This window comes from Crinia signifera, chromosome 5 (genome assembly GCF_055691185.1).
Source record: "Crinia signifera chromosome 5, ASM5569118v1, whole genome shotgun sequence".
NCBI lineage: Eukaryota > Metazoa > Chordata > Amphibia > Anura > Myobatrachidae > Crinia > Crinia signifera.
The window spans coordinates 203,754,963-203,899,141 of NC_139221.1; the positions used below are offsets into that span (position 1 = coordinate 203,754,963).

At 44.3% G+C, this 144,179-nt stretch overlaps 1 protein-coding gene and 1 long non-coding RNA gene across 9 annotated transcripts; one reads left to right on the plus strand and one right to left on the minus strand.

Annotated features, from left to right (window-relative positions):
* Positions 1 to 25,296: 25,296 nt before the first annotated feature.
* LOC146080795 (uncharacterized) lies at positions 25,297 to 67,276 on the minus strand. 3 transcript variants are annotated; one of them, XR_014474985.1, is made up of 6 exons: positions 66,918 to 67,276; positions 64,137 to 64,311; positions 48,275 to 48,504; positions 37,476 to 37,683; positions 36,275 to 36,450; positions 25,297 to 25,748 (listed from the first exon to the last, which is right to left on the minus strand). It is a non-coding gene; the product is annotated as an uncharacterized LOC146080795 (long non-coding RNA). The 3 variants fall into 3 exon arrangements; XR_014474986.1 differs by having other exon boundaries at positions 25,297 to 25,745; positions 64,137 to 64,316; XR_014474984.1 differs by having other exon boundaries at positions 64,137 to 64,316; positions 66,918 to 67,275.
* A 126-nt stretch (positions 67,277 to 67,402) lies between these two features.
* Positions 67,403 to 101,859, plus strand: LOC146080794 (protein PTHB1-like). Of its 6 annotated transcripts, XM_083188453.1 has the most exons (10): positions 67,403 to 67,684; positions 74,978 to 75,098; positions 77,290 to 77,440; positions 82,114 to 82,178; positions 90,612 to 90,725; positions 94,299 to 94,512; positions 95,284 to 95,491; positions 96,288 to 96,477; positions 100,350 to 100,516; positions 101,640 to 101,859. In XM_083188453.1, exons 2-6 carry the CDS (start codon positions 74,987 to 74,989, stop codon positions 94,397 to 94,399), a joined length of 543 nt encoding a protein of 180 aa, XP_083044579.1. In that variant the 5' UTR covers positions 67,403 to 67,684; positions 74,978 to 74,986; the 3' UTR covers positions 94,400 to 94,512; positions 95,284 to 95,491; positions 96,288 to 96,477; positions 100,350 to 100,516; positions 101,640 to 101,859. The 6 variants fall into 6 exon arrangements, with proteins under 6 accessions (XP_083044579.1, XP_083044578.1, XP_083044580.1 ...); XM_083188452.1 differs by having other exon boundaries at positions 96,288 to 100,516; XM_083188454.1 differs by lacking the exon at positions 100,350 to 100,516.
* Positions 101,860 to 144,179: the final 42,320 nt, after the last annotated feature.

Consider the following 144,179-nt stretch of genomic DNA (forward strand, 5'->3'; position numbering starts at 1 on the left):
GGGGGCTGCCCGGGGGTCCTCCCGGCAAACTGATTCATGGGGGGGGGGGGAGGGGGCACAGTGAAGCCCTCACTAATGTTAAGATGTCCCTGGGGAGGGGAAGCTGCCCAGACCGTACCGCTTTCCCTATTGCTTTCACACCGCAAACCTGCTTTAGACCAGGTATTTAGATGCAGTGTGAAAGGGGTTAAACTTGCTCTGACCGTTTTAAAAAACGTTTTAAATACCTGGTCTAAGCAGGTTTTGCGGTGTGAAAGCAGCATAAGTAATGTCTTATGTTTGTACTAAATGAACATAACACTAGGTGGCACTCTTGTCCTATTCTAGAAATGATTTCAGCACCAAAAGTACTCCAGCAGGTGTTTAGTGTATGGCAGCAGATGAAAGTGTTGGTTTACAGTAATTACATGTAATTATCATACCGCAGTGCTTAACTAAATGCAGAGGAACAAAGAGAACAGTAAACTAAGCAATAATATATGCCTAGCAGGGTTCGCAAATACGCGCTATAGCGCCTATTTTACCCGCAAACCCCGGCCAGGGACTCACTTTTTTAAAATAGGCGGGTCCCCTGGGACGCGGTCAGCGCGGATTCCAGATTGGTCGGCGGGCACGGGCTCCTGGGCGGGATGGTTACTGCAGATCTGCGTAGCGCAGCGGCAGCAGGATGATGGTGGGAACACGGAAGCACAGGAAGTACTGGGGTGAAAGGGGGTCTCCGAGCTGAAGAGGAAATAATGCGGCTGTTATACAGTAATGCTCCAGAAGGATTCCCTGCAGCTCCCGGACCCCCATCCCCCGAGTGGCCGACCTCCGCTGCCACGGCAGCACCCGGGGACGTGCTGTGCTCCCCACCCGCAGCCAGTCAGCCTCCCTTCAGCTGCCGGCTCTCACCTCCGGGTGCCTGGCCTCCGCTGCCACAGCAGCACCCAGGAATGAGCTGTGCTTCCTTGCAGTCAGCCTGTCCCCGCAGCTCCCGGCCCCCATCCCCCGGATGCCCAGCCTCTTTGCAGGTCCCGCACCTCATTCCCCAGGTCCCAGGTGTCTGGCCTCCACTGCAGCACCTGGTTCATGAACACTGGGGAAGAAGGCCAGCCACATCAGCCAGTCGCCTGCCCAACCCTCGCGGCAGCAGCAGCCAGGACTGCAGGGATGTGAACCAGCAGCTGGACCAGCTCCTGCACTACCTTAGGACCCTGGAGTACACCCACCAGCACAGTTGATGGTAAGAGACCAGACTGGCATTTTTTTGGGGGAAAGGGGGTGCATTACTAGTTTTAGCCCAGTCCTCTGGGTTTGCCCTGGTATAGCTCAGACACAGGAACCCTGTGGGACTACACATCCCAGCAGGTAATGGTGCCCATACACTGCCTGCGACATCTCGCAGCAGTGTACGGACACCCGACAGAGTGCGAGCCGCCGGGATCTTCCCGGCGGCAGGGACGCATGCGATCCGTTATGATGGATCGCATGTGTCCCTGTTTCCCGCCCGCCTCGCCGCCTGGAGGAACGGGTGGTCGGATGGCCTGCTGGTCCGACCACCTAGTCGGGTCCAATTCACACAGGACCGCACATGGGACCCGACGGCATGTCAGGGAGAGGCGATTTGGTCCAATTTAACCGGCCGATTGGTCGCATTCGGACCAAATCGCCTCGATGTATGGGGGCCTTAAGAGTACTGGGGAATTACGGTGGGTGGCATAATATGAACTGGGCATTATGGTGTATGGCATGTTGTGTACTGGGCATAACAGTGTGTGGCATAATACTTATTGGGCATATCGGTGTGTGCCATTTTACGTAATGGGCATATCGATGTGTGGCATAATGCAGGGCCCTCCTACCTCTGTTGGTTTGTTTCTACCCAGTTTGTTTAATCACTGTTGTTTCCAATTGTAAAGCGCAACGGAATATGCTGCGCTATATAAGAAGCTGAATATGAATAAATAATGGGCATTATGGTGTGTGTAATCCTGTTGCAGTGTATTCAATTGGCTCTAGCTGGCGCAGTATGTATTTTCTACTATAATTCTGTCTATGTTGCTTTATGTGAGTGCCCCCCGACCCACAATAGCCACAGTGAGAGGCACCCAAATCTGTATTTGCGTAAATCGGCCCTCAGCTCAGGGTATATGCCATGTGGGGTAGAGGAGAGGCTTCTGTATGTGCCATGCTGGGGGGAAGGGGAGAGGAGGCTTTATTCCGTTGGGACCCAGAAAAGGTCAGGTAGGACCCCAATTTTTGTAAGTGAGGGGTCCCAGGGACCCACTATTTTTGGGTGGTTTCGCGATCACTGCCTAGTAAAATACACAAATTAGTATAATGTAGAACCTATTAGCAAGTAGTAGTGCAGACTGCAATGTTCAATGAGGGCAAGGTCCTCAGCCCCTCAGATGGATACTGTAACACTGGCCACAGGTATTTGGGTGACACTCCCTGGTTCAAGCATAGTGGCAGGGTGCGGAGGATCAATGAGGCAATGGGGTCTCGCGAGTTGGATGTAGCAAAATCCTCTGTCCCCTAGCTCCACCTATAAGGAATCCTGAGATGTATGAGTCCTGGAGGTAGTTGAAGGTATACTGTATATGTAATATTCTAGGAATTATTTTCGAATGTTTCACTACCTTTCTTCTTTTACATGTTCTTCAGTCGTCTTTCACCACAAGAACGATTCCATTTGCGGTAAGTATAAGTAATTTATTTTAAACTAGGCAATTGATCGTAAATCTGCAACATTTAAAGCATTTGAGCCGTCACAAATTAGGCCGCAGAATAATTACAATTTGCATTTTGTGACAAAACATTACAAATTTTGGTACTTGTTTCCTAGAAGGGCGCCCATCGCATGTACATCGCATGCCATTATAATGGCATGCGATGCGACCGATGGCTGCGATTTTACATAGAAATGCATGGTAAAATGTAAATCGCGTCGGTCGCATCGCATGTGGCCAAAAAAATTGTATGCGATGCGACCGACGCGATTACCGATTTTACATAGGGAACAATGTTAAATGGCCCACAGACCCCAAATAGCCACCCTGAAGTGTGAAATGGCCCCCCCTATTGTTAACGCCACCCCACGTTCAACGTCAACCCGAAGCGTGGCGAGCGCAGCGAGCCCGCGAGGGGCGGCGGTACGCGGCCTCCGACCTTTTCATACCCCCACTATCCACGTCGGCGTGGAGTTGAGAATAGAAAGTGTGGCGAGCCACCGAGCCCAAAGCGTGGCGAGCGCAGCGAGCGGACGCGGAATACATGTTAAGTAATCCGTGTCCCCTCACGGGGCTCACTTCGGGAGGGTGTTCCGCGTCCGCTCGCCACGCTTCGGGCTCGACACGCTTTCTATTCTCAACTCCACGCCAACGTGGATAGTGGGGGCATGAAAAGGTCGGAGGACGCGTACTTCCGCCGCTCGCCACGCTTCGGGTTGACGTTGATCATGGGATGGCGTTAACAATTGGGGGGGCCATTTCACACTTCAGGGTGGGTATTTGGGGTCTGTGGGCCATTTAACATTGTTCCCTATGTGAAATGGGGTCAATTGGGCCATTTAACATTGTTCCGTATGTAAAATCGCGGTAATCGCGTCGGTCGCATCGCATGCGGTTTTTTGGCCGCATGCGATGCGACCGACGTGATTTTTTTTCCTTGTGATGCCTAAGATCAAAATCGTGGGTGCCCTTCTAGGAAACAAGTACCCAAAATTTCTTATTATGCTAATTCAGTATTAATTACTCTGCTATTACATTCAACTTCTCTTAATTAAATTAAGGCAATTAAACGTAAGATACTATAACCATGTTACTACAAACTTATAACATATCCATTACAATAAAACCCATAAATAGTATAACACAGCCTTTATGCAGTTATATCACACTGTCCTCCCAGGGCTCTGGATCTCCTGTTAACTGGCTTTACAGTTTATCTCTCCTGTTACCTTGTATAAGTCCAGGTCATAGAGTAACAAGATCAGTGTTTTTATAAGCCTACTACTGAAGAAAGCTTCTCCATATTAATTTGTATTCCTAAACGCTGGCAATAGCTGTACTGAATTCTCTGAATTGACTTTATAACTTCTGTGCTGCCAGGCCCTGGATGATTAATGGTCCTTGCTGAAATGGCGCTGCAGCTGTCCCTTGACAATGAATGAACTCTGTTATAGGTGACATTTTCCTTTTACTTATGGTGTCAGCTCTATTCCACTTCTGACTACTGCATATTCTAGACTCCCTCTCTGCTTAAAGTGAAGATGTATATGCAGCTTGTTCACTGTACTCCATAAACTGGTGACATAACTTAGCGCCATAACTATACTTCTCTAAGCCTGTCTCAGTTTTACACTGTCTGCCTGCTTACTGCATCTTGCGCTGAAAGATGGCTCTCTTTTACTAGGCCTCGCCTCCGTCACCGCCCACCTCTTATATCTTGACCAGCGTTGGGGAGGGCCTAAGTGCGTCACACCTCCTCTCTCTATCAGGCGCTTACCACTGGCTGCATTCATCAAGGCCGCGCCTCTGTCACCGGGCGCCGCCTAGCGCCGGCCTTCTCCTATCCGACTCACCACTGGATCAGCACTCACTGCTCCGGGACCGCCCAGTGGGCGGGGTCACACCTCCAGGCGGACCGGGATGCGATCGGCTCCTGCACCCTATCACCGGATCTCTGTCCTGAGTGAGTAACGTCTCTGCAGACCCTTTACAGTCTGGTCCTAGCAGCCGCTCTTCGATTCCTCTATGCTGCGTTACTCTGCTCTTTACAGCCGCTCTCCGCTTCTGCGATGCTGCCTAGCTCTGCTGTCCCTTTGCTCAGCAACTCCTGATAACGGCTGCTGCGTTTTTATATGCTTAACCAGGCTCCAGCACCCCAACTTTATTAACACTTAAAAAGTCTTCATAATGTCTCGCAGAGGTTTTCCCCTGCAATGCAGGAGAATTGGTGTAGTCTGGAGCCCTTATGCATTGGTTATCCAGTCCGACTAGTCCAATGTCTCAAATGAGGGGTGTACCATTTGACATAACAGCATCTGTTGATCAAGTAACTCTCTGTAAGAGTCTGATATATTATTTCCTCTATGAGGGATTACAGTTCAGTTTTTAACTTATTATATATATACACAACATGAATTATGAGTTATTACATATACCACTGTCCCCCGATATTTATGCAGTGTAGTGTCCAGTGAGCTGTGCTTCACTTAGCTGACAGGGTCTATTTATCCCTGAGTACTGAACCTCCTGTTGATGGGGAATAATATGCCTATAATGGGCTATCAGGTCTATCAGGGGAGGTAGAAGCAGTCCATCCTGGTTAGGAATCCAGCAGTAGGAGGGGAGTACCATCCAGACTGGGCAGGGGCAGTCTATGGGGCAATGGGTAGCCAATGGGGGAAGGTCCCTCCTAGTAAGAACTGTGGGGCTTATTCGCTCAGCTGTTAGGGGCTATGTGTAACAAGAGAGCACTCACCCATGAGTAGCAGGTAGGCGTAGTAATCCCTTGGGCCCCGGTGTGTCCAGCCCTCACCGTATAGTAGTGTCGGGGGCCATAGAGGAGATGGTCCGCCTCACCTCCCCGCCGCCTCTGGGTCGCCTGATCTATCCCAGAAGAAGAACCTGGAGCTTGGGGAGGAAGCCAGGGGTGTAGAGCTTGATTATGCAGCGTCGGGAGTGGAGGGAGGACACCCAGACTCACCCTCCCCGCGTCAGCAGCCACCGGGTGGACAGGGCTGATCAAATAGACAGCCAGCGGGACAGGGCAATGTCGGGAGTGAAGGGGGGGATGCTCCTCCTCCGCCTCTCAGTTAAACCTGTCATCGTGGAGTCAGGCTCTGGCAGCAGGATAACGGGGTGGGTGAGGAGCAGGAGGGAACCCAGCCGAGCAGCGGGAAAGGCAGCGCAGCAGCGTCGGGCACCCACGTGGTCCAGCGTCGCTCACAGCAGTCCCGGAGAGGCCGTGCTCACCGGTGAAAAAAGAAGGTGAGGGGGGTGAGCTCACCCTTTGTAAAGTCCTACCGGAGGGAGGTGGCCCAGGGTCTGACTGTGTAGATCCCGGAACAGTCCTATTAGCGTTCGGCACCTGTAATATGGCGCCAATTTTCATGCTACACTATGGTGGTCATACAGGCCGTCTGTACTGAGGACCGGACTCCAGTGGCAATCCTGTTTTTCAGCTCCAAAATGACCCTCCCGCAATCCCCAGATCCTGGGGCACCCGATGGTGTGGGGTACATGCGGGGATGAAGCGTTGGAGGCGATGTCTGCAGGTTTCCCCAGGGTCGATGGGGAGCTCCTCTAAAATGCAGCCGCTCTAGGCACCCCGCCCACCGGAAGTCTCTTGTTAATTGAATTTATTATAATTTATACAAACACATCTAGTACAAGTCAGTCTACACTGACGTACATTTGAATACCAATCTTTTGATCGTTGGCTACCATCAAAAGATTTCTCCAGCTGCGGGCACTTGTGAGGGGATGTGTCTTTGTATCACATCCCCTTGCATGGTTGCAAGGGGATGTGGTGGCGATTCAGCAGGGCAGGCCCTAAAAGACTCGGTAAGCTGCAAGATCGCAGCTTAATGACACAACCAGAACCTGGCCCTAATATACATACATATATACACATACACACACACACTATGCCATACCTTGTGTGCTGGTTCCTTTCTTCTTGGACGAGCAAGAAGTACGCTTCCATCTTCTTTTCCCACTACTTGTGCAGCTTCTGTGCTCTCTGTATCTTCCGATTGATGGATCTTCTGCAGTAACGCAACCTTTTCTGGCAGCTCTCTTTGGTGCACTTGAAAATCCGCTTGCACTGTGTGTGCAATTTCATCCCACGTCGTGTTCTGGAATCTTGATTGAGAATTTCTTGCCTGTGAACCAAATAACTGTGCAGAGTGATGAATTACCTGGTTATGAGTGTCGTTTCTTCATCTGTGAAGTTTGGTCCACTGTTGCAGGAGTCTTCTCCGGACTCAGCTTTGTGGTCTGTCTCTGATGGTTGTTGGACATCTTCAGTCTGTCTCTGCATAAAGCTACTGGTGGTGTGTAACTACCTTTTGTGGTGACCACTGGCAGTGCTACTGCCTACCTACCTAGTAGTTTATTTTCTATACCTACAAGGCTGCTATATTATTAATACTTAATTAATTCAATTATATATATTCCACTGGTGCTGCCTGCACTGAATACTGTGAATAGAGGTTGCCAGTATTATTTACTCAGTCCACTGTTGCCACTGGCAGTATTACTGCCTAAGTGTACCTACCTAGTAGTACAACTACATACTAGGCTGCTATATCTAATTTAATAAAAAAATAATACTTGTGCTGCGTGGGCCTGCAAAAAATAATTCCATGCTGCTGGTGCACTGACGTGTGCCGCTGCAGTGCCACTCTTACATGAGCCATGCGTTTGTGCCACACCCTTGTGTGGCTTAGCATAGTTATCCAGCTACCTCGGTGCAACCTTTTGCACTAAAAACAATATTGTGAGGTGTGAAGTGTTCAGAATAGACTTGAAGTGAGTGTAAATGAATGTTATTGAGGTTAATATAGCGTAGGAGCAAAAAAAAAAACCCCCAACATTCTGCGAAGTTAGCGGTTTTTATGCTTTGGTACTCTACTTATCACGGCGCCCATCGCGGCCATTGAATGCACTAAAAAATCGGGTGCGACGCGACCGACGCGATGCCCGCGATTTTCCATAGGGAACAATGTTAAATGTCTCAATTGACCCGATTTTCCTGTTCAATGCCTCAATTGACCCGATTTTTCCATAGGAAACAATGTTAAATGGCCCACAGAGGCCAAATAGGCACTCTGAAGTGTGAAATGGTCCCCACAATTGTTAACGCCACCCCACGATCAACGTGAACCCGAAGTGTGGCGAGCGCAGCAGTACGCGTCCTACGACCTTTTCATACCCCCACTATCCACGTCGGCGTGGAGTTGAGAATAGAATAGTGTGGCGAGCGCAGCGAGCCCCGCGAGGGGACGCGGATACCTGTGAAGCCCGCGAAGGGACGCGTTTACCTGTGAAGGTATCCGCGTCCGCTCGCCACGCTTCGGGCTCGGTGGCTCGCCACACTATTCTATTCTCAACTCCACGCCGACGTGGATAGTGGGGGTATGAAAAGGTCGTAGGACGCGTACCGCCGCCCCTCTCGGGCTCGCTGCGCTCGCCTCGCTTCGGGTTCACGTTGATCGTGGGGTGGCGTTAACAATTGTGGGTGCCATTTCACACTTCAGGGTGGCTATTTGGCCTCTGTGGGCCATTTAACATTGTTTCCTATGGAAAAATCGGGTCAATTGAGGCATTTAACATTGTTCCCTATGGGAAGTCGCGGGCATCGCGTCGCACCCGATTTTTAGTGCATTCAATGCCCGCGATTTTTTTACCTGCGATGCCCACGATCAAAATCGTGGGCGCCGTACTAGGTAAAGAGTACCTATGCTTTTTTAACAAATAAAATCAGAACCCAAAAAATCCAAACACAAAACACTTAGGAGGTGTTTTGCCGAAACCCATTAGAACCTGAAAAGTGGCTGGTGCACATCCCTAAATAAATATATATATATATATATATATATATATATATATATATATATTTGTCCTGTAGATCGGCACTGCTGCTGAATAATATAAATTCCCGTGGTGCCTTCCTGATGATGGATACAATATGCTGTCCTTACTCAATAGCCCGGAGGTAGTAAATAAGGTAGGCGGCACTCCCAACGGATGAAGGTGAAAAAAGTTATTTATTCAATAATCCATAATCCTTAAGCCAAGCCGACGTTTCGAGGCCTTGAGCCTCTTTTTCAGGGCGTGCAATAGGTGAGGTAAAGTGCTGTGCAGAGAAAAGAACCTTAGACTATGTGTTTCTTACCTTTTTGTAGCCCAGGTCTGAGGTGTGTAGCGTGGGACTCCCGGCGTCTGTGTGCGCTGCTTCCTGCCGCTGTGGTTCCGCCTTCCTGTAAGTCTGGCCGTTGCCAAGCAACGCTGGAAGCTTGCGCTCCACCGTGGCTGCCGGGTTTCCTGTGTGTGGAATACAAACAAAAATAAAAATAAGACCAGTGTACAAAACGCACTGGATATAAGTGCTGTGAATAACTTAAATAAATGTTCTGGCTACATGTGTACAGTAGTGTGTTTACATTACACCAGTACTATGACAACGATAAAGTTATTATAAGAAATATATAATGTATTGTGCCGTTGTTAACCTTGGGCATGTATAGTATGCCTGGACCTCAGAACTTGCTCTTATCCTAACAATGGGGCACGCTATGAATTGGCAAACATAAATTCAATGTAGTGGTCAGACATCCCCTAATCAAAGATTACATGCAGCAACAAACAGGCTGGTGGCGAACACTTAGATGAAAGAGTTCCATGCTATTTTTTCATTTAGGCCTGTAGGGGCCAATGCGTTCAGTCTGTATATCCACTCTGACTCCCGCTTGTTGAGCAGTTTTTGTCTATCACCACCCCTGGCCAAGGGTGGGATGTGATCTATAATCATACAGCGGAGATCTGCCAGTGTGTGTCCTGCTGATTGGAAGTGTTTGGCCACCGGTTAGTTTATATCTTTCCCTTTCAGGATTCCTGTGACTGCTGATCTGTGTAGGGCCAATCTCTCCCTGAAAGTGCGAATGGTTTGACCAACATATATTTTATGACAGGGGCAGGTTATGGTGTAGATCACATATTGTGATCTACAGTGTAAAATATGTCTAATTTTAAACTCTTGGCCTGTTTGTGGATGATGAAAGGAATGTCCCACTGTCAGATGATTGCAGGTCGTGCACGACGGACACCTGTAGCACCCCGGTTTTTTCTTTTGGATATCGAATATGGTTTTGCTGGGAGGTTTGGTGATGTTAGTTTTGACTAAATAGTCTTTAAGATTTTTTCCTCTCCTGTAGCTCGGCATTATCCTCTTGTTTTTAAAACATGGGAGTGCTGTGTCACTGGTCACGATTGGCCACACCGCATTTAAAGCCCTTGGCAGTACTTGACTAGCTGGCGTGTAGGTGGTGTCGAACGGTATTTTCTGAGCTGAGCCTGCTGTTGTCTTCTTTGTTAGGAGTTGTGTCCTAGATATTGATAAGACCTCGGTTTTTTGTCTCTGTAATAATTTCATGTCGTAGCCCCGAATCCTGAATTTCTCTATCATGGCATCTAGGCTCGCCTCCAATTTCGAGGGGTCGCTTGTGATGCGGGCTGTCCTTATCATTTGTGATTTGGGCAAACCACTTTTTAAAGCAGGGGGATGAAAGCTGCTATGCTCCAACAGGGTGTTTCTGTCTGTGTCCTTGTTGTAGATATTTGTAATGATCTTGCCTTGTGTGATGGTTATTGATGCGTCCAGATAGTTGATGGTCTGTGTCAATATGGTCACTTCCAATCAGCAGGACACACACTGGCAGATCTCCGCTGTATGATTATAGATCACATCCCACCCTTGGCCAGGGGTGGTGATAGACAAAAACTGCTCAACAAGCGGGAGTCAGAGTGGATATACAGACTGAACGCATTGGCCCCTACAGGCCTAAATGAAAAAATAGCGTGGAACTCTTTCATCTAAGTGTTCGCCACCAGCCTGTTTGTTGCTGCATGTAATCTTTGATTAGGGGATGTCTGACCACTACATTGAATTTATGTTTGCCAATTCATAGCGTGCCCCATTGTTAGGATAAGAGCAAGTTCTGAGGTCCAGGCATACTATACATGCCCAAGGTTAACAACGGCACAATACATTATATATTTCTTATAATAACTTTATCGTTGTCATAGTACTGGTGTAATGTAAACACACTACTGTACACATGTAGCCAGAACATTTATTTAAGTTATTCACAGCACTTATATCCAGTGCGTTTTGTACACTGGTCTTAATTTTATTATTGTTTGTATTCCACACACAGGAAACCCGGCAGCCGCGGTGGAGTGCAAGCTTCCAGCGTTGCTTGGCAACGGCCAGACTTACAGGAAGGCGGAACCACAGCGGCAGGAAGCAGCGCACACAGACGCCGGGAGTCCCACGCTACACACCTCAGACCTGGGCTACAAAAAGGTAAGAAACACATAGTCTAAGGTTCTTTTCTCTGCACAGCACTTCACCTATTGCACGCCCTGAAAAAGAGGCTCAAGGCCTCGAAACGTCGGCTTGGCTTAAGGATTATGGATTATTGAATAAATAACTTTTTTCACCTTCATCCGTTGGAGTGCCGCCTACCTTATTTACTACCTCCGGGCTATTGAGTAAGGACAGCATAATTATATATATATATTCGGGGGTAGCTGGCACTCGTACCTAGATTAGGTGTAGCCCGGTGCCTTCACGGAGAGGGCTGCGGACGCAGACCTCCAATGTATCTGGGTGGAGGGGGGTGCGGCACTCGGGACTTAGCTCCAAAGAACAACAAATTCACACGCTGTGTGGTTAGTGACGTTTCAGCCGATAAGGCTTTTATCAAACAGCTTACATACGTATGTAAGCTGTTTGATAAAAAGCCTTATCGGCTGAAACGTCACTAACCACACAGCGTGTGAATTTGTTGTTCTTTGGAGCTAAGTCCCGAGTGCCGCACCCCCCTCCACCCGTGTGTATATATATATATATATATATATATATATATATACACACACACACACACATATATATATATATATATATATATATATACATATATACACATACATACATACAGCCTAGTACAGACACTACTACACCATGTAATGTTAAAAACTGAAATTTTGCGTACTTGTATTCTAGCAGGACATTTTATATGGAAGGAGAGTTTTAGAAAGACAAGGAGTTCAGCCGCTTACCTTTTTAAGAAGTTGGATTCCTTCCCAGCGTAGGCAGAACTCTCCTCCCGGTCACTTGAATTCAAAAGCTCTGATATGCTAATCGGAAATCACCACCAGCAAAGAGCTAATACCAAGAAACCAATCAAAACTTATGCAGCCAGGTAGCAATCTCAGGGTAATGGCACCTAAGCTAGGGAGGGTCAGGGTTTTTATTGTCTCTATAAAAGAGCGGGAAAATCTCTAATCCTTCACCCAAAAATGTATGTTATTTCATTGGAAAGCTTAGTGGCACCACAATACATCAGGCCTTTCTGAATAGTTCATTTAAATCATGCAGTGGTGGTGGATATTTATTAAGATCTTACAGTATCTTGGCACCAAGGGAATAGAGTATGTTGAACTGTATTTAACTGTCACGTTGTACACATACGACACACTAACCGCACATACAGGGCAAAACACTGTAGATAACAATAGTCATTTAAAGGTGTGTGTGTAGCATACAGAGAGCACTGGGGGTGCAGATTTTATAGTGTGCCCCAGGGGTTAGGAAGGTTCCCAAGGTTGCTGAACTTTAGGATTAGGTGGCTGATGGGGGTTGCAGCGCTAACGCTAACTTGTAGTGCCACATAAAAAATTTAGTCCAGCAAACTGCTCTGAAGAATGGTGTAGCTGTCCATCTACCTGTAGACAGGTGGTGTCCAGGATTAGACAGAAAAAATAACACAGTACAGTAAACCACTATAAAGATGGGGTATGCATTTACATGTAGACAGGTGGTGGGGTGACTAGGCACAGGCTTGCGGCATCCCCGTTTAGAAAGCAGGTAGCATATAGAGGGCATTGGGGGTGCAGATTTTTGTGCCCCAGGAGTTAATAAAGGTTCTCATGGTTGCTGAACATCAGGTTTAGGTGGCTGATGGTGGTTGAAGCAATAGCATAGTGCAATGCCAGGTCGTAAAAATTAGTCATGAAAACTGCTCTATAGAAGGGTGTAGCTGGCCGTCTACATGTAGACAAGCTGTGGGTTGACTAGGGGGAGGCTTGCAGACAGGCTGCGGGGGGAGACTAGGGGCAGGCTGCAGGGGGAGACTAGGGGCAGGCTGCAGGGGGAGACTAGGGGCAGGCTGCAGGGGGAGACTAGGGGCAGGCTTGCAGACAGGCTGTGGGGAGACTAGGGGCAGGCTTGCAGCATCCAGGTTTAAACGGCAATGGTGGAAACAATAGTGTATGGCAGTGGTTCCCCAAACTGAGCACCTAAGCTCCCTGGGGTGCCTCGGAGCACTTGCAGGGGTGCCTCAGGTTGGTGGTCCAGAATCAATTCAAATTGTTTATGGTCAATGTAATAGCCAAAATCAGTGCTTGTGGCTTTCAATGATAATATATGTGGATAAACATAAGTAAATCATGTTCCTCACCACATAACTGGACCTAAGGATAACATTTAAGCACAACTTATTTAATTATTATTTTTTATTCTTGGTAACAAACTTTTGGCCTAGGGGTGCCCTGAAAAATACTCTGATACTCTAGGGTGCCGTGATTCAAAAAAGTTTGAGAATCACTGGTGTATGGCAATCTGCTATAAAGATGTGTGCATCTACATGTAGACAGGCAGCGGCGTGACTTGGGACAGTCATGCGGTGTCCAGGTTTAAACGGCTATGGTGAAAACAACACAGTACGGCTATAAAGATGGGGTGTGTGTCTACATGTAGACAGGCAGCGGGGTGACTAGAGGGTGGCTTGCAGCATCCGTGTTTAGACGGCTATTAGAGTGTGTAAGGGGGCAGTGTGCAGCAGTGGTGAAGGAGGGTTACCATGGGTGCTGGCCATCATGGGTGGGGTTCTGATAGGGGTTCCAGCGCGAGCTTATGAGGAAGCAGTGCCAGGGTATTTTGGTATTTTTAGTGGCACAGTTTACAAGGAGAGTCACTAAGACGGCTATGTCTGCGCATCCACATGTGCACAGCTATGCACATAGCCTGTTAGTTAGGGTGCAGATGAAGACATTTCATGAGGTGAAAAAGTGGGTATAGGGAAGGGGCAAGGTTGGCAAGGTGTAGCTATCAACCTAAGGTCTGCCTCACGGAAAGCAGTCGACCCAATAATATGTCGACCTATTAGCGGTCAAAATAATTAAGTCAACCTATTAGCAGTCAACATTAACTGTCGACCTATTAGCGATCGACCCTATGCACTGTCGACCGATGGAGAAGTTGATCTAATAACAGCCGATCAAAGTAATGTTTATGAAATGTACCATAGTGTATGTGCCATTGTCGATCTAATGAAGAACGAACTATTACCGGTCAACCTAACAACTGTCAACCTACTGCTAATGCCGATCAGTGCATTGTCGATCTTTAGAAGCGTCTGTAAATTCTGTCGGCTTTTAGTCCATGTCTAACATACATTCGACATAAAACGCCGATTTCTTAATACTATAAATTAAATGTACGATGAACTACTGTTACAATCGATATAACGTGGTCGACCAAATGATTGTCGATCAAACTCCAGTCTATTTATACCAAAACCCAGAGTATAGACAAAAAACTCTGCTGGCTATTAGATGCATGCGCTGTACAGTACGCAGCAACAATGTATGTGGACACATCTGTTTGTGAAAAATATTAACCCCAGATCCACTTTTTAAATAGAAAATACAAAGAGGACACATTGCCTTAATCCCCCCCCCCCCCCCCACACACACACACACAATTACAGTTATGAAAAAAACCGCACCCAACATAATATTTATATAAAAGCTGATGAAACATTGCTCACTACCAGGTTTTAGGAACAAAAACTAAAATTGTATTCTATGGTGTTGAGTGACATCATATTTTTACTTTAGTTGGGGAAGTTAGACATAATATAAACATTTATATATATATATATAATCAGGCTTCTTTGGTTATGAGCAGCCAACTAGTAAATTTGTTCCAATAAACACAATGAAATGAGGACCATTATGTAACTAAATAAATGGTTGAGAATTGTTTGGTTGCGTGCGTATGGTTGGAGTTGCAAATTAATTCACCCACAGAGGATGTTCGCATGCACGCAGTGCCTGATATTGTAAACGTGTGCTTGCGAGCATGCAAGTGTGTGTGTGTGTGTTGTTTGTGGTCACTGAATAGCGTTGCAAATACTAAAGTTTGCATGTGGTGTGGGCATTGCTTCGTAGAATGCGTGCGTGTGATTAAAAAAAAATGGCATGTAGGTCCCCTCCATTGCATTTACCAACGCCGGACTCAAAGAATGGGTCCTGGTTTTAAAATCACAGGACAAACGATGTAGGGGATCCCCAGATTTATTTTAAACCAATTTTTCAAACTAATGACATGTCAAACTTATCATGTGACCTTCAAATGTAATCTAAAAAGCGCAGTTAATAAACTCCACACAGACATAGGCATTCATCCACACTCCCACCACTTATCTAATAAATAAAGACGCGTACAACTGAATGGGCTTAAAGGGGACGGCTTATTTATTTTGAGCAGGGGCGGCCTATTTGAATCTAACTAAAATTTATGTCCCTGCTCTAACTAAGGTGGCGGGCAAAGAACGGCATGCAAGATAAATAACATTGCTGGAAAATAACAAAGTAATAAAAATAACAAACTCCGGATCTAAGGGCCACCTGCCCTTAATTGCCAAGGACCGGCCACCTGCCAGCGTCCAAGACAACGGCTCAATTACGAAGCGGACTTTTCAAAAGGGGCCAATTGCCCTTAAGGTCAGGGGGTTGACCTTCTGCTTCTGCCCCTGACCTCGCAATATCACTAAGGCAGAGCTCACCACTCTGCCCGAGTCATCAAAAAATTGGGCCACCTGCCCTAAACTACAAATGTCCGCAACAATTTACGCTATCCGAAGTAGATGATCGTTAAGGTCCAGATGTGGGCCCACCTGGATCGGTGATGCCCACATCTCGACATCAACCACCATCTAAGTGTAAATACAGCTCTAATTTAACTACCGTTCTTTCTGCCATAACAGTTCAACTTGAACTGACCCGCCACCAACCTAATTACCAATACTCCCTCAACTAAAACTCTAAACCTCTCAATGCGTCTATTAGATTCTGAAAAAACAAATCCATCCCGACTAAAGAGAGATGCACCCCATCCGGCCTGTACAGGGTCTTGTTTCTAAAGGATATGGCCTCGTGCCTGACGACCACTCCGCCCTCCGTTACTATAGCCCTGCCGACTACGGAATTGATCCGCCTGCGTACCAAATCGATGGCACCCGGATTGAGTGCATCTCTCCAAACCCTCCTAGGTATAATCTCTGACCAGAAGAAATGGCAAAATCTCCATTCTCTAATCAGGTCCAGCAATAAATTCCTAATCTCAAATCGAATATTGAGACCGGAATTATGCGTGAGGTCGTTGCCCCCCAAGTGAATGATGACAAAAAGTGGGTAACCAAACGCCCTAACTGACTCATCCAAAAGACCCCTCAACGCGGACCACCTCATACCTCTACGTCCCAGCCAACGGATAAATCGCGTCTCAGGGAAACGTTCCGTATCCGTGGTTACCTGGGACAAGGACAACCAATAAATAAATGAATGCCCCACCATCCAAATCATATTGGTGTCCAAGCGTTGACCTGTAATTCGAAATGATAGATACTGTTAGAATTTGAAATAAAGGCAAACATCTGGCAAAATTTTAAAGGGGGGGGCCCGGGAGATTCCCTTAAAGGTGATTTTGCAGTTCTATATTAAATTGTTGATAGCTAATAGGACTGTGATTTGGGTGATCTATTTAAGACTAATTGATTATTTGACCCACTTGAATTATGCATAATCCCTACCTGTTGTTTCATATTCTATGGTGGGGGGGGGAAGGGTCACCCGATTTGACTTGAGGCAAAAAACACAAATCTTCCACCAGTTGGCTAGAGCCTAATTTAAGACTGGTGATAACACAAAAAATTCCTCAAGGCCCCTCAAACACTAAAGCGTGTTTGGGCGAGCGGCTACTCCTCAAATGGGCTCACTGGACTATGTCGGCCTGATGTATCGCTTAAATGCACCAGACCGCCATCTTCCGAGTGCTTGTATGTCGACCTGAGACCAACCCGCCGCAGCGGCTGCCGAAGCGGCGCCGATACGGAAAGAGTGTGTCCCAAAGTCGGCTGGAGAAAGACCCTGATGCAAAATACAGCGCCTGAAAACCGACCTAAACTGGAAGTTAGTAAGGGGGGACCCGTCGATATGCATCAGCCAGGCCCCGGGCAATTGGGGCCGCAACTCCACGTAAGCCAGAGCCGCCGCCACCGGACAGATCCGGCGGTCGCCACTCCGACCCAAATGGACCCACTGCCCCCTGCCCGCTACATCGGTCTTTGAGCGCTGAATCTTGCACCATAAACCGTCGTGGTGCACGTCGACGTGGCCGAACAGCATAGGCGAGGGAGATGCCCTGGTTGCGGACACCAGTTCGCCTACTCTGAACGCCCCATGGAAAGCCATGGCAAAGGCCAGCCTGAAAAGTCGAACCTCGTAATCGTTTAAGCAAATTACTCTTAGGGACCTCGAGATTCGACGCAACAGGCCGGCATCAATCGGCCGTCGCCTGTCGGGCAAAACCGGCCTGGCTCTGGCCCATCCCTTTAGCATCCTGGAAAGTATGAAAGACTTGGTGATGTCTCTCTTCCCACCAAGACGCAAAAAGAATGATATGCCTGCCAGAGAGCGTCCAACAAAACTTCTGGACTTACCCTCCGTGTACAGGTTCCATACATAGGCATTAATAAGACGCTTAGAGCTCTTACCTGTGCCACCCTGTTCAAGCATGAACTCGCTCCAGCGCTCCCATGAGGCCAGATAAGCTCTAAATGTAGCTGGCGCTAGCGACCGCAGGGCCAGCTCCTCTACCCCTCCAGAGGCACCTGCCATAAAAAAGATGGACATTGTTCACCATACTTCTGGGCTAAAGGCACAAGTTGCCTGAATCTTACCCATTCGAAACGGGACAATGCATCCGCTACTTCATTAAGTACGCCTGGGACGTGCTTGGCTCGCAACGTAATGTTGTTCGCCAAGCACATCATCACTATCCGTGCTAAAATACGCAAAACTGGGAGAGAGGTTGACCTTAGTTGTGTAATGGATTGGACCACCCCTAAGTTATCACACCAAAAGACAACCTCCCTGTTTCCCAATTCTGCGCCCCAGAGCTCTAAGGCGACCATTATTGGAAATATTTCCAATAATAGCATATTCTTGGTCATGCCGTCCCGTGCCCAAGATTCGGGCCAGGCCTCTGCGCACCAACGTCCCGCATAAAATGCGCCGAATCCGGAAGATCCTGCAGCATCCGTATATAATTCCAACTCCGCATTTGCAACGGCTGGAGCTTGCCATATGCATATGCCGTTGAAATTATCCAGAAACATTTCCCACACTTTCAGATCCCTCTTCATTTCTGAAGCTAGACGTAGAAAATGGTGGGGTTTGCGAATCCCGACGGTCGCTCGCTGAAGCTTTCTACAAAATATTTTGCCCATGGGTATAACTCTAAATGCGAAATTAAACAGGCCCAATAAAGATTGAGCCTGTCTAAGTGTTAACTTAGCAGCCGCGATGGCATAACGTATTTCGTCATGTAACCTGTGTACTTTATCTAGTGGAAGTTTACACAGACCTAGCTCGGAATCAATTTCAATTCCGAGGTACACCAAATCAGTAGTAGGTCCCTCGGTTTTTTCCCCTGCCACGGGAACCCCGAAATCTCTAAATAAATCAAGCGCTACTTCTAGTAACCTAAGGCACAGGGCAGAACTTGGAGGACCCACTAAAAGAAAGTCATCCAAATAATGAGTAATGCTGTCAACTCCCGACACTTCCTGCAGGCACCACTGCAAAAATGTGCTAAAGCGCTCAAAATAAGCACATGAAATGGAGCAACCCATGGGCAAACATTTATCTATGTAAAAACCCCCATTCAATTTAAATCCCATGTACTGAAATGCGTTCTTATGCAAAGGTAATAGTCTAAAAGCTGATTCAACATCCAATTTGCACATGAGGGCACCAGGACCAATTTTTCGAATGATGTCTATAGCATCCTCAAATAAACAATAATTAACTGTGCATAAATCGTCATTGATGGCGTCATTGACAGACGACCCTCTAGGACAAGAAAGATGCTGAATCAGCCTGAACTTCCCTTTAACTTTTTTGGGAACCACCCCAATAGGGGACAAAATTAGTCCCTCAACTGGTGGTGTTGAAAACGGGCCTGCCATGCGACCTAGTTTTACCTCGGCTTCAACTTTTTGTGATATTATGTCAGGATGTTCCATGGCGGAGCGTAAGTTTCCCTTACTTCCCGTACTAATTGGAGCGGAAACAGGTAATTGAAAACCTTCTGAAAATCCGGACTGCAAAAATCTTGCTCCATTTCTGTCCGGATACCGTTCCAGCCATGGTAACATCCTGACCAATACTATTGGAGTTGGGTCTCTATCCAACGACAGGTGCCGCTGGACCGCGGCTTTGTTTTGTCGTGGACTGAGCCCCACCTCCCCCACCAGTTGGTGGTTTAGTGCAATCCTTGATTGCGTGTGGACCTCCGCATCTGATACAAAGGTGCCGAAAACGACACCGGTTTCCCAGGCTGCATTGCCCATTATTAAATGAGTAGCACCTACCATGGCCATGCTTCGTATTACTTCCCTTATTAATATTATTGTAAGGCCTACTCCCATACTGTCTTACCCAACCCTTATTTTCTGGAGCCCTAATAGGTGTAGCTGATTCGGCAACCTCGCCGTATAACTCTACGTCTTTTTTACCAAAATCATACACCTCCCGGCCATGCTGCTTCCTCCTAAACTCTTCGTCATAGACCCGCCAACCGGGTCCGACGTAAGAGGTGTAGAGTTTATGAATAAGGAACTGGTATCTCACCAGGTTCACATATTCATCTGGATGTGTCTCTAAATAACAGGCCGCAAAAATAAGTATGCCTCTAACCCAGTTATTATAAGTTCGAAAGGCATCCTCGCTAGCGGGTCCTTTCTTCCTTGCGGCTAGGAGGGCCCGCCTATCTTTGCTTGTTAAAGCAAAGATATCTACATAGCGCCCTTTTCTGATCCTATCCCTAGCCCTAGGACGCAAACCCCGCTTAACAGCGGTGTTCGCGCATTGCACCGCATCGGACTCGACCGATACATTAGAGGATCCTGAGCTATGAGACCTATATTCCCTACGCCTCTTTCGCCTTCGTCTCCTCGCGACGCCGTCCGAAGATGACTTATCCTCGGAAGACGTCGATGCCAATGAGGAATCAGAGGTTTCGTTTCTGCGCCGTCTCTTACGAGACTTTGCAGATCTTTTCCGCTTAGCTTTCTTCTCTACCGATGAATCCTCTGACCCCCCACTGCTAGACCCTGCATTATCATCCTCTGTCCAGTCAGGATCATTCGCGGACTCACCAGTATCAGATGATGCCGCCCTCCTTCTTCTACGTTCACTTCCTCCTCGACTTGACGAATGTCCTTCCATGGCTTGTTCCGCGGAATCTTGACCTGTCAATAGAGGTTCGTTAACAACCCCCATCACAGTTGGGACATTCGGCGATACCCTTTCAGCAGAGGAAATTACATTTCCCCCTCGCGCCGCAGTAATAGTCGGAGCTATCGCTTTGGCTATGAGGTCAGATACTGACTCCAAAGTTGCCGAAGGGGCAGTTTCCCCCTGCCCACCTGTCCCGGTGGTTAACAGAGGAGCCACTGCCGACACCACCGCTGCGCATATAGATGTAAGCGCCGATGTGTCTAATGACACGGTGTTACCTTCTGTGTTTCTCCCTGCAACCGCATCCGCATATGAGCGACCCGGTTGCGTCCGGGCCCCTTGTGGCGCCATATTGGTCTCCCTTGCCTTCTCCGCTACCAACCTTCTCCTCGCTGTCCGTCTAGATCTGGCGTTAGATTTTCTAACCCCTTCTACCGGATTCATTTCTGAATCACTTTGCTGGTCCCCTTCACTAACCCCACCTTCTTCGTTTGAACCAGCAAAGGGGCCTTGCTCTTGAACACCGGATTCGCTGCTCTGCGAATCCACTTCATCTGATTCACCGCATGAGGATACGGATTCAGCCGAATCCTCGCTATTATCCTGCCACGTAGCTACGGCCGATTTAAACATTGCGAATTCGGCTTCAGTTAGCTTATGCCTCATGTCCTCAATAAATTGTCCCTTGGGGTTGCTAACATAACTAATACCACCAGATGGCGCTGCTCTATCATTTCTATTCTTCCCTTGTCCCTGAGACCTCCTGCCATTATCTCTTCTTACAGCAGAGGGCGCCCCGGGCATAGAAGTGCCTGCAACACACTCTGCACTGCGGTATGTATCACCCCTGTTCTCTCTTCCCCTGACATGCCTCACACTACCCTCAGTGCTTATATGCACAGGGCCACCTTTATTATGACTAGGGCGAGCTGCCCTTCCTTTTTTAGCCTTTCTACCTTTCCTAACTAAGGGTGAGGGACCGGAGTGACACTCGGCCCCCACACCCCTTATTTCTACTGATGCGGCGGCAGCGTCAAGCCTAGTGCCTGCGCTCCGTCTAGTGCCTGCGCTCCGTCTAGTAACCCGGCTGGCTGCTGAAATAGCAGGGAGGGAAGCCGGCTCTGTCCCCTGCGTCCTCGCTGCCCTCCCCCTTGCGCGCTCCGGAGCGGGCCTAGCTATCCGCCCGGCAGGAGGTGCATCCGCACTCCTGCGCATACCCTGCTCTCCCCCTCTGCCGCCCGCCCGCTTGCACTACCCGGGCGGGCGAATCAGGTACTTGCGGCCTACCCCGCTGGCGTCCGCCCGCCCGAGCACCGCGGCCGGACGGCGCCATCCCCCTGCATATTCCTCGCCGCCCACCCGCTTGAGTACTGCGGGCGGGCGGCGTAGCCACAGCCCGCGGCACCCCTGCAGGGGCGACTATTTGTGTATGATTCATGGGGGCTGCAGCAGCCGCCTCAGCCCCTCTTCCCCGCGACGGTGATGGGAATAAGCCCCTCTCCTATTTCTGGGCCTAACAACTACACTGCCAGCATATCTGGTGGGAGCCCCCACAGATCTTTTAGGCCTGGCAGACATACCAAATTTAGATAGGACAGAAAGGAATTAGAAGAGGGAGAAAAGTTTATTAAAGATTAGCAAAAGAATAAGAAAATATAGAAAAGATATAGAAGAAAAGATATATAATGTCAATAGCAATTGAATATAAGAAATTCTCTGTACTCAACAGTCCTCTCCAACGTTTCCTGAAGAAAGAGGCAGAATCTTCTGGAAGCAAGAACATCACCCCATCAATCTCCACCTCTGACCTCAACCAGCCTATCCTGAACCGTCATTCAAATCAGCCAACCCGTCAATCAAGATAAGCCGAACCCCCGGGCCCAGATCAAGTGTGTGAGCTAAAGATTCCTGCCAATAGCCAGGTGAGTTTATGCTGTTTTCAGCCAGACAAGCTGGCTTCTACAGTCTTAGTTTTGCACATAAAAATACGTTATACAGTTAAATACAATCTCTTTGGTATAAGTTTCATAGTTTCATTTTGGGGTGCCTTTGGGAAAAAGAGTAAAAAAATAAATAAAAATCCTGAGTGAACTTACATCTCACACAGAGGCAGCTAGCTTTCAAAACTTTTGCTTTGAGCAGGCTTAAACGCATGTGTAAGAAAGAATTAGCAGGGAGCCAATTCGGGCGAATACGGTGGATGTGGTAATAATTCATAGCACAATTTTACCCGATTGGGCAAGGTGTCGAAATTGGTCCAAAATCGCATAGTGTATGGGCACCTTAACATAACCACCAGGATAAAGACACAAGGATAAATAAGGATTTGGCTACTCAGCCAATACATTGTAGTGATAGGGGGATAGCGCTTCGACCGAGCAGTTGTGACTGCGAGTGAGCGCCTAGTGTCGGAGCAAGAGGCTGCATGGAAATAGGCTGGGGAGAGGGTGATCCGTTGTGACCTGTATACTTCATCACCTGTACAGAGCGGATTCGCCGAGACAGCCGCCGAGCCTCATGATGGAGGTCACTGGGAATCCGCTATGCAAATGATGGGGGAATCTGTTATGGGTAGCAAAAAAAAAAAAAAAAAACCAAAACATATACACCAGCCACAATATACTTACCAACTTAATGCGCTGGCGGCTCATTGTGGTTTGAAAATGCTGCCTCCTCTCCTGCTGTGTGGGCAGTACAGATCAGCAAGTCACTTCCAGGAGGGTGGGCGATAAATTGCACTCTGGGGAAAATGTCCCCTGATGCGTACATTATGGACCAGATTAGATAGATTCTATGTGCAGAATTCATCTCTTGGGTCAGACCCGATGTGCACGGGAATGCGCATTGGGTTTGAGTGTATGCCAATCATGTGAGATTTGGTTTGATTGAATGATCCAATCTTACAAGTGAATGAGGGCCTTAAGTCCTGATATTTTAGGAGGTTGTAGGGGCCACTACGCCATATTTTACATGTTATGCCCACACTATGGATGTACTCATTGGATCTCTGGTGTAAATACACCAGAAACTTAAACCATGCAATCTTGATTAATAAATATTATATACTTATTTACAGTTTCTTATATAGCGCAGCAGATTCCATTGCGCTTTACAATAGTAAACAGTGATAAAACAAACTGGGTAACAACAGACAGACTTGGAGGTTAGAGGGCCCTGCTGCAAGCTTACAATCTATAGGGATATAGGGGGGAAACACAAGGAAAGGCACCAGTAATAGCATAGCAGTCCCACCAAGTTACAAGTCCAGAAGGGAAGCTTTATAATACATAAGTGCCTCAGAGGGTTATGCGTTTAGAACTTAAATATGATAGGCTTGCCTGAAGAGGTGAGTGTTCAGGGAACGCTTGAAAGTTTGGAGACTGGTGGAGAGTCTTAATGTGCAAGGAAGGGCATTCCATAGGATGGGAGCAGCCCGATGAAAGTCCTGTAATAGTGAATGGGAGCTAGTGATCCGTGCAGAAGAGAGACGCAGATCTTGTGTAGAGCGTAGTGGTCGAGATGGGATATATTTTCTACTTCATATACTATATGAAGTATACTATATTATACTAATATAATATAGTATACTATATTTATACTACACTATATTTATATTATACATAAACTTCATGTTTATCTGCCCACACTGATATCTGGACACCATCTTTAGTATGGGCAAGGATAAAAACATTTTTTTTTCCAAATGTTTAATTCATGAATTATTCATTTTAAAGTCTCTTATATTAAATGGACTCTACACAGAAATATGTTGTAGATTTTTAGAAATATAATTTTGTTTTTAACTTCTGTAACGGAACAGGAAGTGGGTTAGACTTCCTGTTTCTATAAGTATGTGGGGTAAAAAATACACCAGCATGTACAATCCTCTGCATACCTTGAAACAGTACCATTTAGGTTCGTAATGCGTTGGTCCAAGCAGAGGAGTTCCCCTACTTTTAGTCATTCCACCATCAGGAACAACTTGAAGATTTCCCCAAACACCTGGAACCTATGGGGAATCTGGCACACCATATTCATGTGGTTAGGTTTGAACTTTGTTAGTGCCACTTCATTTTTTTCTTGTACCCATCAATAGGGTGACATGCCCATCTTTTACAAAAATTTTCTGTATGTTTTTTTGGAGGTGTGCTCCGATAAAAGCATGTTTAAGAAAACCTGATTCGTCCATCTGAAAGATACCTTTATGGAAGTCTCCTTCGCAATGGCCGAGTTTCGGGGTATGCATCATTCTTGGTCGTAACTTGTGCAAAGATACTTTTACAGGCTTTATTACAGGCATTCCCAACCACGGTCCTCAAGGCACACCGACAGTGCAGGTTTTAGTGATATCCAGGCTTCAGCACAGATGGTTTAATCAGAATCCCTTAGATACTAATCAAGTCACCTGTGCTCAAGCCTGGATATCTAGAAAACCTGCACTGTTGGTGTGCCTTGAGGACCATGGTTGGGAATGCCTGCTTTATTATATGCTATTTCTTGTGAGTAATGGTACGATTTCTTAAGTATAAACATGCCTTTATTGGAACAGGTGCTGGACGGGGTCCCGACAGTCGCTGGTTAAATGCGCGCTTGCAGTGGCCTCTCCCTGTTTTAATTTTTGGGAGGGAGCCGCCACCTCTGCGCTCGTCCAATGCCTGCCTGAAGTGCCCCCAATCAGAGTGGTCTGTGAATCAAACACTAGATATCATTGTGAAATCCATGTGATTTCAATCCCCAGTTAGTTATTTTTTCACTTGTTTACTTATTCATCAAGGGTTTTTAGGATATTCTGTACCTGCTGCAGCAGCTTTTGAGCTGCTGTGGTTGGGTAGGTTAGGTGGAACAAGAATTGTATAAGTACAGTATAAAACTTTTGACCGTCTGTCGGACAGACCTTAAGACTAGTCAAAAATAAAGAGGCCAAATAGTGTAATTTTAATAATTAAAATTTATTTTCCACATTGAATCACTACCCTAATTCAAACCATGTTATTCTGGGTTGAGAAACTGTTTAAGCAAAACATGAAAAAAATGACCACAAAAAAGTACACAGAAAAAATACACAGTAAACAATCGTTTTATGTAAACTATTAACACTTCGATACTGCTTGCATAAAAGATTTAGCTGAATGCCAGTAGAAGGCAATGTAAGAAACCTGGGGTGGAACATGTGCTTAAAATTAAGCAGTGTATTTTTGGTTTTGTTCTAATAGACAAAAGCAAATACAATTTTTTTTATTTTTAGACTTCCATCTTCTTTTCTCTCATGGCACACCTCTCTTCGCTCAGATAAAGAGATTGTTTGCTTGTTAGTTGGTCCATAAATCAATCACTCCAGTCACAAGCCATAAGGCTGCTAGGAACAGGAATTTCAAGATTCTGCTGGAAAGAAAATAGACATACAGTATTAATATTTCAAACTATCTAGTATTTATAATTTACAATTAAATCTGTTATGACGTTAGATGGGTTGGGGTCATTTAGTCTACAGCATGATGGTCGACAGTCATTAGGTGGACACCATTAGGTTGACATAGGAAAAGGTCAACAGGTCATTAGTTCGACAGTGTCTAGGTCGACATAGGTTTTTTACTGTTTTTGACCCGAATGTCAACACAGTCAACATGAACACAGTTTAAAGTGCACCGCATCCCATCGCAATGCTTCGGACACGGTGCCTAGTTATGCTTGGCACACTATTTTATTCTTCCACCACACCCAAGTGGATGGTGGGGCATGAAATACAGTCTGTCAGCACCTCGGCTCAAAAAACAGAGAAAGACCTCATGTTGACCATTTGACTGTCAAACTCATCAGGTGACCTTCTAATGTAATCTAAACAGCGCACTGTTAATGGTTTTGAACATAATGCGTTATACAGTTAAATACAATCTCTTTGGTATAAGTTTCATAGTTTCATTTGGGGTGCCTTTGGGAACAGGAGTAAAACAAAAAAATCCTGAAAATTAAAAAAAAAAATCTCTATCTCTGAAATACTGCGATCTCTTGGAAGTGGCTGAACTTACATATCTCACAGGCAGCTAGCTTTCAAAGCTTTTGCTTTGAGCAGGCTTACATGCGTGTAAGAAAGAAGTCGCAGGGAGCCAAGTCGGGCGAATACGGCAATAATTCATAGCGCAATATATATGCAAATTAGGCCGCAACAATTCCAGATGAGGGAGCTGGTGCATTGTTGTGATGGATAAAAACCCACTAACCTATGAATTTATGCAGTACTCCCACAAGCTCACTAAATGGCAGGTTATGGATTTTTCACATAGCAGGCAGATGTAAAGAGCCATCGGTCTCTTTATGAAGGAGCAGAGTTTGGGAACAGTTTGATTAAAGAGACCGTTGGGTCTCGAAATGTTGGTACATCTGCTTGCTGTGAGAAAGAAAATATCTATATATCTATTTAGATACAAACACAGGGGGCCCAGCACGCACTACAACAAACTAACTCACCCTAACATTCAAATAATCAATAAATAATGGGGTTTTAGTTCATGAACTAAAACCCCATTATTTATTTATTGATTATTTGAATATTAAGGTGAGTTTGTTGTGGTGAGTGCTGGGCCCCCTGTGTTTGTATTTACTAGAGTGTGTGGTCACAGGCCATCGCACCCCACCCTGGGATGTGGGTGCCGTTTGAACCCATTCCTAGGAATGGCAAGTATGTTAGTACTTCTGTATCTCTACAGATGGGGCAGGCCTCTTTGCTGGCGAATCGCCAGAACGTCACCGCTGGTGATCCGCCAGCAGCCTGCCTCACCATCTGACTTAGACACGCATGCGTCTCAAACTCCGTCGGCGGGGCGACGGGAACCATGTCAGTCTCCGCTTCAGGGAGACGGACAGGGTTAGGGGCAGGCGGCGGGGAACCCGGGTGACCGCCGACAAGTCGGCGGTGACCTGGGGTAAGCGCCGTCGGAAGGGGACGCGTGCGCGTCCATTTCTGGCTATAGAGATGGCGTCGCCATCCCCTGCAATGATGGGACCTGCCCCATCTGTATATCTATTTAGATAGATATCTATAGCTATACCTATATATCTATCTTATATTTTTATCTATGTATCAAAAAAAGGATCGCACTTGCATCAAAAACATGCAGCCACTAGGGTGTCCTCCAGAACCAAAATAGTCCATAAATATAGAAAATATTATGAAGCACTCTCCAGCTTAATATTGCAAATAAAACATTGCTGCAATTGTTAATCAAACTTGCATCATAGTACAGGTAAAGTAATACTCAACGTGTAGGATGCTTTAATCTGTCTTCTCCGCTTCCTGCTATTGGCTGGCTAACAAAACTGAGGAGCTGAGCATAGAGGCTGGGTTGTAGGGGAGAAAAGCCATGCATCCTGGGAAACCTTAAAGGTTTTCGCCGATTGGTGCCATGGTCCCCTGGATCCACCTACAACCCCAATGTCACCCTCTGGGTCCCATGAACCTCAAAGAAAGGTAATCTAAGGCAGGTCTACCATAACTAGTTTCTTCTTTGGGTTTCATGGTCCCCACAGGGTGACATTGGGGATGTCCAAAAGCAGTACTCAAGGTAGGGTACCCGTCTGAGGTGTCAGAAGAACCAGACAACCAAAAGGAAGCATCCTGGGAGGTTAAACGTATCAAATGCATAGAACTTTGTGAATGTATAAACAGATGACCACCTTGCAGCCTTGGACTACCGATCTGGTGGAATGTGCATGAATCGACCAGGTTAGAGGAAGATCAGCTTGCTGGTAGGCTTGCTAAATTACCATGTGCATCCGGCGGGCAACAGTTTGTTCACTGGGCAGCACTTTATGTGAAAGCCATATAGGACAGAGCGGGTCTGATTTCCAGATGGAAGCAGTGTGATCCAGATATATAGTTATGGCCCTAACTATATCCAAGGAGCTGGGGAAAGGTCTTCCAAATTGAACACGGGGACCACTATTTCCTGTTTGATGTGGAACCTGAAGACTACATTGGGCAGGTGGGAAGCTTGGTTCTTAGCACCACCCTATCCGGATGGAAAATCAGAAAAGGATGCGGAGGGCATGAAATAGCAGTCAAATCCAATACACATCTAGCGGACTCTTTTGCCAGAAAGAATACAGTCTTCGCTGTGAGCCACATGCATTATACAGTATGTAGTGGTTTGAAAGTAGGTTTGGCCAAAGCCTGTAACACCAAGTACAGGTCCCATGGTGTCATTGGAGGTACATATGGTGGTTGTATACATAGAACACCCTGGATAAAAGTACGTATATCTGGAAGAGATGTGCACCTTAAGCGAGGCTAATCTTAACCCCATATCTAAACCTATTTGTAAGAAAGCAAGGATTCTAGCTGTTGTAAACACTTTCGTATTATTCTTGCGGGATGTACACCAGTAGAAATAAGTGTGCCACACCTGGTACTAAATCCTCTTTAAGGCGGGTTTACGAGCTTGGATCATTGTTTGGAGGTTAGTAGAAAACCCTGTTTTAGTATGACAGTTTCAAGCGCCACACCATCAAAGACAGGCGCTGAAGATCAGGCTCTAACAAGGACCCTGGCTGAGCAGGTCCTGTCGTGATGGCAGCTGTACTGAAAGGTGTTATAGGTCTACGTACCAATGACATTGAGGCCAGGCCGGGGCTACCAGTATACGATCCCCACCTTCCTGTTTGAATTTCCTTATTACTCTGCATATCATAGATATGGAAGGAAAGACATGAAAGATTCAACATCCATGGGATTGACAGCGCATCCATCAAGCTGGCTTGAGGATCCCTGGACCGCATCACGTACACTGAAGTTGTGTTGTTGTGATGGACGACGAGAGATCCATATCTGGGAGGCCCCAATGGCTCACCAAGGGGGGAAATGACTTCTGGGTGGAGTGACCACTCCACCAGATGAACGTCATGCAGACTTATGAAGTCTGCTTCCCAATTTACAATTCCTGGGATTAACACAGCCGACAATGCCAGTAGATACTGTTACTTATTTATAATTTCTTGTAAAGCACAACGGAATCTGCTGCGCTATATAAGTGTTCCGCCTCTTTGTGCACTGCGGGTGCCCCCCTGATGCTTTATGTAAGACACTGCTGTGGCATTGTCTGACCTGACGTGTACAGGTCTGCCTTGGAGGAGATCCCGTGATCGAATGAGAACTTTTTACACTGCTTGAAGCTCCAGAACATTTATGGTTTTCCAAGAGAGGAGGAGAGAAAGAAAGAACTCTGGGTGGGGGCACCCTTAAATCAAGGACCAATATTTGCTAGATCTGCAGAATTTAAATTACAATTTTTATTGGTATACTCTAAAAATAATGGTGTGTCTGGTCCTTTAAATAAAAATGTGTAAGCGCTTTAGAAGTATAAAATAGTATTGGTAGGCTGGTATTGCCTTATATATGCAGGCAAGGAAAGAGCTTGTCAGTGTGATCCTCATACAACCCAATTTATACCAGTGTCAGGGTAGAAATAACAGTGGGAAATAATCATGGGTCACGTATTTAGTATAAAATCTGATGCAGACAAGTGTCTTTGAGATGCTTTATAGACAGGAGCGCCCTTGATCTTAATAGCAGGTAAATTGGTATTATTGAAGCGAAGCTGCAGGCAATGTAGCAATCACTGTGTGGCTTCAGATGCTGAGTTCCTGTGTAAATGTGCTGGCGTCCCGCTGGCGTCTCTCCTTGCCTGGACTGCCCGGTCACGTGGTGCACCACGTGTCCCAGGGGTTCCCTACGTACGTTTCTCTGGTGCTTGGTCACGGGAGGTGTGTCTCAACCAACATGGACTGGGTTTTTGTACAAAGTGCAGCCAATCCTGAAGGGTTATTTCTGATTGGCAGTCCAGGCAAGGAGAGACGCCAGCACATTTACACAGGAACTCGGCATCTGAAGCCAACTGTGAGGTAACCGCTGGACTTGTCCAGTGGATACATTCATATTTTTATCAGCAACATTGTCTCCTGTTAGCAAGTGCGGCATCACACACTGTCATACATTCATGTTTATGCCAAACTGACACCTAGCCGTGGCAGCAGCATAAACAGACTGATTGCTACATTGCCTGCAGCTTCAATAATACCAATTTACCTGCTATTAAGATCAAGGGCGCTCCTGTCTATAAAGCATCTCAAAGACTTGTCTGCATCAGATTTTATACTAAATACGTGACCCATGATTATTTCCCACTGTTATTTCTACCTTGACACTGGTATAAATTGGGTTGTATGAGGATCACTGACAAGCTCTTTCCTTGCCTGCATATATAAGGCAATACCAGCCTACCAATACTATTTTATACTTCTAAAGCGCTTACACATTTTTATTTAAAGGACCAGACACCATTATTTTTAGAGTATACCAATAAGAATTGTAATTTTAATACTGCAGACCTAGCAAATATTGGTCCTTGATTTAAGGGTGCCCCCACCCAGAGTTCTTTCTTTCCTCCTCTCTTGGAAAACCATAAATACGATATTTATACTCTGGGGTGCACCACTGACAGTCCATTAAAAAGGCACTCAGAGGCAATTTTCCTCGAAAGTGCACAGGACCCATATACCTTAATATATGGTTAGTGTCAGTTTTCATAAACCAATCTATCATACCTCAATCTCATAATTTCAACAGTGGTCACTCACCACCTATCAGTGCGGTTCCACTCTCACCATCCCAAATCCCCTTTCCCACAAGAATACAGCTCCAGAACATTGATGGACAGGTGTGCTTCTGAACTGGACCATATGCCTTGCAAGGACCAGGATTCTACTACTACTGCTCCCCGGGCTCATAGGCTGGCGTCGGTAGTGAGGAGAATCCAATCTGTGAACCAAAATGGACGTCCCTGGTTCAGGCGAGATATCTGTAGCCACCACTGGAGAGTCATTCGAACTTCTGGAGTCAGCATCATGAACGTGGTCCATATGTGCTGAGGTTGTCTGTCCCATTTCCAAAGAATTAAACATTGCAGAGGACAGGAGTGAAATTGTGCCCACTTGTACACAGAATTCCATTGCCAGGTGGATGGATACTCTGGGACTTTGTAAGAATAAACGTATTCTCTTTTGTTAGAGATTAACACTTTTCCACTGGTAGCAACAGTTTCTGTGCCTGGAAGTATAGGAGGGCTCCAAGGTGCAGGATTTGCCATGACTGAGTGAGGGGGAATTTCTCCCAATTGAGGATCAAACAGTGCTGTTGGAGAACAGGAATCGTTGTCTGGAAACGTGCATTACTGGTGATTTGGCTACCAGGAGCAAATCTTCCAGATATGGAAACACTCTGGTCCTCTTTTGATGCAAATAGGCCGCCATGACTGCCATGATTTTGGTGAAAAACCGGGGGGCAGTGACCAAGCCAAACGGAATGGCCTGGAACTGAAAGCGGTGGGACAGGATAGCAAACCAGAGGAATCTCTGGTGTGAAGCGAGGATGGGTACATGCAGATAAGCATCCTGTATGTCTAGGGAGACCATATAATCTCCCAATTCCAATGCTTGAACTATTGATCGCAGGGTTTCCATGCAGAATTTTGTTACTTTGACAAATTTGTTGAGCGCCTTTAATGTCGAGCGCCTTTAAATTTAATATGGGCCTGTAAGTCCCATTTGGCTTTGGAACTAGGAACAGGGTGGTGTAAAAACAAATACCCTCTGGTGTTGTGGGACTGGTATGATTAGCTTAGACTGCAACAGGGATAATAGTATTAGTAATAATTGTTCCATTTGCAGATTGTGTGGGAGGCCTGTGCAAAAGAGCTTTTGTGGGGAAGCTCTTTTGAACGAGATAGAGTATCCCCTTAACAGGACTTCTCACCCACCCAGGAATCTGCCTTTGTGGTTAGCCACTGCTTCATGAAGTGTAGAAGCCTACCTCACTTTGGGTTCCCCCTATGGGAGGCCCGCCCAGTCTTCCTGCAGCTTTATCGGTTTTATTTGGGGGTTGTCTAGTGGCCCAGGTTTGTTTGGGCTTACACTTCGTTGTCTTGGATGTAGTTGAGTTGCGAGGGAAAGATTGACCTCTCACTTTACCTTGGGGACGAAAGGACCGAAAGGGTGTAGCTTTCGATCTCTGTGGTAGAACTGTGGGAAGGCATGCAGTTTTAGCCGCTGCTAGCGAGGTTAAAATTGTATCAAATGCTCTCCCAAACAAAACCTCCCTTAAAAAAGGTAACATCTCTAGCTTCTTTTTGGACTCTGGGTCAGCCTTCAAAGGGCGTAGCCAAAGGATACGACATGCCAAGAGAATTTACAGACACCTTTGCTGCAAGGACCCCTGCGTCAGACAATGCCTCCATGATGTATAGTGTGGCCTGTTTAATATGAGACACGCACAGTGTGGCATCTACCGATGCGTCAGAGGGTAGCTCATCTTCCACGACCTGGAGCCATGGCAGAATGGCATAGGTCGAAGCTACAGTGAGTCTTTGGACCGTTCCTGTGAGAGTAAAGATGGCCTTAAGACAGTGTTCCATATGCCTATCCATAGGATCCTTTCGTGAGGATCCTGTGGTAAACGGAGCACTGACAGCTGAACCAGTCTGGTAACATGGGAATCTACCGGGGGAGGAGTGTCCCATAATTTGCAATCCTCTGATGGTAAAGGGTATCTGGACAGAATTATTTTAGAGATAGAGGATTTCTTGCCTATGGATTCCCATTGGTCAGTGCAGCTCTCCATTAAGTAATCAGAGAGTGGGAATTGTTCTTGGATAACCTTTTGGTTTTTGAAAACATCTACGTTTTGCCACAGGCTTGGGCTCAGTGTCAGCCATTTCAGCCTGTACCATGGGTGTCCCCGACACCCATGGGATGTAAAATGGAATCCCGGTAGTCCCAATCTCCATTGTCATAATCGCCATCCCAATTATCATAGTCATCTCCCATTGTCTTATCTAACAATGGGAGTAATGGGGCAGAAGCAATAGGGAGTTGATTTTTGACAGGTTGACTTGTAGCTCCCCAAGGAGGCTCCTGATGACTGGCCAGGTGGAATAAAGCAATTGACACATAACCCTTCCTGGATAACATCCCGCTCAGACAGGCCTGCAGCACAACCCTTACAGCAGGGCTGGGCAATTGCAGCCCTCCAGATGTTGAGGAACTACACATCCCAGCATGCCTTGCATCAGTTTCAGCATGGCCACATAGCAAAACTAATGCAAAGCATCCTGGGGTGTGTAGTTCCTCAACATCTGGAGGGCAGCAATTGCCCAGCCCTGCCTTACAGGATAAGCGTATGGGAGACTGAGTGTGCCCCCATTTAGAAATCATGTTGAAAACACACAAGAGGAGGGTAACATACACAATAGCTATAGCCTTGATAGTAAAACCTAGAGTGGTAACAGCAGTATGTGACCTGTAAAGATAAAACCTGACTTCTGCCTCAAAAGATATGAGAAACCTAAGGGACAGCTATAAGCAGGTACAGAAAGAAACACGGACTAGCACTTAAACACAATACCGCTTAAAGTATTTTAGCTGAGGCAAATATTTGCCAATGTACCACAATCAACCACTTCTATGGAAACTAGTGGTATGTGAGTGCCTGTAAAAGCATTACAGCTGTGGATGGTTTCACAGGGGAGACACTACTCGCAAGTCCACGATACTATGCTGAAGATAGTTGCCTGTCTGAGCAGGGAAAGCAGCTTTCAGGGCCGTAAAACTGCAGGAGATTGGCGTCCAAAGCTAGGAGAGGTGCTGCAGGCTGGCACCACCTCCCCAGTACTGGACTTCCCCCACATGTGCTAGTGAGCCCCAATAAAAATGGATGTATACATCCAGCCAGCGCCCCGATGGTCTAGCGGAGTCCCTGCCACAAGCAGCAGTGTCCACCACAGCTGCTGCGGACCACCTCCCAGCATGACCGCAATTTGAGTGCAGAGAGCCTTACCTGCCCGTGTCCCCAGCCCTGCTGTCTGAGCTTTCTGGTGTCTGCCGGTCTCCTCTGCCTAAGTACCCCTTGACTAGGGTCGCGGGGGAGTTAGTGCCGGCAGGGGTGATGGAGCTGCTGCGCTGTTGTCAGTAAGACTGATAGCGCAGGCAGCCCAGCAATGTTAATGTTGCAATGAAACAGGCAATCCCTGCGGAATAAAAGGTGCTCCAGCTTCCTGCTGGCACCAACAAAAAACTGAGGAGCATGGAAGCAGGGTTATAGGGAAGAGGAGCCGTGTATCCTGGGAAATCTCACCGTGAGTACAAAGCAAAAGAGTCATACCATTACAGTCTTAGAAACAAGTACACAGGCAGTATCTAAAAGACACCTTAGAAGGGGAATATTATGGTACACAGGATTACGCAGAACGTTCAGTTTTAATATGCATGAAATTCACTTTGTCTCATTCATGTGTAATAATATATTTCGCAGTTTAAAAATTTTATTGTGATTGTTCTTTTACTTATGGTGCACCACACCAAGACCATTATTTTCTTTCATTCAGGTATGGAATCATACCTTTGCAAAATATATGTAACTAAGATCTCTGAATGACCCTCTATTATGTTGGTTTTTTAAATCTTATAACTAACGCCCTTTGGTGTGCTGGGGGTTAAATCCCCCTCCCTTGCAGCACCTGGGGGGCATTACTAGTTTGATTGAGCAGCTCTCACCACTGTTTTTATATGGAATCATACAGCACAACATAATGCTCTGATTGTTATGGGGAGGCAGAAATCTGGTTTACCCCAGAAATTCAATATAGGGTTTTAAATAAAAGCAAATGAAAAAAAAAAAAAAAGTACAATTATGGGGAAAAACAGAATCTAGATAAATAAAATGTAGAAAGCAGATTTACTGGTGTTTTGAAGTCCAATATTTGAGAGAATAAAGAATATTTTAGCTGCCCTAGTGAGAAGAGGAAAGTTTTATATGGTTTAGAGAGTACTAGTACTGAAAATCTTAATAGATTGGCACACCACAAATTATAAAGGACACAAGGAGAGCACCATACCACACAGGGAAACACATTACTTTTAAAGAAAAATAAAGAAAAAAATTAGGATTTTAACCCCTTACCGACGCAGCCTGTTTTTGCCTTCCTGACAGAGGCCTTTTTTTCAAATCTGACATGTATCACTTAAGTGGGGATAACTTTTTTTTTGCTTTTACTTATTCCCAGTGATTTTGAGATTGTTTTCTCGTGACACATTGTACTTTAAGTTAGTGGTAAATTTTGGTCGATACAGTCTGTTTTTCTTTTGTGAAAAATACCAAAATGTCGTAAAAAAATTGAACATTTTGCAATTTGCAAAATGTTAAATTTTCTGCTTGTGAGACAAATAATCATACCACTCAAAATAGTTAACTACTAACAGACCATATGTATACTTTATTATTAACATCATTATTTCAACCTGCTTTTAATTTTTTTGGACACTAGGGGGCAGCAGAGTCAAAATTATACACATAACACCGTAAACGCTGCTTTTGGCTGTTCACGTTTGAACAGCCAATCGCAGCGATCGCTGAGGGGGGCATCGGTGCCCCCCCTGGGCAATGAGGGAAGATGTCTGCTGTCAGGGACAGCAGACATCGTCCCCCTGTCACCGCGTCTATAGACGCGGTGACAGTTTAAAGTCATGACGTACATTTACGTCATGTGTAGGGAAGTACATCCCGACCATGACGTAAATGTACGTCAAATGTCGGGAAGGGGTTAAAGGGAGACCAGCAGTGAAATAAGTCTAGAAAATAATCAGACAGCATGGCACCAAAAAGCACAGCACGATTGCCTACTGATTGCTGAAGGGATGGTGAAAATTGGCTAAACCAAGCACATTAAACTATCCGGATATTGCAGAAAAGTAGTTTGAGAGATCACATTCTGAAATACAAACACAATTTGAAATGGAACCAAGCTGTAAATGGGACAGATTACGATATGAAAGGAAGATGGTTATGTGAAATGTGCTATATTTACCTGTGCATTGCAGTAAACTTTTTGTACAGCATCAGAAAAGTAATCAGCTGCAGTTCTGAATCCTTAAACACACTTGTAATGTCCACCACCATGACATCCATAGAGATTTAAAACGTTGGCTCTTGCAGCATTGCCAATAGATGAAGCAAACCATTTTCTTTCAGGCACCCAAAACCCTAAAATATACAAGCGTAGTAAGTAAGAAGAGCTAACCATAAGACATTACCTATACCATAATATCATTGTATGACATACAATGTCTTACACACCCCCTCACTATCCACGAAGCTTGGCAAGTGGCGGCGGAATGTGTCCTCCGACGTTTTCATTCCCCCACTATCCACGTCGGGTTGAAGTTTTCTTTATATAGTGTGGTGAGCGCAGCGAGCCACCGTGCTTGAAGCGTGGCGAGCGCACGTGGATTACTTTAAATGTATTCCGCTGTGCTCGCCACGCCGACATGGTTAGTGGGGGTATGAAAAGGTCGGAGGACGCGTTCCGCTGCGCTCGCCACACTTCAGGGTGGCGTGGATAGTGGGGGCCTAAAACATCATTGTATGTCATACAATGATACTATGGTATAGCTAATGTAATGGCATCGCACACCTTATAAAATCGCATGCAATGCGATTTTGCGGGAGGTGCGATTCCCCAGGGCTGAGAGCAGTGAATAAATTACATAGGGAAAATTGCATCGCATAGCCCTTAAAATGTCCCATGCGATTTCCTACGCAAAATAGCCCACTAAGCAAGTTGCTTAGTGGGCACCGTGAAAATACATTAGTACCCATAAAATTGCATGTAAAATTGGAAAACCCCTTAAAGGATGTCAACATACAGAACTGAATAAACAGTGGTTCTAACCTTGAAGACCAAGAATGGGAACCTCTTATAGTTTATTATGGAAAAGCAGGTACATTACAATACTGCGAACTCTAGAAAGGTAGCTTACAGCACATCACCACATATCAGGATGCCATACTTGTAGGTTTTTTACTGTAATAATCATAGAAAACTTTGTATATTAAGTATATAAGCTAGACATAGGACTGAAACTGTCAGGAAGGTAGCTTAGAGCATATGCCATACTTCTGGTTTTATGATCCAAATAGTCATAAAAACCTTTGCATATTAATTACATACAAGCAGGATATTTAATATGAAAAGCTAGTTATGTGAACTTAATACAGGATATATTTACCTGTGCATTCAAACCCATAACTTATTGAGTGGCAGCTTCAGGGACTCACTAGGCAACACTGTCTCCTGGTGCCTGCTTGTAATGTCCATAAGAGCTGTCCATAACATTCAGTGTTTGAAGACATCGGCTTCCCTTTGCAACATTTCCAATGGATGAAGCGCTCAATTTTCTTTCAGGTAACCCAATATAACAATATTCAATAGCGTTGCTGTGAGAAGTGGAAAAGAAACATTTAATCTCAAAACAATGGTAAACTACAAATTGTAAATAAATTGCACAACTCTACGCATTATGTAAGACAACGTTCAGAACTGGGTCCACTGAAAACTTGGACCATTAGGCAGATTGGAAATGATTTATTAGGATAGGATATTAGGATATTTTAAGTAAAAGCAAGCTGGATTTGGAAGTGGAAACTTCAGGTAGACACCACAATGAACAATGAAATGTAAAACAATTAAGATTTTAAATTAAAGCAAGTTGCTGCTAAGAATAAAATGTTAGGATAGATACTGGTAAGAGGGGCACAGCATAATGCTCTACTGATGGTTGTGGGGTGGCAGAAAACTGGTTTAACCCAGAATTTCAAAATATTAGGGATTTAAATAAAAGGATAGATGAAAATGAGGTGGAACGTTAGGAATGGGATCATGCAGCAAAACATAATGCTCTACTGATGGTCGTGGGGAGGCAGAAATCTGGTTTAACCCAGAATTTCAAAATATTAGGATTTAAAATAGATGAAAATGAGGTGGAACGTTAGGAATGGGATCATACAGCAAAACATAATGCTCTACTGATGGTCGTGGGGAGGCAGAAATCTGATTTAACCCAGAATTTTAAAATATTAGGGATTTATATAAAGGATAGATGAAAATGAGGTGGAACGTTAGGAATAGGAACATACAGCATAATGCAATGTCGCATGGCACCATACGACACAACATAATGCTCTACTGATGGTTGTGGGGAGGCAGAAATCTGGTTTAACCCAGAATATCAAATGATTAGGGATTTATATAAAGGATAGATAAAAATGAGGTGGAACCTTAGAAATGGGATCATGCAGCAAAACATAATGCTCTACTGATAGTCGTGGGATGCGGAAACCTGGTTTAACCCAGAATATCAAAATATTAGGATTTAAAATAGATGAAAAGACGGGTGGACCGTTACGAATGGGATCATGCAGCAAAACATAATGCTCTGATGGTCGTGGGGAGGCAGAAATCTGGTTTAACCCAGAATTTCAAAATATTAGGGATTTAAATAAAGGATAGATGAAAAGGAGGTGGAACGTTAGGAATGGCATCATGCAGCAAAACATAATGCTCTACTGATGGTTGTGGGGAGGCAGAAATCTGGTTTAACCCAGAATTTCAAATAATTAGGTATTTAAATAAAGGATAGATGAAAATTAGGTTGAACGTTAGGCATGGGAACCACACAGCATAATGCAATGTCGCACGGCACCATACGACACAACATAATGCTCTACTGATGGTTGAGGGGAGGCAGAAATCTGGTTTAACCCAGAATTTCAAATGATTAGGGATTATAATAAAGGATAGATGAAAATGAGGTGGACCGTTAGGAATGGCATCATGCAGCAAAACACAATGCTCTACTGATAGTCGTGGGGAGGCAGAAATCTGGTTTAACCCAGAATTTCAAAATATTAGGGAATTAATTAAAGGATAGATGAAAATGAGGTAGAACGTTAGGAATGGGATAATACAGCAAAACCTAATGCTCTACTGATTGTTGTGGGGAGGAAGAAATCTGGTTTAACCCAGAATTTCAAAATATTAGGGAATTAAATTAAGGATAGATGAAAATGAGGTGGACCGTTAGGAATGGGATCATGCAGCAAAACATAATGCTCTACTGATGGTCGTGGGGAGGCAGAAATCTGGTTTAACTCAGAATTTCAAAATATTAGGGATTTAAATAAAGGATAGATGAAAAGGAGGTGGAACGTTAGGAATGGCATCATGCAGCAAAACACAATGCTATACTGATAGTCGTGGGGATGCGGAAACCTGGTTTAACCCAGAATTTCAAAATATTAGGGATTTAAATAAAGGATAGATGAAAAGGAGTTGGAACTTTAGGAATGGGATCATACAGCAAAACAATGCTCTACTGATTGTGGGGAGGAAGAAATCTGGTTTAACCCAGAATTTCAAAATATTAGGGAATTAAATAAAGGATAGATGAAAATGAGGTGGAACGTTAGGAATGGGAACCATACAGCATAATGCATTGTCGCACGGCACCATACGACACAACATAATGCTCTACTGATGGTTGTGGGGAGGCAGAAATCTGGTTTAACCCAGAATTTCAAAATAGGGAATTAAATAAAGGATAGATGAAAATGAGGCGGACCTTTAGGAATGGGAACCATCCAGCATAATGCAATGTCGCACGGCACCATACGACACAACATAATGCTCTACTGATGGTTGTGGGGAGGCAGAAATCTGGTTTAACCCAGAATTTCAAAATATTAGGGAATTAAATAAAGGATAGATGAAAATGAGGTGGAACGTTAGGAATGGGATCATACAGCAAAACATAATGCTCTACTGATGGTTGTGGGGAGGCAGAAATCTGGTTTAACCCAGAATTTCAAAATATTAGGGATTTAATTAAAGGATAGATGAAAATGAGGTGGAACGTTAGGAATGGGAACATACAGCATAATGCAATGTCGCACGGCACCATACGACACAACATAATGCTCTACTGATTGTTGCGGGGAGGGAGAAATCTGGTTTAACCCAGAATTTCAAAATATTAGGGATTTTAATAAAGGATAGATGAAAATGAGGTGGACCGTTACTAATGGGATCATGCAGCAAAACATAATGCTCTACTGTGGTTGTGGGGAGGCAGATATCTGGTTTAACCCAGAATTTCAAATAATTAGGGTTTAAATAAAGGATAGATGAGAATGAGGTAGAACGTTAGGAATGGAATACAGCAAAACATAATGCTCTACTGATTGTTGTGGGGAGGCAGATATCTGGTTTAACCCAGAATTTTAAATAATTAGGGATTTAAATAAAGGATAGATGAAAATGAGGTGGACCTTTAGGAATGGGAACCATCCAGCATAATGCAATGCCGCACGGCACCATACGACACAACACAATGCTCTACTGATAGTCGTGGGGATGCGGAAACCTGGTTTAACCCAGAATTTCAAAATATTAGGGAATTAAATAAAGGATAGATGAAAATGAGGTAGAACGTTAGGAATGGGATAATACAGCAAAACATAATGCTCTACTGATGGTTGTGGGGAGGCGGAAACCTGGTTTAACCCAGAATTTCAAAATATTAGGGATTTAAATAAAGGATAGATGAAAATTAGGTTGAACGTTAGGAATGGGAACCACACAGCATAATGCAATGTCGCACGGCACCATACGACACAGCATAATGCTCTACTGATGGTTGAGGGGAGGCAGAAATCTGGTTTAACCCAGAATTTCAAAATATTAGGGAATTAAATAAAGGATAGATGAAAATGAGTTGGAACGTTAAGGGATCAATACAGCAAAACAATGCTATACTGATGTTGTGGGAGGGAGAAATCTGGTTTAACCCAGAATTTCAAATGATTAGGGATTTTAATAAAGGATAGATGAAAATGAGGTGGACCGTTAGAAATGGCATCATGCAGCAAAACACAATGCTCTACTGATAGTCGTGGGGATGCGGAAACCTGGTTTAACCCAGAATATCAAAATATTAGGGATTTTAATAAAGGATAGATGAAAAGGAGGTGGACCGTTACAAATGGGATCATGCAGCAAAACATAATGCTCTACTGATGGTCGTGGGGAGGCAGAAATCTGGTTTAACCCAGAATTTCAAAATATTAGGGATCTAAATAAAGGATAGATGAAAAGGAGGTGGAACGTTAGGAATGGCATCATGCAGCAAAACACAATGCTCTACTGATTGTTGTGGGGAGGGAGAAATCTGGTTTAACCCAGAATTTCAAAATATTAGGGATTTAAATAAAGGATAGATGAAAAGGAGGTGGAACGTTAGGAATGGGAACCATAAAGCATAATGCAATGTCGCACGGCACCATACGACACAACATAATGCTCTACTGATGGTTGTGGGGAGGCAGAAATCTGGTTTAACCCAGAATTTCTAAATATTAGGGATTTAAATAAAATAGATGAAAAGGAGGTGAAACTTTAGGAATGGCATCATGCAGCAAAACACAATGCTCTACTGATAGTCGTGGGGATGCGGAAACCTGGTTTAACCCAGAATTTCAAAATATTAGGGTTGTAAATAAAATAGATGAAAAGGAGGTGGAACTTTAGGAATGGGATCATACAGCAAAACAATGCTCTACTGATGGTTGTGGGGAGGCAGAAATCTGGTTTAACCCAGAATTTCAAAATAGTGAATTAAATAAAGGATAGATGAAAATGAGGTAGAACGTTAGGAATGGGATAATACAGCAAAACATAATGCTCTACTGATTGTTGTGGGGAGGGAGAAATCTGGTTTAACCCAAAACTTCAAAATATTAGGGTTTTAAATAAAATAGATGAAAAGGAGGTGGAACTATAGGAATGGGATCATACAGCAAAACAATGCTCTACTGATTGTGGGGAGGAAGAAATCTGGTTTAACCCAGAATTTCAAAATATTAGGGAATTAAAGGATAGATGAAAATGAGGTGGAACGTTAGGAATGGCATCATGCAGTTAAACACAATGCTCTACTGATAGTCGTGGGGAGGCAGAAATCTGGTTTAACCCAGAATTTCAAAATATTAGGGATTTAAATAAAGGATAGATGAAAATTAGGTTGAACGTTAGGAATGGGAACCACACAGCATAATGCAATGTCGCACGGCACCATACGACACAACATAATGCTCTACTGATGGTTGAGGGGAGGCAGAAATCTGGTTTAACCCAGAATTTCAAATGATTAGGGATTTTAATAAAGGATAGATGAAAATGAGGTGGACCGTTAGGAATGGCATCATGCAGCAAAACACAATGCTCTACTGATAGTCGTGGGGAGGCAGAAATCTGGTTTACCCCAGAATTTCAAAATATTAGGGATTTAAATATAATAGATGAAAAGGAGGTGGAACTATAGGAATGGGATCATACAGCAAAACAATGCTCTACTGATTGTGGGGAGGAAGAAATCTGGTTTAACCCAGAATTTCAAAATATTAGGGAATTAAATAAAGGATAGATGAAAATGAGGTAGAACGTTAGGAATGGGATAATACAGCAAAACATAATGCTCTACTGATGGTTGTGGGGAGGCGGAAACCTGGTTTAACCCAGAATTTCAAAATATTAGGGATTTAAATAAAGGATAGATGAAAAGGAGGTGGAACGTTAGGAATGGCATCATGCAGCAAAACATAATGCTCTACTGATGGTTGTGGGGAGGCAGAAATCTGGTTTAACCCAGAATTTCAAAATAGGGAATTAAAGGATAGATGAAAATGAGGTGGACCTTTAGGAATGGGAACCATACAGCATAATGCAATGTCGCACGGCACCATACGACACAACATAATGCTCTACTGATGGTTGTGGGGAGGCAGAAATCTGGTTTAACCCAGAATTTCTAAATATTAGGGATTTAAATAAAATAGATGAAAAGGAGGTGGAACTTTAGGAATGGCATCATGCAGCAAAACACAATGCTCTACTGATAGTCGTGGGGAGGCAGAAATCTGGTTTAACCCAGAATTTCAAAATATTAGGGAATTAAATAAAGGATAGATGAAAAGGAGGTGGAACGTTAGGAATGGGAGAATACAGCAAAACATAATGCTCTACTGATGGTTGTGGGGAGGCAGAAATCTGGTTTAACCCAGAATTTCAAAATATTAGGGATTTAAATAAAGGATAGATGAAAAGGAGGTGGAACGTTAGGAATGGCATCATGCAGCAAAACATAATGCTCTAATGATGGTTGTGGGGAGGCAGAAATCTGGTATAACCCAGATTTTCAAAATATTAGGGATTTAAATAAAGGATAGATGAAAAGGTGGTGGAACGTTAGGAATGGGATAATACAGCAAAACATAATGCTCTACTGATGGTTGTGTCGAGGCGGAAATCTGGTTTAACCCAGAATTTCAAAATATTAGGGATTTAAATAAAGGATAGATGAAAATTAGGTTGAACGTTAGGAATGGGAACCACACAGCATAATGCAATGTCGCACGGCACCATACGACACAACATAATGCTCTACTGATGGTTGAGGGGAGGCAGAAATCTGGTTTAACCCAGAATTTCAAATGATTAGGGATTTTAATAAAGGATAGATGAAAATGAGGTGGACCGTTAGGAATGGCATCATGCAGCAAAACACAATGCTCTACTGATAGTCGTGGGGAGGCAGAAATCTGGTTTAACCCAGAATTTCAAAATATTAGGGATTTAAATAAAATAGATGAAAAGGAGGTGGAACTATAGGAATGGGATCATACAGCAAAACAATGCTCTACTGATTGTGGGGAGGAAGAAATCTGGTTTAACCCAGAATTTCAAAATATTAGGGAATTAAATAAAGGATAGATGAAAATTAGGTTGAACGTTAGGAATGGGAACCACACAGCATAATGCAATGTCGCACGGCACCATACGACACAACATAATGCTCTACTGATGGTTGAGGGGAGGCAGAAATCTGGTTTAACCCAGAATTTCAAATGATTAGGGATTTTAATAAAGGATAGATGAAAATGAGGTGGACCGTTAGGAATGGCATCATGCAGCAAAACACAATGCTCTACTGATAGTCGTGGGGAGGCAGAAATCTGGTTTAACCCAGAATTTCAAAATATTAGGGAATTAAATAAAGGATAGATGAAAATGAGGTAGAACGTTAGGAATGGGATAATACAGCAAAACATAATGCTCTACTGATGGTTGTGGGGAGGCGGAAACCTGGTTTAACCCAGAATTTCAAAATATTAGGGATTTAAATAAAGGATAGATGAAAAGGAGGTGGAACGTTAGGAATGGCATCATGCAGCAAAACATAATGCTCTACTGATGGTTGTGGGGAGGCAGAAATCTGGTTTAACCCAGAATTTCAAAATAGGGAATTAAAGGATAGATGAAAATGAGGTGGACCTTTAGGAATGGGAACCATCTAGCATAATGCAATGTCGCACGGCACCATACGACACAACATAATGCTCTAATGATGGTTGTGGGGAGGCAGAAATCTGGTTTAACCCAGAATTTCAAAATAGGGAATTAAATAAAGTATAGATGAAAATGAGGTGGACCGTTAGGAATGGGTTCATGCAGCAAAACATAATGCTCTACTGATGGTCGTGGGGAGGCAGAAATCTGGTTTAACCCAGAATTTCAAAATATTAGGGATTTAAATAAAGGATAGATGAAAAGGAGGTGGAACGTTAGGAATGGCATCATGCAGCAAAACATAATGCTCTACTGATGGTCGTGGGGAGGCAGAAATCTGGTTTAACACAGAATTTCAAAATAGGGAATTAAAGGATAGATGAAAATGAGGTGGACCTTTAGGAATGGGAACCATCCAGCATAAAGCAATGTCGCACGGCACCATACGACACAACATAATGCTCTAATGATGGTTGTGGGGAGGCAGAAATCTGGTTTAACCCAGAATTTCAAAATAGGGAATTAAATAAAGGATAGATGAAAATGAGGTGGACCGTTAGGAATGGGTTCATGCAGCAAAACATAATGCTCTACTGATGGTCGTGGGGAGGCAGAAATCTGGTATAACCCAGAATTTCAAAATATTAGGGATTTAAATAAAGGATAGATGAAAAGGAGGTGAAACGTTAGGAATGGCATCATGCAGCAAAACACAATGCTCTACTGATAGTCGTGGGGATGCGGAAACCTGGTTTAACCCAGAATTTCAAAATATTAGGGTTGTAAATAAAATAGATGAAAAGGAGGTGGAACTTTAGGAATGGGATCATACAGCAAAACAATGCTCTACTGATTGTGGGGAGGAAGAAATCTGGTTTAACCCAGAATTTCAAAATATTAGGGAATTAAATAAAGGATAGATGAAAATGAGGTGGAACGTTAGGAATGGGAACCATACAGCATAATGCAATGTCGCACGGCACCATACGACACAACATAATGCTCTACTGATGGTTGTGGGGAGGCAGAAATCTGGTTTAACCCAGAATTTCAAAATATGGAATTAAATAAAGGATAGATGAAAATGAGGTGGACCTTTAGGAATGGGAACCATCCAGCATAATGTAATGTCGCACGGCACCATACGACACAACATAATGCTCTACTGATGGTTGTGGGGAGGCAGAAATCTGGTTTAACCCAGAATTTCAAAATATTAGGGATTTAAATAAAGGATAGATGAAAATGAGGTGGAACGTTAAGAAAGGGATCAATACAGCAAAACAATGCTCTACTGATGTTGTGGGAGGGAGAAATCTGGTTTAACCCAAAATTTCAAATAGGGATTTTAATAAAGGATAGATGAAAATGAGGTGGACCGTTAGGAATGGGATCATTGCAGCAAAACATAATGCTCTACTGATGGTTGTGGGGAGGCAGAAATCTGGTTTAACCCAGAATTTCAAAATATTAGGGATTTAAATAAAGGATAGATGAAAAGGAGGTGGAACGTTAGGAATGGCATCATGCAGCAAAACACAATGCTCTACTGATAGTCGTGGGGATGCGGAAACCTGGTTTAACCCAGAATTTCACATTATTAGGGTTGTAAATAAAATAGATGAAAAGGAGGTGGAACTTTAGGAATGGGATCATACAGCAAAACAATGCTCTACTGATGGTTGTGGGGAGGCAGAAATCTGGTTTAACCCAGAATTTCAAAATATTAGGGATTTAATTAAAGGATAGATGAAAATGAGGTGGAACGTTAGGAATGGGAACATACAGCATAATGCAATGTCGCACTGCACCATACGACACAACATAATGCTCTACTGATTGTTGCGGGGAGGGAGAAATCTGGTTTAACCCAGAATTTCAAAATATTAGGGATTTTAATAAAGGATAGATGAAAATGAGGTGGACCGTTACTAATGGGATCATGCAGCAAAACATAATGCTCTACTGTGGTTGTGGGGAGGCAGATATCTGGTTTAACCCAGAATTTCAAATAATTAGGGATTTAAATAAAGGATAGATGAAAATGAGGTGGACCTTTAGGAATGGGAACCATCCAGCATAATGCAATGCCGCACGGCACCATACGACACAACACAATGCTCTACTGATAGTCGTGGGGATGCGGAAACCTGGTTTAACCCAGAATTTCAAAATATTAGGGAATTAAATAAAGGATAGATGAAAATGAGGTAGAACGTTAGGAATGGGATAATACAGCAAAACATAATGCTCTACTGATGGTTGTGGGGAGGCAGAAACCTGGTTTAACCCAAAATTTCAAAATATTAGGGATTTAAATAAAGGATAGATGAAAATTAGGTTGAACGTTAGGAATGGGAACCACACAGCATAATGCAATGTCGCACGGCACCATACGACACAGCATAATGCTCTACTGATGGTTGAGGGGAGGCAGATATCTGGTTTAACACAGAATTTCAAAATATTAGGGAATTAAATAAAGGATAGATGAAAATGAGGTGGAACGTTAAGGGATCAATACAGCAAAACAATGCTATACTGATGTTGTGGGAGGCAGAAATCTGGTTTAACCCAGAATTTCAAATAATTAGGGATTTAAATAAAGGATAGATGAAAATGAGGTGGACCTTTAGGAATGGGAACCATCCAGCATAGTGCAATGTCGCACGGCACCATACGACACAACATAATGCTCTAGTGATGGTTGAGGGGAGGCAGAAATCTGGTTTAACCCAGAATTTCAAAATATTAGGGAATTAAATAAAGGATAGATGAAAATGAGGTGGAACGTTAAGAAAGGGATCAATACAGCAAAACATAATGCTCTACTGATGGTCGTGGGGAGGCAGAAATCTGGTTTAACCCAGAATTTCAAAATATTAGGGATTTAAATGAAGGATAGATGAAAAGGAGGTGTAACGTTAGGAATGGCATTATGCAGCAAAACACAATGCTCTACTGATAGTCGTGGGGATGCGGAAACCTGGTTTAACCCAGAATTTCAAAATATTAGGGTTTTAAATAAAATAGATGAAAAGGAGGTGGAACTTTAGGAATGGGAACCATACAGCATAATGCAATGTCGCACGGCACCATACGACACAACATAATGCTCTACTGATGGTTGTGGGGAGGCAGAAATCTGGTTCAACCCAGAATTTCAAATGATTAGGGAATTAAATAAAGGATAGATAAAAATGAGGTGAAACGTTAGGAATGGGAACCATACAGCATAATGCAATGTCGCACGGCACCATACTCTACTGATGGTTGTGGGGAGACGGAAATCTGGTTTAACCCAGAATTTCAAAATCGGGATAGATGAAAATGAGGTGGAACGTTAAGAAAGGGATCAATACAGCAAAACAATGCTCTACTGATGTTGTGGGAGGGAGAAATCTGGTTTAACCCAGAATTTCAATTGATTAGGGATTTTATTTAAGGCTAGATGAAAAGGAGGTGGAACTTAAGGAATGGGATCATACAGCAAAACAATGCTCTACTGATGGTTGTGGGGAGGCAGAAATCTGGTTTAACCCAGAATTTCAAATGATTAGGGATTTAATTAAAGCAAATGAAAAAGAAAGTTAATATAAATGCGCAAAATGTAGAAAGGATATTTACCTTTGTATACAAGTCAATAAACATCTCTTCCATAAGCTTCATCTCTTCCATAAGCTTCAGAGTCTTAATTGTCTGCAGCAATGTACCCCGATGCCTGTAATATCCACCACAAAGCCATCTATAATATCTTCAGGGTTGGTAGACATTGCCATCCTCTTGGAACTTTGCCAGTTGATAAAGACATTTTCTTTCAGGTACCCAAAAACGTAAAATATTCAATATAGTAGCTGCTGTAGTGAGAAGAGGAGAGAAGAGTTTACTAGTACTGAAAATCTCGATTGGCAAACCACCATGTCTAAAGAACACCAGGAAAGCACCATACTTCACAAGGAATCAATAAAGCACACCACATAGTCTTAGAAAGGAAAAAAAAGAAACAATTAAGATTCTAAAGCAGTGAAACTAAGGGGGGTATTCAATGTTTGGTCACGGCTGTCGAGCTGGCCCGACAGCTGTTACACTTTCCCGTTCTCTGTCTGCTTGACAGAGAATTTGCATGCGTAATTCAATGCCCCGCCTGCAGCGATATGAGAAGGGGGCGTGGCCGCGATAATCAGCCGGGATCTCATCTTCCTGGCCATCCTCGGCAGAAGATCCCCTGTTCAATGCTGTCGGGGAAGATTCCCTGTTCTGAAAATAGATTACTGATAATAAATGTTGATAATCGATTACTCCCAAAATTAGAAACTATCAGTATATTAAATAATAGCAGGACCCAAACTGCCAGAAAGGCAGCTTACAGTATAACACCATAATGCATGATGTCATACTTTTGGTTCCATGATCAAAATAATCATACAACCCTTTGGATATTAAGCAAAATCTAGCTGGACATAGGACTGAAACCACTAGGACAACACAGCACAATGCTGCACCTTACGGAGCTGCATGATGCCATATTAACGGTTTTTAGGGACACTGAAAATAGTTTGTATTGCAGGGTGTTATCCATTAGGAGATCAATGGAAACGCAACAGGATCTGGGGACCAACATCATCAGTAAAGCTTAAAACTGCATAATGCCAAGTCGTAGGTGCCGTACGCCAAAGCATCACACAGTATGCCACCATACCAACGGAATTAGAGATGCTGATAATAGATCACACCCAAAAACAAACTATTTGCATATTAAATAAAAGCTGAGAACAGGACCCAAACTGCCAGAGAGGCAACTTACAGTATTACACCATAATGCAATACTTTTGGTTTTATGATCAAAATAATCATACAACCCTTTGGATATTAAGAAAAACCGAGCTGGACATAGGACTGAAACCATCAAGGAGGCAGCTTAAAGCATAACACCATAATACATGATGTCATACTTTTGGTTCCATGATTAAAATAATCATACAACCCTTTGGATATTAAGAAAAACAGAGCTGGACATAGGACAGAAACCGCCAAGGAGGCAGCCTAAAGCATAACACCATAATACATGATGTCATACTTTTGGTTCCATGATTAAAATAATCATACAACCCTTTGGATATTAAGCAAAACCGAGCTTGACATAAGACTGAAACCACCAAGGAGGCAGCTTGAAGCATAACACCATACTGCATGATGTCATACTTTTGGTTCCATGATCAAAATAATCATACAACCCTTTGGATATTAAGCAAAATCTAGCTGGACATAGGACTGAAACCACTAGGACAACACAGCACAATGCTGCACCTTACGGAGCTGCATGATGCCATATTAACGGTTTTTAGGGACACTGAAAATAGTTTGTATTGCAGGGTGTTATCCATTAGGAGATCAATGGAAAAGCAACAGGATCTGGGGACCAACATCATCAGTAAAGCTTAAAACTGCATAATGCCAAGTCGTAGGTGCCGTACGCCAAAGCATCACACAGTATGCCACTATACCAACGGAATTAGACATGCTGATAATAGATCACACCCAAAAACAAACTATTTGCATATTAAATAAAAGCTGAGAACAGGACCCAAACTGCCAGAGAGGCAACTTACAGTATTACACCATAATGCAATACTTTTGGTTTTATGATCAAAATAATCATACAACCCTTTGGATATTAAGAAAAACAGAGCTGGACATAGGACTGAAACCACCAAGGAGGCAGCTTAAAGCATAACACCATAATACATGATGTCATACTTTTGGTTTTATGATCAAAATAATCATACAACCCTTTGGATATTAGGCAAAACCTAGCTGGACATAGGACTGAAACCACCAAGGAGGCAGCTTAAAAAGCATAACACCATAATACATGATGTCATACTTTTGGTTCCATGATCAAAATAATCATACAACCCTTTGGATATTAAGCAAAATCTAGCTGGACATAGGACTGAAACCACTAGGACAACACAGCACAATGCTGCACCTTACGGAGCTGCATGATGCCATATTAACGGTTTTTAGGGACACTGAAAATAGTTTGTATTGCAGGGTGTTATCTATTAGATCAATGGAAACGCAACAGGATCTGGGGACCAACATCATCAGTAAAGCTTAAAACTGCTTAATGCCAAGTCGTAGGTGCCGTACGCCAAAGCATCACACAGTATGCCACCATACCAACGGAATTAGAGATGCTGATAATAGATCACACCCAAAAACAAACTATTTGCATATTAAATAAAAGCTGAGAACAGGACCCAAACTGCCAGAGAGGCAACTTACAGTATTACACCATAATGCAATACTTTTGGTTTTATGATCAAAATAATCATACAACCCTTTGGATATTAAGAAAAACCGAGCTGGACATAGGACTGAAACCACCAAGGAGGCAGCTTAAAGCATAACACCATAATACATGATGTCATACTTTTGGTTCCATGATTAAAATAATCATACAACCCTTTGGATATTAAGAAAAACAGAGCTGGACATAAGACTGAAACCACCAAGGAGGCAGCTTGAAGCATAACACCATACTGCATGATGTCATACTTTTGGTTTTATAATCAAAATAATCATACAACCCTTTGGATATTAAGAAAAACCGAGCTGGACATAGGACTGAAACCACCAAGGAGGCAGCTTAAAGCATAACACCATAATACATGATGTCATACTTTTGGTTCCATGATTAAAATAATCATACAACCCTTTGGATATTAAGCAAAACCGAGCTGGACATAGGACTGAAACCACCAAGGAGGCAGCTTAAAGCATAACACCATAATACATGATGTCATACTTTTGGTTCCATGATCAAAATAATCATACAACCCTTTGGATATTAAGCAAAATCTAGCTGGACATAGGACTGAAACCACTAGGACAACACAGCACAATGCTGCACCTTACGGAGCTGCATGATGCCATATTAACGGTTTTTAGGGACACTGAAAATAGTTTGTATTGCAGGGTGTTATCCATTAGATCAATGGAAACTCAACAGGATCTGGGGACCAACATCATCAGTAAAGCTTAAAACTGCATAATGCCAAGTCGTAGGTGCCGTACGCCAAAGCATCACACAGTATGCCACCATACCAACGGAATTAGAGATGCTGATAATAGATCACACCCAAAAACAAACTATTTGCATATTAAATAAAAGCGGAGAACAGGACCCAAACTGCCAGAGAGGCAACTTACAGTATTACACCATAATGCAATACTTTTGGTTTTATGATCAAAATAATCATACAACCCTTTGGATATTAAGAAAAACCGAGCTGGACATAGGACTGAAACCACCAAGGAGGCAGCTTAAAGCATAACACCATAATACATGATGTCATACTTTTGGTTCCATGATTAAAATAATCATACAACCCTTTGGATATTAAGAAAAACAGAGCTGGACATAGGACAGAAACCGCCAAGGAGGCCGCTTAAAGCATAACACCATAATACATGATGTCATACTTTTGGTTCCATGATCAAAATAATCATACAACCCTTTGGATATTAAGAATAACAGAGCTGGACATAAGACTGAAACCACCAAGGAGGCAGCTTGAAGCATAACACCATACTGAATGATGTCATACTTTTGGTTCCATGATCAAAATAATCATACAACCCTTTGGATATTAAGCAAAACCGAGCTGGACATAAGACTGAAAATACCAAGGAGGCAGCTTGAAGCATAACACCATACTGCATGATGTCATACTTTTGGTTTTATGATCAAAATAATCATACAACCCTTTGGATATTAAGCAAAACCTAGGGGGACATAGGACTGAAACCACCAAGGAGGCAGCTTAAAGCATAACACCATAATACATGATGTCATACTTTTGGTTCCATGATTAAAATAATCATACAACCCTTTGGATATTAAGCAAAACCGAGCTGGACATAAGACTGAAACCACCAAGGAGGCAGCTTGAAGCATAACACCATACTGCATGATGTCATACTTTTGGTTTTATGATCAAAATAATCATACAACCCTTTGGATATTAAGCAAAACCTAGGGGGACATAGGACTGAAACCACCTAGGAGGCAGCTTAAAGCATAACACCATAATACATGATGTCATACTTTTGGTTCCATGATCAAAATAATCATACAACCCTTTGGATATTAAGCAAAATCTAGCTGGACATAGGACTGAAAGCACTAGGACAACACAGCACAATGCTGCACCTTACGGAGCTGCATGATGCCATATTAACGGTTTTTAGGGACACTGAAAATAGTTTGTATTGCAGGGTGTTATCCATTAGGAGATCAATGGAAACGCAACAGGATCTGGGGACCAACAACATCAGTAAAGCTTAAAACTGCATAATGCCAAGTCGTAGGTGCCGTACGCCAAAGCATCACACAGTATGCCACCATACCAACGGAATTAGAGATGCTGATAATAGATCACACCCAAAAACAAACTATTTGCATATTAAATAAAAGCTGAGAACAGGACCCAAACTGCCAGAGAGGCAACTTACAGTATTACACCATAATGCAATACTTTTGGTTTTATGATCAAAATAATCATACAACCCTTTGGATATTAAGAAAAACAGAGCTGGACATAGGACTGAAACCACCATGGAGGCAGCTTAAAGCATAACACCATAATACATGATGTCATACTTTTGGTTCCATGATTAAAATAATCATACAACCCTTTGGATATTAAGAAAAACAGAGCTGGACATAGGACAGAAACCGCCAAGGAGGCAGCTTAAAGCATAACACCATAATACATGATGTCATACTTTTGGTTCCATGATTAAAATAATCATACAACCCTTTGGATATTAAGCAAAATCTAGCTGGACATAGGACTGAAACCACTAGGACAACACAGCACAATGCTGCACCTTACGGAGCTGCATGATGCCATATTAACGGTTTTTAGGGACACTAAAAATAGTTTGTATTGCAGGGTGTTATCCATTAGATCAATGGAAACGCAACAGGATCTGGGGACCAACATCATCAGTAAAGCTTAAAACTGCATAATGCCAAGTCGTAGGTGCCGTACGCCAAAGCATCACACAGTATGCCACCATACCAACGGAATTAGAGATGCTGATAATAGATCACACCCAAAAACAAACTATTTGCATATTAAATAAAAGCTGAGAACAGGACCCAAACTGCCAGAGAGGCAACTTACAGTATTACACCATAATGCAATACTTTTGGTTTTATGATCAAAATAATCATACAACCCTTTGGATATTAAGAAAAACCGAGCTGGACATAGGACTGAAACCACCAAGGAGGCAGCTTAAAGCATAACACCATAATACATGATGTCATACTTTTGGTTCCATGATTAAAATAATCATACAACCCTTTGGATATTAAGAAAAACAGAGCTGGACATAGGACAGAAACCACCAAGGAGGCAGCTTGAAGCATAACACCATACTGCATGATGTCATACTTTTGGTTTTATGATCAAAATAATCATACAACCCTTTGGATATTAAGCAAAACCTAGCTGGACATAGGACTGAAACCACTAGGACAACACAGCACAATGCTGCACCTTACGGAGCTGCATGATGCCATATTAACGGTTTTTAGGGACACTAAAAATAGTTTGTATTGCAGGGTGTTATCCATTAGATCAATGGAAACGCAACAGGATCTGGGGACCAACATCATCAGTAAAGCTTAAAACTGCATAATGCCAAGTCGTAGGTGCCGTACGCCAAAGCATCACACAGTATGCCACCATACCAACGGAATTAGAGATGCTGATAATAGATCACACCCAAAAACAAACTATTTGCATATTAAATAAAAGCTGAGAACAGGACCCAAACTGCCAGAGAGGCAACTTACAGTATTACACCATAATGCAATACTTTTGGTTTTATGATCAAAATAATCATACAACCCTTTGGATATTAAGAAAAACCGAGCTGGACATAGGACTGAAACCACCAAGGAGGCAGCTTAAAGCATAACACCATAATACATGATGTCATACTTTTGGTTCCATGATTAAAATAATCATACAACCCTTTGGATATTAAGAAAAACAGAGCTGGACATAGGACAGAAACCACCAAGGAGGCAGCTTGAAGCATAACACCATACTGCATGATGTCATACTTTTGGTTTTATGATCAAAATAATCATACAACCCTTTGGATATTAAGCAAAACCTAGCTGGACATAGGACTGAAACCACTAGGACAACACAGCACAATGCTGCACCTTACGGAGCTGCATGATGCCATATTAACGGTTTTTAGGGACACTGAAAATAGTTTGTATTGCAGGGTGTTATCCATTAGGAGATCAATGGAAACGCAACAGGATCTGGGGACCAACATCATCAATAAAGCTTAAAACTGCATAATGCCAAGTCGTAGGTGCCGTACGCCAAAGCATCACACAGTATGCCACCATACCAACGGAATTAGAGATGCTGATAATAGATCACACCCAAAAACAAACTATTTGCATATTAAATAAAAGCGGAGAACAGGACCCAAACTGCCAGAGAGGCAACTTACAGTATTACACCATAATGCAATACTTTTGGTTTTATGATCAAAATAATCATACAACCCTTTGGATATTAAGAAAAACCGAGCTGGACATAGGACTGAAACCACCGAGGCAGCTTAAAGCATAACACCATAATACATGATGTCATACTTTTGGTTCCATGATTAAAATAATCATACAACCCTTTGGATATTAAGCAAAACCGAGCTGGACATAAGACTGAAACCACCAAGGAGGCAGCTTGAAGCATAACACCATAATGCATGATGTCATACTTTTGGTTTTATGATCAAAATAATCATACAACCCTTTGGATATTAAGCAAAACCTAGGGGGACATAGGACTGAAACCACCAAGGAGGCAGCTTAAAGCATAACACCATAATACATGATGTCATACTTTTGGTTCCATGATCAAAATAATCATACAACCCTTTGGATATTAAGCAAAATCTAGCTGGACATAGGACTGAAAGCACTAGGACAACACAGCACAATGCTGCACCTTACGGAGCTGCATGATGCCATATTAACGGTTTTTAGGGACACTGAAAATAGTTTGTATTGCAGGGTGTTATCCATTAGGAGATCAATGGAAACGCAACAGGATCTGGGGACCAACAACATCATTAAAGCTTAAAACTGCATAATGCCAAGTCGTAGGTGCCGTACGCCAAAGCATCACACAGTATGCCACCATACCAACGGAATTAGAGATGCTGATAATAGATCACACCCAAAAACAAACTATTTGCATATTAAATAAAAGCTGAGAACAGGACCCAAACTGCCAGAGAGGCAACTTACAGTATTACACCATAATGCAATACTTTTGGTTTTATGATCAAAATAATCATACAACCCTTTGGATATTAAGAAAAACAGAGCTGGACATAGGACTGAAACCACCAAGGAGGCAGCTTAAAGCATAACACCATAATACATGATGTCATACTTTTGGTTCCATGATTAAAATAATCATACAACCCTTTGGATATTAAGAAAAACAGAGCTGGACATAGGACAGAAACCACCAAGGAGGCAGCTTGAAGCATAACACCATACTGCATGATGTCATACTTTTGGTTTTATGATCAAAATAATCATACAACCCTTTGGATATTAAGCAAAACCTAGCTGGACATAGGACTGAAACCACCAAGGAGGCAGCTTGAAGCATAACACCATACTGCATGATGTCATACTTTTGGTTCCATGATCAAAATAATCATACAACCCTTTGGATATTAAGCAAAATCTAGCTGGACATAGGACTGAAACCACTAGGACAACACAGCACAATGCTGCACCTTACGGAGCTGCATGATGCCATATTAACGGTTTTTAGGGACACTGAAAATAGTTTGTATTGCAGGGTGTTATCCATTAGATCAATGGAAACGCAACAGGATCTGGGGACCAACATCATCAGTAAAGCTTAAAACTGCATAATGCCAAGTCGTAGGTGCCGTACGCCAAAGCATCACACAGTATGCCACCATACCAACGGAATTAGAGATGCTGATAATAGATCACACCCAAAAACAAACTATTTGCATATTAAATAAAAGCTGAGAACAGGACCCAAACTGCCAGAGAGGCAACTTACAGTATTACACCATAATGCAATACTTTTGGTTTTATGATCAAAATAATCATACAACCCTTTGGATATTAAGAAAAACCGAGCTGGACATAGGACTGAAACCACCAAGGAGGCAGCTTAAAGCATAACACCATAATACATGATGTCATACTTTTGGTTCCATGATTAAAATAATCATACAACCCTTTGGATATTAAGAAAAACAGAGCTGGACATAGGACAGAAACCACCAAGGAGGCAGCTTGAAGCATAACACCATACTGCATGATGTCATACTTTTGGTTTTATGATCAAAATAATCAAACAACCCTTTGGATATTAAGAAAAACCGAGCTGGACATAGGACTGAAACCACCAAGGAGGCAGCTTAAAGCATAACACCATAATACATGATGTCATACTTTTGGTTCCATGATCAAAATAATCATACAACCCTTTGGATATTAAGCAAAATCTAGCTGGACATAGGACTGAAACCACTAGGACAACACAGCACAATGCTGCACCTTACGGAGCTGCATGATGCCATATTAACGGTTTTTAGGGACACTGAAAATAGTTTGTATTGCAGGGTGTTATCCATTAGGAGATCAATGGAAACGCAACAGGATCTGGGGACCAACATCATCAGTAAAGCTTAAAACTGCATAATGCCAAGTCGTAGGTGCCGTACGCCAAAGCATCACACAGTATGCCACCATACCAACGGAATTAGAGATGCTGATAATAGATCACACCCAAAAACAAACTATTTGCATATTAAATAAAAGCGGAGAACAGGACCCAAACTGCCAGAGAGGCAACTTACAGTATTACACCATAATGCAATACTTTTGGTTTTATGATCAAAATAATCATACAACCCTTTGGATATTAAGAAAAACCGAGCTGGACATAGGACTGAAACCACCAAGGAGGCAGCTTAAAGCATAACACCATAATACATGATGTCATACTTGGTTCCATGATTAAAATAATCATACAACCCTTTAGATTTAAAGAAAAACAGAGCTGGACATAGGACAGAAACCGCCAAGGAGGCAGCTTAAAGCATAACACCATAATACATGATGTCATACTTTTGGTTCCATGATTAAAATAATCATACAACCCTTTGGATATTAAGCAAAACCGAGCTGGACATAAGACTGAAACCACCAAGGAGGCAGCTTGAAGCATAACACCATACTGCATGATGTCATACTTTTGGTTTTATGATCAAAATAATCATACAACCCTTTGGATATTAAGCAAAACCTAGGGGGACATAGGACTGAAACCACCAAGGAGGCAGCTTAAAGCATAACACCATAATACATGATGTCATACTTTTGGTTCCATGATCAAAATAATCATACAACCCTTTGGATATTAAGCAAAATCTAGCTGGACATAGGACTGAAACCACTAGGACAACACAGCACAATGCTGCACCTTACGGAGCTGCATGATGCCATATTAACGGTTTTTAGGGACACTGAAAATAGTTTGTATTGCAGGGTGTTATCCATTAGGAGATCAATGGAAACGCAACAGGATCTGGGGACCAACAACATCAGTAAAGCTTAAAACTGCATAATGCCAAGTCGTAGGTGCCGTACGCCAAAGCATCACACAGTATGCCACCATACCAACGGAATTAGAGATGCTGATAATAGATCACACCCAAAAACAAACTATTTGCATATTAAATAAAAGCTGAGAACAGGACCCAAACTGCCAGAGAGGCAACTTACAGTATTACACCATAATGCAATACTTTTGGTTTTATGATCAAAATAATCATACAACCCTTTGGATATTAAGAAAAACAGAGCTGGACATAGGACTGAAACCACCAAGGAGGCAGCTTAAAGCATAACACCATAATACATGATGTCATACTTTTGGTTCCATGATTAAAATAATCATACAACCCTTTGGATATTAAGAAAAACAGAGCTGGACATAGGACAGAAACCGCCAAGGAGGCAGCTTAAAGCATAACACCATAATACATGATGTCATACTTTTGGTTCCATGATTAAAATAATCATACAACCCTTTGGATATTAAGCAAAACCGAGCTGGACATAGGACTGAAACCACCAAGGAGGCAGCTTAAAGCATAACACCATAATACATGATGTCATACTTTTGGTTCCATGATCAAAATAATCATACAACCCTTTGGATATTAAGCAAAATCTAGCTGGACATAGGACTGAAACCACTAGGACAACACAGCACAATGCTGCACCTTACGGAGCTGCATGATGCCATATTAACGGTTTTTAGGGACACTGAAAATAGTTTGTATTGCAGGGTGTTATCCATTAGATCAATGGAAACGCAACAGGATCTGGGGACCAACATCATCAGTAAAGCTTAAAACTGCATAATGCCAAGTCGTAGGTGCCGTACGCCAAAGCATCACACAGTATGCCACCATACCAACGGAATTAGAGATGCTGATAATAGATCACACCCAAAAACAAACTATTTGCATATTAAATAAAAGCTGAGAACAGGACCCAAACTGCCAGAGAGGCAACTTACAGTATTACACCATAATGCAATACTTTTGGTTTTATGATCAAAATAATCATACAACCCTTTGGATATTAAGAAAAACCGAGCTGGACATAGGACTGAAACCACCAAGGAGGCAGCTTAAAGCATAACACCATAATACATGATGTCATACTTTTGGTTCCATGATTAAAATAATCATACAACCCTTTGGATATTAAGAAAAACAGAGCTGGACATAGGACAGAAACCACCAAGGAGGCAGCTTGAAGCATAACACCATACTGCATGATGTCATACTTTTGGTTTTATGATCAAAATAATCATACAACCCTTTGGATATTAAGCAAAACCTAGCTGGACATAGGACTGAAACCACCAAGGAGGCAGCTTGAAGCATAACACCATACTGCATGATGTCATACTTTTGGTTCCATGATCAAAATAATCATACAACCCTTTGGATATTAAGCAAAATCTAGCTGGACATAGGACTGAAACCACTAGGACAACACAGCACAATGCTGCACCTTACGGAGCTGCATGATGCCATATTAACGGTTTTTAGGGACACTGAAAATAGTTTGTATTGCAGGGTGTTATCCATTAGGAGATCAATGGAAACGCAACAGGATCTGGGGACCAACAACATCAGTAAAGCTTAAAACTGCATAATGCCAAGTCGTAGGTGCCGTACGCCAAAGCATCACACAGTATGCCACCATACCAACGGAATTAGAGATGCTGATAATAGATCACACCCAAAAACAAACTATTTGCATATTAAATAAAAGCTGAGAACAGGACCCAAACTGCCAGAGAGGCAACTTACAGTATTACACCATAATGCAATACTTTTGGTTTTATGATCAAAATAATCATACAACCCTTTGGATATTAAGAAAAACCGAGCTGGACATAGGACTGAAACCACCAAGGAGGCAGCTTAAAGCATAACACCATAATACATGATGTCATACTTTTGGTTCCATGATTAAAATAATCATACAACCCTTTGGATATTAAGAAAAACAGAGCTGGACATAGGACAGAAACCGCCAAGGAGGCAGCTTAAAGCATAACACCATAATACATGATGTCATACTTTTGGTTCCATGATTAAAATAATCATACAACCCTTTGGATATTAAGCAAAACCGAGCTGGACATAGGACTGAAACCACCAAGGAGGCAGCTTAAAGCATAACACCATAATACATGATGTCATACTTTTGGTTCCATGATCAAAATAATCATACAACCCTTTGGATATTAAGCAAAATCTAGCTGGACATAGGACTGAAACCACTAGGACAACACAGCACAATGCTGCACCTTACGGAGCTGCATGATGCCATATTAACGGTTTTTAGGGACACTGAAAATAGTTTGTATTGCAGGGTGTTATCCATTAGGAGATCAATGGAAACGCAACAGGATCTGGGGACCAACAACATCAGTAAAGCTTAAAACTGCATAATGCCAAGTCGTAGGTGCCGTACGCCAAAGCATCACACAGTATGCCACCATACCAACGGAATTAGAGATGCTGATAATAGATCACACCCAAAAACAAACTATTTGCATATTAAATAAAAGCGGAGAACAGGACCCAAACTGCCAGAGAGGCAACTTACAGTATTACACCATAATGCAATACTTTTGGTTTTATGATCAAAATAATCATACAACCCTTTGCATATTAAGAAAAACCGAGCTGGACATAGGACTGAAACCACCAAGGAGGCAGCTTGAAGCATAACACCATACTGCATGATGTCATACTTTTGGTTCCATGATCAAAATAATCATACAACCCTTTGGATATTAAGCAAAATCTAGCTGGACATAGGACTGAAACCACTAGGACAACACAGCACAATGCTGCACCTTACGGAGCTGCATGATGCCATATTAACGGTTTTTAGGGACACTGAAAATAGTTTGTATTGCAGGGTGTTATCCATTAGGAGATCAATGGAAACGCAACAGGATCTGGGGACCAACAACATCAGTAAAGCTTAAAACTGCATAATGCCAAGTCGTAGGTGCCGTACGCCAAAGCATCACACAGTATGCCACCATACCAACGGAATTAGAGATGCTGATAATAGATCACACCCAAAAACAAACTATTTGCATATTAAATAAAAGCTGAGAACAGGACCCAAACTGCCAGAGAGGCAACTTACAGTATTACACCATAATGCAATACTTTTGGTTCCATGATTAAAATAATCATACAACCCTTTGGATATTAAGAAAAACAGAGCTGGACATAGGACAGAAACCGCCAAGGAGGCAGCTTAAAGCATAACACCATAATACATGATGTCATACTTTTGGTTCCATGATTAAAATAATCATACAACCCTTTGGATATTAAGCAAAACCGAGCTGGACATAGGACTGAAACCACCAAGGAGGCAGCTTAAAGCATAACACCATAATACATGATGTCATACTTTTGGTTCCATGATCAAAATAATCATACAACCCTTTGGATATTAAGCAAAATCTAGCTGGACATAGGACTGAAACCACTAGGACAACACAGCACAATGCTGCACCTTACGGAGCTGCATGATGCCATATTAACGGTTTTTAGGGACACTGAAAATAGTTTGTATTGCAGGGTGTTATCCATTAGATCAATGGAAACGCAACAGGATCTGGGGACCAACATCATCAGTAAAGCTTAAAACTGCATAATGCCAAGTCGTAGGTGCCGTACGCCAAAGCATCACACAGTATGCCACCATACCAACGGAATTAGAGATGCTGATAATAGATCACACCCAAAAACAAACTATTTGCATATTAAATAAAAGCTGAGAACAGGACCCAAACTGCCAGAGAGGCAACTTACAGTATTACACCATAATGCAATACTTTTGGTTTTATGATCAAAATAATCATACAACCCTTTGGATATTAAGAAAAACCGAGCTGGACATAGGACTGAAACCACCAAGGAGGCAGCTTAAAGCATAACACCATAATACATGATGTCATACTTTTGGTTCCATGATTAAAATAATCATACAACCCTTTAGATATTAAGAAAAACAGAGCTGGACATAGGACAGAAACCGCCAAGGAGGCAGCTTAAAGCATAACACCATAATACATGATGTCATACTTTTGGTTCCATGATTAAAATAATTATACAACCCTTTGGATATTAAGCAAAACCTAGGGGGACATAGGACTGAAACCACCAAGAAGGCAGCTTAAAGCATAACACCATAATACATGATGTCATACTTTTGGTTCCATGATCAAAATAATCATACAACCCTTTGGATATTAAGCAAAATCTAGCTGGACATAGGACTGAAACCACTAGGACAACACAGCACAATGCTGCACCTTACGGAGCTGCATGATGCCATATTAACGGTTTTTAGGGACACTGAAAATAGTTTGTATTGCAGGGTGTTATCCATTAGGAGATCAATGGAAACGCAACAGGATCTGGGGACCAACAACATCAGTAAAGCTTAAAACTGCATAATGCCAAGTCGTAGGTGCCGTACGCCAAAGCATCACACAGTATGCCACCATACCAACGGAATTAGAGATGCTGATAATAGATCACACCCAAAAACAAACTATTTGCATATTAAATAAAAGCTGAGAACAGGACCCAAACTGCCAGAGAGGCAACTTACAGTATTACACCATAATGCAATACTTTTGGTTTTATGATCAAAATAATCATACAACCCTTTGGATATTAAGAAAAACCGAGCTGGACATAGGACTGAAACCACCAAGGAGGCAGCTTAAAGCATAACACCATAATACATGATGTCATACTTTTGGTTCCATGATTAAAATAATCATACAACCCTTTGGATATTAAGAAAAACAGAGCTGGACATAGGACAGAAACCACCAAGGAGGCAGCTTGAAGCATAACACCATACTGCATGATGTCATACTTTTGGTTTTATGATCAATATAATCATACAACCCTTTGGATATTAAGCAAAACCTAGCTGGACATAGGACTGAAACCACCAAGGAGGCAGCTTGAAGCATAACACCATACTGCATGATGTCATACTTTTGGTTCCATGATCAAAATAATCATACAACCCTTTGGATATTAAGCAAAATCTAGCTGGACATAGGACTGAAACCACTAGGACAACACAGCACAATGCTGCACCTTACGGAGCTGCATGATGCCATATTAACGGTTTTTAGGGACACTGAAAATAGTTTGTATTGCAGGGTGTTATCCATTAGGAGATCAATGGAAACGCAACAGGATCTGGGGACCAACATCATCAGTAAAGCTTAAAACTGCATAATGCCAAGTCGTAGGTGCCGTACGCCAAAGCATCACACAGTATGCCACCATACCAACGGAATTAGAGATGCTCATAATAGATCACACCCAAAAACAAACTATTTGCATATTAAATAAAAGCTGAGAACAGGACCCAAACTGCCAGAGGCAGCTTACAGTATTACACCATAATGCAATACTTTTGGTTTTATGATCAAAATAATCATACAACCCTTTGGATATTAAGAAAAACCGAGCTGGACATAGGACTGAAACCACCAAGGAGGCAGCTTAAACCATAACACCATAATGCATGATGTCATACTTTTGGTTCCATGATCAAAATAATCATACAACCCTTTGGATATTAAGCAAAACCTAGCTGGACATAGGAGTGAAAATGCTTTAAAGGCAGCTTCCTGCACAATCCCATACCTTTAAAAAGGTAAACATTAAATGAAAGCAACATTGAAATGTGATGATTACAATATGAATGGAAGGTAGTTATGAGAAATATATTTACCTGTGCATTGAAATCCATTAATTTCTTGTCCAACATCTTCAAAGACTCAATATTCTGTATCCTGTCAGCTTATGTTCTCTGTTCAAAGACATTGGCTTCTCTTGCAACATTGTTAAGGATAGATGCAAACCATTTTCTTTCAAGTACTCAATGACTTCAATATTCAATTGAGTAGCTGCCCTAGTGAGAAGAGGAAACAATTCATATAAGTAACGTTTGGAAAAAATTTAAACCAACCAATTTTAAATGCAAGACACCCTACAGGAAGTGAACATTCCACATTATAGAAGGTACCATAAAGAAATGAATAATAATCCTTTTTTCCATACCTGATAATGTATCTATATATCTATCTATCTACTGTATCTCTACACACAGCGTGACTGGCTCATAGGGGTACAGGGGAACCCCCAGTTGAAAACACTGCGTGATAGCTCACCACTTCCTCTGAGAACCAAGTTACAGAATGTACATCAGAATTGTATATCATTTGTTAGGGCTATTTCACACACTCCGGCTCCTGCGGCGAAAACCTGCAAGGCCAGGAAGCGGTGTCACACTCAGTAGTTGAGAATGGTGGAGATGGCCACAGCCCGGCAGCCGTCCCTTTCAGTGGTGGGATTTGATTGCAACCACGAGGCCGGGCCGTGTGAATGGACACAATAGTGTCTATTAACAACTACTGTGCACGGCACAACTTTTGGCCGCCCGGCAGGAGCTGGAGCGTGTGAAATAGCCCTTACAATATACTGCACAGACCTATAGTGTATTTACTGCTCTGCATTGAAGCTCTTAGAAGGCTGCTAGGTCTGTCCGGCTTCCTACAGAAATCCAGCTCTGCACACCCAAGCCTAGACTCAGTCCTATATGGAGGAAGCACATGCCAATAGGACTGCCTGTACTGTAGGTGACTGGTAGGTAGGACTTCCAATCACTGCCAGGCACAGTGAAGCCAGTGCAGTCTCATGTACTGCGTCTTGCTCCATTAAGGCTGAGCTACAGTCCCATAGGTAAAACCCGCCTATGAACAGAACCTATCTACACAGGAGAAACCTACAGTGTTGAAGCCTATGTGGTTAAATATCTTCCCTGGGAGTCCGACAAATTATTTTCTAAATATGGATATAATTCTACATTGCTGGCCTGTGGATATTAAAAAGACAGGCACCATCCTGTGACAGTAACGGAGGAGGAAAATTAACATACATAAGCAGTGATGTGGATGGCTTGACCCTGTCCAGTAGGAGAACTAAATATTGGATGAGTCACCCCAGAGGCAGCAGAAGTGTGAGTGGTCCTTCTTGCTCCTTTCTTTCTTCTTTTCCCCAGTTTTTTCGGGGGTGGGGTTATTGCCCAAAAAACTGAGTTTAAAGGCCAAGAGACTTGCTGGAAATATTGCTAACATATTGGGCCTATTTGTTGTATGGAGAAATTCTTCTCACCAGCCATACCATCAAAAGTCCAGAGGGACCATGCTGAATGCACACGCCAGACAGCTAATGTGGCCACTGCTACCCCAAATCCTAGCAAGCCAGCAAGGAAATCAGACTCCTCTGGTAATAGTATCAGCCAGTGTGTACTACCCCCCTCAATGCAGGATAGGAGAGGTGAAGACTACGAAGCAATGATACAAGCTATTAAACTAGAGAGCTCCTACTGGGCAGCACGGATGGTGCAATGGATAGCATTACTGCCTCACAGCACTGAGGCCATGGGTTCAAAACCCACCATGGTCCTAACTGTGTAGAGTTTGTATATTCTCCCCATGCTTGCGTGGGTTTTCTCAGGGTACCCTCAGTTTCCTCCCACAATCCAAAAATATACTGGTAGGTTAATTGGCTTCCAATAAAATTAACCCTAGAATGTGTGCGCATGTAGCAAACTTTTTTTTTTAAAAGGTATTAGAAATACTTTAAAAGGCCCCATACATCAGCAATTAATTGTGATAATTTTCAGATATGGAGATAATTGCCACACTGAATTTTAGATGTGTGGGCTCCCCCTTTTGGCAATCCCAATCAAAATCGCCAATCGATTGCTTAATCAGGTTTTTAAACACGTTTAATAATCTGGTATTATCTGCAGATCTTTTTTATATGTGTGGGCATTCCCAATTCGTCTTCTTGATCTATTTACATTATGAACAACTGAAATGACAATCGATTGGGCAATTTCCAGATATGAAGATGCAATCTTTAGATGGAAAAATCTGCCGATCACTGAAATAAATCTGTAATGTGTGGGCAAAGTTAGATTAATGGATTTTACAATCTATCTGGCCAAAAAATCCCTGTATCTGGAAATCCATAAATTGTGATTGCTGATGTATGGGGCCCATTAGCCCTCGCACCGAGCAAGGGCTGCTGGGAATTGTAGTTTATTCAATGCAGTGCGCCCGGCTGCAGCAGCTGTGTTATGTTAGAAGGCTTGCAGTAATAACGGTAGTGTCTAGATCCCCTTCAGTTTTGACAATTTTCCCCATCATACCATAAATCTGTCAGTAAGAACTGTATAAATCAGGGCCTGCATACAGGTTCGCTAGCTCAAAGAACTAAATTCTGAGACTTAATATACTCAACTGAAAAGGGGATTTAATAAATGGCTACATCCAAAACGAACACGAGACCTACACCACCACAAGCAGCATAATGCGGGCCCAGGGATATACCAGGAGAGAACAGGCACACGCGGATAGACCATAAATCACGGAGTGAATGTGACATGCAGCGGAATCACAGTGACAGGAGCCACCTTCCCCAACCAAGCCTGAGCCCATCTCACCCGTCTCCTCCGCCAGCTCTGGCTAGGGGCCGGTGTGATTTCCACGGATCCCCTCCGTAAGTCTTCCGAGGAAACCATAGTTGTCTTGGAAAGAGAGCTGCTTACTCGGCCCGGTAGTCCCCGTCATCTTCCTCTGTCTCCCGCAGCGGCGCTGACACTTCCCGCCTCTAGACAAAATTGAAATGAAGAAGCCGGGCACACCGGAAGCAGCGTGATTATATCCTCATACTGTACATCACGTGATCAACCTCTGACGACCTCATCAGGGGGAGGAGTCTGAAGATCAGTATAGGCGCCTGTGCTGGCTGGAGGTTCGGAAGTGCCGCGCTAACACATCACCAGTGACTTCCGGAAATTGGGGGCGTGGCTTCACGGCGTGTGGCAGCCCCCCCCCCCAGCGCCTGAGAGCGGAACGGAACGCACTACATTTCCCAGAATCCCCCGCAGCCCCGTCCTGTGGTATAGTGGTCACATTGGGTGATCACGTGATGGTCACGTGGGATGTGACGTAATGTTGGAGAGAAGGAACTAGACACTACCTGTTCGAAAGTGCCGCGCTAACACATCACCGGAAATTGGGGGCGTGGCTTCATGGCGTGTGGCAGGCCCCCCAGCGCCTGAGAGCGGAGCACTACATTTCCCAGAATCCCCCGCAGTCCCGTCCTGACGCTTGTTCCTGTTGCCAGGGTAACAGAGGCAAGATGGCGGCATGCGGCTGACACCGTGAAGGGAGATAGCGGAGAGCAGCACTTGCTGGATTATAAAGTGTGAGTGGCGGGGTTCTGTCAGTGTGACGTCTCTAATTGGGAAGCACTGAAGGGGAGGGTCACAGTTATACTACTGATTGCGGTGAATGCGCTTTACACTTATCATTGCTGTACATCTGCTTTCTGAGCGAGCTGTAACTGAGGGTTGCCTACCTGACCTCTCCATTAGTGAGAAAATGCTCTGTTCCTGGACTTCCCTGGTGATGTATGATTGACATCACCTGTAGTGAAACACCTTCCTTATCAATTACCTACCTGCCCTCAGGTGATGGCAATCATACATTACCAGGGAAGTCCAGGAACAGAGCATTTTCTCCCTCATGGAGGGTCAGGTAGGCAAGTAAGCAAGACAGTACATACAGTGTACATTGTGTCTCATCACTTTACTTCTGGTAAATGCTGAGGCAGCAACATTTCTGTTACAGGCCATGCTCGTTGTAGGATCCAAGTGTTATGTTGCTATAGCATGTGCATGTGGCCTTATTGATGTGCAGCGGCTTGGTAAGCATCTGAGGGACAGATTTATTAAGTCTGGAGTAGTGATAACACAGCAGCCAGACACATCCTAACTGTCATTTTTCAAACCTAGCTTGTAACTTGACAGCAGCTGATTGGTTGCTACATTATTACCAGTGGAGGCTCCTACATCAGCAGAGGAGAGGGAGTGCCACAATGCTGCCGCCCCTCTCCGGTCCCTGCATGTCACCAGCACCTGCTTGTCTTGAATCGCCGTTGCGGGACCGCCGCATGCGCAGTAGCCTCCTTAGCATACCCTCCAACATGACCCATTCGGTACACAATGCTCTGTTCCTGGACGTCCCTGCTGGTCCTAGCCTCAATGGGGCTGCTTCGGGAACAAACCTGTAGAATTGTATACGGCCCTGGTCCGGCGCATGCGCAATATCGTCAATGGTACTATGCTTGCACAGAACCCTTTTTTAGGGGCTGCCCCACAGTTGCGCATAGCGAGGCATCCCAGAGGGAGGGAACGCCTCCAAATGAACACTTTATTCTTCTGCAGGGCTTAGTACATCTGCCAATTAGACTCCTATCTAGTTCAATCTTCATATCAACATTACCCGGTTTGGTATTGATTTCATGTTTCACTGTCCATAGCATTAAGGGGAATACACACGGGGCAATTTTTGCCTATTTTCTAAGCAATCTGTCTACATGGCTTAGAAATTAAGTACAATTAGCTCCGTTTGTACACACTTTATTCATGGCGATGAGCGGTCCCGTGTCACCGGCTCAGATCTTTAGCACATGCAGGAAAAATCTAGTTGGATCGCCTAGCAAGTGCATACAATACATTAGTTAGCACAGATAGGAGGCACACATCGCTATGTGTATGGGCAACCTAGACCTAGTAAGTTCAAGGGAAACCTCCTAGCCTAAATCGCTTAACACACACCGCTATGCACAGATCTCAACGTGTATATGGGACTTTATGGAAAAGTTCTTGGTGTTCATACTATACATGCAAGGTTTAACCTAGATCCTAGTGAGAGAAGGGACTCCTAACGTCACAGTCCAGTGACACAATGCAACATGGGGAGAAGCAAGGTCCGAACATGGGAGCCCCAATGTACTCTCACGGGAGCACTTTGCTTATCATGCTTGGGTGCAGTGGCTCGCTCCGCTTGCCATCTGGTTAATAAAGGCAATAGTTAGTCGTGAATAATGACAGTGCGAGCCCACCAACCTTGATCCTCCCCCTGTCTATCAAGGTCGATCAAGGCGTGTAACATAGTCGGCTTGAAAGGTCCTTTTTCTCACTAGAATCTAGCAACTACCATATAAGCAGTAAAAAGGGCTGTCCACTTGCCATTACCGTAGCGCATGTATATGTAAGAGAATACATTTTACATCCGATGATAGAAAATAATTACAATTGGAAAAAAAGAATACTGTGCTCATTGAGAAATGCTAAATATTGATTACTATTCCTTTCATTTATGTATTTATTTGTTTATGTTTGCCATTTCATAAATATAAATATATTTTAAAATTAAAAAAATCTAATTTATTATCTTGCATTTTTCTATGTTTGCAAAATATGGTTGATAAATATTGACAACACAATGACTGGAATGACAGAATCTAGAGGCTTCTTCGCTGTGCAAACTGTTGCTGTACCTTTATTGTTTGTCTTTACTTATCACAGTAAAGGAGCCCATACACGCTCGTTTTAAAGCTCCGTTCTGTACTTTTAAAGTACACATCGTATCGGATCGCATCCCTAGTGCATCCAGTGTGCATCCAGTGTGCATGCACTGCGATCCGATACGATGTGTACCTAGTACAAAAAGTGTGTGCAGCACATACTTTTTGTACCGTACTATGTGAGTACAGAAGGGAGCCGGCGAAAACGGAGCGTGTATGGGCTCCTTAAGGTAGGTGCTTTTAAACTGTATTTGATTTACATTCTAAATATTTGTATAGTTGTGAAATAGGCTAATTATAATTGTTGCTACAGATACATCTTCCATTTGTTTAATTTTTTTTATTTTATTTTTTTTATATTGAACATTTCCAGTCAAGTGTGTTGAATACCACTTATTGTCTATAGCCAGACCACATATTTCTTACCAACTTTATTCAAGTTTCCAAGGAACACTATTTATTGGAATAGATATAGACATAGATGAGCAAAAGAACAAAACAAGAAAAGAGTGATTTACAGTACAAATGCAAATTAGGACAAGTACATTGTAAACAAAAGACAGTTGCAGCAGCGGACACTGATGCAATTATAACAGTGGCAGAGATAGAAAGGCACATGAGGAGAGAGGGCCCTGCTCATTAGAGCTTACATTCTAAAGGGAAGGGGCATACAAACTGGGGTGATACAGCAGGGAACATACTTTGCTAGTAGTATGTGGGTAACATTCTCTTCCATTTTGAATCTCAATAAAGATAATATTGAAACTTCAGTCAGAAACATTGTGTAGTCCTCGTAAGTTCTGCATTTAATACCGTTTAAAAGAATACATCCATCAATAAAACAGATTAAAGGGCAAACATTACTTGTGTTTAATATTTCTTCTATTTTCTATTTGTTTATTCTTGTTGCACTTTAATTTAATCACTTTTATACTTAAAGTCTAAAAGAACCTGACAATTGTGACTAAAATCACCATCTTTCTTGCTGGTGCCTTCCCTCCCTCTCCTGTCAGGCAGAAGGTAAGCATTGTAAAGAGGATTTTAGCCCCACTGGTGGCTGGCATGATCAGCTGCTTTAAGTAGATTATCATTCTGCTGCTACTAGTATTTCTTTAATCTTTATTCCTTGCTTGCAGTGTCACTGCTAGTGATGCCTTAGACAGGTCTTATTTATATTTATAAGTGTATAAATTATATCAGATAGCCACATACAGTATAAAATACAGCAGTGTGAGAAACCATTACTAAGATTTGTAACAAAGCAAATAAAAGACTACATGTTCAGTGTTCACATGTCCAGTGTAGGAAGGGCTTGGTTACAGTAAACATGCATGTTATGGAACACTCTGCCTGAGAAGGTTGTGATATCAGACACAATTGACGTTTGAAAAAGGGTTAAGGTGCCCATAGATGGTACAATTACTGGGTGCGATGAGATGCGCGCTCCCGTCACACATCTTATAGCACAGCACAAAAAGTATGTGCTGCAAATACTAGATCTCATCTCATTGAATCTCATTGCATTGCAAAACCTATGCGATGCGATCTAGTTCAAATTGTATACAATAATTGTACCGTATATGGGCACCTTTAGACTTTTAGCAGAAAAAAGTATCCTAGGATATAACTAGCAATCATAATAAACAATTTTTGGTCGTCAGTGATATACTGTATATATATTTGAAACGGGTAGTGGGTATGGTCAATATCATTAGTGTTCTGCGCTCCTGTGCATCATTAACAACTAAGACACCCCCCCCCCCCCCTGTAGTCTGAACATACATGTCGATTTGGCTTTGTAGCCAATGACCTGCATGTTCAGATGGGTCCCGGTGCCTTCACTAAGTCTTATCGTTAACGATATCATGCAGTGTGTACACAATATTTCGTCCACCCACGGCACCATGTGTAGTGTTATGAGGCTTTAGACTATAATCTTTAATATTTGCTGATTTTTTTTTTTGGGTTTAAATTGGACAGGCTGTGGTAAAATGACTGCCATTATTTATAGAATAAGTTTGGGTGGAAGGCTCCCATGGACCTACTGTAACATAGGCATATTGTGTTCGGGAAAGAGAGTACCACCCCAAAAATAGCTTTATTAAGTCAAACGATATCCAAAAAACATTTTCTAAATTGCTACCTTTCTTTTTTTAATGTTTGCATATCTGCTATTTGGCTGTTTAGGGCTTATACCCAAGACTGGTGTAAGAGGGATATATGTACTAAATCATCCACAATCATATTGGATAGATTTTGAATTGCTGTCTTAAGAGTACTTGTGTTATCTGGGCGCCCGATTTTTTTCATCTTATGTCATTGTACAACCAAAAATCGGTCGCATTGCATGCGATGCGACGCGATTGGACCAGATTTCTAATTGTACAGGCACCCAGATGCATGATTCCTGATTTCTTAATGACTATGTCAAATGCCCCCCCCCCCCCCATTGTTAACGCCACCCCACGATCAACGCCAACCCGAAGCGTGGCGAGCCCGCATGGAACGGTACGCGTCCTCCAACCTTTTCATACCCCCACTCTCCACGTCGGCGTGGAGTTGATTTTATATAGTGTGGTGAGCGCAGCGAGCCACCAAGCCCGAAGCGTGGCGAGCCCTACGAGGGGATGTGCATTACTCGCGGGGCTTGCTGCGCTCGCCACGCTTCGGGCTCGGTGGCTTGCTGCTCTCGCCGCACTATATAAAATCCTAGCACAGGTCTGGTTTGCATATCAGTGCTGATATACAGACCACACTGTGTTAGAAGCACTACAGCAGACAGCGACACCCCAGGCAGAGAAGAGGAACTGCATGGGTTTTCAAAGTGGGCGGGGTGCTAGAATGAACACTATGCCACTGTATAAAAAAATCTGTAATACAGTAACAGCATTAGTATAAAGTAGTTACTAATCTCTTAAATTCTTATTCGTATATTTATTTCTATTTATTTCATTCTTCTTTCATTTCATCTACTCCTCTCACTGCTATTATCATTATACCTGCTTTTGCACTCTGCATATCTACGGTACCCACCCACCTCCCTCCCCTTAGCGCTTGTAAAAAACCTCACTATTCATCTTCCTACTTATATCAAGCTGCTTTTACCCTCTAGCGCAATTCCTTTTAAAAGGGATTTATTCCTTTTTCTCTACATCCACTAATCTCTTAAAACAGCAATTCAAAATCTATCCAATATGACCTCTTACACGAGTCATGAGTCTTAGGACCTGATTCTGGTCCATACGTAAAGCTGTGAAATTTGCAGCTTTGCTTGTGGTTGAAACGCCACACGCACAAATGACCCCCCCCCCCTTCCATGCCAAGTTCCCCTGTACGCATGCAAATGAGTGTTTAGCTGCCCGCACCCGCATCAAGACCACATTAGCATGAGAACGCCCAGTGTTTTCATGGGGACGACCATGAAACGCTGGCGTTCCCATGGGCGCAGCCCGTCACCGCCACCCCACACCTGCACTGCTAGGTGCGGCTGGGGTGGCGAACCAGCAGCTCGCCGTGCCCGCTCACACAAAGCTGCTGCACATGCGCATACATGTGTATGCGTATTCACAGTTGCTAAACATCACTCCCCCACGCGGGCACACGGAGGAGCGTTGTAATCGGAATCAGGCCCTTATACCCAAGACTCATGTTAGAGAGACATATGTACTAAATCATCCACAATTATGTTGGACAGATTTTGAATTACTGTCTAAAGAGATTAGTAATTACTTTATACTAATGCTCTTGCTGTATTACAATTGTTTTTATATCATTGTTAATTTAAAAGCAAAAAAGGTAATAAAAATATGTTAATGTGCAATAACAATAGTAAGGCATAATTACATTAGATTCTAAGCACACAATGCCAGAACCATAGCGCAAACACTTGTTTCAAATCTTTTTTTCCCTGTATTAGCAAGAAAGGAGCAATATAGTGTCACCTATAGTGTTCATTCTAGCACCCCCCATCTTTGAAAACCCATGCAGTTCCTGTTCCCTGCTAGGGTATCGCTGTCTGCTGTGGTGTTTCTAGCAAAGGTCTGGTTTGCATATACAGACCTCACTGTGCTAGAAGCACTACAGTAGACAGCGACACCCCAGGCTGGGAAGAGGAAATGCATGGATATTCAAAGATGGGGAGTGCTAGAATGAATACTATACCTAAATGTGGAATAACAGGTGTAACAGAAGTTTACAGTTTTAGGCCTGAGATGGATTTAAATGGGTTTGCAGGTAGTTCTCATGGATACTGCATACTGCGCACGTTCCTGATCAGGGCATGCACATGGACAGAGTGCGAACAGACAGCTTGCTCCTCTCTGAGCGTTAATATCCAGCAACCCATGTATATTTATGGAATTGTTTGGTCTTAGCATGCCTTCTTAAGTTGGTTCGGCAATCCCAGCAAAGATCTGACTTTAATATGAGCCAACTATACAGTGACTGACTTTCTGAAGTCAACATGAGGTTCAGTTTCCTTTTTCATTTACTTTCATTTCATTTGACTTACGGGTCCTCACCATGGATAGACATTTCAGTGGTCTGGAAAATCTATCTCCTTTACATACCTTACCTTATTTTATGACATGTTTCTCTTGACAGATGTGTTCTTATACACATTTGCTTTTTGCACCAAGTGGCGCCATTCCAATGCAGTGCACTTTTTTCTTAATTTAGCACATTGTTGCTGACTTTGAAAAAATCCTCTCCGGGAGAAGCCCGGAGAGGAATCTTGCATTACTCGTTTTGGGGGCGGGGCTTAACTGTGACATCATTAAGCCCCGCCCCCATTACAAGAAATAGTCAAAATAACAGTTATCCATGGAGGGGGCGGGGCTAAAACGTCACGATTGTGCCGTTTTAGCTCCGCCCCCTCCCCTGAGACCCACGGATTGCGGCATCTAAATGCCGCGATCGGGGGGCTCAGTGGGGGTCCCCCTGATTCCGGGAGGGTTGCCCACCCTTCCGGGGGCCAGGAGGAAGGACCCGATTTTCGGGAGACTCCCGCAAATTCCGGGAGGGTCGGCAACCCTGATTTAGCATCTTATTAAGCACATATTCTGTACTAGATACTTAGAGCGAGACAAACCCTGTTATATATTATAACACAATTATAATATTTTCTAGATTGCAAATATGTCACTCTTCAAAGCTCGGGACTGGTGGTCCACTACAATGGTGGAGAAAGAAGAATTTGACCAAGGATGTTTGTCTGTGGCTGATATTGACAACAGTGGTTCAGGGGAAGGTAAAACTATTATCATAAATTTAAAGTAATTTAAGGTCATTCTCCATCCATTCTTAAGTTTTCCTTTTATCCCAATGAAAATACTGTTGTGCAAATTGAAGGCTATGTATCATAGGGTCAAAGGTATTAAGGTCGGCCTGCAGAAGTTCGACATGGGGAAAAAGGCCAACACTGAAATGGTTGACACATTTATTATTTATTTATTAACAGTTTCTCATATAGCGTATACATATTACGCAGAGCTTTACAAAGTATAGTTGAACATTCACATCAGTCCCTGCCCCAGTGGAGATTACAATCTATGTTCCCTACCACATGTACACGCACACACAGACATTCTAGGGTTCATTTTTTTGGGATCCAATTAACCTACCAGTATATTTTTGGATTGTGGGAGGAAACCGGAGTACCCGGAGGAAACCCACGCAAGTACGGGGAGAATATACAAACTCCGCACAGTTAGCGCCATGGTGGGAATCGAATCCATGACCTCAGCGCTGTGAGGCAGTAATGCTATCCATTACACCATCCGTACTGCCCAAATAAAAATACTGACATGAGTTCGTAGACCAGGACCAGTCCCTGTCCTAATCCCGGTTTGAAATATATGGGGGAACAAAATACAGATGGCCCGCCATACTTTTTAAATCAGCACCCCCTCTCCCCATGTCCCCCAGCTGTAGCATCACCTCCATGGTTAGAAGAGCCCGGTGGTGGTTTAAAAATTACAGAGAACCCCTACGTCTCCCCCCCCCCCCCCCACATATATTTTTGGAGCAAGAATTGTCCAGGAGCCCAGTTCTTGTTCCTTTTATACAGGGGAACCTCACCATCAGGGTCAGATGCGAATGGTGGCGGGAATGGGGCTTGCCCATGGGAGAGCCCAGCGTTTTTTGTTTGTCCCCGGATGTCAGCTACCCGCCGCATCTTTGTTGTAACACTCGCAAATAAAAGTCAGTTTTCACGGACTTCTATTTGCGAAGGCAGGAGAAATCATTTGACGACCATCCAATGATTTCTCCTGCTAGTGTAGGCATGCAAGGGGATGTGTTCTCCTTACACATCCCCACACATGTTACCGAGGGGAATCGGCGTTGGCAAGGGGGCGGGTGTTCAGACAGGCGGCAGGCGGTGTCTCAGGTAAGCTTCGATGTTCAGAACTAACCTAGCCAACCTGAATCAGGTCCCTAGTTCTGTAAAAGCTCTTGTGATTTGTGGGATCCTGAGTGAGTGAGAGTTCAGTTGCCCAGTGTTAGGAACAGTAACCTAGAATGACACTGCTAGTTGCATTACATGAATTGTGCATAATGTATAATTGGACGTAGGGGTTATACCGATTGATTTGGTCCCCTGTATTTCGCGTTTTATGACGCATTTCTCTGCACTACTACTACTACATGTTCGCAATCCAGCTCGCACCTAGCAATTTGGGCAGGGTGTGTGGGGCAACGACGGGGGGCATAGCCCATGGGAACATCCAGTGTTTCATGGGCGTTCCCAGGGGAATCCAGCAACAAGGGGGGGGGGGGGGGGATAGTTTACCTCAGCGGATGTCAGCTGTCCGCCTACTTCCCACACTGGGTGCTCACAGATCAGAGATACCATAGCGGTGTCTGTGATCTACATGTGCTGGAGAAATCATTCCTGTCCCGCACGAAGGCTGCGAATGGACGATTATGCAAATAATCCATGTGCAGCACTATGGGAGGATGCGAGGGGGGGGGGGGGGGGTTGGCTTTTGGGCCACACGCATCGGTGCAAAATGTAAAGCTTTGCGTATGGACCAGAATGTGTTCAATAGAAAAAGGTGGTTCGTGTGTGAATAAAGTGTTGTATCTGTGACTGCGTTAGGCATCTGATGTGACTACACCAGGAATGTGGTTATGTAAAATAACAACCTTGTAGTCTCCTTTGCTAATCTTGCAACGTGTTTTTAAAATGTCATCAGATTGTTCAGCAAATATAAAACATTGCAATAGCCAATTATTGCACATCAATGGCAACTTTAAAAAAAAATCCTTTTGCTTATGATTTTCTGTGTTTTAGGTGATGATACCCATTTACATGTTCTGTCTATCTTTAAGATGTCTCTCCTGTATTTCCTTAGACAAAATAATTGTTGGAAGTTAGGTGATGATACCCATTTACATGTTCTGTCTATCTTTAAGATGTCTCTCCTGTATTTCCTTAGACAAAATAATTGTTGGAAGTTACAGCGGATTTCTCCGCTTATTCTCTCCTCATCCTCTGAAAGCTGGAGATGGAATTCAGGCGGAAGATCTGTTGCTTGAGGTTCAGCTGCGCAGCCCAGTGCTCCAAGTAGAAGTGGGAAAGTTTGTTTCGTAAGTACTCCGTATCAACATCGGGAAGGCCTCTGGTTGCAGAACCTTGTGTTAATTAATACCCACTGTATGAAAACTACTGTTAACTAGGTGGCAGCTCCATAACGACTAATGTGGGGTACACACCACGACAACCCGCTCACGATGCACATTGTGAGCTGGTCGTCAGTGTTTCTGCAGACCCGCTCACGATGATGCGGGGGGGCACGACCCGCTCACGATGTGCACCGTGAGCGGGTCCAATCCAATGGTGACCCGCACCCGGCTGTATGGTCGTTATTCAGATCCTACCTGCAGCAGGTAGGATCTGAATAACGACCGACCGACCCGCGGGACCGCGCATCGGATCGGTATGGGTCCACACCAGGACAGGGCCCAATCAGCACACAATCTACATCCAATTGGTCGGAATTGGATCTAGATTGAGGGGTTCGGGCCCTAGTTGTCCTGGTGTGTACCAGGCATTAGATCACCTTCCATGACACGGCCTTGCATCATGGGTTCTCTGGGGAATTGACAGATTTAAAAAAGAATAAGTGCTATATATATATATATATAATAAAATATTCTGTATGGTCCATATAGCTTTAGACATTTGAAAAAGTAAGTTACTTTCTTAAAAAACTGCATGGTAATGTATAAGAGTTTGCAAAACTTTACTTTTGATATGGCACAGTTGAATGCAGAGCTGCATAATGAAGAAAACAGAGCTGTTGGTGTAACCAATACTTTTCTCTTTAGGGGTGGGATTTAATGCGGCCTGAGTTCAGCGGCAGTGCAGGATGTCTTCCTAAAGGGGCCCATACACGTTGCGATTTTGTGTGCTGTGCGTTTTGTACAGTACAATGGAGCTGTGCTATTTTGCCTCTTCTATGCGATGCGATGTGTAATTTGTATTGTGCGATGCAATGCGATTTTAGCCTTTTTTTTTTTTTTTTTTTTACGTTTATAGTCACCTAATGGACATCACATCGCACTGTACTACAAAAGTGATGCGATGTAGCACAAAAAGTACTGCCTGCACATACTTTTTGTGCTATACAATTTTGTACCCGCGGGTACGCGCATCGCATCCCTGCAGGTACATGGTGCGATTATAACCACATGCGATGTGTTTTGAATTTTGAAAGTTCAAAAAGCATACGATAATTGCAACATGTATGGGCACCTTAACTCAGATGTTGTTTTTTTAAAGGGACAATCAAACCATGCCTTGTAAGTGATTGCCCCTTTAAAAAAAAAAAACACATCTCAGTTAGGCCGACATTCTGCACTGCCGTTGAACTCGGGCCACATTAAATCCTGCTCTTTGTCTCTCTTGGGGAGACTTTGGGCCTTATTCTAGTTCACTCTTAGAGGCAAATTCCTTCTCAAATGGACAAAACCATGTGCACTGCAGGTGGGGCAGATATAACATGTGCAGAGAGAATTAGATTTGGGTGGGGTTTTTCTTCAAAGTGAGATCCATATTGCAGTGAAGAAATAAAGCAGTCAGTATTTTCCCTGCACAGAAACAAAATAACTTGCCCAAATCTAATTCTAGCTGCACCTGTTACATCTGCCCCCCTGCAGTGCACATGGTTTTGTCCATCTGAGAAGGATTTTACCTCTAAGAGTGAACTAGAATAAGGCCCTTTGCCTTGAAGAGTGATAAAGTTCCCGCCTGTCATGTTACAGGCTGTGCTTAAGACATCACAGTTCAGTCAGGACCTACTTGACACCTCTCCCCCGCTCTCGTTCTCGCTCTCTCCTGCTCTCTTCCGCTCTCACTCTCTCGCTCTCTCCCGCTCTCGCTCTCTCCCGCTCTCGCTCTCTCCCGCTCTCGCTCTCTCCCGCTCTCGCTCTCTCCCGCTCTCGCTCTCTCCCGCTCTCGCTCTCTCCCGCTCTCGCTCTCTCCCGCTCTCGCTCTCTCCCGCTCTCGCTCTCTTCCGCTCTCGCTCTCTTCCGCTCTCAGTCTCTCGCTCTCTCCCGCTCTCTCCCGCTCTCGGTCTCTCCCTCTCTCTCTCGGTCTCTCCCTCTCTCTCTCGCTCGCTCCCGCTCTCGGTCTCTCCCGCTCTCGGTCTCTCCCGCTCTCGGTCTCTCCCGCTCTCGCTCTCTCCCGCTCTCGCTCTCTCCCGCTCTCGCTCGCTCCCGCTCTCGCTCTCTCCCGCTCTCGCTCGCTCCCGCTCTCGCTCGCTCCCGCTCTCTCTCTTGCTCCCGCGCTCTCTCCCGCTCTCTCTCCCGCTCTCTCTCCCGCTCTCTCTCCCGCTCTCTCCCGCTCTCTCCTGCTCTCTCTCGCTCTCTCTTCCGCTCTCGCTCTCTCTCTCTCCCGCTCTCTCTCTCCCGCTCTCTCTCTCCCGCTCTCTCTCTCCCGCTCTCTCTCCCGCTCTCTCTCCCGCTCTCGCTCTCTCTCCCGCTCTCTCTCCCGCTCTCTCGCTCTCTCTCCCGCTCTCTCTCTCCCGCTCTCTCTCCCGCTCTCGCTCTCTTTCCCGCTCTCGCTCTCTTTCCCGCTCTCGCTCTCTCTCCCGCTCTCGCTCTCTCTTCCGCTCTCGCTCTCTCTTCCGCTCTCGCTCTCTCTCCCGCTCTCTCTCCCGCTCTCTCGCTCTCTCTCCCGCTCTCTCGCTCTCTCTCCCGCTCTCTCGCTCTCTCTCCCGCTCTCTCTCTCGCTCTCTCTCCCCCGCTCACTCGCTCTCTCTCCCGCTCTCTCGCTCTCTCCCGCTCTCTCGCTCTCTCCCGCTCTCTCCCGCTCTCTCCCGCTCTCTCCCGCTCTCTCCCTCTCTCGCCCTCTCTCGCTCTCTCTCTCCCGCTCTCGCTTTCTTTCTCTCCCGCTCTTGCTCTCTCCCGCTCTTGCTCTCTCCCGCTCTCACTCTCTCCCTCTCCCGCTATCGCTCTCTCCCGCTCTCGCCCTCTCTCGCTCTCTCTCTCCCGCTCTCGCTTTCTCTCTCTCCCTCTCCCGCTCTCGCTCTCTCCCGCTCTCGCTCTCTCTCCCGCTCTCGCTCTCTCTCCCGCTCTCGCTCTCTCTCCCGCTCTCGCTCTCTCTCCCGCTCTCGCTCTCTCTCCCGCTCTCGCTCTCTCTCCCGCTCTCGCTCTCTCTCCCGCTCCCGCTCTCGCTCCCGCTCTCGCTCTCGCTCCCGCTCTCGCTCTCGCTCCCGCTCTCTCTCCCGCTCCCGCTCTCTCTCCCGCTCCCGCTCTCTCTCCCGCTCCCGCTCTCTCTCCCGCTCCCGCTCTCTCTCCCGCTCCCGCTCTCTCTCCCGCTCCCGCTCTCTCTCCCGCTCTCGCTCTCTCTCCCGCTCTCGCTCTCTCTCCCGCTCTCGCTCTCTCTCCCGCTCTCGCTCTCTCTCCCGCTCTCGCTCTCTCTCCCGCTCTCGCTCTCTCTCCCGCTCTCGCTCTCTCTCCCGCTCTCGCTCTCTCTCCCGCTCTCGCTCTCTCTCCCGCTCTCGCTCTCTCTCCCGCTCTCGCTCTCTCTCCCGCTCTCGCTCTCTCTCCCGCTCTCGCTCTCTCTCCCGCTCTCGCTCTCTCTCCCGCTCTCGCTCTCTCTCCCGCTCTCGCTCTCTCTCCCGCTCTCGCTCTCTCTCCCGCTCTCGCTCTCTCTCCCGCTCTCGCTCTCTCTCCCGCTCTCGCTCTCTCTCCCGCTCTCGCTCTCTCTCCCGCTCTCGCTCTCTCTCCCGCTCTCGCTCTCTCTCCCGCTCTCGCTCTCTCTCCCGCTCTCGCTCTCTCTCCCGCTCTCGCTCTCTCTCCCGCTCTCGCTCTCGCTCTCGCTCTCTCTCCCGCTCTCGCTCTCTCTCTCTCTCCCGCTCTCTCTCTCTCTCCCGCTCCCGCTCTCTCTCCCGCTCTCTCTCCCGCTCTCTCTCCCGCTCTCTCTCCCGCTCTCTCTCCCGCTCTCGCTCCCGCTCTCTCTCCCGCTCTCGCTCCCGCTCTCGCTCCCGCTCTCGCTCTCTCTCTCGCTCTCCCGCTCCCTCTCTCCCCCGCTCTCTCGCTCTCTCTCCCTCTCTCTCCCTCTCTCTCCCTCTCTCTCCCTCTCTCTCCCTCTCTCTCCCTCTCTCTCCCTCTCCCCCTCTCCCTCTCCCTCTACCTCTCTCTCCCTCTCTCTCGCCCTCTACCTCTCTCTCTCCCGCTCGCCCTCTCTCTCGCCCTCTCTCTCGCCCTCTCTCTCGCCCTCCCTCGCTCTCTCTCGCCCTCTCTCGCCCTCTCTCGCCCTCCCTCACTCTCCCTCTCTCTCTCGCTATCCCTCTCCTTCTCGCTCTCCCTCTCTCTCTCCCTCTCTCTCTCCCCCTCTCTCTCTCCCCCTCTCTCTCTCTCCCCCTCTCTACCTCGCTCTCCCTCTCTCCCTCTCTCTCGCTCTCCCTCTCTCTCGCTCTCCCTCTCTCTCGCTCTCCCTCCCTCTCGCTCTCTCTCCCTCTCGCTCTCTCTCCCTCTCTCTCCCTCTCATGTAAAATCAGTGCTACTGATATTACATCCGTGCTTTGCAGGATTTTCTATTTATGTAGGTTCCTCTAATAACTGGGTTTATCTGCTTTTTTTTTCTCGATGTGTTTGTTATGTACAGTATACTGCAATTGCTCCAGTGGTTTGTTTATGTTCTGAAAAATAACTCTTCCACATCTCTGTCACTGTCACATGTCATGTACGATGCCAAATAAAATGGTTTGGAATGAATTTCTTGTTTCTTGGTATCTTTTCCCCTTCTCTTGTAGGGATACAGAACTTCTCCATCTCGCTGTATTACATCCAAGAAAGCTGTGTGTCTATTCTGTCTCAGGTGCAGGCTTTTGTATCCCATTAGTATCTTGTTGGAGTATTTTATTACTTATTGCTAATATCAAATCAAAGTTAACCCTTTGAGTGGCAAGTGAATTTGTCAAAATAGGTGTGAAAATTTCCAAGCAAACATTTTTATTCATCATAATGACCTGTAGTATATACCTTTATATAGGAAATATCATCTTTTTTACACAACATTTGTACTTTGAATTTGTATAACAAATGTGAGCGATGCTGCCATTTTTAGCATATATTTTGTACATCTCTCACTATAAAAGGCCAATGGGGAAAATTAACTGAACTAGGCTGGCTTGTTTACAGTGCTTCCTTCTGTTTCTGCACCATGAATTAACAATAATATAGAAGATGGGATGGGGGAGGAATGCAGAACAACAGAGGACCACTTAAATAATCCTGTTTTTTCCAAATGTAGTGTTCATTCTAGCACCCGCCATATTTGAAAACCCATGCAGTTCCTCTTCCCTGCCTGGAGTGGCGCTGCCTGCTGTGGTGTTTAGCACAGGTTTGGTTTGCATATCAGTGCTGATATACAGACCACACTGTGCTAGAAGCACTACAGCAGACAGCGACACCTCAGGTAGGGAAGAGGAACTGCGAGTTTACATTTTTGTTATTGTTACATACTGTACTCCCCATACTTAGGGGTTATATTGGATGGCATACCGAGAAATTATTGTCCTGTTTTATTTAAATAAAATAAAAGCTCCTTGAAAAATATTATAAATCTGTCCATCTAAAAAGAGGAAACAATGCCTACATCTTGCGCTAGATAAACAAATGTAAAATATTTACATCTTGTTAATGCTCTATTAGTAAAACACAAATACAAAAACCAGACTGCGCAATACAGAAAAATATTTCGATATAGAGCAATCAAATTTTGTTATAAGATCACTGTTTTAACAAGTCGCCAATGATGTAGAATTGTACAGGATGACGTATTAGGGAGTGTTCCTAAAAATACCCTATTACCAAATATCACCCTACAAGAAAAAAAAATGGTCGATCAGTAAATATTTGGCTTTTTTTTTTTATTAAAAAAACAATGCATAATTCATAAAAAAAAAATGCCTACAGAATAAAGAAGGTAACAAAGTATACAAAATCACTATACAACTGAGATGATGGTATATTCCTGACAACACCTTTACGGGGGGTGCCGGACGGGGTCCCGACAGTCGTTAACCCGATGTCGGGACCCCGACTGCTAAAACACAGACGACCGGGTTCCCGACGTCCGTCGGCTATTTTCCCTCGTGGGGGTCCACGACCCCCATAGAGGGAGAATAGAATAGCGATCCCGCAAGGGGCTTTGTTGCGCTGGCCACGCTGTCTGAGTCCGGACAGTCGGGATAATGACTGTCGGGATCCCGACTTCGGAGAAACATACCACACCCTTTACGGGTGTGCGCTCAGTTGACAGGATTCCCCCACTTAATATATGGACATGACATCAGGAACTTAATAAGTTTTGTGACTTCTTCATGGGTAAGAAACAAAAACAATGCAATGTAGGGTACTTGTGTAAAAGCACGGCGTCCGGCTATGCTACGTTTTTAGCGTAGGCTAAGCTACGCTGCGCCTGCCATGCTTCGGGCTCGGTGGCTCGCTGCGCTTGCCACACTTTATAAAATAAACTCCACGCCGATGTGGATAGTGGGGGTATACAAAGGTTGCGGGGCACGCTGCGCTCGCCACACTTCGGGCTGGCGTGGATAGTGGGGGTGTTTCAGGAACACATTCACACCTGCCATATCATACATCTGAGACAGTAATGACGACGTGGTAACTGGATTTTAGTTAATAATAATAATAAGAAGAAGAAGAAAGCAATTTAACAAAGTACAATAATATCAAAATTATCAAGAAGAAAGAAAAAAATGAAACCGTTATTCTTCTGATTCTGCATTGACAGAAACTGCAGCAGAAGTTAATGCAGTTGTGTCTACATCTGTGTCGTCTGCTTTGTCAGCCTGTGGGAGCAGAGTTAAGGCATAAAGTATACGCTGGAAAGCGTTTTCTTCGCAAACAGTCTTTCGCCAAATGAATTCCTGTAGGTAGGAGTCCAGATTCTGGCGCTCATAGCCCCTTTGACGTTTGTTATGCCACTTACACGATCCCCAAAGGCGTTCAATGTTTTGGGTGTGAACTCCAGTGTCCGGATCAACAAAATTATAGCGGTGGTTCACCCGTGCATGGTGATACCCTGCCTGCTCACGCCAGCAATCCGAATATATGGTTGTCCTCGGTTCTATATATTTGTTGAACCAATGTGCCGCACGGAGACTGACCTTTTTACAGCAGGTTTTAGTGTGGCAGCGCCATATGCACTCCTTCATAGTCAAGCACATGGGGTGTCCATTAACACAGGTTTGTGTCAGTGGCAGCAAATGGTGCTGCTGAAAAAAAGCCACCGACTCCTCCTCTGTCTGCGTCAGGTTAAATATGCTGAGAGGTTCTGCAGCAATTCCTAATTAACAGCGTCAGAAATAATGTAGTCACTTCATCTCTGACTGATGGGTAACTGCGTAACGCTGACTGACTATGCTGGCCGTGGGAACACTACGCTGAATCTGACAGGGACGCTGACTACGCTGGTCGCGGAAACACTACGCTACTTCTGACTGACTACGCGGGCCGTGCGAACACTATGCTGATTTTGACAGGGATGCTAACTACGTAACGGGCGCCATGCTATTACACAAGTACCCAATGTAGTAACTGATCAGATGTACTGGAAATCATTCATAAGGCAATCACAGCAATAAACCCAAATATCAAATTTGGTTGCATTCAGTATGCAGTGCATATTACAGCATGCTGAAAATGCCAGCCGAGTGCCTGGTTCATGGGCCCACCTCAGTGAAGGCTATCTAGGTCATGTGACCCATTTACCCTCCATTCCCTCCTTTTTATATTGTACGGCAGGGGCAACTTTCGGAGATTAAGAACAGAGAACAAGTAATCCGCCTTATAGACTGCCATCTACTTTTTATTTCAAAATATATTAAGAAAACAATAATATATGCTAACAATGTGAATACATTAATGCTTAAACACTGTCTAGAGCAGGGCTGGGCAACACCGGCACTCCAGATGTTGATGAACTACACATCCCAGCATGCCTTGCATCAGTTTCAGCATGGCCACATAGCAAAACTAATGCAAAGCATTCTGGGATGTGTAGTTCACTAACATCTGGAGGGCCGGTGTTGCCCAGCCCTGGTCTAGAGTATTGTACATGTTAAAAGAACATTGAGGCCTTCAACAACCATAAATCAAAAGTCTACTGTCCACTGGTGTTTTTTCAGATGTGTTTTATGCCATTGTAGCTTTGGTAAAATGCTTGTCTTTTCCAGCATGTACTGTAGATCATTGTTTCTAGTGTTAACAGACCTATTGGAGTTTTTACTTGAATTAGATGATTTTATAGTTTTTCAAAACTGTAGTACAGGTTCACCACTGATTATCCAACACCTCTTTAAATCTGGACATATCAGGCTCTGGAGGGAGTTAGGTTGCGGGGGTGTCTGAGACGCTTTGCAAGAGGGCTTAGTTAGGCTGCGGAAGGGCTCAATTATGCTGCGGGGTACAGTTAGCAGTGGCGTAACTATAGAAGGTGCAGGAGATGCAGCTGCTATGGGGCCCGAGGGCTTAGGGGGCCCGAGGATGCAGCAGGCAATCCCCTGCATCCTCTATAGATACAGCACTGCCTGCTAACTTTTTCTATACTTTTTCTTTTTAAAGTAGTGCAGCGCTGAGATGTCAGATCCGGGAATGAGGTGGGTGCTGGGACAGGACAGGCTGCGTTTAGCGCCAGACTAGAGGGCGCTGCAGCTGCCCCATCCATTTGCCGGGCGCTCGCATGCTGAGATTGTGCTAACAGCTTGCGCCCGGCGGGCGGCAACTCCCGCAGGGATTTCGGAGAGAGAGCGATATAAAGCTCAGCTAATAGTAGGTAACGGGAGGGGGGATTATATCTGCCTTAAACGTAAAAACTGTTTTGTGCTTGCTGCCTTCTTCTCACTTGAATATCCCTATCCCTGTGACAGCAGCCCCCCTCTCCCACCTGCGCGTGCCTATAGACCCATCAGCAGGTGACTACCTGCTTCCACCCTCTCACCTGAATGTGCCTGCCACCCCCCCCCCCCCGTGACAGCCTGCCCCCTCACTAAGATGAAAGTACCCCCCCCCCCAGTAAGTGTGTGTGCCTGCACAGCCCTTCCTTGCAACAGTTTGCCTCCCTTATCTCACCTGCATGTACCCACCGATCCCCCCACAAGTGACAGCCTGCTTCCTCCACTCTGGCTTGTGAGCATGCCTGCAACCCCCTGCAAGTGACAGCCTGCCACCATTTTCTCCTGCGCATGCCTGTGACACCCCACCCCTGAACCTTCTGTCAGACCTTCCTACCATCTCTGTGTATGACAGATTTCACTTTTCCTCCTCTATTCTCTTTACACATCTCCTTTCTCTCCTCAGTATGTTGCAGTCTCCCCCTTTCCCCCCTTTGCACCTCTATGTGTTAGCCTCCCCGCATTCTCTCTTCCTTTCTCCTAAATACAGTCCCACTTATACTTTAAGTTACCAATCTGGCCCTGCTTTGTCCACATATGCCCCCTTGTCCGTCCATTCATCTACACACCAATATGGTGCTCTGTTTATCTATGGCCCCTCCCCACCTGTCTGTACATATCTGTGCTCTAATATGGTACTCTATCTGTCCATGCCCCCAATCTGTCTATGCCCACCTGTTTTTCCTGCCTCAGTAATGTCCTCCCAGCTTGATCTCCCTCTCTCTCACCCTGACACACACACACATTTCTCTTTATTGCCCTCTGACACTGTCTTCCTCTCTCTCCCTGACAATGTCTATCTTTTAGTGTGTACACACGGTACAATTTGCCTTCCGATGTTGACGATATAGTCAACATCGTGTCGGCATCACATGAAGATCGCAAGGGTTTTAACCCTTGTGATCCCGATGCGTGCTCCCGTATCGCATGGCAGAAAGTCTTGGCTGCATTGGACTATATAGTGCAGATCTACACTATATAGTCAAAATTGTATGCCATTGCATGCATGCCATGCGATGCGATCGGGAATCGCATTGCGCGGCACATCTCACCGTGTGTACGCACCATTAGACTCTCGCCACCATACAGTCCCAGGAAGAGGAGGGGGGGGGCTATAAAGATTTTTGCTATGGGGCCCATAAAGTTCTAGTTACGCCCCTGACAGTTAGTTTGCAGAGGAGTCCGACTTTGATCAATTTAAGAGCTTCCTGTCGAGGGTGAGGGGGGGTAGGCTGCAGGAGTATTAGCTTTAGACAGTGGGGTAGGAGGTTAAACGGCCCGGATGCTTCTGTATGTACCACCGATAATATAGCAATAAAGGATAATCTGGCACAGTGCTGGATCCAAGGGTGCCGCATTATCGGTGACGAAAATATTCCAGTTTTGGCATTTGCTGAATTAGTACAGTAATCTATTTTGTATTTGGTTTGTGTTTAATAAGTATTAAAAATAAAGAAAGGTAAATGACAGTGGCTATGCCCCTAAATTAATTGTTGTTTTAGTTGCCTTCCACAGGAAGTTTAGCACAGGGACTGGGCAAGATGCGGATTTAGCTAGGGCTTAGCTTATTTTGGACCGTTGTCCAGAAATAAAGGTTGGGCTTATTATCGGGGTAGGTCTTATTAATGGGGAAACAGGGTATGTATTATCGACAAATGGAATGTTTTGTTTTGCCTTGGCTTAGGCCTTTATTCTGCTTTACTCACAAAGGCAAATTCCTTCTCAAATGGACAAAACCATGTGTACTGCAGGGGGCAGATGTAACTTGTGCAGAGAGAATTAGATTTGGGTGTTATTTTGTTTCTGTGAAGGGAAAATACTGACTGCTTTATTTTTACACTGCAATATACTGTAGATATCATTTTGAAGTAAAACCTCACCCAAATCTAATTCTCTCTGCATGTGTTACATCTGCCCCACCTGCAGTGCGCATGGTTTTGTCCATTTGAGAAGGAAATTGCCTTTGTGAGTTAACCAGAATAAGGACCTTAGCGGCAGATGTTTTAAGCCTTAACAAGAGATAAAGGTACTTGTGTATTTTGGCGGCGCCCATCGCATCGCATACCATAACGCATACGATGGTATGCGATGCGACGCGATATCGTACGATAGTGCACGATGGCATACAATTTTGAAATTGTATGCCATTGTACATGGCATACAATGCCATATGATGCGATTAAACATTGTATAAGCACCCTAATGGGTGCTTATACAATGTTAAGCACCGAAATGGGTGCTTACAATGTTAAATGCACCCCCACGCCACCCCCCCACTATAAACGTGAACCCGAAGCGTGGCGAGCGCAGCGAGCCCACGAGGGGCGGCGGTACGCGTCCTACAACCTTTTCATACCCCCACTATCCACGTCGCCGTGGAGTTGAGAATAGAATAGTGTGGCGAGCGCAGCGAGCCACCGAGCCTGAAGCGTGGCGAGCGGACACGGATACCCGTGAAGCCCGCGAAGGGACGCGTTTACCTGTGAAGGTATCCGCGTCCCCTCGCGGGGCTCGCTGCGCTCGCCGCGCTTCGGGCTCGGTGGCTCGCTGCGCTCGCCACACTATTCTATTCTCAACTCCACGCCGACGTGGATAGTGGGGGTATGAAAAGGTCGTAGGACGCGTACCGCCACCCCATGCGAGCTCGCTGCGCTCGCCACGCTTCGGGTTCACGTTTATAGTGGGGGGGTGGCGTGGGGGTGCATTTAACATTATAAGCACCCATTTGGGTGCTCAAAAGCACCCTTTAGGGTGCTTATACGATTTTTGATCGTATAGGGGGTCAAAATCGCGTCGCATCGTATGCCATCGGGTGCATGGCATGCGATGCGATCTGTTCGTCGTACGATGGACATCGGGGGGGCGCCGCCAAAATACACAAGTACCGAGATAAATACAAGGGTGATAAGAAGAGATAAACAGCCAGCTAACTGCCATGTTACAGGCTTTGTTTGAAAAAAGTCAGCAAGGAGCTGATTGGCTGGACATTTATCTCTCTTTATCACCCTTACATTTATCTCTTGTTAAGGCTTAATACATCTGCCTCATTGTCTGTTGGAGTTTTGAACCTGGTATCATGCATCTGTGCTGCAGTTCTCATATTTGTATTGTTGTGCATGAAAGATTTCTATTATGTTTATGGCCTACTTATCAAGGAGTCTCCCAAATGTTGTGGAGTACTCCTGGGAGAGTAGGATCCTGCTGCATTCTCATGCAAGTCTACAAAGCACTAGTCATTCAGGGTGACACAAGTCACTCTCCCTTCTGGGATCCCCTTCCGGAGGCACAAAGTAAGTTAATGGCCGTCTTCAAGTTTCTGTTTAGAGAAGTCCTATTTAGGAGTGCCATTTTGTAAATATCAAATCCATACTTGTGTATTTTAGCGGCGCCCAAAAGGCATGCGATGCGATATCGCGCGATGCTGTACAATGTCATACAATTTTAAAATTATATGACATTGTATATGGCATACAATGCGATGCGATTAAACATTGTATAAGCACCCTAATGGGTGCTTACAATGTTAAATGCACCCCCACGCCCCCCCCCCATTATAAACGTGAACCCGAAGCGTAGCGAGCGCAGCGAGCCCGCGAGGGGTGGCGGTACGCGTCCTACGACCTTTTCATACCCCCACTATCCACGTCGGCGTGGAGTTGAGAATAGAAAGTGTGGCGAGCGCAGCGAGCCACCGAGCCCGAAACGTGGCGAGCACAGCGAGCCCCGTGAGGGGACGCAGACACCTGTGAAGCCCGCGAGGGGACGCGGATACCTGTGAAGGTATCCGCGTTCACTCGCCACGCTTCGGGCTAGGTGCCTTGCTGCACTCGCCACACTTTCTATTCTCAACTCCACGCCGACGTGGATAGTGGGGGTATGAAAAGGTAGTAAGACGCGTACCGCCGCCCCTCGCAGGCTCGCTGCGCTCGCCACGCTTCGGGTTCACGTTTATAGTGGGGGGTTGGCGTGGGGCTGCATTTAACATCGTAAGCACCCATTTGGGTGCTTATACAATTTTTAATCTTATAGGGGGCCAAAATCTCGTCACATCGCATGCCATCTGGTACACAAGTATGTCAAATGACTCTGCAGTGACTCTTACACAGTTTATAAAATTGCAGTGTGACAAACTGTTGTAGACTACAGCGCTTATTGTTTGAAGTGGTTGTATTGTATTGAAAATGTTGATCCAAACACTGACTTGTTGCAGAATTAATTGCATTTAGCTATCACATGATAATTGTTTTCAGCAAGATTTGAATATGTGCTTACCATTAATTGTCACATTTTTTAATGAACATTTTAAATTAACATAATTTATTTTATTGATAAAGGTACATTGGGAAACGTAGAATATGGCAACCAATATCAGATTAAATTGATGTATGAACACAATCTTCAGCGAACAGCTTGCAACATGACTCATGGCCCATTTGGAGGAGTTAAAGGTATTTTGGGAACGAAGAGTGAATCGCTTGTAAATATTTCTCTTTGCTAGTGCAGTACTATTGGTTTACTGTGAAGTATATTGATATATGTTTTTTTTATACTCTAAACACACTAAACCTTTCTATGTATTACTTTTTTTTCCAAGAGGAACACTGTAAAGTCTATGTGTAATGAATTGGGATGAGCGCCCTGCTATTGCCTTACCCCCCGAAAAAGAATACCAAATAATCAACAGGGGGCTACATCATTAGCGGAAGCCAATCGACAGCACTCTCCACCAATCATCATCTACCCGGGTGAGGATTCCAACTACCACCCGTGGTTACTACACAGATCGTCCACCAAATGGTAACGTGCACTTACCTGTAATCCAAAAGATTTTTTTCTTTTTTCTTCCCCACTTTCGTATTATCACGTGATACATATCTCCTGTCCTACATTGGACTTAATACAGTCACACTTATCCCAGCTTGTGATGTGAGGAATTGCTTTTTATGGTACCTATTGTTTTTATTGTGTAATTTTGTATTTTTCTATTGTACCCCATTATATGTTTTTTAATTTCAATACTATTTAAGTAAAATATTATTACATCTGCAACTTGGTGTGTGTCACCTTTTTTAGCGCTGCTCACACGCCTTGGCGTGATTTGCTCTTGTGTTTTCTGGTGGTGGGGACTGACTATCCCCCCTTGAGCAGCAGCTTACACCCTGAAGAGCACCTCTCGTTAAGCGCCTGTCATTTTCCCTTGGCCTTTGGTCTTGGGAATTTCTTTGCCCTGCTATTGCCTTAGCTTTCTTACTCATGGGGTTGGGTAGGTACAAAAACTATTGGGGTTTTTTGTGTGTGTTTTTTAACATAGTAGGATAAGAGACAATGGGCCTTATTCTAGTTCACTCTTTCTGACAAATTCCTTCTTAGATGGACAAAACCATGTGCACAAAAAACAAAAAAAAAAACAGTACAGATAACGAACACCACAAGGGAGACATGTTCTGGCTAGCGGCACAGATCCTAGGCAGCCATCAGCAGCGCCATCTTAACATTCTACTCACAGGTAGCAGTGGGGGAAGGGGGGGCAGCATACTAGACGCCTGGCTAGAGGGAGAGCTAGCGTGGGTGGTGGTGGTGATGGCGGGTGGGGGGGGGAGAGTCAGTGAGGCTGGGGGAGAGTCCATGGGGCCTGGGCCAGAGTTGAACCCTCTCTGGGCCGATAGAGAGGCAGTACCTGCTCCCATGGGGGCCGCCTCCGCTGGGTTTGCCCTGAGCTGGAGCATCGAGTGGGGGGCGGGCGGCTCCCACGGTCTGGAGGACTCACTCCCAATCCTGGCCGGGTTGCGCGGCCTAGTGACGATGGTGGTCCCTCACTCTGAGTCACACCGGGGGCCGTCGCTGATGCTGCAGCTCCCGGACTCACTCACTGGTCCTGGCCGGGTGGCGCAACCTGGTGATGCGGCCGATGATCGGGTCCTGCGCCAGGGGACACTCGGCAGTCCTCCTCTGAGCTTTCTTTGTCCCCCGTCCACCTCCTCCGTTTCCCTCTGCATCCTCCAATGTTCAGGTGCTTCTCCCTCCGCCGTCTCTACACTCTCCTCCTCCGGGGGCGGAGGATGGGAAATGAACAGAACCTCTATTTAATTAATTGGCTAATCACCACACACAGCATCACCTCTGTCCTAGAGCAGTGCTGCCCAACTGCTCTAGAGGTTGGCAAAAATGTGTGTGCTCTGCATAACTCAGTATAGGAAGCACTGAAAGAAAATAATTGTTGTGTGTGTGTGTGTAATTGTGTGAGGCTAGAACTATAGCACTATGCTGAATGTAGCACTGTAAAAAGTAAATATTTTGCAAGCAGGATATGGTAAAAGCTTAATTACTGTCTTAATTACAACCCAAAGACGAGCTCCACAGTGCAGTTGGCCAAGCAAAACTGCTGTATACGCCACATTATTGCTGCCTCATCACCCCCTATTTCCAGTCATATTCAGACCATATACCTTCCATTCATATCGTAATCATCCCATTTCCAGGTTGCTTTAATTTAGTAAGTTTACTTTTTAAAGCTATGTCATTGTGCAGGAAGCTGCTTTTGTGAGCATTTTAAAGGGTTGTATGATTTTTTTTTTTGATCATGGAACCAAAAGTATGACATCATGCATTATGGTGTTATGCTTTAAGCTGCCTCCTTGGTGGTTTCAGTCCTATGTCCAGCTCGGTTTTTCAGAATATCCAAGGGTTGTATGATTATTTTGATCATAAAACCAAAAGTATTGCATTATGGTGTAATACTGTAAGCTGCCTCTCTGGCAGTTTGGGTCCTTTTATCAGCTATTATTTAATATGTTTCTAATTTTGGGTGTAATCTATTATCAGCATCACTAATTCCGTTGGTATGGCAGCATTGTCATTATGCAGTTTTGTGCTTAACTGATGATGTTGGTCCCCAGATCCTGTTAACATTCTGTTGATCTCCTAATGGATAACACCCAGCAATGCAATCTATTTTCAGTGTCCCTAAAAACCATCAATATGGCATCATGCAGCTCCGTAAGTTGCAGCATTGTGCTGTATTGTCCTAGTGGTTTCAGTCCTATGTCCAGCTAGATTTTTCTTAATATCCAAAGGGTTGTGTGATTGTTTTGATCATAAAACCAAAAGTATTGCATTATGGTGTAATACTGTAAGCTGCCTCTCTGGCAGTTTGGGTCCTGTTATCAGCTATTTAATATGCAAATAGTTTCTAATTTTGGGAGTAATCTATTATCAGCCTCTATTATCAGTAAGCTATTTTCAGAACAGGGGCTCTTCCCCGGCAGCATTGCACAGGGGCTCTTCCCCGGCAGCATTGCACAGGGGCTCTTCCCCGGCAGCATTGCACAGGGGCTCTTCCCCGGCAGCACTGCACAGGGGCTCTTCCCCGGCAGCACTGCACAGGGGCTCTTCCCCGGCAGCACTGCACAGGGGCTCTTCCCCGGCAGCACTGCACAGGGGCTCTTCTCCGGCAGCACTGCACAGGGGCTCTTCCCCGGCAGCACTGCACAGGGGCTCTTCCCCGGCAGCACTGCACAGGGGCTCTTCCCCGGCAGCACTGCACAGGGGCTCTTCCCCGGCAGCACTGCACAGGGGCTCTTCCCCGGCAGCACTGCACAGGGGCTCTTCCCCGGCAGCACGAGCCAGACTTAACATGTAGTCTGGGTCGTTCTGCCGAGGATGGCCAGGAAGATGAGATCCCGGCTTATTCTCGCGGCCACGCCCCCTTCTCATATCGCTGCAGGCGGGGCATTGAATTACGCATGCAAATTCTCGGGTAAGCAGACAGAGAACGGGAAAGTGTAACGGCTGTCGGGCCAGCTCGACAGCCGTGACCCAACATTGAATACCCCCTTAGTTTCACTGCTTTAGAATCTTAATTGTTTCTTTTTTTCCTTTTCTAAAAGTATATGGTGTGCTGTATTGATTCCCTGTGAAGTATGGTGCTCTCCTGGTGTCCTTTAGACATGGTGGTTTGCCAATCAAGATTTTCAGTACTAGTAAACTCTGTAAACCGTATAACTCTCCTCTTCTCACTGCAGCAGCTACTATATTGAATATTTTACGTTTTTGGGTACCTGAAAGAAAATGTCTTTATCAACTGGCAAAGTTCCAAGAGGATGGCAATGTCTACCAACCCTGAAGATATTATAGATGGCTTTGTGGTGGATATTAAACAGGCATCGGGGTACATTGCTGCAGACAATTAAGACTCTGAAGCTGATGGAAGAGATGTTTATGGACTTCAATACACAGGTAAATATCCTTTCTACATTTTGCGTATATTTAGATTAACTTTCTTTGTAATTGATCCTTTTTTTTTTTTCATTTGCTGTCATTTAAATCCCTAATAATTTGAAATTCTGGGTTAAACCAGAGTTCTGCCTCCCCACAACAATCAGCAGAGCATTATGTTTTGCTGTATGATCCCATTCCTAACGTACCACCTCCTTTTCATCTATCCTTTATTTAAATCCCTAATCATTTGAAATTCTGGGTTACACCAGAGTTCTGTCTCCCCACAACCATCAGTAGAGCATTATGTTGTGCCGTATGGTGCCGTGCGACATTGCATTATGCTGGATGGTTCCCATTCCTAATGTTCCACCTCAATTTTATCTGTATTTTAATTAAATCCCTAATATTTTGAAATTCTCAGTTAAACCAGATTTCTGCCACCCCACAACCATCAGTAGAGCCCCTCTTACCGGTACCTATCCTAACATTTTATTCTTAGCAGCAGCTTGCTTTAATTTAAAATCCTAATAGGCACCACAATGCACAATGAAATGTAAAACTATCTGAAGTTTCCACTCCCATATCCAGCTTGCTTTTACTTAAAATATCCTAATATCCTATCCTAATAAAGCATTTCCAATCTGCCTAATGGTCCAAGTTTTCAGTGGACCCAGTTCTGAATGGTTGCCTTACATAATGCGTAGACTTCCTGTAGAGTTGTGCAATTTATTTACAATTTGTAGTTTACCATTGTTCTGAGATTGAATGTTTCTTTTCCACTTCTCACAGCTACGCTATTGAATATTGTTATATTGGGTTACCTGAAAGAAAATTGAACGCTTCATCCATTGGAAATGTTGCAAAGGGAAGCCGATGCCTTCAAATACTGAATGTTATGGACAGCTCTTATGGACATTACAAGCAGGCACCAGGAGACAGTGTTGCCTAGTGAGTCCCTGAAGCTGCCACTCAATAAGTTATGGGTTTGAATGCACAGGTAAATATATCCTGTATTAAGTTCACATAACTAGCTTTTCATATTAAATATCCTGCTTGTATGTACTTAATATGCAAAGGTTTCTATGACTATTTGGATCATAAAACCAGAAGTATGGCATATGCTCTAAGCTACCTTCCTGACCGTTTCAGTCCTATGTCTAGCTTATTTGTACTTAATATACAAAGTTTTCTATGAATATTACAGTAAAAAACCTACAAGTATGGCATCCTGATATGTGGTGATGTGCTGTAAGCTACCTTTCTAGAGTTCGCAGTAGAATTAATTCTATATAGTTTGGTGAGCGCAATGAGCCACCAAACCCGAAGCGTGGCGAGCGCAGCGGAATACATGTAAAGTAATCCGCGTGCACTTGCCATGCTTCGAGCACGGTGTCTCGCTGCGCTCCCCACACTATATAAAATCAACTCCACGCCGACGTGGATAGTGTGGGAATGAAAACGTCGAAGGACGCGCCACGCTTCGGGGTGGCGTGGATAGTGAGGGGGTATGTAAAACTTTGTATATCATACAATGATATTAGGGTATAGGTATTGTCATGGCATCGTACACCCTATAAAATTGCATCCGATTTTGCAGGAGGTGCGATGCGATCCCCGGGGGCATACAGAGCAGTAAATAAATTACATTAAAAAATCACTTAAAATGGCCGATGCGATTTTCCTATGGTGCCGTACGCAGGAATCTTGGGCGCCGTGATAATACACAAGTACCATTTTATGTTTAGATTTTAATATTGTTAGCTCTTCTTACTTACTACTCTTGTATATTTTAGGATTTTAGGGTTTTGGGTGCCTGAAAGAAAAGGGTTTGCTTCATCTATTGGCAATGCTGCAAGAGCCAACGTTTTAAATCTCTATGGATATCATGGATGTCATGGTGGTGGACATTACAAGTGTGTTTAAGGATTCAGAGCTGCAGATTAATTTTCTGATGCTGTACAAAAAGTTTACTGCAATGCACAGGTAAATATATTTCACATAACCATCTTCATATCGTAATCTGTACCATTTACAGCTTGTTTTCATTTCAAATCTTGTTTGTATTTCAGAATGTAATCTCTCAAACTGTGGTTGGTTGTTCCACATCCAGCTTACTTTTTCTAACGGCACAGGTGGATGCTGAGAAACTGGGGTATTCCAGGTCTGGGAGGACCAGGCACCAAGGAGTACTATGTCTTTGAGAGAGTGCAGCCTGTAACTCCTCCCCCTAATACCCCTTCCTGTCCTCAGAGACCAATTTTTTCCTTGGTGCTCTGAGGAACAGGGCACAATTTTCAAGGAGAGGGGCTTTCAGCCCCTAAAATTTATTTTATTCTGTCTGTTTTCTTTTTCCGTCAGAGTAACAGCAGCATAACAAGCGCTGCCTCTGAAACACAACGCTTCATTCCCGTGACTGACACGCTGACCTTTCGGCTAGCGTTGTTCAGTCACCTCTCTGCACTAGGAGGGAGCCGCGGCCGGGTGAAGCAGGCAGGTAAGAGATTCCCGTTCGCGGGAAGCCAGATACGCGGCTCACAGCGCCGGTGCAGGGTGACGTCACTGGCGGGTCCTGGCAGCGGCACCCAGCTTATGCTGTGGATACCACTAGACCACCAGGGTTTTTTCTATAACTATGTAGTCCTGTGTGGTTCCAGGAGGGGACGGAGTCACTGAGTTCTCCACCCCGGCCCCTCGGCTGTGACTTGCTCCGGAGCTTCCCACCGAGGGAGCTCCTCTCCTCCCCCTCTCTGAGCGTGGTGTCCATCTTAAGAATTCTGCTTCTGTCGGCAGCTGACTGTTCTGAGGAGAGGAGCCCTGAAATCGTCCCCCTGTGCCTCCACTGTTTTCAGTGCTCAGGTTAAACCCCCTCACCCCACTCTTTGGTGCGGGTGCAGGGTGATAGTGCATATACCTTTCTTTTTGTGAGAAAGTTTTCTGTACAGATACTGACTGTAATACTGTGTGTTATTTATTTTCTGCAGTTTATTATGTTACTGGATGTGAGTAGTTCGCTCAGTCATCCCCAGTGCTGGCTAACAGGTTGCAGTATTAGTCACTGATTCCTTTATTAGTGTCTGTGTACAGTACTTCCACCTTAAGTTATTCTCACTATTGTGTGAATAACTTATATTATTAGCCACCTCTTTTACAATGTCTTCTAGGGGCAAGGGTAACGCTCCAGCGCTGCGGGCATATACATGTACTGCATGTAATGAAAACTTTGCATGTGCTGAGCAGGACCATACTGGTGTATGGGAACGTTGCACTCTGCCGGGACCCAGTCCGCGGGCAACTGAGGAAGTTCCCTGCGAGCCTGACTGGGCTAATGTCTTGTCCTCTGCAATGAGGGAACTGGTGTCTCAGCCTCGCGTACAATGGTAACCCCTCCTGTGCCACAAATTGCACACCAGCCAGAGGAACCTGGGTGGGTATAGGGCCTGTCAGTCTGTCCAGGGCTTAGTACAGGTGTCTAGTTCTTTACAACAAGCGTTAGATGCTATCAGTGCTCTAGACACGGCTGGTGCACACGCGCCTGCAAGACCCAGCAGGTTACAACCCTTGCTTACGCAGGGCACAGACACTGACGATAATCCAGATCCTGCTGATGAGGATGATCCCAAACCTGATGAGGATCATGTGACCCAGGCCAGGGTCGGCAGCCTGATTAAATCTATTAGACTGTCATTAAATGTGAAGGAATCAGAGTCCCTACCTCCTTCAGAAAGGTCCTATCTTTAAAAGGAAGAAAAAGGACCGGCAGTTTTTCCACAGTCCTCTCAGTTGGATAAGATTTTCCAAGAGGCTTGGAAACACCCAAATAAGAAATTCCTGCTCTCTAAGCGGATTTCAAACTTTTATCCTATCCCTGAGTATTACACCAAATGGGAGGCACCACCTCAAGTGGACGCTCATGTTACTAGACTAGTAAAGTCCACTACACTCCCTATTCCAGGCGTTATGTCACACAAAGATCCAGTAGATAAGAAGTTGGATCAATTTCTTAAGTCTATCTACTCCAATGCAGGGGCGGCAGTTCGCCCATCATTTGCAGGGGCCTGGACTACAATGGCCATCGGTCACTAGGCAGATGAATTACTAGAGGGCCTTCAATCTGGCACTCTCAGATCTGAACTACTAGCCCTTGTAGACAACATCAGGGAGGCAAACACCTATCTTAGCGAAGGTGTTCTGGATGATGGGGTGTTCTCTTCAAAAGTGTCGGCCCTCTCAGTAGCCGCGAAGAGGGCACTTTGGCTGAGATCATGGAAGGCAGACAATGATTCTAAAAAGGCCTTAGAGGCCTTGCCTTTTACAGGGACAGTACTGTTTGGTCCAGAATTGGATAAGATTGTTACTTCCCTTGCTGCCTCAAAGACAGCTTTTCTTCCTTTGGGGGTTTCAAAGCCTAAGCAGTCCTTTCATTTCTTTAGGCCACAGAGTAAGGCCAGAGGTCATACATCTGCAAGATTTCAGTCCACCCTCCCTAAGAAACAAAAGCCCAAGCAATGGACAGGTCGCAGACAGGTTCTTAAACAGGCCGATAAACCTGCAGCCTGACGCCAGAGGCCCCAATTTGCCAGAAATGGCAGTTGAGGGTCACCTTCTGTTCGCAGGAAACTGGGTAAACTCAACAGACTCTTGGGTGTTGGACGTCGTATCGCAGGGTTACTCCCTCACCTTTCGGTCCAGCCCACCTACCGAGTTCTTTACCACAGGTCTTCCTGCAGACCTGTTGACGGCCACCGCCCTCGAGACAGCAATCTCTGCACTTTTACACCAACAGGCGATAACAGCGGTTCCCCCTGCTCAGAGGGGACTGGGATTTTACTTGAATCTTTTTAGTCAGCAAACCGGACAGATCCTTCCGCCCGATTCTCAATCTCAAAAGGCTTAACCAGTTCCTTCGGGTGCCGAAGTTCCGCATGGAATCACTCAGATCCATTCTCCACTCAATAGAACCAGGAGATCTCATGGCGTCCCTGGATATCCAGGACGCATATCTCCACATCCCCATAAGATCGACACATCAGCGTTTCCTTCGCTTTGCAGTCCTGGAACGCCACTTTTAATTTCAGGCCCTGCCATTCGGCCTTTCAACTGCTCCCCGAGTTTTTACAAAAACCATGACGGTGATGGCGGCTCTTCTTCATCAGCAGAGAGTGACGACCTTCTCCTAGCACAATCCAAGGAAGTCCTCTGGACGCACTTGAACATGACAGTAGCTCTCCTCCAGGCACAATTGGCTCACAGGATACACATGTTAATTCAGCAAGCTGATCTTCCTCTGACATTATCGATTAATGCACATTCCACCAGATCGGTAGTCCAAGGCTGCAAGATGGTCAATTGTTTATACATTCACAAAGTTCTATGCATTTGATACGTTACAGGATGCTTCCTTTTGGTTGTCTTGTTCTTCTGACACCTCAGTACTCCCTTGAGTACTGCTTTTGGACATCAACAATGTCATCCTGTGGGGACCATGAAACCCGAAGAAGAAACTAGTTATGGTAGACCTGCCTTAGGTTACCTTTCTTTGAGGTTCATGGGACCCAGAGGGTGACATTGGGGTTGTAGGTGGATCCAGAGGACCATGGCACCAATCAGCGAAACCTTTAAGGTTTCCCAGGATGCACGGCTTTTCTCCCCTACAACCCCGCCTCTATGCTCAGCTCCTCAGTTTTGTTAGCCAGCCAGTAGCAGGAAGCGGAGAAGGCAGAAGACAGGTGAGAGCATCCTACACGTTGACTATGAATTTACCTGTACTATGATGCAAGTTTGATTAACAATTGCAGCAATGTTTTATTTGCAGTACTAAGCTGGAGAGTGCTTCATAATATTTTCTATATTTATAGACTATTTTGGTTCTGGATGACACCCCAGTGGCTGCATGTTTTTTGATGCAAGTGCTATCCTGATGCAAGGAGGCTGTTGGTACTTGTACTAAGCCCTGAGTGCTGCCGTCACCGCGCCACATAATTTTGGCTCCTGTGCAAACAGTGTGCCCCACGGAAGGCACCAGGCAAGTTATCTATCTGGAGTGCTGGGTATAACCGCCCATATATAGATAGATATAGGTATAGATGTTTAGATAGATATAGATATATATCTACCTAAATAGATATATAGATATTTTCTTTCTCACAGCAGGCAGATGTACCAACATTCAAGACCCAACGGTCTCTTTAATCAAACTGTTCCCAAACTGTGCTCCTTGATAGAGACCGATGGCTCTTGAAATGTTGGTACATCTGCCTGCTATGCAAAAAATCCATAACCTGCTGTTTAGTGAGCTTGTGGGAGTCCTGCATATATTCATAGGTTAGTGGGTTTCTATCCATCACAACAATGCACCAGCTCCCTCATCTGGAATTGTTGCGGCCAATTCGCATATATTGCGCAATGAATTATTGCCACATCCGCCGTATTCGCCCAACTTGGCTCCCTGCGACTTCTTTCTTACACGTATGTAAGCCTGCTCAAAGCAAAAGCTTTGAAAGCTAGCTGCCTCTGAGAGAGATGTAAGTTCACTCACTGCCAAGAGATGGCAGTGTTTCAGAGATAGAGATTATTATTTTTTTACAATTTTCAGGATTTTTTTGTTTTACTCCTGTTCCCAAAGGCACCACAAATGAAACTATGACACTTATACAATTAAATACAATCTCTTTGGTATAACGCATTATGTACAAAACGATTAACAGTGCGCTTTGTGGATTACATTTGAAGGTCACATGGTGAGTTTGACAGTCAAAAGGTCAACATGGGGTTTTTTTGAGCCGAGGTGCTGACAGGCGGTATTTCATGCCCCACCATCCACTAGGGTGTGGTGGTAGAATAAAATAGTGTGCCAAGCATAACAAGGCACCGTGTCCGAAGCATTGCGAGCAGATGCGGTGCACTTTAAACTGTGTTCATGTCGACTGTGTTGACATTCGGGTCAAAAAACAGTAAAAAAAAGTAGACACTGCCGAACTAATGACCTTTTTCCCATGTTGACCCAATGGTGTCCACCTAATGACTGTCGACCATCATGCTGTAGACTAAATGACCCCAACCCATCTTGCTTCATCACAGATTTAATTGTAAATTATAAATACCAGATAGTTTGAAATATTAATACTGTATGTCTATTTTCTTTCCAGCGTAATCTTGAAATTCCTGTACCTAGCAGCCTTATGGCTTGTGACTGGAGTGATTGATTTATGGACCAACTAACAAGCAAACAATCTCTTTATCTGAGCGAAGAGAGATGGTGTGCCATGGGAGAAAAGTTCTTGAAGATGGAAGTCTAAAAATAAAAAAATAGTATTTGCTTTTGTGTCTATAACAAAACGAAAAATACACCAGGTTTCTTACATTGCCTTCCACTGGCATTCAGCTAAATATTTTATGCAAGCAGTATCTAATGGTGTGTACACACGGTACTTTTTGCCTTCCGATGTTGACGATATAGTCAACATCGGTTTGGAATCGGATGCAGATCGCAAGGGTTTTAACCCTTCAGATCCCGATCTGATGCGCGTTCACATATCGCAAGACAAAGCCTTGACTATATAATGCAGATCTGCACTATATAGTCAAGGTTGTATGCAAATCGGATGTGCCTTCAGATACTATCCACGATCCGATCTGATCGGATTGTGGATAGTATCTGAAGGCACATCTGACTGTGCACACACCATAAGTGTTTTAACAGTTTACATAAAACGATTATTTACTCCAGGTTGGGAACTACTGATATACTCTGCAGACCAGTTGGGGGTATTTGAAAATAATATTGGTAATGGCGGAAGATGAAAAAAAGTATTTTGATGGCAGAAGAAGACCCATTGCTATGGAGAAGAACCATGTTGTGTCACTTATGGTTCTGTCTTCAGCATCTCATTGTGCTTTTGCCTGACCAACAATCCAATGGGAGCTACCCGTGCTGCCATCAGACATCAGTGATCGTCTGCCCTGCACTGACACGGGTGGAAGAAGCCGCAGCATTAATCCTACAGGTGTTAGTGGGAACCCTGGAGATAATACACAACCAGCGGGCAGACATGGAAGGGCACGATTCCTGTCCGCTACCCCTTAACCCCTTCCTGACAGAGCCAGTTTTTGCGTTCCTGACAGAGCCCTTTTTTTCAAATCTGACATGTATCACTTAAGTGGGGATAACTTTTTTTTGCTTTTACTTATCCCAGTGATTTTGAGATTGTTTTTTCGTGACACATTGTACTTCAAATTAGTGGTAAATTTGGGTCGATACAGTCTGTGTTTTTTTGTGAAAAATACCAAAATGTCGTAAAAAAATGGAAAATTTAGCAATTTGCAAAATGTTAAATTTTCTGCTTGTGAGACAAATAATCATACCACTCAAAATAGTTAATAACTAACATAGACCATATGTCTACTTTATGTTTCCATCATTATTTCAACTTCCTTTTAATTTTTTTGGACACTAGGAGGCTTACAATATGAATAGCAAATTCTCAAATTTTCAAGAAAATTTCAAACACTGATTTTTTTAGGGACCAGTTCAGTTCTGATGTAACTTTGAGGGACTTGTATGTGAGACACCCCCATAAATGATACCATTTCAAAAACTGCACCCCTCACAGTATTCAAAACAGCATTTTGGAAGTTTGTTAACCCTTTAGGTGTTTCACAGGAATTAAAACAAAGTGTAGGTGAAATTTCAAAATTTCATTTTTTTTGCAGATTTGCAATTTTAATACATTTTTCTAAGGAACACAGTACATTTTACTAGAGAAATGTGACTAAAAATTGATTCCCCCAATTCTTTTGTTTTCATAAATATCCTATATGTGGTCCTAGTGTGCACGTTGACCAAACCACAGGCTTCATAATAGAAGGAGCACCTACTTGATTTTGAAGCCTCCTTTTTATGAGATTATTTTTTAGGCACCATGTAGGTTTCTAGGCACCATAAGATGCTAAAATTTAGGAACCCCCCTACAAGTGACCACATTTTGCAAACTACACCCCTCAGGGAATTCATCTAGGGGTATAGTGTACATTTCAAACCCCCAGGGGTTTCACCAATTGTGGTACAACTGGGCAGTGAAAATGAAAAATTAAATTTTTTACACAAAAATGCAGTTCTGGCTCAAAATTTTTCATTTTCAGAAGGTATGAAGGAGAAAAAGCACCCCAAAATCTGTGCCCCAATTTCTCCCGAGTACGGCAATGCCTCACATGTGACCAAAAAATACCATTTGGGTGCATGGCAGGACTCAGAAAGAAAGGAGTGATTTTTGGATTTTGCAGCTCAGATTCTGGTGGAATGTTGGTGGGTGCTATGTTGCATTAGCAAGACCCCCCAAGCACCAATACAGTGGAACCCCCCACAAGTGACCCCATTTTGCAAACTACACCCCTCAGGGAATTCATCTAGGGGTATAGTGTACATTTCAAACCCCCAGGGGTTTCACCAATTTTGATACAACTGGGCAGTGAAAATGAAAAATTACATTTTTTTACACAAAAATGCAGTTCTGGCTCAAAATTTTTCATTTTCAGAAGGTATGAAGGAGAAAAAGCACCCCAAAATCTGTGCCCCAATTTCTCCCGAGTACGGCAATGCCTCACATGTGACCAAAAAATACCATTTGGGTGCATGGCAGGACTCAGAAGGGAAGGAGTGATTTTTGGATTTTGCAGCTCAGATTCTGGTGGAATTTTGGTGGGTGCTATGTCGCATTACCAAGACCCCCCAAGCACCAATACAGTGGAACCCCCCCACAAGTGACCCCATTTTGCAAACTACACCCCTCAGGGAATTCATCTAGGGGTATAGTGTACATTTCAAACCCCCAGGGGTTTCACCAATTTTGATACAACTGGGCAGTGAAAATGAAAAATTACATTTTTTTACACAAAAATGCAGTTCTGGCTCAAAATTTTTCATTTTCAGAAGGTATGAAGGAAAAAAAGCACCCCAAAATCTGTGCCCCAATTTCTCCCGAGTACGGCAATGCCTCACATATGACCAAAAAATACCATTTGGGTGCATGGCAGGACTCAGAAGGGAAGGAGTGATTTTTGGATTTTGCAGCTCAGATTCTGGTGGAATTTTGGTGGGTGCTATGTCGCATTAGCAAGACCCCCCAAGCACCAATACAGTGGAACCCCCCCACAAGTGACCCCATTTTGCAAACTACACCCCTCAGGGAATTCATCTAGGGGTATAGTGTACATTTCAAACCCCCAGGGGTTTCACCAATTTTGATACAACTGGGCAGTGAAAATGAAAAATTACATTTTTTTACACAAAAATGCAGTTCTGGCTCAAAATTTTTCATTTTCAGAAGGTATGAAGGAGAAAAAGCACCCCAAAATCTGTGCCCCAATTTCTCCCGAGTACGGCAATGTCTCATGTGTGACCAAAAAGTGGCAGGACTCAGAAGGGAAGGAGTGATATTTGGATTTTGCAGCACAAATTCTGGTGGAATGTTGGTGGGTGCTATGTCGCATTAGCAAGACCCCCAAAGCACCAATACAGTGGAACCCCCCCACAAGTGACCCCATTTTGCAAACTACACCCCTCAGGGAATTCATCTAGGGGTATAGTGTACATTTCAAACCCCCAGGGGTTTCACCAATTGTGGTACAACTGGGCAGTGAAAATGAAAAATTACATTTTTTACACAAAAATGCAGTTCTGGCACAAAATTTTTCATTTTCAGAAGGTATGAAGGAGAAAAAGCACCCCAAAATCTGTGCCCCAATTTCTCCCGAGTATGGCAATGCCTCATATGTGACCAAAAAATACCAGTTGGGTGCATGGCAGGACTCAGAAGGGAAGGAGTGATTTTTGGATTTTGCAGCTCAGATTCTGGTGGAATGTTGGTGGGTGCTATGTGGCATTAGCAAGACCCCCGAAGCACGGTGAAATGATGAACCTAATAATCCATAGATGTGTGGTATATTTTAAAACACTCCTTTATACATAGGCCGGGTTTGTCGGGGCAAGTTTCACAGTGGAAAATAGTTTCCTTTCTTATTCCCTTTTTATAGCAAACTTTGCACCTTTTTTGTGTCATGCCCTTTCTTGCAGTGGAGGGGATTTCGTTCGGAAAATGCTGCCCTGGTACAATACGGGGGCCAGTACTAGAAGTACTGGGGCCCTCTGCCTGCTGGTTCCCAAATATTAGGCCCTTTATGACTTCCTCTTGAAAGTGCTTAAATGTCCCCCTCTGGCCGGTAGAACGGAATAGCACGTAAGCGTTATACAGTGCCATCTGGATGATATACACGGCCAGCTTCTTGTACCAGATTTTTGTTTTCCGCAGGGCACTGTACGGCTTCAGTACCTGATCTGAAAGATCCACTCCGCCCATGTACCTATTGTAATCCAGGATACAATTAGGTTTTGAGGTGTGGGTTAGAGATGGGCAAAACGGATCTTTTTGCGGACCCGGCTCGACCCGGGTCGGTCACTGAAAAGATCTAGATCCTTTGGGCGGCTCTACGGATCAGTTTGTGTAAAAAAGACAGTTATTTATGGTTTGAGTTAGTGTACCATACCTCCCAACATGACCCTTTCCAGGAGGGACACAATGCTCTGTTTCTGGACTTCCCTCTTAATGTTTGATTGTTATTACCTGTGTGGAAACACCTTTCTTGCCCATTTACCTGTTTAGAACAGGTAATAGCAATCATTCGTTAAGAGGGAAGTCCAGAAACAGAGCAAAGTCGTAGGTCAGAGATGGGGAACCTTTGGCCCTCCAGCTGTTGTTGGACTACACATCCCAGCATGCCTTGCTACAATTTGCTATTTGGCCATGATAACACTGTTGCAGGGAATGCTGGGATGTGTAGTCCAACAACAGCTGGGGCCAAAGGTTCTCTAACCCTGACCTAGGTGGTGCACTTAACATAGATAGTCGTTTGGTCGACTGATCTAGGTCGACATTAGGTCAACAACACTAGATCGACATGCTGAAAGGTCGACGTGGAACAAGATCGACATGGTTATAGGTCAACATGAGGAAGGTCGACATGGGGATTTTCACTGTTTTTTGAGCCGACATGTGCCGACAGGCGGTATTTCATGCCCTACCTTCCACTAGGGCATGGAGTGAGATTATAATAGTGTGGCGAGCGAAGTGAGACACTGTGCCCGAAGCATTGCGAGCGATGCGAGGGTCCGATTCTCACTTCCAACTGTGTCCATGTCAACTGTGTTGACATTCGGGTCAAAAAACAGCGAAAACCCCATGTCGACCTTATGACCTTCCTCATGTCATCCTAACGTCCATGTCTACCTTTTCCCATGTCAACCTTTTCCCATGTCGACCTTTCTGCATGTCGACCTAGTGACTGTCTGACCAACGCTTGTCTGACGAACAATCCAGTTCCCAGGACCTGGGTAGAAGTCCCGTATAAAGGGACACGGCGTGTCCCATTTACACTGCCGCTGACAGGGGTCTGACCCGCTGAAGACCCGGGGTTTTGCAGCGGTGTAAAAGGGGTATTAATTTGCTCGTTGCCAAGGGAGACTAAATTTGCTCATTGCCGAGCCCCCCCTCCCCCCCCCCCCAAATGAAAGTTAAAAGAAGGCCCCCTCCCCCTCCAAATTAAAGTTAAATGTACTACACAGCCCAGCAAACAGAGATCTAGTAAAAAAAAAACAACACATGTGCACTGCCTAATTTATGTCTGTGTGTCTGTGTGTTCATACTTCTACTACACACCTTTCTGTGATACTACTGGTGAACTCAGGTGAAGCAATCTTGAAATGCCTGCCAGTGCCAATGCCTCTGCTCTGCTTAGTCTGCTGTTGATGTGTGTAGTCAGACCTCCCTCAGGGCTTCCAGATTCAGAAGAATCTAGATCTGCACGTGACACAGCAGCAGCAGCAGCAGCAGCACAAGCAGCCAATTAGAAGAAAATATCTCAGCTGCCAAAGGGGGCAGTGCTGAGCTCAAGCAATGCAATGTGCATTGTATTGTATGTAATGCTAAGCGAAACCGATCCGGATCACCATTTTGGGATCGGCGGCTCGCTCGTTCTTTCGATGGATCCGTTCAAAAGAGCCGGATCGTTCGCGAACGACACATCTCTAGTGTGGGTACTGGTACCTCGTACAGGGACGGAGGTGGTACTGTCTCCGTGAATTGTTGTCAGTATAAGGACATCCCTCTTGTCCTTATATTTGACCAACAACATATTTTCGGTGCATATTCCCCTGCTTTCACCCCTTCTCATTACTTGGGCAATGTGCGTTTTTGGGAGGCCTCTTTGGTTCTTGCGCACAGTACCGCAAGCTGCTGTACCTCTTGAACCAAGGGCCTTAAACAGGGGGATGCTAGTGTAAAAGTTATCCACATAGAGGTGATAACCTTTATCCAGGAAGGGGTGCACTAAATCCCAGACAATTTTTCCACTAACACCTACGAGGGAGGGGGGGGCATTCTGGCGGTTCAATTCTTGAATCCTTCCCTTCATATACCCTAAACCTGTGAGTGTACCCTGAGGTGCTTTCACACAGCTTATACATTTTTATGCCATGCCTTGCCCTCTTACTGGGAAGGTACTGGCGGAATTTAACCCTTCCTTTAAAATGTATAAGGGACTCGTCTATGCAAATGAATTTATCTGGGATGTACATCTCTTCAAATTTGGCACTGAAATGATCAATGACCGGCCTGACTTTGAATAGCCGGTCAAAGGTGGGATCATCTCTGGGTGGGCACTGTGCATTATCGTTGTAATGCAAAAATTTAAGGATCGTCTCAAATCGAGCCCGGGGCATGGCCATACGGTAAAATAGGGTGCTGTACAGAACATCTGTACTCCAATATTGCCTAATTTCTGGCTTTTTTACTATGCCCATATGAAACACCAGACCCCAAAACGTCATCATCTCTACTGCATCTACAGGGGTCCACCTAGCAAATGATGACGTGGGGTTTTGAGCAATAAACTGCTGGGCATATAAATTAGTTTGGTCCACCATTAAATTTATAAAATCATCAGAGAAAAATAATTTGAAAAAGTCAATTTCTCTGAGACCTGTGGAATCAAATTGGATTCCTGGCATGGCCAAAAACTCAGGAACCTGGGGCTCAAAATTGTCTGGTGGTGGGGTCCATACGAGATCAATTATTGGGGGAGGGGTCTCAGCTGCTCTACGGGGGCGTCTTTGAGGGGGTCCCTCATCACCAGAGGAGGAAGAGGAGCTTAAGACGAATCCTTCAAATTCCCCGCTTGCATCACTGGCTGTGTCAGAGTCAGAGGCAAGCATGGCATATGCCTCCTCCGCTGAATACATTCTTCTGGATGACTGGGATGAGATTTGGGATGCCATTTTTATTTTTGTGTTACTGGTAGTGAAATGTTTCAACACGTGTATAGTGTAGGGGGGGGTACAAACTTTATTTCAACCCGGGGGGTATGTAGTGTGTAGTGTGTATGTAGTGCAGAAAAAAAAATACTTTATACAAAAAAAAAAATTGAAGGGGTTAAAAAAAAAAATTGAAGGGGTTAAAAAAAAAAAATTGAAGGGGTTAAAAAAAAAAAAAAAGGTCCTGCGCCAAAAATTGAGCACAGATGTTGGTCAGTAACGTCCGTCACTGAACAGCGCTCAAAGGCAACAGGAATTTGATCAAAAAAAAAAAAAAAAATAGATCAACCCTGTGCCGAAAAATCTGATCAGTGATGTACGTCACTGATCAGCGCACAGTGGCCACAGGACACCCACAAAATCACAGTGTGTGTAAAAAAAAATTAAAAAAAGACCCCACAGCACCCACAAAAAAAAAAAAAGGTGATCAGTGATGCGACACTGATTACCAGTGAGGGGCAGCAGGTGCACAACCTTTGGTGCAACTGACAGTGCAACTGACAGGTATATATAAAAAAAAAAACCTCTGCACCCCCAAAAAGTTGCTGATCACCTCAGATATAGTGATCAGCACAAAAGGCGGGGGCAGCAGACACAAAATTTAGCACTCTCTATCACTCTCTGTCACTATCTCTCTCTATCTCTCACTATCTATCACTCTATGACACTGCAGCAGCAGCACTGACAGTTATATATATGAAAAATAACCCCTGCACCCCCAAAAAGTTGCTGGGGGTGCACAAAAGGGGGGCAGCAGACACAAAATATAGCAGTCTCTATCACTCTCTGTCACTATCTCTCTCTATCTCTCACTATCTATCACTCTATGACACTGCAGCAGCAGCACTGACAGGTATATATATATATAAAAAAAAACCTGCGCCCCCAAAAAGTTGCTGATCAGTTAATTTATACTGATCAGCACAAAAGGGGGGGCAGCAGTCAGTTATATAAAAATATATAGCACAATCTGTCACTATCTCTCTCTATCTCTCTCTATCTATAACTCTATTACACTGCAGCAGCACAAAATATAGCACTCTCTGTCACTAGGCCTCTCTATCTCTCTATCTAATAACTCGCAGCAGCACAACACAGCACAGGATGTCACAAGAAGAAGCAAGATCCAGGCAGTGATCAGGTAAGTATTTTGCAAGGTTCTGGTCAGTATATGGCGGCAGCTGGGCACGGTGACCGCACTGCACGCAATTCCAGACCGGAATGGCATCTGCAGTGCAGTCACCGTTAGTTTAAACCCCCCTCCATGGCTGTGATTGGTCCGTCGGTCCGACGAACCAATCACGGCCTTTGGGGGCGGGCGGGGTGTGGTGGGGTGACACCAGTGTCACCCTTACACCCCGCGGTGATTGGTGCTGTACTTTACAGCACCAATCACCTCCGATCCCGTGTCACCGGCGAACGTTATTCGCCGGTGACACAGAAAACGCTGTGAATGGCTGTTCACACTGAACAGCCAATCACAGCGATCGCCGACGGGGGGCGGCATCGCAGCCCCCCCTGGGCATGCAGGGACATGTCTGCTGTCAGGGACAGCAGACATCGTCCCTCTGTCACTGCGTCTCTAGACGCAGTGACAGTTTGAAGTCATGACGTATATATACGTCATGTGTCGGGAAGTACTTCCCGGCCATGACGTGTATATATACGTCAAATGTCGGGAAGGGGTTAATATAAGGAAATGCATAAGGATACGCATACTGCTCACGTCCACTGCACTCATAAGTACTGTCTATATCCTAAATTGAGAGGAGGGGTACTCATCAATGAAAAGCCTAATCAAGGGGTACGGGAGAGAAAAAAGGTTGGGAACCACTGGTTTATATTATGTTTTTTTTTTTTGTGTACACTTTTGTGGTAATTTTTTTCATGTTTTGGTTAAACACCGTTTCTCAACACAGAATAACATGGTTTGAATTAGGGTAGTGATTCAATGTGGAAAATATATTTTAATTATGAAGTTACACTATATTTGACCTCTTTATTTATGACTAGTCTTAAGGCCTGTCCGACAGACTGTCCAAAGTTTTATGCTTATACAATTCTATTTTCACCTAACCTTCCCAACCACAGCAGCTCAAAAACTGCTGCAGTAGTTACAGAAGATTCTAAAACCCCTCGATGAATAAGTAAACAAGTGAAAACAAAACTAACTGGGGATTGATATCACATGGATTTCACAATATCTGCAATGTTTGATTCACAGACCACTCTGAATGTGGGCACTTCAGGCAGGCATTGGACGAGCGCAGAGGTGGCGGCTCCCTCCCAGCAATTAAAACAGGGAGAGGTCACTGCAAGCGCGCATTTAACCTGCGCTGGATACAGGGTGCCAAAAGTAAACTAGGGATGAGACACTTCAAGGAGGCATTTAGCCAGCGCTCGAGATGGGGTGCCAGTATTAAGCCAGGGATGGGGCACTTCAGGTGGGCATTGGATGAGCACAGAGGGGGCGGCATCCTACTGACAGTTATAATAGGGAGAGAGCACTGCAGGTGGGCATTTAACCAGCAATGGAGATGGGACACCAGTATTAAGCCAGGGATGAGACCCTGCAAGCGGGCATTTAACCAGCAAAAAATGGGTAGGGGTGTGTTACTTTCGAGCACAGCAGCCTGACCGCATCTATCACTAATGAAGGTTACCACCTTCAAAAATTGCAATATAAAACAGAAGATAGTAGGATACACACTGGTGCTATGATGTATATAGTAAATAATGTAAGGAACTCCCCTAGTGTGGTGAATGTAAGATGGCAGTGTCTTTGCTACGTATCATTTAGTTCCCATAGGGCTGGGCAATTGCAGATGTTGATGAACTACACATCCAAGCATGCCTTGCATCAGTTTCAGCATGGCCACATAGCAAAACTAATGCAAAGCATCCTGGGATGTGTAGTTCATCAACATCTGGAGGGCTGCAATTGCCCAGCCCTGCCATAGGGTGTGGTATAGGGGTCCGACCGTCATTAGCCCGACGTCGGGATCTCGACTGGCCGGACTCAGACAATATGGTGAGTGTAACAAAGCCCCTTGTGGGCTCGGTACGCTCGCCAACTATTCTATTCTCCCTCTATGGGGTTTGTGGACCCGTACGAGGGAAAATAGCAGGTGGCCGTCGGAAACCCAGCTGTCGGTGTTTTGACAATCGGGATCCTGACTGTCGGGACCCCGTCCAGCACCTGTTCCCATAAAGGCATGTTTATAATGAAAAAATCTTACCATTACTCACAAGATATAGCATATAATAAAGCAGGCATTCCCAACCACGGTCCTCAAGGCACACCAACAGTGCAGGTTTTCTAGATATCCAGGTTTGAGCACAGGTGACTTAATTAGTATCTGAGGGATTCTGATTAAACCATCTGTGCTGAAGCCTGGATATCACTAACACCTGCACTGTTGGTGTGCCTTGAGGACCGTGGTTGGGAATACCTGTAATAAAGCCTGTAAAAGTATCTTTGCACAAGTTACGACCAAGAATGATGCATACCCCGAAACTCAGTCATTGCGAAGGAGACTTCCTTAAAGGTATCTTTCAGATGGACGAATCAGGTTTTCTTAAAAACAGGCATTTATTGGAGCACACCTCCAAAAAACATACATAATTTTTTTGTAAAAGATGGGCATGTCACCCTATTGATGGGTACAAGAAAAAAATGAAGTGACACTGACAGAAAGTTCGAACATGACAACATTAATATGGAATGCCAGATTTCCCATAGGTTCCAGGTGTTTGGGGAAATCTTCAAGTTGTTCCTGATGATGGAATGACTAAAAGTAGGGGAACTCCTCTGCTTGGACCAACGCTTTACGAACCGAAATGGTACTGTTTCAAGGAATGCAGAGGATTGTACATGCTGGTGTATTTTATTTCCACATACTGATAGAAACAGGAAGTCCAACCCACTTCCTGTTCTGTTACACAAATCTACAACATATTTCTGGGTAGAGTCATTTAATATAAGAGACTTAAAAATTAATTATTCATGGATTAAACATTTGAAAAAAGAAAACATGTTTTATCTTTGCCCATACTAAAGATGGTGTCTAGATGTCAGTGTGGGCTGAATAACATGAAGTATATAATATTTATTAATCAAGATTGCATGGTTTAAGTTTCTGGTGTATTTACACCAGAGATCAAATGAGTACATTCATAGTGTGGGCATAACATGTAAAATATGGTGTAGTGGCCCCTACAACCTCCTAAATTATCAGGACTTAAGGCCCTCATTCACTTGTGAGATTGGATCATTCAATCAAACCAAATCTCACATTATTGGCATACACTCCGACCCAATGCGCTTTCCCGTGCGCATCGGGTCTGACCCAAGAGATGAATCCTGCACATAGAATCACTCTAATCGGGTCCATAATGCACGCATCAGGGGACATTTTTTCCCAGCGTGCAATTTATCGCCCGCCCTCCTGGGAGTGACTTGCTGATCTGTATCGCCCACACAGCAGGAGAGGAGGCAGCCATTTCAAACCACAATGAGCCGCCAGCGCAGTAAGTATATTGTGGCTGGTTTATATGTTTTGGGGGGGGGGGGTTTTGCTACCCATAGTAGATTCCCCCATCATTTGCATAGCGGGTTCCTGGAGAATTCCGTACATCATCTCCGGTACAGAGCGGATTCCCAGTGACATCCGTCATCAGGCTAGGCGGCTGTCTCAGCGAATCCGCTCTGTACAGGTGATGAAGTACACAGGTCACAACGGATCACCCTCTCCCCAGCCTATTTCCATGCAGCCTCTTGCTCCGACACTAGGCGCTCGCAGTCACAGCTGCTCAGTCGAGGCGCTATCCCCCTATCACTACAATGTATTGGCTGAATAGCCAAATCCTTATTTATCCTGGTGGCTATGTTATATTAAGGTGCCCATACACTATGCGATTTTGGACCAATTTCGACACCTTGCCCAATCGGGTAAAATTGTGCTATGAATTATTACCACATCCACCGTATTCGCCCGAATTGTCTCCCTGCGACTTCTTTCTTACACACATGTAAGCCTGCTCAAAGCAAAAGTTTTGAAAGCTAGCTGCCTCTGTGAGAGAGATGTAAGTTCACTCACTGCCAAGAGATGGCAGTGTTTCAGAAATAGATTCTTTTTTTTTGTTTGTTTTTACTCCTGTTCCCAAAGGCACCCCAAAATGAAACTATGAAACATTCTTTGAGTCCGGTGTTGGTAAATGCAATGGAGGGGACCCACATGCCATTTTTTTATCACACGCACGCATTCTACGAAGCAATGCCCACACCACATGCAAACTTTAGTATTTGCAGCGCTATTCAAATGGGAGTGACCACAAACTATACACACACACACACTTGCATGCTCACAAGCACACATGTTTACAATATCAGACACTGCGTGCAGGCGAACATCCTCTGTGGGTGAATTCATTCGCAACTCCAACCATACGCACGCAGCCAAACAATTCTCAACCATTTATTTAATGACATAGTGGCCCTTATTCTGATCGGTGCGGATATTCCCGCATTCTTACGGAGCGGTCCGCACGCCACGGTGTTTTGCCGCATGCGGCCATCGTCCGTAGAAACGCCCACGTGTCCTCCGCATTCGGACGGACTCACTCTTTAAGAACAGGGCGTGTTTACGGACGACATACAAACCATGCGTGTGCGGGAGAAACACTCCGATTCTGCACGGTATTACAGAGTATTACAGAGTATGCTCGGAAATACCGCATCCGACCGGGAGCCAAGCGGTGCTACCGCCCGTAAGCGGAGTATTTACGCCAAACAACCCACTATTAAGTATCTTCTGCAATACATCACATGACCCACTTATTCAATTACCTATCCTCATAAAAAACTGCTTATTTGGAATTGGAATCAATTAGATGCCAATATATCCTTACAAGCATGCCTAACACATGCATTGCACACATTAACCCTTACAGCAATTTAAGTGCAATGGTTTGTATTAGACCCTGTGTAAAAGATTATAAACAATCTACACATATACTGTTTAATGTGCAAAGAAAACCAACAACTGTGAACTTGCATAAACAATTTATTTGAAAACACAATTAACATATAAATAAAAAAATATCAAATAATAAATTAAATCAGGAGATCTCTGAGGTCCTGCAGGTCGGCTAGCAGTAGCCTCAAATGGTGCTCCGCACCCCCTCATCTGCCGGTGTGGTGTCATCTGTGGGCATGTCAAAGGGGCAAAAATTAGTCATGTTATTCATGCATACATTTCACATACTGCGACATAAATTGCACAAATGCTAGGTGACATGTGTGTGTATATATATATATATATATATATCTATGTAGAGAGATAGAGACACACATAGATAAATAGATATGACACATACATATATACATACATGCAAACTTATTTACTACATACTGTCTTTTTTTGCCTCTACCCTTTACTCTGCAGAAGACATAACAGTCATAGTGTTTCTTCTCAGTCACAACCCACCCATGACTAACCAATGACAAGCATGTCATGGCCTCCGTCAATAAGAACTTGTCACAATCTGCTCAGTCTAAGTTCAGTGATGGTTCGTGGCATGGGAGTTATGCAAATGTCAGGAATGCACAGTACACATCCTCAAAATCATAATTCTGTCTAAACCAACCTACAATTCTGTGAGGGCAAAAAAACAATCTGAACTACAGGGGGTGTTTAGGTAGAGGAGGCTCCTGGGACACTGGCAACTTCTGACTCCATTCCAAGGTAGGCCGGGCCATACTCCATTTATAGCATACATCCTAGAGTTTATAAATAACATTCACCAACAATATAGATTCCACTATTTGATGGGTCATAATCTACGATTGCAGCAGGTGAATTTAATCCACAAATGATCCACTCATCCCTTTACTCCAGGATCCTGTTTAACTACAACGGTTATGTGGCAGTCAAAATGGAGCTCCAACCCATCCCACAAACCTGTGTAATTGAGAGGTGTCCTGGATGAAAGGGATGCCTTGGACACCCCATCTAACCCGTACCTGTATCTGTAGCTACCCACTTTGGGGTCTATATGAATAGTATTGGAACAAAATTTTTAATCACCAGTGCTACATAACAAATACCAGTACAACTACTTCATGAATGATGCATTATGTAAACATACCGATCTGCTGGGACTCCGGGGCTTGGCACGCCTCCTCCCCCTCGGAATCGGAATCCTCTGGGGCAACCGTGGCCTCCTCAGCCCCCTCCTCCGCCAGCTCCTCTGCCACCATGACCACGTCCACCTCCTCCGCCACAAGCACCTCCTCCTCCACCTCCTCCTCCACCTCCTCCTCCTCCACCTCCACCACCACCACCTCCTCCTCCACCTCCTCCTCCGCCACCAACACCTCCTCCTCTGCCACCAACTTCTCTTCCACCTCCTCCACCACCACCTCCTCAGGCACCTCCTCCTCCTCCACCACCTCCTCCACCATCTCCTCCACCATCTCCTCCAACATTTCCTCCTCCTCCACTTCCTCCTCCTCCACCCTTGCCGCCACCTCCTCCTCAGGGTCTTGGGCCTCCTCCTGGGCCAGGGCTGGCTCGGCCTCTTCACGGGCCTGTCGGGCTCGGGCTCGTGCTGTGTGGTAGAAAAAAAAATCATGGTCAATGTCGGGTCATTGGGGCACATGTATTAATCCATAACAAGACATACATGGAAGGGTGATAATGATGGCAAACGATGCAGGCAAGTAGCTCCTTACTGTTAATGGACTCAAAAATGTGACATTTAAATTATTATGTGATTGTTAGTAATTTGTTCAAACATTACAACCCTGGCATTTATCAATGTGTAACACATATTAGATCTGGCACATTGTATGCATCAGAATCCTCAATGCTATGTCATTACATATAAAAGCCACATGACTGCATGTTAACCAGGAAGAAGCACACATAACAGTCTATGGACTTTTAAACCCATGGACACCCACTTATCATGAGACACCTGTTATTGTTTATATATGCTATGTTGTAAGTGCGAAATTTCATAGCTAAAATACTCACAATCAGCAATTTCGCCCCTGATTTGCTGCAACAGCTGGGGCTGGCGCCTGCGGAGGTCCGACCACCGCCTCTCGAGCTGCCCGAGGGACCTCCGCACCCGAGTGCGGGCGTAAATACGGCGCCCTGCCGCAGCATAGGCCCTCCGCTTATGGCGGTTAGTGATAAAGGGCCCCGCACGGCCCAGCCTTGTCTCCATGACGGAGACCAGAACCCTCAGCTCCGCATGTGTAAAGGGGTCTGCCCTTCGTGTCTCCGCCATGTTAACAATGGCATCTATCAACCAATCAGGTGGTGGCATTGGTTGATCACAGTTATTTGTGTTAATAACTTTATTGTTCATCTTTACATGAACAGCGTCTCTGCGCCAACACAAATGGTGACAAATTCGCATGCCTTAAAAACAGTAGTGCTGATGTATGGCAATGAACAAATCTGATATATATAAAACACAGTGTGTATGCACTTAGCAAATCCAATGACGCCTCGCTCCGCCAAGCAACGCGTGCTATAGCTTAGCAACGCATAGCTGTAGTTAGCATTACTTACTCTATGCATCTATGTGTATGCGTACATTTATGTGTAAAAGACACATACACATACTTGCAGGTATCCTGAGACCAGCATTATACACCAGCCCTGCCTGCCTGCCTGCCTGCCTGCCTGGGTGCCTGCCTGCCTGCCTGGCTGCCTGCTCCTTGAAATGTTGAAACATGTGAATAAATTCAAATATCATATATATAGATATATATATATATATCTGCAAACAAATCATACATCAACACAGGAAAAAATCCCCAACACATTAGAGAATAAATCAATGTACTCACCAGTCATCAGGGATAGTATCAACTACAATAATGAAGATATAACAAACACATAAGATCCCTTGTACAAGGTATAATAATGAGCACCTATATTGAACTTCCCCCAAAACTAAGCACATATGATAAATATCTCCTATTTCTTTGCCATTAGGAGGGCAGGCTGGCTAATTTTCGTTTTGTAACACTGACAACTAACACACTGTACTTATTTGAAGGGGTGATTTTTACTAAAATTGGTGTGTTCTGTCAACTCGATAACATGTACCTGAAGTATCTTTGCGCCACAGAGTCCCGCAGCTGGTATCCCCTCCGGCATTCAGGGGCGCGGGATGGGCGCATGGGCGGATCTTGCGGCTCAGATGGTACCTCCCACTCATCAAAGGGTATCTCACGCCGCACAGCAATGTTGTGGAAAAATATACACAGGCCCACGATCCTCGACACCATTTGAGGCGCATATTGTAAGTCACCACCAGTGCGGTGGAGCACTCTAAATCGACCCTTTAAAAGGCCAATTGAGCGCTCCACCACTTGCCTGGTGGCAACATGCGCCCGATTGAATGCCTCCTGTGGGCCCGGTGCTGGGTAGCTGTACGGCGTAAGTAGCCAGGGCGTACATGGGTAACCGGAGTCACCCAGAACCCACGCATCACGGCCTTCCAGCTCTTGTAGTCTTTGCCATATCCCGGTTTGTCGGATGACATGAGAGTCATGGGCACTTCCGGGAAACTTCGAGTTGAAGGCGAGAATCTCCATGGATGGGCCACATACCACCATCACGTTCAGTGAGTGGAACAATTTGCGGTTCCTATATATCTTCTCACTTCGAGATGGAGGCACAAATGGTACATGGGTGCCATCCACAGCCCCTATCACATTAGGGAAGCCAGCAATTTGATGGAAGGCCTGCTGGCTTCTGCGCAGGGTCTCGGTGGCAAATGTCATGGCCATGAAGTGCCCCTTGCGCCTGAACATGGCCGACGTCACACGCCTCAGGATTCGGCAGAAGGCCGGCTGAGATATTCCAGCAAGTACTGCCACTACTTGTTGGAATGATCCTGAGGCGCAGAAATGCAACACCGCCAGCAGCTGTGTGTGAGGCGGAATTGCTGTCGTGATCCCGTGTAGAGGTTCCAGATCACTCTCAATTAACGAGAGCAGATCCAGAATGACATGTGGCGGTAACCGGTACCTAGTAAGTACCTCATCATCGGGCATAGCAAACAGAGTCACCCGTGTGCGATAGATTCTAGCACGTCCTGGCCTCCTTGGGCGACGAGTGGGGAGAGCCGCAAGTGCCCTTAGCCTCCTCTCCATGTAGCGCATCATTGCTTCAGCAACCTATAAAGAAATGAACATAAATACTGATGCACCTATGCACATAATGGCCATATCCGACTACAAATAGATTTGTATGCTTCAATACGTACAATAGATGGCCGCCCCGTGAAATCCCGCAGATCCATTTGACTCTATAATGATGTAACAATAATATGAACTCAATACACACCGTCCTAAACACACAGATAAAGGTGTCAGCATTTTTTGCCAACATCATGTACTATGAGACATTTCATCTATTGCTGGGACATGTTGTCCTGCAATAGATGAACCCACACAGGTTTAAGACCTGTGAGTGAAATAGTGAACATGTGACATGTTGCAATAATGCTACACGCACTTTGCTGGCCCAACAATCTGTAGGCAGTGAGGCAATGGTGCATACATTCATACACTTACATTGTTAATGGATATCATATCTACAAGGAGCATGGAAGAGCTTACCTTAGACCCTGACAAGTCCAGATCTGGAGACAAATGATTCTAGCAGCCAGTCACTATTTATAGGCCTCTCACATGTGTGGTCTATAACAGTAGAGATGAGTATTGCATGACTTGTGGCCTGGATTATCTAAGGGATTGGGCTACTTTTAGCTTGCAAACAAACTCCACAATACCACAGTAGTCATGAATCAAATGTCATGTCATGCTAGCAAATAGCATGTGTATTGTGCAATAGTCACAGGTGTATCAGAAGATTCTATGCAATGTTAGCATTGGTGACCAGTATTTCATGTCGAACTTTCGCCAGGTTTTACACAATGGAATTTCCGCCACCGTATGCGGCGCGAAAAAACAGTGACGTACGCTCACGCACGGAACGCAGCTGCCGCTGATGTCCGCCAAACAGGATACACAAACAGTATATAAAGGTGTATTAGAAGGTGACAATGTTGTTGCTAACATGTCTGGATCACAACCAGAGGTGGACCCAGACCTGCAGCAACTATTTGACCAGATGGACTCCAGCACCACCTATGTGCCACTGCACATGCGGCCAGTGGGTAATGAGGAGGCTGCTGGCCCTTCTACAGCAGGGCAACCTGCACCTGACCATTCTACAGCAGGGCAACCTGCACCTGGCCCTTCTGCAGCAGGCCAACCTGCAGCTGGCTCATATGCACCATCAGCAGAATTGTTTGGAACACAACCGGGGACTTCACAAGGTAGTACCATGGCCAGCACTTCAAGTGCAGCGACACGTGACAGGGGGCGTGGCCATGGACGTGGCAAGGGGAGAGCCAGGGCAACAGAGGAAGCACCAAAAAAAAATAAGGCATATGAAGCACAGGAGCTTGCCATCCTGGTTCCCCGAGCACGTGATTGGATTGAGTGTCCATCGGAGAAGCTGACACACACACGCAGATGGAAGATTTGGGAACAGATAACGGCAGAGATTAATGAAGTAGCGCCACAAGTTCGTGAGACGGACCATGTGAAGAAGAGGCAAGTTGTTTTGTGATACATGTGCCCAGTAATAGCCAAGTAATGATTTAATTGATGCTTAGATGGATTTTGCAAATGGCCCGTGAGGTTGTTACGATACACAGACATTATTGACATGTTATTTCGTTGAGAGTTAGAGTAGGGTGATTGTGAATGTGTATTGTAACGGTTGATATCATAGTTGCATGTCATATTATCTATTGGACATTAATCACATGTCGTAATATGTAGCACAGAGCAATGGCTGCAACAGCTAACATCTGGAGTGACATGTATTAATATGTCAACTTACATTGCAGGTGGCAGGACTTCAAAACCAACCTGAAGAGGAAGATGACCAAGCGGTGGGAACACAGCCAGACATCTGGGGCCGGGCCCATGCCATCAGGGCTAGAGCTCACCCCCCTGGAGTTGCTGGCCGAGAGCTGTATATCAGTTGAGGAGATCAGGGGGGTGAGCACGATGGATAGCGAGGCCCCAGCTGAAGTGTTTGCGTCTTTTATTGAAGGTAAATATTGGTCATGCCATAAACTTGTGCAAGTAATAATCTTAGAATGTGTCCTAATTTTGTTTATCTTTTTCCACAGACAACCCACCGCTTGGTGCCGACTCTGCTCAGGAGGTGGAGGAGTCCGTGCCACCTGGCCCCAGGGGTAGGCCTGTGCAGCAGCAGCCATCGGACCAAGCCGATTTGGCCGCCTTGGCCAACATGCTTGGGGACATCAACCAGCAGGGAGAGTTGGCATCAGAACGGATGCATAGGACCGAGGAGATCCTGGCGAGCTTGGTCAGCACCCAGCAGGCCATCGCTGCGAGCATGCAGGCCATGGCTGAGTCACATCAGGCCATGGCTGCAAGTGCTCAGGTGCTGGCCGAGCAAGCCACCCGCCAAAATGATCTCCTCCTCCACCATAATGAGCTTATGGTGGAGCTGGTTACCAGCAACAGGGTCCTAATGTCATCCGTTTCTGGTGCATTACCACCGGCAACACTCCCTGCTGGCAGGAGGGGTAGACCAGCCAACCCCTCAACATCATCTGCTCCACCTGCCCCAGCATCTGCCCGTGCCAGAAGAGCTGCTGCACAGGCCAAGGAGCCTCCCAAGGCCAAACGTGGTCGCAAATGAACTTGTGGCTGCATTAATCTCCACCGTTATGTGGTCCCAAATCTTCCATTGTGCTGTGTGTGTCAGCTTCTTGTGTCCAATCACGTGCTGAGGGTAACCAGATGAGCCCTTGCTTCATATGTCCTTTTTGGTGCCCCTGTTGCCCTCTTTTGCCTGCCATTACTGTCAGCTGTACTTGAAGTGATGGCCATGGTACTATCTTGTGAAGTCCCCGGTTGTGTTCCAAATGATTCTGCTGATGGTGCATATGAGCCAGCTGCAGGTTGGCCTGCTGCAGAAGGGCCAGGTGTAGGTTGCCCTGCTGTAGAATGGTCAGGTGCAGGTTGGCCTGCTGTCGAAGGGCCAGCAGCCTCCTCATTTCCCACTGGCTGCATGTGCAGTGGCACATAGGAGGTGCTGGAGTCCATCTGTGTGCAATTATATTTGTTTTGTATTCTTATTTATTTTTGTACATTCCTGCCATGTTGTTTTTGTTTGGTATTTTTTATTTTTTGGTCATTGCATCACAGTGGCATTGACTGTGACATGTATAGAAATAAATTTGTTTACTTTACCAAAAATGTGTGGTTTCATGAGTACATGTCGAATACACATGTGTATTGCTAGTATTAATATTCAGTCATGTCCATTGTTAGCAGTTTTAAAGTGTGTGACAAGTACAGCATATGTGGGGGATTAGTACGGTTTCCTTGAAGCAGCAATGGTTTCAATTAAAGCACTGACAAGCGTCCTATTAGTGAGTAATGAGTAAAGGAGTCGATTCTATTGGGTTCAGGTGTTAATGCTTGTAGTCATTAGGCGTACGTTCGCCTACCGCATGAACGAGTGGTGTCCGCAAAGCAATAGTACACTTGTGTACACCGCACATTTCTTCCCTTTTTGATCGCGTGCATTCGGAGTGGTATCCGAATGTACGCCCCCCAACATAAGTGTACTCCCCCGTGTCCGCCCATGTTTCCGCCCCGTTTTGCCCACTTTGAAACTACGCCCATGTGTCATTCCGCATGACGCCCATAATACGCCCATATTTCCCGACTGATTGCGGGGAACAGTTTTGGACGGGATTTGGCCGAACAGGTACGGAGTCAAGGCGTGGCACATGCGCGTTGCGTTCTCCACGCATGCGCAGACGCCGTAAAGACGCGATCCGAAAGTATGCGGTAAAGTACGCGTCAATCAGAATAAGGGCCAATGTTCTGTTCCTCATTTCATTGTGTTTATTGGAACAAATTTACTAGTTGGCTGCTCATAACCAAAGAAGCCTTATTATATATATATGAATAATAATAATATTATATATATGAATACATACTCTATTCCCTTGGCACCAAGATACTGTACAACTTAATTAATATCCGCCACCACTGCATGATTTAAATTAACTATTCAGAAAGGCCTGATGTATTGTGATGCCACTAAGCTTTCCGATGAAATAACATACATTTTTGGGTGAAGGAGGAGCTATTTTCCTGCTATTTTACAGAGACAATAAAAACCCTGACCCTCCCTAGCTTAGGTGCCATTACCCTGAGATTGCTACCTGGCTGCGTAAATTTTGGTTGGTTTCTTGGTATTTGCTCTTTGCTGGTGATTAGCATATCAGAGCTTTTGGATTCAAGTGACCGGGAGGAGAGTTCTGCCGACGCTGGGAAGGAGACCCATCTGGAAAGGGATCCATTTCTTTTTCTCTTCTTAAAAAAGTAAGTGCTGAACTCCTTGTCTTTCTATAACTCTCCTTCCACATAAAATGTCCTGCTAGAAAACAAGTACGCAAAATTTCAGTTTTATACATTACATGGTGTAGTAGTGTCTGTACTAGTCTGTGTGCGTGTGTGTGTGTATATATATATCTGGACAAACAACAAGGGAGAGAAGGAGCGCTTGATAGTGCATTAAACGATTTATTATCAGGGTTAAGAACATCAATTCCAGGTGCAGATAAATTGAACCCGTACCTAAACAAAGAACACTGTGGGCTGGTTACCACACGGCATATACACAAATACCACGGCAAATCAGCTGGGCACCCGGGATTCCAAAGTCTCTCACAGACTGCATCCTTTCCACACGCTGGCTTGCAGTGCAGCAGAGGCGAGGATGTTTGAGAAGCAAGAGGATTCCCGACATCAGCAAGTGAACAGCGTGAACGTCAGCAGGCCACGCTCTAACGCGTTTCGTCAGGATGACTTCGTCAGAGGGCGTGGCTAATGCTTGACGTTCACTAGACTTTATACTCATGTTGCTGTCAATCAGCTTACAGAGGCCGGACCGATTCGTCCAATGGCAACAGAGTGGGATGCATCTCGCACGCTCAGTCACATATTGCCTGTTAAAATACTACGGAGTCCCCGCTGTATTTTTCTCAAAGGGCATTGATTCTTCCCACAGCATATTTATGTAAGCCGCTCGTGGGTTACTTGCACCTGAGAGATACACATATGTGTATAAAAAAATAAATAAATCAAGAAATCATGAAACAACATTTATATAGACTAAAACATCTCCTTCTAAGGAAATGTTTAAATACAAAAAATTATAAATTATTAAAATCACGGCATATATCTCATAAAAATCACAAGAGGGAGTGAAAGATGCATCACACTGCACAATCGATATTGTATAAAAAAGGCACTAAAAAGACCTAAAAGGCATTGTTTTAAAAAGGACCATATTAAAAAATAGTAAGTTTATACTAAAATCATTAAAACATCAATTAATTAATAAAAGGCGTAATCTCATAGCCTTCGTTAAGACCTGCTGGAATAAGAGTACCTAGCTGTAAGATCCAATGTGTTTCCCTTCTGATAAGGAACTTATCCCAATCACCTCCTCTTTTGTTTTTCTTGACTAATTCTATACCTTTAAAGGTAAGGCTGGATGGATCACAGTTATGATGTTCCTTGAAGTGTCGTGGTATGCTATGATTGGTGACTCCATGCTTTATATTTCTTAGGTGTTCAAAAATCCTGATTTTAAGTGATCTTTTAGTCTTCCCAATATAGCGTAATCCACATGCACACTTCAACATGTAAACTACATGTGTAGAATTACAGTTAATGAAGTCCCTCACTTTTAGCTTGGAACCATCAATATCTGCACCTCTGCTGACATATTGGCAGGCTTTGCAGCTATTGCAAGGAAAGCAGCCCTTTATGTCTAAGAAAGTGTTAGACATAGGTCTGACTTCAAGATTTTGTAGCTGACTTTTGGAAACTAAAGATTTAACTGTATTGGCCCTTCTGTACACCATCCTAGGGGCATCAGAAAGATGGGTACCTAAAATGGGGTCCAGTTTAAGTAAGTTCCAGTGTTTGCGGAGGATTTTGTTCAACTCTTTCTCTCTGTTGTTAAATCGAGTTACAAACATTACCTCTTTCTGTCTATCACTGGAATCAGATTGATTATTTGATGTTAATTCAACTCTCCTTTCTTCTTTTGTTTTAAGGAGGTCCTCACGAGCCAGTTTACTGGCTCTGTCCAATGAACCATTAATTAAACCAGTAGGGTACCCCCTCTCCTTGAACCTCTGGATATAAATCTTAGATTGTTCTTCAAACATCAATGGGTCCGAACAGTTTCTTTTTAACCTGAGAAACTGGGAAAAAGGATGTTATTTTTCCAAGGGCCATAGTGACAGCTGTCAAAATTTAAATAACTGTTTGAGTCCACACTTTTAAAGAATGTTGATGTTTCTATGTAAGGTACAGTAGGAAATCTTTCAACACTTAGAACGACATCCAAGAATTCAATCTTTTTTTCTTGGAAGTTCGACGTAAATTTCAGGTTATAAGTATTGGTACCTAGCATGCCCATAAACTCATCAAAAGAGGCATGATCACCACTCCAGACGATTATCACGTCATCAATATATCTTTTTAGCATCACTATATTTTTACAGGTATTACCAATTAGTGTATTGGACTCCCAGTCACCCATATATATATTCGCGAGACTGGGGGCACAAATGGTCCCCATAGCAGTCCCACACACCTGCAAGAACCACTCCCCCAGAAATTCAAAGTAATTGTGCTTGAGCACAAACTGCACACAATCACAGAGGAAGTTGATCCTTGCAGGTGTCATCTCAGGGTCTTTTTGCAAACATGTTCTAATTGCATCAATCCCTTTTTGGTGCGGTATGGAGGTGTACAGAGCCTGTACATCCACCGTGGCTAAGTTATAATTTTCATGCCACTCCAGATTGGCAATTATTTGCAAAAGATGTGTAGAATCTCGGATATATGTATCTAACATAGGAACATATTTTTTTTAAAAAGAGTCTACATATTCCGACACACGGGAAGTCAATGAGCCTATACCAGCCACTATTGGCCTCCCTGGAGGCTTCGTTCAATGCTTATGCACCTTTGGTAGGTGATAAAAGGTGGCTAGAATAGGTGATGTATTATGCAGATATTTAACCCCTTCATGACAGAGCCAGTTTGTGCCTTCATGACAGAGCCCTTTTTTTCAAATCTGACATGTCTCACTTAAGTGGGGATAACTTTTTTTTGCTTTTACTTATCCCAGTGATTTTGAGATTGTTTTCTCGTGACACATTGTACTTCAAGTTAGTGGTAAATTTTGGTCGATACAGTCTGTGTTTTTTTGTGAAAAATACCAAAATATCGTGAAAAAATGGAAAATTTAGCAATATGCAAAATGTTAAATTTTCTGCTTGTGAGACAAATAATCATACCACTCAAAATAGTTAATAACTAACATAGACCATATGTCTACTTTATGTTGCCATCATTATTTCAACCCCCTTTTCATTTTTTTGGACACTAGGAGGCTTCAAATATGACTAGCAAATTCTCAAATTTTCAAGAAAATTTCAAACACTGATTTTTTTAGGGACCAGTTCAGTTCTGATGTGACTTTGAGGGACTTGTATGTGAGACACCCCCATAAATGATGCCATTTCAAAAACTGCACCCCTCACAGTATTCAAAACAGCATTTTGGAAGTTTGTTAACCCTTTAGGTGTTTCACAGGAATTAAAACAAAGTGTAGGTGAAATTTCAAAATTTCTTTTTTTTTGCAGAGTTTCAATTTTAATACATTTTTCTAACAAATACAGTAGATTTTACTAGAGAAATGTGACTAAAAATTGATTCCCCCAATTCTTGTGTTTTCAAAAATATCCTATATGTGGCCCTAGTGTGCACGTTGACCAAACCACAGGCTTCATAATAGAAGGAGCACCTACTTGATTTTGGAGCCTCCTTTTTATGAGATTTTTTTTTAGGCACCATGTAGGTTTCTAGGCACCATAAGTGCTAAAAGTTAGGAACCTTCCCCACAAGTCACCCCATTTTGCAATCTACACCCCTCAGGGAATTCATCTAGGGGTATAGTGTACATTTCAAACCCCCAGGGGTTTCACCAATTTTGGTACAACTGGGATGTGAAAATGGAAAATTACATTTTTTTACACAAACATGCAGTTCTGGCTCAAAATTTTTCATTTTCACAAGGAATGAAGGAGACAAAGCACCCCAAAATCTGTGCCCCAATTTCTCCCGAGTACGGCAATGCCTCACATGTGACCAAAAAATACCAGTGGGGCGCATAGCAGGACTCAGAAGGGAAGGAGTGATTTTTGGATTTGGCAGCACAGATTTTGGTGGAATGAATGGTGGGTGCCATGTTGCATTAGCAAGACTCCCAAAGCACCAATACAGTGGAACCCCCCCACAAGTCACCCCATTTTGCAAAGTACACCCCTCAGGGAATTCATCTAGGGTTATAGTGTACATTTCAAACCCCCAGGGGTTTCACCAATTTTGATACAACTGGGATGTGAAAATGGAAAATTACATTTTTTTACACAAACATGCAGTTATGGCTCAAAATTTTTCATTTTCACAAGGAATGAAGGAGACAAAGCACCCCAAAATCTGTGCCCCAATTTCTCCCGAGTACGGCAATGCCTCACATGTGACCAAAAAATACCAGTGGGGCGCATGGCAGGACTCAGAAGGGAAGGAGTGATTTTTGGATTTGGCAGCACAGATTTTGGTGGAATGAATGGTGGGTGCCATGTTGCATTAGCAAGACTCCCAAAGCACCAATACAGTGGAACCCCCCCACAAGTCACCCCATTTTGCAAAGTACACCCCTCAGGGAATTCATCTAGGGGTATAGTGTACATTTCAAACCCCCAGGGGTTTCACCAATTTTGGTACAACTGGGATGTGAAAATGGAAAATTACATTTTTTTACACAAACATGCAGTTCTGGCTCAAAATTTTTCATTTTCACAAGGAATGAAGGAGACAAAGCACCCCAAAATCTGTGCCCCAATTTCTCCCGAGTACGGCAATGCCTCACATGTGACCAAAAAATACCAGTGGGGCGCATGGCAGGACTCAGAAGGGAAGGAGTGATTTTTGGATTTGGCAGCACAGATTTTGGTGGAATGAATGGTGGGTGCCATGTTGCATTAGCAAGACTCCCAAAGCACCAATACAGTGGAACCCCCCCACAAGTCACCCCATTTTGCAAAGTACACCCCTCAGGGAATTCATCTAGGGGTATAGTGTACATTTCAAACCCCCAGGGGTTTCACCAATTTTGGTACAACTGGGATGTGAAAATGGAAAATTACATTTTTTTACACAAACATGCAGTTCTGGCTCAAAATTTTTCATTTTCACAAGGAATGAAGGAGACAAAGCACCCCAAAATCTGTGCCCCAATTTCTCCCGAGTACGGCAATGCCTCACATGTGACCAAAAAATACCAGTTGGGCGCATGGCAGGACTCAGAAGGGAAGGAGTGATTTTTGGATTTGGCAGCACAGATTTTGGTGGAATGAATGGTGGGTGCCATGTTGCATTAGCAAGACTCCCAAAGCACCAATACAGTGGAACCCCCCCACAAGTCACCCCATTTTGCAAAGTACACCCCTCAGGGAATTCATCTAGGGGTATAGTGTACATTTCAAACCCCCAGGGGTTTCACCAATTTTGGTACAACTGGGATGTGAAAATGGAAAATTACATTTTTTTACACAAACATGCAGTTCTGGCTCAAAATTTTTCATTTTCACAAGGAATGAAGGAGACAAAGCACCCCAAAATCTGTGCCCCAATTTCTCCCGAGTACGGCAATGCCTCACATGTGACCAAAAAATACCAGTGGGGCGCATGGCAGGACTCAGAAGGGAAGGAGTGATTTTTGGATTTGGCAGCACAGATTTTGGTGGAATGAATGGTGGGTGCCATGTTGCATTAGCAAGACTCCCAAAGCACCAATACAGTGGAACCCCCCCACAAGTCACCCCATTTTGCAAAGTACACCCCTCAGGGAATTCATCTAGGGGTATAGTGTACATTTCAAACCCCCAGGGGTTTCACCAATTTTGATACAACTGGGCAGTGAAAATGAAAAATTACATTTTTTTACACAAAAATGCAGTTCTGGCTCAAAATTTTTCATTTTCACAAGGAATGAAGGAGACAAAGCACCCCAAAATCTGTGCCCCAATTTCTCCCGAGTACGGCAATGCCTCACATGTGACCAAAAAATACCAGTTGGGCGCATGGCAGGACTCAGAAGGGAAGGAGTGATTTTTGGATTTGGCAGCACAGATTTTGGTGGAATGAATGGTGGGTGCTATGTTGCATTACCAATACAGTGGACACCCCCCACAAGTGACCCCATTTTGCAAACTACACCCCTCAGGGAATTCATCTAGGGGTATAGTGTACATTTCAAACCCCCAGGGGTTTCACCAATTTTGGTACAACTGGGCTGTGAAAATGAAAAATTACATTTTTTTACACAAAAATGTACTTCTGGCTCAAAATTTTTCATTTTCACAAGGAATGAAGGAGACAAAGCACCCCAAAATCTGTGCCCCCATTTCTCCAGAGTACGGCAATGCCTCACATGTGAATCAAAAAATACCAGTTGGGTGCATGGCAGGACTCAGAAGGGAAGGAGTGATTTTTGGATTTTGCAGCTCAGATTCTGGTGGAATGAATGGTGGGTGCTATGTGGCATTAGCAAGACCCCCGATGCACGGTGAAATGATGAACCTAATAATCCATCGATGTGTGGTATATTTTGAAACACTCCTTTATACATAGGCCGGGTTTGTCGGGGCAAGTTTCACAGTGGAAAATAGTTTCCTTTCTTATTCCCTTTTTATAGCAAACTTTGCACCTTTTTTGTGTCCTGCCCTTTCTTGCAGTGGAGGGGATTTCGTTGGGAAAATGCTGCCCTTGTACAATACGGGGGCCAGTACTAGAAGTACTGGGGCCCTCTGCCTGCTGGTTCCCAAATATTAGGCCCTTTATGACTTCCTCTTGAAAGTGCATAAATGTCCCCCTCTGGCCGGTAGAACGGAATAGCACGTAAGCGTTATACAGTGCCATCTGGATGATATACACGGCCAGCTTCTTGTACCAGATATTTGTTTTCCGCAGGGCACTGTACGGCTTCAGTACCTGATCTGAAAGATCCACTCCGCCCATGTACTTATTGTAATCTAGGATACAATTTGGTTTTGAGGTGTGGGTACTGGTACCTCATACAGGGATGGAGGTGGTACTGTCTCCATGAATTGTTGTCAGTATAAGGACATCCCTCTTGTCCTTATATTTGACCAACAACATATTTTCGGTGCATATTCCCCTGCTTTCACCCCTTCTCATTACTTGGGCAATGTGCGTTTTGGGGAGGCCTCTTTGGTTCTTGCGCACAGTACCGCAAGCTGCTGTACCTCTTGAACCAAGGGCCTTAAACAGGGGGATGCTGGTGTAAAAGTTATCCACATAGAGGTGATAACCCTTATCCAGGAAGGGGTGCATTAAATCCCAGACAATTTTGCCACTAACACCTACGAGGGAGGGGGGGCATTCTGGCGGTTCAATTCTTGAATCCTTCCCTTCATATACCCTAAACTTGTGGGTGTACCCTGTGGTGCTTTCACACAGCTTATACATTTTTATGCCATACCTTGCCCTCTTACTGGGAAGGTACTGGCGGAATTTAACCCTTCCTTTAAAATGTATAAGGGACTCGTCAATACAAATAAATTTTTCAGGGATGTATAGCTCTGCAAATTTGGCACTGAAATGATCAATGACCGGCTTGACTTTGAATAGCCGGTCAAAGGTGGGATCATCTCTGGGTGGGCACTGTGCATTATCGGTGTAATGTATAAATTTATGGATTGCCTCAAAACGAGTCCGAGTCATGGCCATACGGTAAAATGGGGTGCTGTACAGAACATCTGTACTCCAATATTGCCTAATTTGTGGCTTTTTTACTATGCCCATATGAAACACCAGACCCCAAAACGTCATCATCTCTACTGCATCTACAGGGGTCCACCTAGCAAATGATGACGTGGGGTTTTGAGCAATAAACTGCTGGGCATATAAATTAGTTTGGTCCACCATTAAATTTATAAAATCATCAGAGAAAAATAATTTGAAAAAGTCAATTTCTCTGAGACCTGTGGAATCAAATTGGATTCCTGGCATGGCCAAAAACTCAGGAACCTGGGGCTCAAAATTGTCTGGTGGTGGGGTCCATACGAGATCAATTATTGGGGGGGGGGGTCTCAGCTGCTCTACGGGGGCGTCTTTGAGGGGGTCCCTCATCACCAGAGGAGGAAGAGGAGCTTAAGACGAATCCTTCAAATTCCCCGCTTGCCTCACTGGCTGTGTCAGAATCAGAGGCAAGCATGGCATATGCCTCCTCCACTGAATACATTCTTCTGGATGACTGGGATGACATTTGGGATGACATTTGGGATGACATTTTTATTTTTGTGTTACTGGTAGTGAAATGTTTCAACACGTGTATAGTGTAGGGGGGGGGTACAAACTTTATTTCAACCCGGGGGGTATGTAGTGTGTTGTGTGTATGTAGTGCAGAACAAAAAAAATACTTTATACAAAAAAAAAAAAATGAAGGGGTTAAAAAAAAAAAAATTGAAGGGGTTTAAAAAAAAAAAAAATGAAGGGGTTAAAAAAACAAAAAAAAAGGTCCTGCGCCAAAAATTGAGCACAGATGTTGGTCAGTAACGTCTGTCACTGAACAGCGCTCAAAGGCAACAGGAATTTGATCAAAAAAAAAAAAAATAGATCAACCCTGTGCCGAAAAAGCTGATCAGTGATGTACGTCACTGATCAGCGCACAGTGGCCACAGGACACCCACAAAATCACAGTGTGTGTAAAAAAAAATTAAAAAAAGACCACACAGCACCCACAAAAAAAAAAAAAAGGTGATCAGTGATGCGACACTGATTACCAGTGAGGGGCAGCAGGTGCACAACCTTTGGTGCAACTGGCAGCAACTGACAGGTATATATAAAAAAAAAAACCTCTGCACCCCCAAAAAGTTGCTGATCACCTCAGATATAGTGATCAGCACAAAAGGCGGGGGTAGCAGACACAAAATATACACTCTCTATCACTCTCTGTCACTATCTCTCTCTATCTCTCACTATCTATCACTATCTATCACTATCTATCACACTGCAGCAGCAGCACTGACAGTTATATGTATAAAAAAAAACCTGCACCCCCAAAAAGGGGGGGTAGCAGACACAAAATATACACTCTCTATCACTCTCTGTCACTATCTCTCTCTATCTCTCTATCTCTCACTATCTATCACTATCTATCACTATGACACTGCAGCAGCAGCACTGACAGTTATATATATATAAAAAAAAACCTGCACCCCCAAAAAAGGGGGGGTAGCAGACACAAATCTCTCTATCTCTCACTATCTATTACTATCTATCACTATCTCTCACTATCTATCACTATCTATCACTATGACACTGCAGCAGCAGCGACAGTTATTTATATATAAAAAACCCCTGCACCCCCAAAAAGGGGGGGTAGCAGACACAAAATATAGCTCTCTCTGTCACTATCTCTCTCTATCTCTCTATCTCTATCTCTCTATCTCTCTATCTCTCTATCACACTGCAGCAGCAGCAGGAAGTCTCAGGAAGTCAGATCCAGGAAGCGTCCAGCACGCTACAAGCAGTGATCAAGTGATCAGGTAAGGTATTTGCAAGGATCAGGTAAGTATTAGCAAGGATCAGGTCAGTATCACGGCAGATAGGCACGGTGACCGCTCTGCACGCTACTCCAGACCGGAATGGCGTCTGCAGCGCAGTCACCGGTAGTTTAAATGTCGCGCCTTGGCTGTGATTGGTCCGTGGGTCCCACGGACCAATCACAGCCTTGGGGGCAGGTGGGGTGAGGGTGGGGTGAGGTGTCATCGTCACCGATGACCCCCTCATGCCCCCTGACGCCCGGCGGTGATTGACACCTGTGTTACCAAGCGTCTGATTCGCTGGTAACACAGGAAAACGCTGTGAATGGCTGTTCACACTGAACAGCCAATCACAGCGATCGCCGACGGGGGGGCGACATCGCAGCCCCCCCTGGGCATGCAGGGACATGTCTGCTGTCAGGGACAGCAGACATCGTCCCTCTGTCACTGCGTCTCGAGACGCAGTGACAGTTTAAAGTCATGACGTATATATACGTCATGTGTCGGGAAGTACTTCCCGGCCATGACGTATATATACGTCAAATGTCGTGAAGGGGTTAAATTCATCCATACTAATTAGTTTCAAACCAAGACCTTTTCTCAATAGTACCTCTAGTTCTTCTAAAAAGGTTACAGTGGGGTCATTAGCCAACTTCACATAGGAATTAACATCATTAAGAAGTTTATAAGCCTCATCAACATAGAAATCTCTATCCATGATTACAACGCCTCCGCCTTTATCGGCGTTCTTAATCACTATTGAAGAGTCAGACATTAAAGTATTTAAAGCCTCAGTTTCTTTTCTAGATAAATTAGGCTTAACCTTTTTGGCCATATCTAATTTTTCAAAATCTTTTTTGACCATCTCTGAAAATAAGTCAATGTACGGACCCCTAGATTCAATAGGGTAATATGTCGACTTAAGTTTCAATCCTGATGATGGACCCTGTTGTTCATTTCTATCAGAAGGAACATCAGGTTTTCTCAGGAAATGTCTTTTAAGCGTAAGTTTCCTAGTAAACAGGTTGAGGTCAATTAGTAAATCAACCTTACTCGGACCTTTTGAAGGGGCAAATGAGAGGCCCTTTTTTAGGAGAGATAATTCCTCCTTTTCCAACTTTCTTTTAGAGATATTAAAGATGCCTTCAGTATTAGGGGGCGATACGGCAGTATCAGCCATCCCTACTGTACCGACCGCATCTTTGACTCTCTTTTTGGAAGTCCCATTTCCCCTCCTTCCCCTAGACGTCTTTTTATTCGCATTGGGGTTCTTTGAGGGGTACCTTGGGGTACATGTCCGTAATCCTGATTGCCTGAGGCTAAAAAATGTTGATTTTCATAAGAATCTGATCTTGACTGTAATGGTTGGAATCTATTATTATGTACCCAACCATTTGGGCCATTTTGAGGAAACACCGGTTGATTCCAGTGTTTTTTAGGGTCTCTGGAATAACCGTTCCTCCTATTTTGATTCCTAGGTTGGACTTTTTGCCACTGAGGGGTATGATTGGGATTAACTCGATTATTTCTGGGTGTGTAAAATTTTCTATCTCTCTGTTTATTAGGATTGGTCTCATTAACTTTTTGTGGGAGGCGGGTTTGTTGTCTGGTAACATGCCAGGAACGGATTTGATTAGTTTCATAATCCATTTTGTCCCGCAATAATTTTTTATGTTTAGTTTCCATGATTTTATTTTCTATGAGGGAGACTTTCTTATCTATATCAATTTTTGCTTTAATGATAAGGTCTTTCTCACAATTTTGTTCTAAGGATGCAATAAGTGTGGAAGCTTTAGTCTCTACCTCTTTAAGAACCTTTTTCTTCTCACACACTAAAAGTCTCATTAGTTCCAATGAGCACTCATCAATAATCCTATACCATTCTTTCATAAAATGTTCATTCTCTAAACCAGTGGTTGGCGTTTTGTTAATTCGCAAACCACGTGGGATTCTAGCACATGATATATAATTATCAAGCCCCTTGATGTCCCACCATGTTTTTGCTTCCTTGATAAGGAGTTTTTCCAAATCAAGAAAACCACCAGTACTAATTGGGGGATTATCATCCATAGGGGGTGCGGTTGCTTGTTCACAAAAAATTCTCAAACACTCCTGCGAGCGTCTGGAATTTAAATCACCGTTTCTGAACATTTTAAATATACAATCAACTTAGTACAAATGAACAACGCTGCAACTATACAGATAAGATCCAAGTACACAAATTTCACACAAATACAGTACTGTATAGGCGCTGAATGTCCAAAAGTTCTCAGAACCAGCAGTCCAAGGAACCTCCTATTCAGAATGACAGGGGTATATTTGCACTTAGGCTGACATGCAGCCGCTGCTTCCTTCTCTAGTAGCAACAAACTCCAGGATCCAAGGAGTTAAAAATCTGGACAAACAACAAGGGAGAGAAGGAGCGCTTGATAGTGCATTAAACGATTTATTATCAGGGTTAAGAACATCAATTCCAGGTGCAGATAAATTGAACCCGTACCTAAACAAAGAACACTGTGGGCTGGTTACCACACGGCATATACACAAATACCACGGCAAATCAGCTGGGCACCCGGGATTCCAAAGTCTCTCACAGACTGCGTCCTTTCCACACGCTGGCTTGCAGTGCAGCAGAGACGAGGATGTTTGAGAAGCAAGAGGATTCCCGGCATCAGCAAGTGAACAGCGTGAACGTCAGCAGGCCACGCCCTAACGCGTTTCGTCAGGATGACTTCGTCAGAGGGCGTGGCTAATGCTTGACGTTCACTAGACTTTATACTCATGTTGCTGTGAATCAGCTTACAGAGGCCGGACCGATTCGTCCAATGGCAACAGAGTGGGATGCATCTCGCACGCTCAGTCACATATTGCCTGTTAAAATACTACGGAGTCCCCGCTGTATTTTTCTCAAAGGGCATTGATTCTTCCCACAGCATATTTATGTAAGCCGCTCGTGGGTTACTTGCACCTGAGAGATACACATATGTGTATAAAAAAATAAATAAATCAAGAAATCATGAAACAACATTTATATAGACTAAAACAGATGAATAGGATGTAATTTGTGTATCTATTGTTATGTCATACTCACTGTTTAATATATCGTAACTTTACTGCTTAGACCTAGTGCCAGTGGAAGAAAACTACTTTTGCTCACGCAGTCTGCCCCTACAGGGTAACCTGCAGATAATATACTGCATACCAGCATTAATCAAAACGTAGCACACTACCAAACGTAAGGCACCTAATATCTTAGATACCACCGAATACCAATAAGGTCAAACAAAGGTGGAAGTCAGATGTGTGCCTATAGCGAAAAAATACTAAAACGCTATACCATATATATAAGTTTTGTAACAGCTGTGCATAAGAACTCACTGGCAAAACCCAGCCAGCAGAGGTGTGCTAAACATACACATATAAATAACCACCAGCAGAGGTCAGCAGTAATCAATGGAAGAGAAAACAAAAATGTATCATTAAATACATACAATATTACTCATCTGAGATCCTGGGCAAAAAGCCAGACAGGAATATATTAGTAGCAAAAAGTATCCATTCACAGTTACAGAAACCAGATGAAATGATTCTCTGTCCTTTAAAAAGTACTTGTATCACCCAGCCCATTTAATAACAATAGGAGGAAAAGTGTGATAAGCGGTTATACGTATATACAATAAATATGTCTCAAAACGCATTATGGGAAATATAACCCATATATTCCTTGCCCAACAGTAACGTCTGACATAGAGCCCAATTGGAAAAACAAGGAGGCCAAATCACACATCTGAGGAGAATATATACCATTAAAAATCAAATGTGACATAGAGCCAAAATTTGAGGCCATATCACAGACCTAATTCACTATTTAAATGCTGACAAACAGCTAAATATGTATATGTGCCAAATTTGAAAAGCACACCCACAGCAATATATGCAGCATAAAATCACTCAATCCCAGGCATAAGATCATCAAAACCTGTGGAGAATACAGCATATATCCATAAATTAATTAAGTGTGACATAGAGCTGAACTCACGGCCAAATCACACAGCCTATTGGAAATCAAATTAAACTGTGGAGATTAACCCATATACTCACAGCAGAGTGGGATATAGAGCCTAAATTCTGGCCAAACCACACAAGTGACCAACTCATGAGAATGTATAAATAAAAACCGCATCATCACACAAAAGGAATAACGGTCAATAAAGACCATTGGTAATTCTTATAGACATAAAACTACCACTACCTCAAACAAAATCTATATACCTCCTAACTAAACCTAGGGCACACTCCCAAAAAATTGAGTGACCAAATGTATATAAACAGTGTGACACACAAACAATAAAACACATGTTATAAGGGAATACCACCTGAATATTACAAATTAACAGCATCCTATTAGAATCTGCCTACACGTTTTAAAACTCTTTCCAACACTAATCTTTACTTTTCCTCACCTTGTATATGTATGTATGTTGGGATATTTTTAACCTCTTATTTTCGCAAGTTTGTGGGAAAATTCCTTGTCAAATACCTATTAAATAAAGACAATAGGAATCCCCACGGTTTTACATAAAAAAGCAAAAACTTATCAAAATATAAGTATTGATCCTTGTTGATCAGGAGTGCATCCACAAACAACTGTCTTTTTTCTCCCCCCCCTTTTTTTGATCAACAAATAATAGAACCTGAGTCTTTATTCTTGTCTGAGTCTGTTTTTTTTATTTTTATTTTTTCGCATTCCGTTATACTGTCCACTATCCATAAAATGCTATCACTGCACCAGTAAATGCACTTTTAACTTGTATAGTTTTTCTATATGTCCACTACTGTGGTTAACGTAACACTTTGCTTTGTACAGATATAATTTCTATTACACTGTCTGGTCGAAGTTAGATCTGACAAAACCACTTAATATTTAAATGATTGCTGCTCCCAATTTTGCACGAAATGACATTAAGAATCCTAATCACTTTCGATTCGACACTAGGAGCCTTCTGTTATTTGTAACACTTGACTCTGTTTTAGTTGCACTGTTATATACCGTCTATCAACTGAGCACGACACTATAGCACTGGAAATTTTGCTTTAATTAATACAGGCTTCGTATTCGCTTATTATTCTGGCTCACGGAACATCCTATTCTTGTACAGATGGAGTTCCTAATATGCCGCTTGATTAAAACCAACTCTCGATAGATTCCTGGAATAATGCTCATGCTTCTTAAACTAAGGCCCTGGTGACATGCCTGGCACTAGTTATAATCTGAGAAATACTGTGCTCCACAATATAATTTATTCGAATTATGAATGTAACAGAAGCATCATTTTTATGCACTGCCTATGTCTATTGTATGTCAAACGTGTTGTCTTGTAATAATTGTATTTGTAAAAAAAAAAAATTCAATAAAGATTTAATAAAAAAAAAAATAAAGTCCGTGGGGCTGCTGCGCTGTCCCTACCTCTAAGTACCAGGGAGCGGGTGGAGGTGGAGGTCTTTGCGGTTGGTTTGTAAAGCCGCTCGTCTCTTCTCCGTCTCCCGGGTGATGTCACCTCCCTCACTCTCCCTGCCGTCCCTCTATCTCCCTCACTCTGCTTCATGCTCCCTGTCATCCCTCCCTCTACCTGCCGTCCCTCAATCCACCTCCCTCTCCCTGTCGTCCTTCACTCTGCTGCCCCTCTCCCTGCCATCCCTCACTCTCCCTGCCATCATTCACTCTCCATGCCATACCTCACTCTCCCTGCTGTCCCTCAATCTCACTCTGCTTCACGCTCCCTGCCATCCCTCATGCTCCCTGCGGAGGACTCTCTCTGCCTCCCTCTCCCTGCCATCCCTCACTCTCCCTGCCGTCATTCACTCTGCCTCCCTCTCCCTGCCGTCCCTCACTCTCCCTGCTGTCCCTCACTCTCCCTGCCATCCCTCACTCTCCCTGCCATCCCTCACTCTCCCTGCCGTCCCTCACTCTGCCTCCCTCTCCCTGCCGTCCCTCACTCTGCCTCACTCTCCCTGCCGCCCCTCGCTCTCCCTGCCATCCCTCGCTCTCCCTGCTGTCCCTCAATCTCACTCTGCTTCACGCTCCCTGCCATCCCTCGCGCTCCCTGTGGAGGACTCTCTCTGCTTCCCACTCCCTGCCGTCCCTCACTCTCCCTGCCGTCATTCACTCTCCCTGCCATCCCTCACTTTGCCTCCCTCTCCCTGCCGTCCCTCACTCTGCCTCCCTCTTCCTGCCATCCCTCACTCTCCCTGCTGTCCCTCAATCTCACTCTGCCTCATGCTCCCTGCCATACCTCGCTCTCACGGTGGAGGACTCTCTCTGCCTCACTCTGCCTGCCGTCCCTCACTCTGCCTGCCGTCCCTCACTCTGCCTCCCTCTCCCTGCCGTCCCTCACTCTCCCTGCTGTCCCTCACTCTTCCCCACTCTCCCTGCCGTCCCTCAATCTCCCTCACTCTCCCTGCCGTCCCTCAATCTCCCTCACTCTCCCTGCCATCCCTCAATCTCCCTCACTCTGCCTCACTCTCCCTGTCATCCCTCACTCTCCCTGTCATCCCTCACTCTCCCTGTCATCCTTCACTCTCCCTGTCATCCCTCCCTCTACCTGCCGTCCCTCAATCCCCCTCCCTCTCGTCCCTCACTCTGCTGCCCCTCTCCCTGCCGTCATTCACTCTCCCTGCCGTCATTCACTCTCCCTGCCATCCCTCACTCTCCCTGCCGTCATTCACTCTCCCTGCCGTCCCTCACTCTCCCTGCTGTCCCTCAATCTCACTCTGCTTCACGCTCCCTGTCATCCCTCGTGCTCGGTGCGGAGGACTCTCCCTGCCGTCCCTCTCCCTGCCGTCCCTCACTTTGCCTCCCTCTCCATGCCATCCCTCACTTTGCCTCCCTCTCCCTGCCGTCCCTTACTCTGCCTCCCTCTCCCTGCCGCCCCTCACTCTCCCTGCTGTCCCTCAATCTCACTCTGCTTCACGCTCCCTGCCATCCCTCACGCTCCCTATGGAGGACTCTCTCTGCCTCCCTCTCCCTGCCGTCCCTCACTCTCCCTGCCGTCCCTCACTCTCCCTGCCATCATTCACTCTGCCTCCCTCTCCCTGCCATCCTTCACTCTCCCTGCTGTCCCTCAATCTCACTCTGCCTCACGTTCCCTGTCATCCCTCGCTCTCCCTGCGGAGGACTCTCTCTGCCTCCCTCTCCCTGTCGTCTCTCACTCTGCCTGCCGTCCCTCTCTCTGCCTGTCGTCCCTCACTCTGCCTGCCATCCCTTACTCTGCCTGCCATCCCTCACTCTGCCTCCCTCTCCTTGCCGTCCCTCACTCTGCCTCCCTCTCCCTGCCATCACTCACTCTCCCTACCATCCCTCACTCTGCCTCCCTCTCCCTGCCGTCCCTCACTCTGCCTCCCTCTCCCTGCCGTCCCTCACTCTGCCTCCCTCTCCCTGCCATCACTCACTCTCCCTACCGTCCCTCACTCTGCCTCCCTCTCCCTGCCGTTCCTCACTCTGCCTCCCTCTCCCTGCCGTCCCTCACTCTGCCTCCCTCTCCCTGCCAACCCTCACTCTCCCTGCCGTCATTCACACTGCTTCCCTCTCCCTGCCATCCCCCACTCTCCCTGCCGTCATTCACTCTGCCATCCCTCACTCTCCCTGCTGTCCCTCAATCTCACTCTGCCTCACGCTCCCTGCCATCCCTCTCACTCCCTGCAGAGGACTCTCTCTGCCTCCCTCTCCCTGCCGTCCCTCACTCTGCCTCCCTCCCTGCCATCCCTTACTCTCCCTGCCATCCCTCACTCTCCCTGTCTCTCTGTCACTCTCTGTCCCTGCTGTCACTCTCCCTCTGCTATCACTCTCCCTCTCTTTATCCGTATGTCCCTGCTGTCACTCTGTCCCTGAATTTTGGCTCATATTGTGTGGTATAATGGGAATTTTGTCTCATTCCGTGGGTATTATGCATCATTCTGTGTGTATATGGTGTAGTACATTACATATATATATATATATATATTAGGGATGTGCACCGGCCACGTTTTGGGTTTTGGGTTCTGATTACCTTGAGGTTTTGGTTTCTAATGGGTTTCTAAGTGTTTTGTGGATTCACGGTGGATTTTCGACCTAGATACATTGTCCCTTAGGGGACTCAATGAGTACAATCCCTTCTCGATCTTCTTGAGATAAGACTTGAGGTCTAAAAGATGATGTCAATTCCCTTTTTCCTGTTTCTTGCGTTTTATGATTAATTTTTACATTGTTTCCGTTTGGATTTTTTTCCTTTTTGAAGCTAGGGTGGTTGTCTCTGGGCTGTTCCTTCCATTTTTTATTGTTTTTTGTATCTTTTTGTTTTGTATTATATTGTATATATATCTGTGTATTGAGATATACTCATAAAGCTATGATGTGATTTAACCATGGAGCTATAGATAATAGCTCAATTTAAGCTGTAGAGTATTTCCATTATTAAATGCCCATTGTTAATTGGCATTCGATCTCATAATTTACATGGTGCAGATAACCGATGTTAAGTATGGTTCTAGCAACATTTGGTATATGTGCCTAGTCATATTTCTATAGAAGTTTTGTTTTTGCAATATTTCTTTCTAATACTTTGTCTATGTTAAGTTAGGCACTATTTCTTTGATTTTTTTTATGGTGTTTGGGTATGCTACCAAGCTGTCAATCAGTTCGAGTGACACTATGGGAGTTTGATTATTATTATTATTATTATTATTATTATTATATATTTGTGTTTGCACAACACTTATGTAGTTTTTTGCATATAATTTTTGTTTTTTTACATATATGTTTATTTGGGGTCAACAATAGTGCTGCCGTCCGGGCTGACCTTCGTACCATCCCTAACCCTATCCATGGCATCAATGGAACATCGTTCCTGATGCATTCCAGTACTAAATGACATGTTATTTACCAGTCCGGTGTATTGCACCTTTATTTACAACCAGCTGCTTTGTACACATACTGGGTTCCTCCCAATATGTAGTTTATCAGTTTGCTATTTTCCTCAAAGTTTGTTAATGTCCTTATTATAGGTACTATAGGTTACCAGCCCACTCTGAGATAGCTGGAGCGCAGTGGAACGCATATTGCGTTTCCTGGGTGATGTACTTCTGGTCCGAGTGGACCAGGTAACGCTTATTTAACACCTCCTTATGTCCCAACACACGCTGTGTATATATATTTATGGTGGATCTGAGGTACGCATTACCTCAATACCACCCCACATTGAGTCTGTTATCCAACTGTACCTCCGGACACCCGGAGACAGCTGGAACGCACGGCAATGAACGCATGACGCGGTTCCGGTTTCACACACTTCTTGGTCAGACGCACGCTCTAGAAAGAGTGGGTTAGACAGGTTTGTTGTACTGCTATACATCCATGGTTGTTATTTAGGCTGTACGGACACTTATACATTAAACACAATAAGTGTTATTGTTTTATATACTGGTTGTTAACATGCATTGGCTGTGGGCTGTCTGACAGTGAGTGATGAGGTCACTTCCTGTGGACAGGTATAAAGGTTGGCCCGGTGAGGCAGTACAGGTGTATCCTCTCATGCGGATGGATGCCAGGTCGGTTGTCTGATGTAAATCTAATTTGGCTGCAGTATATCCTGATGACGGTCCAGTTTGGACCGAAACGTTACGTCGGTATGTCAGCATTTACCTTTATGGAATAAAAACCGTTTGAAAATTTTTACCAAAGTGGTAAGTGCCCTTTTCCTCCAAATATATGCTTTGATGTTCAGTCATCTGTAGGAGCACCTCCCATTCAAACCGGATACCTAGAGTAAAAATTATATATATATATATATATATATATATATATATATATATATATATATATATATATATATATATATATATATATATATATATATATAGATTAGGGATGTGCACCGGCCACGTTTTGGGTTCTGGGTTCTGATTACCTTGAGGTTTTGTTTTGGTTTCTAATGGGTTTCTAAGTGTTTTGTGTTTGGATTTTTTGGGTTTTGGGTTCTGATTTTTTTGTTAAAAAGGCATAAAAACTGCTAAAATCGCAGAATTTTTTATTTTTTTTTGCTCCTACGCTATATTAACCTGAATAACATTTATTTCCACTCATTTCCAGTCTATTCTGAACACCTCACAATATTGTTTTTAGGGCAAAAGGTTGCACCGAGGTAGCTGGATAACTATGCTAAGCCACAAAAGTGTGCTGCACAAACGTGGCTCATGTAAGAGTGGCACTGCAATGGCACACGTCAGTGCACCAGCAGAATTTCTAATAATTAATTTTATTATTAGGTACTACTTTTGGCAGTGGCACACGTCAGTGCACCAGCAGCATGGCATTTTTTACAGTCCCACGCTGCACAAGTATTATTTTTTTTTATTAAATTAGATATAGCAGCCTAGTATGTAGTTGTACTACTAGGTACGTACACTTAGGCCAGGGCTGGACAACAGTGGCCCTCCAGCTGTTGATGAACTACATATCCCAGGATGCTTTGCATTAGATTTGCTATGAGGCCATGCTGAAACTGATGCAAGGCATGCTGGGATGTGTAGTTCATCAACATCTGGATGGCCGGTGTTACCCAGCCCTGACTTTGGCAGTAACACTGCCAGTTTCAACAGTGGACTGAGTAAATAATACTGGCAACCTCTATTCACAGTATTCAGTGCAGGCAGCACCAGTGGACTTTATATAATTCAATTAATTAAGTATTAATAATATAGCAGCTTAGTAGGTAGAGAAAATAAACTACTAGGTAGGTAGGCAGTAGCACTGCCAGTGGTCACCACAAAAGGTAGTTACACACCACCAGTAGCTTTATGCAGTGCACCAGCAGAATTTATAATAATTAATTTTATTATCAGGTACTGCTTGGCAGTGGCACTCAGTGGCACACGTCAGTGTACCAGCAGCGTGGAATTATTTTTTACAGTCCTACGCAGCACAAGTATTATTTTTTTAATTCAATTAGATATAGCAGCCTGGTATGTACTAGGTAGGTACACTTAGGCAATAGCACTGCCAGTGGCAACAGTGGACTGAGTAACTAATTAGTACTGGCAGATTCAGTGCAGGCAGCACCAGTGGACTATATAATATAAATAATTATTATATATAATATTACAGCACAGCAGTCAGCCCCAGCGACTAAAATAATTAAAGCACAGCACACCAGAGGTAGACCGCACAGAGGAGAAAGTAGTACTACAAGTACACAGTTAGACTGTCCTCCTTGCAGAGGCGGAACTACCATTGGTGCAGCAGGTGCATTGCACCGGGGCCCCTGACAACTAAGGGGCCCACTGCTGCTCAAACCAGCAATGAAGTATTGTGAACTTTGGTTGGGGTGGAGGAGGGGGGCCCTAAACTATATATTTGCACCTGAGCCCACAACCCACAAGTTCCGCCACTGCCTCCTTGCTAGGGAGATATCAACCTAAGCAGGGAGCAGAACAGAGTACACAGCAGCACTGAGCGACAGCCCCAGCGAATAAAAAATATTGC

Bases quoted from the DNA above. Each gene is read 5' to 3' on its own strand.
- LOC146080794 (XM_083188452.1), top strand. From the start codon at position 74,987: ATGTCACTCTTCAAAGCTCGGGACTGGTGGTCCACTACAATGGTGGAG. The intron at 82,179-90,611 runs GTGCAGGCTTTT...TTATTGATAAAG, and splicing joins GTGTGTCTATTCTGTCTCAG to GTACATTGGGAAACGTAGAA. The intron at 90,726-94,298 runs GTATTTTGGGAA...TTCTCACTGCAG, and splicing joins CCCATTTGGAGGAGTTAAAG to CAGCTACTATATTGAATATT.